Raw genomic sequence first — 116,262 nt, forward strand, 5'->3', positions numbered from 1 at the left:
CCTTCTGGTGGTACCATATAGACCTGTCTGTAGTGTACCCCTCTGGTGATGACTGTGTAGACCTGTCTGTAGTGTATCCCTCTGGTGATGACTGTGTAGACCTGTCTGTAGTGTATCCCTCTGATGGTACCATATAGACCTGTCTGGAGTGTAACCCTCTGGTGGTACCGCATAGACCTGTCTGGAGTCTAACCCTCTGTCTGTAAAACCCTTTTAATAAACCTACTACATTGTTCTAGGTCTTGAAGTGATTTTTTAAAAGACATGTTTTACTCAAAACCAACTTCCTCTCTAGGTGTAGCTTGGTGGTGTAACTTAGACCATAACTGCTGCACCAAGATTTCCACGATCACACTAACTTCAGACATTATTTAATCAGAAGTTTTTCACTTTAAAAAACAAAACAACAATGACCACCCTAAGAATTACCTGGAAATGGGATACATTTTCTTTTTATTCACAAATTACTACACATTGTCAGTACACCTTTTTAAAATAAGATAAGGTGGGGGGGGGGTTCCTTTTAAATCTTTTTTTTTTTTTTTTAATACGTTTGGTAACTCTTTCAAAAGAAGTTAAAAAAAAAAATCAAACCTGAATACTTCAAACTTCTTTAAAAAATTATAAAGGAATAAAATCACAGGACTTTGGACATACAAGACTAGAATGGGGAAAAGCTACTTTTACATATTCACCACCAAGTAATTCAAGTGCAACTGGAGCTGGAGCACTTGCTTCTGGGCCAGTTCACAGTCTCCTTGTAACTCTCGAGCAGACAGACGGATCCCAAACATAAAGTACACTTGTGCATCAGATCCCTGCGCGTTTCAAACAGCTAGTGCTCAATGTAAACATGTTAACTATATTTATTAATCATCCTTAATGGTTCCTAGGAGTGTGTCACATATTCAAAGTCAATGTCAGAAATAGCACCATAACCAAAAAGGAAAAAGGAAAAACTGAAACCCCACAAAATACTTCCTCATAAGCCCGCATCTAGACTTCACAAGTTGAGAGCCACCGTCAGTCACACCCATGGCCAGCAGCTCCACTTCTGTTCTCTGATGAACCAAAAATCCTGCAACCTTCTACACAATTGGACTGAAAAGGAAGGGAAAGGTTTTAGAAAGGACTGTTTGACTAGACAGTCAACAACCAGTCAAGACTTAGTCCCAAGTGAGAACAATTTTGTGTATGAAACTCAAAACGCTCACGCGTGCACTTCATGTGTGTTCAGGGTTGCAGAGAATGAAGAACAGGGAGAGCCACATACCAGGCATCAAATGTACTCTGGGTCAATAGTCAGCGACATATGGTATCAGATGCAGTCTGTCCCTTACATCTGTCTATTAGGAGCTCCATGGAAAGCATCTTCACTTGCCACTGTGTGATGGGAGGCAGTGCTGTGCCCGGGCGGCACCTACCAACCACAGCTGGGAACGTCCACAGCCACCTGAGACTGCTGCCCCTTGTCAGCTAGAACAGTAAGACATGACAGTGGAGCAGGGACACTGCAGGACATTAAGTGCTTTTCTTCATCTGCCACCTCATGAAAACAAGAGCCACCCGTGTATGACACCAAACACAACTAAGGTCAAAAAGCACTTGAAAGTGGGGAAACGAACATTCCTTTCACTCATGAAAAAGTTTTTAAGGAAAAACCCACTGTAAAGAGCTAGCTACAGTAGACCAAAAATAACCAAACCACCAAAGAAAACAACCTGGCTCAAAAATAGGTGTGATGGCACCTGGGAGGATGTGATGCTTCACTTCAAATGAATTTCAAAAGCCACTGTGCCCCAAACACAGGCTCCATATTAGAGCTCACTAACCAAGGTACACGCGGTCGTCCCAAGCAAAGGATGCGCAGGATGCATTTGGCAGCAGTAAGCTCGGGGAGAGAGTGGGAGTGAACTGTTTTCCTACATTGGCTAAGATTTAAATTGCACTCTTAACTCTACAGTTTTGACAGAAGGAAATCTACAAAGAACTGAAACACCGTTCGCCCTGTGCACTCTTATTAAAGAACAATCTCCCTAAATCTAAGGCACACAAACGTCTCTACTTCAGGGTAAGATTGATTATGGAAGAGCAAGAATTTGGTGACTCTTAATGTAAAGTAGAGTTTGGACAAAAACCAAATTGCAGTTTGTCAGCAAACAATCTAACAGAAAATACTATGACTATGCTCTCAACTTAGACCTTTAAAGTATGCACTCCAAACATGTAAAATAATTTACCAGCACTTTATAAATTCAAGTTTATAAACATGAAAGCTATCAGGTTTGCTTTTAAAATAAAAAAGACAAGAATTTGGAAAGAAAAATAGAAGTCATGTCAATAAAAATGGCCAGATACGGGTATAATGTATTCTACTCAAGTCTCCAGGGAGAAGGATTAAAAATAAAAAAAAGAAAGAAAAAGAAAAAGTGGTAGGTGCCTTGCCTACTGATCATGGTCACACTTGCCATGATTATAATGTCAGTATGCACATAATATTTATCAAGATTCTGTAAACATAGGTCACATGACTTCTTCTCCTACATGGCAGGGGTTTAGAAACTACCACCTCTGGACAAACTCAGAAAATAACGTGACACTGCTACTACAAAAGTAATGCTCACTGGTTTGGATAACCAAGTTGTCTAGTGTTTAACGTGTCTCCAACTCTTGCTGTATGAGTCAATACTGCCAAAGTAGATCTGCCCCCAAAATGAAGTGTGTTTTGGCACCTGTGCTGAATGCTGCTTCAAAAACCAGCAGTGCAAATAAAAATAACAGTCATGATTTAGTCACATTCACAACTTTTCATAGAAAAATATAAATATATTCCCTGAATTGTAAGCCAGCTTTCGCAATACATTCCAGTCAGCCTACTTGCAAACGCTGGCTCTCAGAGTCATAAGGTGCGGGCACTGCGCTCTACCGCGCGCTCTACGCTCCTGTCGTCTTCCCCGTCATGGTATCTCACCGTTCTCCTACCCTGATTTCTTGTTTTTATTTTTGAGCGCCGAACAACTCTTTGAGTTTTTGCACAGTCCAAACCCTCCCAGTCATCGTCGTCCACGTTTAACCTGGGACATTTACTCTGCCTCTGGCGCCTGGCAGCATTGGTCGGGGTGGATGGAAGGGTCTTCCCTTTCCTAGCCACTTTCGCTCTCCCTTTCCTTTTCTTCTTCCGTTGGGTTTTTGTGTTATCAGAACAGTCAACGTCAGACTCAGTTACTGATCCCAGATCTGCTGGTTTGGGACTGGCATCCGGCAGGCAGCCTGAACTCCCCGTCTGCGCAGGCGTGTCCTCACCGCCCTCTAGCTCAGGACGTGCTCTCCTCTTCACCACAGCCTCTGCTGCCGCCTGTGGACCGTCAGTGCCTTGTGCTGTCCTACTGAAAGGGGCTTTTCCATATGTCCTGAGTCTTCTGCCATTCCACCTTCGTAACCCATAATTTAGTTCATCTTCAAAGTTATTCTCTACAGTAGCTTTATGGGCCAAAACTGACTCAGAAGACAATGTAATCTTACTACCGGGGATTTGGCTTCTGGCATCTTCCTGAGAAGGCGCAGGAGAGGAACTTCGGGTTTTAGGAGGCGGCCTTACACAGGTACTGTCTGCTTGCCTGTTCTGCACGCTGTTTGTGTGCTCTATACTGGAAGCGCCTTCAGGATTCACATCTGCACTGGTAGCCGGACAGGCATTCCCCGTATTGCCCTGGGGTTCAGGCTCAGGGAGCTTCCCAGCACCGGCACGCTGCCGCTCTGCTCCTTCACATGGTGCATGTTGCTCATCGCCACTCGGAGTCTTCTCTGCAGTGGCACAAGCAAATCGGATGGGCTTCCTCCTCCTCCTTTTGCTTCGAGTGCACACGCTGTCTAAGCTGACATCTTCTGCATCACCTGTGAGCTTGGTTTTATCAGTAGCCATACTAGCACTTCGAGTAACCCTCAAGGGGCTGGCTTTGTCTTTGGGTGACTTCTTCATCACCTGGAGGCTGCTCTCTGAGTCACTGGAACAGACCCTTTTCCGAGAAACTGTTCTCCTTTGTCCATTCTCCCGTGATACAGAATCTACAAACCAAGATTATGGTCTTAATTTTTGAGTATTTCTAAAGAAATGACTAAATGTTTAAGACAGTTTAAAAGCACACATCTTAGCAACACAGTGGGGTTGTTAGATGGCAGGAAATGGGCTGGTCCTTACCAATGACTCCCCCGAGACAGAAACAGACACAGACACACAGACACACACAGACACACACACACACACACACACACACACACACACACACTTGTCCCAGTCACCATCAATGACAATGTGAACAGGTAGGCTCAACAAACTTGTCCCATCAGCCGCCATCACTACAACCAATGAGCCAGCCCCACCCTCTCTCCTTTTCAAGCAGCCACTGGTACACTGTGCCCAAGTGCCTGCCTCTAGTGCCTTGCTTGTCTCTAATGCTGTGCTCAAGTGCCTGCCTCTAACACAGTGCCCACTGACCATATGCAGAGTAAGATGTCTAATGGACTAGGTCAACTGTTCAGTGACGCACAGTGATTTCACTAAGCATGAACAGGCTAGAACCTGGCCAGGAAAAGCAGCTGGTGAGAAGAAACCTCCACGAGGGAGGCCGCCTACCACCCAAGGGAAGGGAGGAAGGGGCCAATCAGTGAGCAGGTGAGAAGAAACCTCCACGAGGGAGGCCGCCTACCACCCAAGGGAAGGGAGGAAGGGGCCAATCAGTGAGCAGGTGAGAAGAAACCTCCACGAGGGAGGCCGCCTACCACCCAAGGGAAGGGAGGAAGGGGCCAATCAGTGAGCAGGTGAGTGTCTACAGTTACCATTCACGTCGCTGTGCGCTTTATCTTTCACTGCACCCACATCGGAATCCACATCAGTCTCAGATCCATGACCTGAGAGACACTGGGCAGCCTCACTCTTCAAGGCTTCAGACACTGGGCTTCCCTCCATGGCAGGACCAGCCCAGCTCTCTCCACCGAGCTCCTCACAGTCCTCTGAATCACTCAAGATCTTTGCTTTCTTAAATAAATGTGCATTCTTGCCTAAGGCACCGCTTCCTGGTTCAGAGTCCGCTTCCTCAGAGAGGCTCTCAGCCCCGACTCTCCGCCCAGATGCTGACGGGTCAGCAGCGCTGCTGGCTCCGTTATCTGACTCCTCAGAAGACTCTACGGGAAGGAGTTTTGTTTTCCAGGTCGCCTGAGTGTGCGATGTGCAGCCGTTGGCATGCCAGTTCTTCCGGGCTCCTTGCAGGTCACTTTCTGACTCTGAGTCACTTGCACTGTCCTGGACAGCATGAGAGCTAGACTCCAACAGGGCTGGGCACTGGTCTTTTAGCTCTTCCGTCTCTGACTTGAGGCTCTGATCGTCAGAATTGTGTAGCAGCTTTTTCTTGGCCATGGCTGAGGCGTTGCGATGCGGCAGCTTCCGACCAGAGCAGAGGCTTTCAGAGCTTGAAGCTTCTTCTGCATCGCTCATCAGCTTTATCTTGCTGGCGGCAACAGCAGCACACTTCCGGAGAACTTTCCGGTTGTTTCCAGCCTTGCCTTTTAGATTTTCATCCGTTTCTCCTGAATTGTTATCAGAATCACTTAAGTAAACCCTCTTCCGAGTGGCTTTTCTGCCATATCCATTTTCTAAGAAAACAGAACCTGGAAATAAAGTGATATGATTAGGGAAGTTCTTCCTTAGTCCAGAGAGCCACGCTACACACGCAGGCCAAGCTGGCCCTTTCCTAATGCCCTGCCTCGGTTCCCAAGGGGACACCAGATCTACTAAGTTTTCAAATGTTTCTATGTAAGCACTGTCAAAGGTTGTCGAGAGACATTTTACGCTCCAAATGAATTAAATTCAGCCCTCGACAACGGTTAAATCAAGCCCCCTTTCACTGACCAGCTTTTCTCTGAGCAGCTCTTGTCCTGGTCACCCTGAGATTGCTGCTTCTCAACAAGCCACTGCGCAAGGAACTCTCTCGAGCTCTGGGGCTGTCTCTGCTTTCCTCTGAACTGGGTGAAGTTGAAGACGATGAAGAGGTAGCTATGAAATCTTCCATTTCACTTCCTTAAAAAAATAAAATAAAATAAACAGATAGACATATGGTCTCTTGTCTGTACCCACATAAGCAAACAGTTGTTTTATAACCCAAATATTCCATAATGTAATTTATACTCGGGGTTGGAGAGACGGTTCACATAAGAGCACTTGCCCTTCTTGCATAAAACCCAAGTTTAGTACCCAGCAACCACACCGCAGCTGGTCACATTGCCTGTTAACTCCAGTTGAAGGGAATCTGATGACCTTTTCTGGCTTCCACAAGCATCTGGCATCCAGTAGTACACATGAATACAGAGAAAATAAACGCACACACAAATTTTTAAAAATTAAACCAGCCTTTTAAAATACTTTAAATGTTTGTAAATCATGCTCTGAAGAAAATGTAACTTAAAAAAAAAAAAGCCTGAATATTAACAAGTACATAGTCGTCGAGCGGTGGTGGCACACGCCTGTAATGCCAGCAACTCGGGAGACAGAGGCGGGTGATCTCTGAGCTTGAGGCCAGTCTGGTCTATAAAGTGAGTTCAAGGACAGCTAAGGCTCCACAGAGAAACCCTGTCTCCAAAAAACCAAGTAAGCACACAATCAGTATTCCAAATTAAGTCATACTTTTTCCCCCTCAAAGACAACCACACACTGAGCTATATTCAGAAAACAACTTACAAGCAAACCTCCATTTGAAACTTAATTGTGGGTATGGGACATGGGAGCTTCCACGAAAAGGCACAGTGTCAGATCGCCAACAGCTCCTGACAACACAGCTGTGACACAGAACTCCAGCTCACACAGAGAAAGGAATACTGTACTCAACATGAGTAACTCTTCCCACGGGGGGCACGAGCATGAGGCGGGGCACAGGCTTGTCTTGTGTCAACTAACACACAGTGAGGAAGGAGGCTTCACTGAGAACCTGCGCCCACCAGCCTGGACTGCGGGCAAGACTGCGGAGAACTCCCGTAACTGGTGACTGATGTGGTGCAAGCCCCGAGCCTGAGAAAGTAGGCTAACAAAGACACCCAGAGCAAGCCAGGAAGCAGCACGCCTACACTGGTCCCTGCCTTCCCTCAGTGACGGAAGGTGGCCTGAGAGTCCAAGCCAAATAATCCTTTCCCTCCCTCAAGCTGCTTTGGGTCGAGGGTTTTATCTCAGCCATAACCCTAATCAAAGCTGGGTGTGGCAGCACATGCATTTAGCCCTAACAGAGGCAGAGGCTGGTGGATACGAGAGGGCAGGAGAGGCCACTGGTGAAGGTGCGGACACAGTACACAGGAAGACATGAAGAGGCACAGTAGTTGTGGAGTGGAGCTCGCCAGGTCGTGCTGCAGGTGGCTCCAGACATAAAACACTCATTTTTTACACTGGGAATCTGGTTTTGCTGAGCTGAATGCGAAGTCATAGAACTGACTTTTGATGATACAGGAACCCACAGTTAAAGAGGCTTTCAACTGTTCAAAGGTGGGGTGCTCTATACTGTGAGATAATACTAACACATCATCTTAGGGACAAAGAAGAGAAAACTAGAAGGTTCTAGTTCAACAGTGATGTGTTTGTGCGACAGGGGTACAAGAAGTCACTTATGCTACCTAAACACAAGCTAGAGTCATTTGGAAAAAGAACCTAAACAGCAGAAGACATGAAACGAGCCAGGCGCCATGGTACACTCAGCACTCAGAGCCAGAGGCAGGCAGGCCTCTGTGAATTTGAGGCCAAGCCAGTTTACAAAGCGAGTCCAGGACAGCCAGGGCTACACAGAGAAACTCTTGTGTCAAAAAAAACAAAACAAACAAACAAACAAAAAAACCAAACAAAAAACAAACAAAAAAAACAAAGAACCCTAAGATACAGGGTCCCCCAGCTTCCTACACACTTGGGACTTTATTCCACGCGGAGGCCCCTTTCCCTCCTTCCCTCCCAACCCATACCACTAACAGCCTGACATGCAAATGGGGAGTCGTAATTTCTGACAGTAAGCAATACACACTCAACACAAAACAACGCAGTACAGTGCAGGTGTGACTAGGCAGCCTCATCTCAGAGCTGTGATTCAGATACATGACCCTCAATAGCAACAGCACAAGTGGCCAACTTGTATTACTCAGTGATCAGCTATTTGTACTTTAAATTTTTTTCTCATTTAAAATATACTTTGTAGCTGGGCAGTGGTGGCACATGCCTTTAATGCTAGCACTTGGGAGGCAGAGGCAGGTGAATCTCTGTGAGTTCAAAGTCAGCCTGACTGATCTAAAGAACAAGTTCTAAGTCAGCCATAGCTATGCAAAGAAACCCTGTCTTGAGAAACCAAAAGCATGAAATGTACTTTGTGAAACACAGATCTTAGCAAAAGCATGTCAATGCTCCAACTGTATTACTGTGTCTCCTCCTCAGTGTCCTGGCGTTAGTGTGCTGTCTCTGACCCAGCAGTGGGCTAGCAGTGCCACAGACCAGGATGCTCACAAGCGAGTGACACACAGCCCCTCACCAGACAACTCAGAGCCACTCCGTGGAGTTTCGGGTCTGTTCCTTCTCCCTCTGGCCAGCACCCCCGCTGAATCTGAAGAGTCCCCAGAGGTAAGGCCTGAGGAGACGCCAGCGCTTGTCTTCCGGGTTGCAGACAAAGGTGCCCTACTTGAGGTAGACTGGGAAGAACACACCGGCTGTGGGATTACTTTTGTCTGAAATTTGAGCTGCTTCTGTTTGATATTTCTGCTGAAAAGTATAAGCAAGAGAAACAATTATGAATAAAAGTAAATGGTCAGAGAATAGCCAGATAAAGTATACTGTTTCCTAACCTAGGGGGGATTCACATGAACAAAACAATAAAATATGCACTTGTACCAATGGTGTTCTGACGTGGGCTACTACGGTGTTTCCTTACTCTAAATTTGACAGCTTTATTTAACTTTGGAGAAATGATCCAAGTGAGCAGCCAGTTTACACCTATGCACACACCCTGTTAAGTTGCAAATCTGGCTAAGATTCACATAGAAAAGTTTTAAGTCCCAAAAGGAGGAAGAAAGAAGGGACAGGGGAAAAAATATTTAAAGAAACAGTAGATTTAAAACCTTTTCAGCCAGGCGTGGTGGCGCACGCCCTTAATCCCAGCACTCGGGAAGCAGAAGCAGGCGGATCTCTGTGAGTTTGAGGCCACCCTGGTCGACAAAGTGAGTCCAGGACGGCCAAGGCTACACAGAGAAACCCTGTCTCGAAAAACCAAAAAGAAAGAAAAGAGGGAAGAAGGGAGGGAAAGGAAGCCAGCCTGCCTTTTCAAAATTGTCAAATTAACTTAACACGCACAGAACTGGGTAAGAGTAGCATACCCCGCGAAGTCCAACCCTATTTATCTAGCAGGTTAAAAATAAATAAAAGGGAAGAAAGAAACCTTGGAGAGAGCAAAAGGAAAATGAAGCACACACGTAAGGGAAAAAATTCGGAAGTGACAAGAGTTCACCATGCATCTAAATTACTCCTCAGGGCCACAGCAAGAGCTAAGTGCCAGAGCCGGCATGCTCCTCCTGACAACCCAGGCTCAGCTCTCCCACATCCACAAGGCAGCTCACAACCTTCTGTAGCCCAAGGCCCAGGGGACCTGCCACCCTCCAGGCTTCAAAGGGCACACATGTGATGCACATACATACATGCAGGTCAAACACCCATTCACATTAAAAAATAAGTAAATAAAATCTCAAAAAACATCTTAAAAATTAGCTTCCATCAGGTGGTGGTGCACATCTTCAATCCCAGCACTCGGGAGGCAGAGGCAAGCGGATCTTTTGAGTTGAAGGGCAGCCTAGTCTACAGAGCAACTTCCAGGACACTCAGGGCTACACAGAGAAACCTTGTTTCAAGAAAAACCAAAAAACAAAACAAAACAAAAAACCCAAACCAAGAATCAAAAACTAATCAAACAGACAAAAAACTACCTTCAATTATGAAGGTAAAAGTAAAAGACCACCAAGAACAAGGAGGCTGCGTGCCCTGCGGCTTTACAAGGGCTCTTCAGGCTGAAGGGAGGGGAAAAACCAAGACAGCAGGGTAACTTAAACCTACACTTTTATACCTGGACACCGAAATGTACAGTGTAAATATACAACACAGTATTAAAGGGTTTCTTGATTCTGAAGTTTAAGATAATCTAAATAAAAGTTGGGAGTGTAGATCAATACTCCAAAAATACAAAATTTTAGCATAATCAAAAACACCGTAAGTGAAAAGTCAATTACACGCCTGCCCATTCACCTCATGCTCTGGTCAGACTGCACGGCACCGTTACATCTTTGCCGCTGCTTGAATCTTTGGCTTCGTCGAAGTTTCTCCTTGAATTTTTGACCAATTTTAAAATCAAAGGAAATTTTCTTCATTTTTTCTTCAAACAAAGCAGACAATCTCAAGGTCATACTATAAATCTATAAGGATACAAAAACAAAACCAGAATTACAAAGGACCTGTGTGACAGGTTTTCATCTATAACCAGGGCTTACTTCAGTGTGTCACTGCTGACTAGAGGAGCAGCTTCTTTGCTCCTAACCCACCACCCCTCAGCGGCATCTGCAGGGTGTGGAGGGTGTGGGAGACACCCACACATGCCCAGCTCTCAGACCGCCAGTAATGAATGCAGCGACTCTAACACTCCACAACCCACAACATTCCTGTTGTACTCTTATGAGTCCAAACTGGGTTTTCTCCACTGCAACACTGCTCCCGAGAGTTCCCGAGTGCACTCTTCTCCTAAGCTACTGTGGAGGTCAGCTCTAACGCTGCCATTTAGGAAGCAAAGCATCGGTTTGTGTTTGAATCATGGAAACGAAGTATTTTTACACCAATCTATCTGCAATGTGACTAGGATGCTACCTTGATCTAAATATGTGTGACAAACAAAAGGATGCCTTGCACGCCACGCAAGGAAACAAATTCTCAACTTCCCTTTAGCTCAGTCACTCACCAGATGGGCAAGGATGACCTTGAATGCTTGAATCTCCTGCCAACACTGTTTAAGTTCTTGGGCCTGTGTGTGCTGGAACCTGGCTTATGTCGTGCGGGAACTGAGCCCATGTCAGCATGCCTGCCAGGTAAGCACTCTACCAACAGAGTTACAACCCTAGCCCAGCAAGTCCAATAATTACCAAATCATTGAAAAAAAGAAAACAAAAAACAAAAAACAAAAAAACAAAAAAACCCAAACTGGTCTAAGCTATGTATGTGATCTACATAAAAACCATGCTCAGATCCACACTGAGTCCAGAAAGACATGCACAGGTCTAAGGTTCAGCAATAATCCAAGTGCAAGCTGCAGACTCTACGTGTGGGGATGGAGTGGGGTGGGGCAAAACGGTGCAAGGGAGACAGGCACAAACCTGAGGCTAGCTGGCTAGCAGGCATAGACAACCTATAGCAGCCAATTCTCTCCTGCCACTATGTAGGGTCTGGGACTTAAACTCAGGTTGCCAGACTTGACAGCTTACAAGCACCTGTCCTGGCGAGCCACTCCCCAGCACTATGACAACAGCAAACCAAGCTGTCTTCTTGTGTTCATACACATGCATGCAACTGCGGGAAACTGGTCGTCTGTGGTACTAGGAAGAACTTGCACACCAGAAGACATGAAGGGCTGTGGAACCTAATAGTCCCCTCAGGGTTCTGCTCTGCAGACGCACAACGCACTTCTTATCACTTGTCTCTGAAAACCATGACAGTGCCAAGTGGTGGTGGCTCAGCCTTTAGTCCCAGCACTCAGGAGGCACAGCCAAGCACATTTATGAGTTCGAGGCCAGTCTGGTCTACAGAGAAGTCCACGACAGCCAAGGCTACACAGAGAAACCGTCTCAAAATATTATTAGGAAAGCACACACACACATGCACACACGCACACGTGCCAGCTCTTTCTAGTACTTTATAAAATTGTTCTTCCTCTCAGAACTGAGTAACAATGTCAGTCATCAGGGTAACAAGGCGTCCTATCTGAGCCACTCTAAGTCTGAAACAGTTGCTCTTGTTTCAGTAACATATTTGAACTAAACATAACCAGATGCTAAAAGCGTGAAGCTAAAGAAAAGAGGACACATATGAATGGACACCCAAAGCAGAGAAAGAATGAAAATATCCTCTTAAATAGGAAAAGAGGCAGGAACGTCACCTCCAGTGTCACCCAGATCTCACTTATACACAATGGCAATGTGGGGCGCACCCAGAAAGAGGCTGCACTTACAATGCTGGCATTCACACCATCCTGAACAGCACGGTTGGTCTCGTGCCACTCCAACAATACAGCAGGGACGTGGAACATCTCTATGTTCACAGCATCCACACCACATACCCACCTCACGGCAGGAAGACTATATTCATGTATCACTGACCTAGGTGCCGTCAGGGTTCTACTTACAGGTAGATACAAATCATCTCTTACCAGGTCTAATTTATAAATTAAATCTTGTTATCTTTACCAGCTATCTCTGTTCACATTTAGCATCATATACGTACAAGTACTTTTAAGATAAAAATTGTATTTATATGGGCATTGGCAGCAGCTGTGTTCATTTCATTAGTCTTGTGTTTGCCCAGTGATTTTCTATGTTCTATCTGCTACTAGCAAGCAGAAAAACCACACAGGTCATGCATACTTTGTTAAAATAAAGCACAGAAAAAAAAAATTACCTTTGATCTTTTGTTGGGTGTATATGCCTTTGCATTGCTAAATATCAGTCGGATGTCTTTGCAAAATTCCGAAGGGCTATCATAATTCCCGGCCTCCAGAGTCTCCCTCACTGTTCCGAAGTCCATCGGAGTGTCTATGATATCTCGGTAATCCTGTCGTAAAGTGACAATTAATTCACATGTAAACTCCATGCTCTCAAAATGTAAATACATAAAGGGCTGGAGAGATGGCTCGGCAGGTAAGTGTACTAACTGCTCTTTCAGAGGACCTGAGTTCAATTCCCAGCACATACGCAGCGGCACAAAAGCATCTGTAACTCCAGTCCCAAAGGATTTGACAATTTTTCTGGCTTCCTTGCGCAGTACAAATGTGGTGCAGAGAAACACATACAAATAAAACACAAATAAAATATCCATACACACAAAATTTTTAAGTAAATATATACAATCTCTAAAATATTCAAAATGACAGAAGAAAAAAAAAAAAAAAAAACAAGATTTAGGACATCTATAAAGGCAGGAAAGTAAGTGTGAAATATAAAGATTTACCTCATCTTAATTTACATGTTAGGATATAAGTGTAGTGCCCGGAGGGTTTCAGACCCTTTGGAGTTACAGATCGGTTATGAACTGCCAACATGGTACAGGGAACCAGATACTTAACTGCTGAGCCATCTCTGCAGCCCCACACACTAACATCAAATGTCAATTCTTTTTCTTTCTTTTTTAGATTTATTTACTTTTATGTGCATTGGTGTTTTGCCTACATGCCCGTGTGAGGGTGCCAGGTCCTCTAAAACTGAGTTACAGACAGCTGTGAGCTGCCATGTGGGCGCAGTGGAAGCAGAGGAGGGCACTGGAATTATGGATGCTTGTGACCTGCTATGCTGGTGCTCTGTAAGAGCAGCCAATGCTTTTAACCTATGAACCATCATCTCTCCAGCTCCAGGAAGTTAGAGTTTTCTCAATGTCTGTGTCTACCTGCAACGCCATGTACAGATCTCCCACTGCACAGCACACTCTGCGACTATGTCTAAGTTCTCAAGTGACTAACCGTGTCTGTACTACAACTAACCTAGAGGGTTACGAGAGAAGATACATTGACAAAACAGCCCAATCGCCTCACTCAGGGCTTCATCTAAATCTACAATCCCACTGTTCTCGCCACAGAAACAGCACCAATCTAGTGCAAGGATGCTCACTGGGTACTCAACCAAGTCCACAGGCTGCCTGAAGGGCTCGGAGTCCTCACACTGGAAGATCAGGAGAAGGAGCGCCTTGCACTGCCTCCTCCAGTCACTCTCCACACAGCTGGTGGCTCTGCTGCTCCTTTTTGTCCGGTTGTGGACCTAAACCATATTTATAGGTTATTTCAGTCTGGGCAGGAAACGGGGAGAGGGCACACACATACGGCACACACATACGGCACACACATACGGCTTACACATATGGCATACAATACGGCTTAAACGGGGAGAGGGCACACACATACGGCACACACATACGGCATACAATACGGGTTACACATACGGCATACAATATAGCTTAAACGGGGAGAGGGCATACACATACGGCTTAAAAAGGAAAAGAAAAAGTGGGGCCTCCTGACTTCTGTACTGTGTAGAAGTGGTGGCTGTTTTCAACTTGTTATCTAGCTAGAAAAGGCCAAGTTCTAAGAAATCTGATCTTGTCTTATGATACACTAAACACACTTTTGTAAAATGAAAATTGTACTCCAATGAGCACAGCAAACATGATCTAACAAGAACTCCTGCCAAGTCTCACGCCTGTCCATCTCACAGAACATAAGCTGTTACTCTCAGGAGCTGCCTAGCACTGCAGCTTCCTCACATGAAGAAGGCCCTTGGTAGATGGCAACTGAAGATGTGGGCACTGCGGCAAGAAGCTATCGGGGTTAGCTATAAGGACCAATGCAGCCTCAAAGGAAACAGAAGTGTGTGGTGGGGGAGGGGCTTTACACTCTAGCAAAGGCAACGAACTCTCTCCCTGGAGTTTCCATAACTGTAGTGAGAGTCGTGTCACACTCTACTCCGTGTCCACGGCAACACCTGCATAGTGGAATCAAGCGTGTCATTTGCAACAACAGGCACAGCCAAGAAATGGATGTAGGAAACACTCGGCACTTCAGTTAGAATGAACCCACATAAAAATGGCAAATCAGACAAGACAAATGCGTATCTTGTTCGTCAATGTTAATTGGGACAATCATTTTAAGACAAATCGAGAAATTGGTTTGTTTGGCTGGTTGATTTGTTTTTTGAGACAGTCAGGTCTTACTATGTAGTCCTGGCTGGCCTGGAACTCACTATGTAAACCAGGCTGGCCTCAAACCCAGAGATCTGCCTGCCTCTGCCTCCTGAGTGCTATGTTTCAAAGGTGTGTGTCACCACACCCAGGCACACTTTTTTTTTTTTACACCTTAAATTTAAGGAACATCTATGTGCAATTTTAGACAACGTAAGTTACAGTATTTTAAGCATTCTGTTGTGAATAGGCAGCTCAGTAATCTCCTACTTTGTCCCCCGAAGCCGCTGGGGACAAATCACATCACAGTTCTCTATTTTGTAAACGTCGTCCGTAAAGACTCATCTTTCCAACAAATGTCTGCTTTTAAAGAAGTCAGTAACCAATCAGTTACTAGTTAACATCCCCTTAAAAGATCCCATCTTTTTTCTTCTCTATTCCAAGAAACCTCCGTTCCTGGCTGCACAACCGTCTGACGAACACTCTTCTGAAGCATTCACTTCCCACTGAAATGCAGCGTTAGAGGCCGTACTCAGCTGCTTTACACACAATCCTTGGTGCTGTGCTCGCTGCTAAGACAGCAATCGGAAGTCTGACCAATGCCCTACAGAGCCCACAGTGAGCCCTAGGATCCATATTTATTCCACCTGAGAATTCAGTTCCAACTCTCAATGAAGCATTTCTAAAATATCCAGATGAGCAACACACACATTAGCCACACAGAGGACTTACCCTCCTCCTTCCAGAAGATGTCTTGGGGAGGTCACTGTCATCCTAGGATAAAGCAGAGCACCTTACTACGGAGCTCCCATCAGAGCTGTCCCCACCTGAGCTGTGACAGGGCACCCTCACCTCGGCGGCTCATCAGGAGCCTCTTCCCACAGCTAACTGGATACGCCACAAAAGCTCACATCAACAACCTACATTTTCTACTCTCATTTTTAAGTTACTGTTTAAAAAGTTAAACTTCATACCAAGTCATCAGCATTCTGATCGTTTTCAGATGTGTTGGATAGCTCTGATATATTTGTACAATCTTGATTCCTAAAAGTTAAAATTTTCACAATTAATCATACAAGAAATAGTTACTCCTGTCAAGCATTCACTTCATATTAAAATACAAACAGCTCCCAGCCTAGGTATACCGAACTTTACAAAGAATGGCACAAGATTTTAGCCAATTCCCTAAAGAGCCACATACAGTATGCCCTACTCGTTACCACAGCAATACTGATTAGCAAATAATAAGAAAACAGAGAGGTTTAAGGTAGAAGACAACACAAACTTAACCAAGTTATCTCGCTGTCAGTGAACATAAAAAGGAAAGAAGGTTAAAAGGCTGCCCAAGAAAGACATGACAAAAATGGGCAGAGATGGCTTCCTCTTACAAAGGATCCATTGCAGTCAACATTTGCAAGTGAAGATGTGTGGACAGAGCGGTGTACTGTGGGACCCATGTGGCACACTACAGCTTCCATGAGGAGATGTTTTACATGCTGTTTGCTTTTTTCTTTGGGGGAGGGAGGTTGAAAGGGCGGAGGGTAGATATCAAGGGACAAAGAGATGAGTGGACTGGGGTGCATGATGTGAAACTCACAAAGGATCAATAAAACCTTTGGGGGAGGGGAAGAGAGAGAGATAGCTCAGTGGTTAGGAGTACTGGTTGCTCTTCCCAAGGATCTGAGTTCAAGTCCTAACACCTACATAATGGGTAAAAATTAGCTGTAACTCTAGTCTCAGGGAGATCCAACACCCTCTTCTGGTATCCATAGGCAAAAAGGAAGCAAGTAAGTGCACATACATATAAGCAGGCAAAATGCCCAGTCATGTAATAATGAATTTAAAAATGAAATTGAGGTTTGGCTATCTAGTGACGGAGGCTGCCGGGTTGGCTGGACCCTTGCGGCGTCTGTCGGAGGCGGACTCAAGTTCAGGGCTGGGCACCCGGACTAAGACGCGGGGATCCAGAAAGCTGGGGAGGCGCGCTAGTGGCCTGCGGCAGAGGGCCTGGGTAGGGAATGTGGATGGCGCACACAAACCACACACACGCACACACACGCACACACACGGCGCACGACACACACACAAACACGCTGAGCGACCTGGGCCGCTGAAGCTGGCTTCGCACCACACCCCCGCACTTCGGGGAGGCAGAGCAGCGCGGGTTCAGATGGTTGTGGGCGCCCAGGGTGCGGGAGCGCAAAAGTGAGCCTGAAGTTGAGCAGGCTTGAGAGTGGCCGTATGCGTAGAAGTTTGTCTCTTAAGTTCCGCAGCAGGAGGATCTGCGCCGCTATGTGCTGTATTTGGAAGCCAGAGACACACTAGGGTCCCGGGCACGACACTTCCTTCTCTGGGGACGGGTGGGTAGGGGCTCGCTTTGCCTCCTAAGGACGTCCTTTCTAGTTGTGAAATAAAGGTGCGACCCCAGCGTCCTTGCGGAGGGAGGTCGAAACCAACAGTTCGAAACCCGGGGAACTCCAGCGATCGGCTGCGTTAGCGTGCGCGCGCACACAGACACAGACACAGACACACACACACAGCCCCGCGCACGCTCGGCTTGCGCGCCCTTCCTCCCTCCCTGATTTGCTTCTGGGAAAACAAGTCTTGAGAGCTGCGGACTCGCCGAAGTCACGGTGCTTGAGCAGGAGTCGTCCCTGGTTGAAAGAGGCTGCAATCTCCCCTCCCCGCCTGCTGGTGGATTCACAGCCTTCGCGGGCCTCTAGGAAGCGCTAGAAGACCCATGTAAGTGGTTTCTTTCCTAAGGTTCTGCGAACCTCCCTCCTCCTCCCACCCCTTAGGACGAAGAGGTGGCCAGCTCAGTTATAACACGCATAAGTACAAATTTCAGGACTTCTTTGAGTCCCCCCCCGGGGGGCGGGTTATGTGCAGGTAGAGCTGATGAGGCCCACCACACCAGGCTGCCAGGCATTATTAGTGTTCCCTTCCTTGACTCCTGGACTAGAAGCTTCGCAGTTAGCCTGGGCCTAATGGAGGGTGACTTGGAGGCTACAGGGGTGTGATTTGGCAGAAGCCTGTGTACTTTCCTAAACGAAGTAGGAAAGGCTGGGAGCCAGCTCTTTCCCCAAGCCTTCTTTCAGCCTAGGACTTGAAGTTTGAATTTGGACCTTAAGTTCCTAGCTTCTAATTCGGACTTTGTTGCCTCGGAACTCAGCACGGGGTTTGTACTCTAGAGCCTTAAGATATTTTGCCTTTGGGTATTGAGAACCCGGTAGCAGCTGGTATCGGCGGGAAACCCGCCAGCTCTTTTTCACCCCGATGCTCAGTTTGCTTTCAGGTTTCAGTCAGGCTACAGAGGGTAACTAACTGGCTGCTGCCAGGCAAGCGCTGACCTTGGTGGGGGCAGGGCAGGGCAAGGTTTCTGTGAAGTTGAGATCCATTTACTTCCCCCAAAGAGAGAATGAGTTCCTCTGTCCGCAGCCCTAACCTTTGCTGTTTTGTTTTGTTTTGTTTTTGTTTTTTTGGTTAGGGAGCTCATATTCTACATGATTTATGATAACAGTAATAAAAGTAAGTTTTGTCCGCTCAAAAAAAAAAAATGAAATTGAATTGGTCACATTCCTTCAAAAGAATTATAATCACAAGTATGCAAAGAAATGTTGCCTCAAGTAAAGCATCAAATGAGAAGAATTAAGGCAGCAGGAATGAGCAGCTGGGGTCGTTACAGCACAGGATACAGAAAAGACGCTTCTGTCAGGCACGAGGTCACTTACTTAATAAACTTCAGAAGCTGGCCGGTTATTTTTTTAGCTGATCTTGCAATTACACTTTCGGGTTCATTAAATGTCCTTGCGTTGTGTTCTATGTACCGGACTTCCCAGATCAGCGCAGACAGCCTCCTTAATGGGAAGAGCAGCTCATTACTTAAATGGAGATAACCAAAGTCTAGCAAAGCCTGCCTATTAAACGAGACCAAAGCCAGCCGTGGTGGCGCACGCCTTTAATCCCAGCACTTGGGAGGCAGAGGCAGGTGGATGGCTGTGAGTTTGAGGCCAGTCTGGTCTACAGAGCGAGTCCAGGGCAGCCAGGCCCACACAGAGAGAAACCTTCTCTTGAGAAACCAAAAGAAATGAGATCATATCTTCAAAACATTATTAGTGCAAACTTGTAATAAATAATCTTCTAGAGTTCTCATTAGGACATTACAGTGCACAATAAACTGCAAAAGCTAATTTAAGTAAATCATACACAGGTATGCACTTAAATTCCACCATCCCACACACACACACACACACACACACACACACACACACACACACACACGAAACCAATCTTTCCTTTCCACTGTGCCTATCAGTACCTTTTGAAGCAACGGTAAAGACCTGACTAGACCCCACAGCACCCATAGGAAAATCAGGTGAGCATGGCTGTGAGGCCTTTAACTCCAGCCCTGGGAAGTAAAGATACACAGACCCCACGCGCTCACTGGGCAGTCAGCTTACCCAGGGCCATGAGAGACCCAGTATCAAGGGAGTACGGCAGAGAGCGCAACAGAGGAACACACTGGGCATTCTCCACGTGTCTACAGCAGCACAGACCACAACCCACAACCCCCTCACACACAGACACACACACAGACACTAAAGAAAATGTGTGGAATATCAACTGTCAGTTTCACTGCAAACTCAAATGCACACAACTAGATATATGAACTATAACTGTGAAATTATATGCAACAGTAATTTCATTAAGTAATGGAATCATGAAAACTAAAATACAGCCCATTATTGTAAAAATCACTATAAATAAGTGATTTTAAATTACCAATGACAAACAGCCAACAACAAAACCCCAACGCTCAGAGAAATAATCACTCCTCAGAACAGCAGGTGCAATTAACAACTTGTGAAATCTACTTTTTGGTTTTATTTTGTTTTTATTTTTTCGAGACAGGGTTTCTTTGTGTAGTCTTTGGCTGTCCTGGACTCGCTTTGTAGATCAGGCTGGCCTTGAACTCACAGAGATCCGCCTGCCTCTGCCTCCCCCAGTCCTGGGATTAAAGGCATGCACCACCACACTTAGTTTATGAAATCTACTTTTAAATGTAGCAGTTAAGATTTTTAAATCGGGTAAAACTGGTAAAATTCAAACCATCCCAATTTGGGCTATACCTCAAGATAAACATTTTCAAGGATTTTAGATCACATTCCTTTTATTTAAAAAAAAAAAAAAAAAAAAAAAAAAAAGGCATTTACACCACCTGGCAGTATATACCTAAATATATCTCCAGTATCATAAAAATGGATTGTATTGTTTCATAAGCTAGACCAGAGAACAGGTTCACTGGCTAAGACACTTGCTGCTCTTGCAGAGGACTGCAGCTCAGTTACAGCACCCGCGTCTGGGGATTGACAAGCACCTCTAAGTCCCCTCCAGGGGATGAAACTCCCTCTTCTGGCCACCAAGGGAACCTGCATTACACATGCACAAACATGCATGCATATACGCAAAGACCATAAATAAACTTTAAAAAATAAAGTTCTAGAAATTCATACACTTAAAAAAAAGAATCTGACACACAAAACAACAGTACCTAGTTAACGTAATTTCTAATACACACACCCAGGAACTGTACATCTTTCTTTATATTGGTGACTACGGCCTCAAGCTCTTTCAAGAGATCCCTACTAACCTGTAAAATCGATTAACAAGCCTCATTCGAATTGTATAAAGATCAGTGGGATAAGCCACTACTGTGCAGTACTTTGGATATGTACACAGATCCACCGGGCCTGCAAACGCTGCTGCCATATCTGTAAGAGAAGATACAATTCTAAGCTTTTAACAGAAAGTTTATTACCTGTAGGTGATATTTAGCTTAAAAAAAAAAAGTCATTCCTAAGAGAGGCCCAGAGCATCAGCTCGTGCGAGTCGCTCACCAAGGCTGAGGAGCTGATCGAGGCCGCTGATGATGCGTTCACACTCCTCATCTCGTGAGCTCTGGCCCCACTCTCCATCTTGTGGTTTGTAGAGCAATTTCTCTAGCTCATCTGAAGTGACAGAGACACTTGCTCCCAATTCTTCTGGCGGATCAACTATGAATTCCATTTTAAAGAAAACGAAAAGGGGGAAAGATAATCAGCTTCTAAAATGCAGTGAACACTGTACACTACGGCTCAACCGCAAGAGCTTGCAGAATAAGCTGCCTGCACTGTCACAGGCAGACTCAAGCCAGGCGTGGTGGCACACGGCTATAATCCCAACACTCGGGAGGCAGAAGCAGGTGGATCTCTGTGAGTTCCAGGACAGCCTAAGCTAAGCGTGTCTCAAAAAGCCAAGCTCAAACCTTCAACTTTCTAAGTCATTCACTGAGATTACAAAATTGCTTGAATTGAAATGTAAGCAAAGCAGCACGCTGGTAAAGTCCAAACAGAGGCCACCTACATGCTATTCCTTCAAAATGCGAAGTCCTGGTCACCATAAAAATACAAACAAACAAGGCAACCTTAACCCAGAGGCTTCTTAAAGCAAATCACAACAGACAGGGTATACCAGAAAGCCTACTCTGAAAAGCTCAAGACATGATTCGGAGATGCAGTTCAACTGGCAAAGAGCCCGCCCACCACGCAGGCAGTGCTGGTGTCATCTCTAACCCTCACAACACCAGGTGTGATGGAGCACACCTACAATGCTAGTGCTCTGGGGGAAGCCAAAGGCCACCCACAGGTACCTAAGACTGTTAACCCCCACAAACACACACATCGTCAAGACACAACAGCAGCAACATACAGAGCTAATTCTGTTCATTGAAGGAAGCAGTAAATCACATAGGCTGAAGGGACGGCAACAAGAATTCTTAGGGAGAAAATCCAAACACAGACAAGTAGCATCATCCAGACAAATGCTGTAGTGCTCGGGAGGCAGGGGCAGGAAGACTGTCTGAGAGCTCAGTGCCTGCCTGGTACCCACAATGAGCTCCCGGCCAGCCTGGGCTACTTTCTATATAGAGTGCTAATCAGAGGGGAGGAGATACCCACTAGAGTTTAGGCTGACACAACAGCTTACGGCAAGTTCCAGTAATACCTAAAGCTCCAAGATGTGTGCTAGAGCATCAGCTGCTTAGGCTCTGTGGGATCTGAGTCCAGTTGTCAGCCATGAGCTAGTACGAGGTGTCTTAGGCTCTGTGGGATCTGAGTCCAGTTGTCAGCCATGAGCTAGTACGAGGTGTCTTAGGCTCTGTGGGATCTGAGTCCAGTTGCCAGCCATGAGCTAGTAGGAGGTGTCTTAGGCTCTGTGGGATCTGAGTCTACTTGCCAGCCATGAGCTAGTAGGAGGTGTCTTTCTTACTCTTGCTCCAATTCTGAGATGAAAAATATTAAGGTATAAATGGTAAATGACCCTATATTCCCACCACACCAAGACTTGAGTGTGTCTGGTCTACTCAGTACATTGTGAGTTTCACTGCTCCAGAGCAGCAGGCGACACAGCGGAGCACCGCAGCCCTCGGGCATCTGGAAGCTGGGGGCAGTTATCTCAGTTCCTCAACTTCTAGACAAGCAGAGCTTAACCCCGTGGACCTTCTTCAGCGGCTCCCAAATCTCTTTCTGTCTAGGCACAGGAAATCTGACACCCTCTTCTGGCCTCTGAGGACACCAGCACAAAGGTGCGCACAGTTAATGTATCATAGTTACCAGAAAAAGTTTAATCAAGAGAAAAGCTCTAAGTAAAAACAAAGTGCACAACTGTCCTGTGATCACAAATGTCAGGGCCACGAAAGACAGAGGAAGACTAGAGCAAAGGCTGAAGGAAGGCTGGAGGGCGCCAAGGCAGGAGGACAGCCAGCACGTCAGGGATAAACAACTGCCCTGACCATGTAGATGAAATGACACTGAGCAACTCTTTGTAACATTTGTAAATTGGAAATTATTTAAAAACAAAGATGTTATAAGTTTAACAAAACAGTGATAACAAATATCAAAAAAAGGAAGATGCAATGTAGCTATTCAGGCACATTCTTTTTTTGTTTTGGTTTGGTTTTTCAAGACAGGATTTCTCTGGGTAGCCTTCCTTGGCTGTCTTGGACTCACTTTGTAGACCAGGTTGGCCTTGAACTCAGAAATCCATCAGCCTCTGAGCCCCCAGTGCTGGGATTCAAGGTGTGGGCTACCACGCCCCGCATAATTCTTTTCAGTTGACTAACTTATGCTACAGCGTGTACTGGTCAGAAAAGATGTCCTACTGTTTGTAACGTTGGTAAGATGAGTAAGCACTGTGTCCTACCTATATCAGCTCAGTTTCCTTACCATGACGGGATCGATGGCTTTACTGTCTGTTTGTTTTAACATAATAATCCAAGTGTAATGCTCAGAGTGATAACAACATGCAGAGCTCTTTGTTAGGTTACAGGACAGTAGAGTAAATGTGGTGCCAAGTCAGGCATGCAGCAGCACGGAAACATTCAGTATAAATAGAGTCATAGGAGTAAGTGTAAAGACTTTATGTAACTTGTCTAAAGTAATCAGATTCTCAACCTTGGCCAATCTTAAGTGCTGTTTATTTGCACCTACTCTTTAGATATATATTCAGAGCCAGGGAAAGCTCTGTGTAACTCTAGCCTTAGCTGTAAGGCTGCAGTTAGCTCTAACACTTATCAGCAGACCTCGGCAGGCATGGCTTTGATAGTCACAGACGTGTAGCTGCAAACAGCAGGTTCCATCTTGCAGTCAGTGACGCTTCTCGTCACTGTCACACTCGAGTGTGTCTGACATAGTGGCGTGGTGATGGTATACACACATACACACATATATATACGTATATATATACTATATAAATATGTACCGTTGTCAGGGATTGGCTCCATGTCCCATGGGCTAAGCTTTTCAATCTCAGTGTTGTCCCACCTGTTTAACAAAGAAGCAGAGGTTAGCTTCTCCCCACAGCAGACTGTGCACATCATCAATTACAAAAGAAATATGAGAATCAATCACCACAGCAGCAATTACACTTCTAACATTAACATTCTGAAAGGTTGAGAAAGACAGGATTAAAAAAATACACCAGGCATGGTGGCACACATCTTTAATTGTAGCACTTGGGAGGCAGAAGCAGGCAGATCTCTTTGAATGACAGCCAGGACTACATAGAGAAACCCTATCTCCAAAAAAAAAAAAAAAAAAAAAAAAAAAAGGCCAAGACCCGAGACCCCCGAAGAAAGAGCGAAAGCACACACAAGGTGCTGAAGACAAGGCTCAATGACCAGGGCTGCTGCTCTTCCAGAGGACAAGGCTTCATTTTCAGCCCCCACATGGCAGCTCACAACTATTTGGAACTCCAATCCCAAATGATCTGATGGCCTCTTCTGGCCTCCAAGGGTACCAGGCAAAACGGTGCATACACATGGTACATGCAGGCAAAATAGCCACACATATAAATATAAATTATTAAAAATAATTTGTAAGGTTTACAAAAACATCAGAACTCCTGTGCAACCTTTCCTCAGAGTTAAGGAAAGCACAAGACAGTGTGAAAGCTTGGCATGTCAGACTGTATCTACAGCCAGCCAGGGGAAAGGTGAAGGCTTTCCCAAGTATTGTTAATGACACAACATCAACACTGAGATGTGATTGGCTCAGGAATTTTAGGCATTCTGGACGTCAAACTGACTCAATGGCATAAAATTACACTAGACCTAATGCATGTTGGTTACATGGAGATCTGAAAACAGTGAACAATTTTGGTATACAAACCTAACAATGTAACACTGGAAATGGCTGTCAGGGTACTGCGGCTGATATGGCTCTTGACTCAACACAGTTCCAAACCACCAAGCATCATCGATTATAGATCGAAATCTGTCACCCTGCAAGAGAAACGATCACGCCTGAGGCATGCCCTTGGAAGCATTGTGTACATCTTTTACTATGAAATACCATAATATGCACAAAGTTAAAGAAAAGTCAAAATCCTCAGGGTTGCGGGTGTATCACACAGTGTGTTCAAACAGTGTAAGGAGAGGGAAGAGACTGACACCAACTGCTGTGCGCACAGTATTAAACGCTAGCACACTAAGACACGTAGCATCCATGATTAGTCCTGCACCTGCAGTCACCACACAGAACACAACAGCGGAACACGAGCACTTGGGGTCTGCGGCCAGTGAGATGGGTCAACAGACAAAGGCACTTGCCACTATGCCTGATGCCTGAGCTCAGTCCCAGGACCCACGTGACACAAGAAGAGCAGTCTTCCCAAGTCCTCTGACCCTCACGTGAGCCCATGGTATACTCACACCCTTGAAATGCACAAAATAAGTAAAATTTAAAAGAAACAGGTAAAAACCAGGTCAAGCATTAAAAATGTACTGCTATCTAACAGAGCAGCAGAGGCACTGGCCACTCCTACTGCCTTAGAGGGCACAAAGCTCGTCTCTCCACAGGGCTTTTGCAGAGGCTCCTCTACAAGTCAAAGGGTAGGATGGGCCTGGGCTGTAGCTCTGTGGCCTAGTGTAACTGACACACACACACACACACACACACACACACACAGTTATTACCATATTTTCGGCATATAAGACAACCTCCAACGTTAACTTTTCCAGGTAAAATACAGTTGGAATATACTCACGGTGTAAGACTACCCCTCTTCCAACGCACCCTGTGTGGCAGACTCAGGCTGCAAACTCTAACCTGCAGGAGCCGCTCTAGACGCTTAAGGATTTAAATGTATCCAACAACTACAGTAAAATGCCTGGACTTTAGTGACTAAGTACCACCCATTTCATAACTATGCTTTATACACAAACTGACACAGGATTTTACAAATAGCAAAGTCACCCATCCAGCTACAAGACCTCTCTTGTGAGTTCAAGGCCACAGTGAGACCCTGTCTCAAAAGACAACATTTAAAAATAAAGACGGATAGATGGATGGATGGACGGATGGATGGATGGATAGATGGATGGACGGATGGATGGATGGATGGATGGATGGATGGATGGACGGATAGATGGATGGATGGATGGATGGATGGATGGATGGATGGATAGATGGATGGATGGATGGATGGACGGACGGATAGATGGACGGATAGATGGATGGATGGATGGATGGATGGATGGATGGACGGATAGACGGATGGATGGATGGATGGATGGATAGATGGACGGATAGATGGATAGATGGACGGATAGATGGATGGATGGATGGACGGATAGATGGATGGATGGACGGATAGATGGATGGATGGATGGATGAATGGATGGCTAGATGGACGGATAGATGGATGGATGGATGGACGGATAGATGGATGGATGGACGGATGGACGGATGGATGGATAGATGGATGGATAGATGGATGGACGGATGGATGGATGGATGGATGGATGGATGGACGGATAGATGGATGGATGGATGGATGGATGGATGGATGGATGGATGGATAGATGGATGGATGGATGGATGGACGGACGGATAGATGGACGGATAGATGGATGGATGGATGGATGGATGGATGGATGGACGGATAGACGGATGGATGGATGGATGGATGGATAGATGGACGGATAGATGGATAGATGGACGGATAGATGGATGGATGGATGGACGGATAGATGGATGGATGGACGGATAGATGGATGGATGGATGGATGAATGGATGGCTAGATGGACGGATAGATGGATGGATGGATGGACGGATAGATGGATGGATAGATGGACGGATAGATGGATGGATGGATAGATGTGGTAGGATAATGTAACACTGTACAACTGACAGCAGATCAATCAATTTCCTCTAGACAGTGGACTATGGAAAAAAAAAAATCAAAACTACTAGATTACAAAAGAAAACAAATCAGAAACTAAGTTTTTAAAGATTTTTAAGTTTCATTACTACTATCTATGTGTGACCAGGGTGTACAAGTAGTTGTCAGAGGAAACTTCCAGAAGTCACTCTCTCTACACAGCACGTGGATCCAGGACCGCACTCCAGCAACCGGATGACCCAAATGTTTGTATTTTTTTGTTTCTAAGACTTGTTTTAAAACAGAGTGGAAGTGGGGAGTAGGGTGTACCCACAAACAGAAAACATGCCTGTGGGAGGGAGGGAGGGTGTCAGACCCTAGAGATGCAGTTAGACGCAGCTGAGAGCTACCTGACATGGGTGCGTAGAAGTCAACTGTGCCTATGGAAGAGGAACCAGTGCACCATCTTCATAGCCTGTCTACTTCTTAAAGGACCCGTTTCCTCAAGTCACATTACTTAACTCTAGTTTGTTTTATCAAAAGTAAAATACTGTGGCACACCACATTTTCTTTTCCTTTTGGGTTTTTGTTTTGTTTTTTCCAAGACACAGTTTCTCTGTGCAGCCCTGGCTGTTCAATAACTGGCTCTGGCCTTGAACGCAGACTTCCGCCTGCCTCTCCCCTCCAGGTACTGACTGGGATCAAAGGTGTGCTCCACCACCGCCCAGCTTATATGTCACAGTATTTTCAGTATTATATCTGTAAGTGTTTTCTAACCATCAACCTTCCAAAAGCTGCAGCCCTTTAATACAGCTCCTCATATTGTGGAGACCCCAACTATAAAATTATTTCTGCTACTTCATAACTGTTATTTTGCTACTGTTAATGCACCCTAAGTATCTGATATGCAACTCCTGTGTAAGGGGTATTCAGCCACCAGAGGGGTCACATCCCACAGGCTGTGTTTTAAATCACTTAAAAGTACAAAATTAAAGATAATTATACACGGCTAAGTGTGGTGGCACTCAGGAGGTGAAGGCCAGGCAGGCGGGCCCTGTGAGTCCCAGGCCAGCAAAAGCTACCAAGACACTGTCTCTAAGACAATGACAACAACCATGACAGTCATTCCCAAACATACACACCATGAGCAAAAGCAAAGCTGCTCAGCTGAAGTCTACATGGAACAGGTGCCAATTAGCACACGCACTATGAAAACACATTTAAAGGTCATGTATGCTTCTGGAAAGTACTTCTTTATATAAACCGTAATTAAAAGCGCTAGCCGTGAATGGCAGCACAATGGCTTCTAAGACGATGTACACGTGAATGAGGACAGACTTACAAGGCTGCCAGTTTCTCTGTCTTGCTTCATCATAAAATTGACGCAACACAAGAAAATCGATAACATCTGGCATATCATGATATCTAAAAATAAAATAAAAATTACCACAGTGAAAATCAGCGATGGTCACGCAGCACCTGTCCTATCAGGTGGCTGTGTACAGGTGTGCTCACAGGGAGTGGAGTTCAGACAACTTGGGCATCATTCCCCAAACGCCATCCACCTCACTCTTCTGAGACAGGACGTCACGGTCCGGCGCTGGCCACGGCAGCCAGCTGGCCAGCCAGGGAGCAGCACAGCACCCACCTGCTCACCCTGCCCAGCACACATGAACTCACGTTTCTTAGCGGGGCCATCTTCCTAGACACATCTAACCATGTCTGTAGCCCAAAAAGGATGACAGAGACAGCTCAGCTGGTGAACGTGCGTCCCTGAGTGTGGACTGCTGGTGTCTACACACAAGCCAGGTGTGAATGGGAACAAGGCAGACAGGCCGGTTCCTCGCACACGTGTCGTATGAGCTCAGACTGCATCAGCACATCTAACACTCAGTCAGATGTGACACATGTCCTGTGAGCATCGTGGAAAGCCATCCCAGCAGCAGACTCCCTGCCTGACTGCTGCCAGGGAGACCTGTCCAGTGAGACCTCAGTAATCCCATAGAAGTTTAACACGTACCGAATAGAGAAAGATTTATCTGTAAGTCTGCCAGTTGCGGGATCTATAAATGCTAGTTTGAGGCAACAGAGTGTAGGTGGTCCAACCTCGTATCTTATTCCAACTATTTTGACCAATTCTTGATCCTGTAATAGACATTTATTTAGAAAGTATTTAAAAAGGCAGTTTATCAACACTGTAATTCTCTGTATATACTATTGCTAGATTAAGCACAATACTACCTTGGATTCTTAATGCTACTTGTAGCCTCTCGTGGTGGTGGCGCACTCCTTTAATCCCAGCATTCAGAAAGGCAGAGACAGGCCAGGTATGTGAGTTCAAGGCCAGCCTAGTCTACAAAGCTAGTCAAGGACAGCCAGGGCTACACAGAGAAACCCTGTCTCGAAAGAGCAAAGGAAAACCCACTGCGTGTAACTTGTCAGTGACTACAACATCTCCCTCATCTCCAGGCGAGGTCACAGAAACATGGTCATTAAGCACTCATTATACTCACTAGAAAACGTCACAGACAGCTGGGGAGACGGCTGAGAGGTTAAGAGGACTGCTCTTCTAGAGGTCCTGAGTTCAATTCCCAGCAGCCACATGGTGGCTCACATTCATCTATAGCTAGAGCTGGTGCCCATGTCTGGCCTACGGTTATTACACGCAGGCAGAGCGCTGCAGAGGTGTGAGGAATTTGGCAGTGGGGCAGGAGCAGTACAGGATGACCCAGCTAGCGCTCCGACAGCGTCTTGTCTTTGTGTTTGCATTTGTTCATGTACATGCCAAGGCACCCTGTGCACTCTACCCTGAGACGCAGGGACTCAGGGCAGAGCCTCAAGCTTGGTAACATGTTCTCTCATCCGCTGAGCAGTAAGTCAAGCCCGTACTTAATTTTTCTTTGTTCTTTGTATAATTATCTTTATGTATTTGTTAGGCATTCAAAATATGTAAGAATTTTGCTTATAAACTTTGTTTTCACTTTTATCTCAGGTGTGTTGTGCCTGTCCCATGCACGCCTGGTGACAGCAGAGGACAGAAGGAGGCATCAGATTTCAGAATAGACACCGTCCAGCATGGCTCGAGCGCACACGCCATCACAGCAATCGAGGAAGGGGAAAGGAAAAGTTCACAGCTGACCTGAGCTACAAGGAGAGTGTCGGGAAGAAGAGAAAGGCAGGCAGACTGAAAGCAATGTGGGGAAATGTACAAGCAGATCTCAGTTGCAGCTGACAGAGCTCTTGTCTAAATGAAGCTTCTCGGCCCACACTCTCCCCTAAAACATGCCCATCCAGGAGACAGCAATTTAAAGTCTGTGCTGGGACACCGCTGTAAACAGCAAGTGTGACAAAGACACGCGTATGGGAACATGTTCAACCAAGTGTGGTTCTCCGTGATACCGTGACAGATAAGCAAGCACTAAGTCGATCTGTAATGAAGATTTAGTGTGAGCAGACATGAAGCCAAATTCAGAGAAACAAGGCCATAAACTTTAGGTTAAAATGTTTTTTTTCAGGACTGGAGAGCTGGGTCAGCAGTTAAGAACACTGTCTGCTCTTCCAGAGGATCTGAGTTTAATTCCCAGCACCCACATGCTGGCTCATGACTGTCTGCAACTCCATGATCTAATACCATCACACAGATACATGTGAAGGCAAAATAAAACATCATTGCGCAAAATATAAAAATATATGATTAAAATTGTTTTTCATTTTCTACCTTACTATATAAAAACATCAAAATACAAACAGCACTGAGATCTGGCATCCTCCTTCCAAACTCCAGGCTGCATCCTGCATGTCTCTCCCATCACCAAGCAAGTTCCAAGCTTTGTGGACGTGTAGATTCAACAATGCCAGCAACACAGAAATGCAGCATGGCCACGTCACTTTGCCGTCATGATCCTAGCAACTGCCTTCGTCATGTGTTTACAAGCTTTCTACTTCTTTCTGAAGCTACCAGAAATAAAGCAGCTGCAAAGGCCTGAAAATCATTTGCCTTATACTCCACTGCCAATTACATGCCTGGGAAGCATGGTCCACACAGAAGCCTCATCAGGTGCTTGAACAACACGATACAAACAGATTGGGAAAGTCCCATTATCTCCTCACGACATGGCTCCTCTCACTGTGCTAACCCTGCTGTAACTCTGCACCAGACTTCAACAGTGACCTACCCTAAGGTCCATCCTCCTCCACGGCTCCTTGTTAGGGTTCAGTTCATACACGTTGTTCCTTCTGACGGCTTCAATGTAGGCTTCGTGGCCCTGACGGAAGTAGATGACCTGCAAAGGCAGAGTGTTCACTAGGAAGCCACGGAGCAGCACGCTCCACTTTCACACGCACAGACTGGAAGGCATGTCCTCACCTCGTCACCCATCTGAGGAACAAAAGGAGACTTCCGCAGTGTGGTGTCGGTTATCCACACGGGCGGGTGAAACTCGTGCAAATGTTCGGTGTCGGCAGGCTCTGCCGGCGTGAGGCTTCGCAAGCTCTGCCAAGAGGAAGACAACAAAGCTTGGTAGAAAAGCAACGTACACTGCTTAATTGAAAAACAAATAGTTCACTATTCAGAATGGTTTTGTTGGGATCAATACACAAGCATCTGTTGCTTTAAAAAAAAAAAAAAACCATTATTAAATATGTCTGGATCCAATCCTCTGCTTACCTGGAGCTTCTAAAATCCCTGTGGAGCCACCTAGACCCAGCTAGCACCCCCTCCCCCGCGCCCTTACGTCCCACCAGAAGGACATTTCTTACAAATGTCTTCTAGACACAAGCTGCTCTGTGAGACTAATTTAGCACAGGCTAGTAATCATCATTAGGAATCCCCCTTTGCAGTTCAGAGCCACAGCCAAAGCCACATGACCAAGCTTGGGGGGAGGCGGGTGGAGCGCTGGGGAGCCCTGGATATAGCCAACCAACAGAGCTGTGACTCAGAAACCAGAAGCATCTACAACTCTGACCCACCAAAGCAAGAAATGAGAAATGCTTGTTCTTAAACAAGAAAAGCCTTCACATGTAGTGCACATATAGTTTTGGCTTCTTTGTAAACTCAGTTGTGTTATGTAAATACATTTTTGTTTTAATCCCAAGTGTGAGATTTTAGTTTGGGCTCTAGTTGTCTATAGCTGGTAACTGTCTGGTGCGGGGCGTGGTCTTTCCCAGCTGGTAACAGAGAGGGGCGTGTTCTAGGACTCAGAGAAAGATGAATAGGAAGATAGTAAGACAAAGTGCGGCGCGCGGCAGTTTGGAGACCAGAGGCGGATGGTGTGGTGGCTTGGAGACAGAGAGAAGTGTTTTAACACAGTGCCTTGGAGGAGGCTGCTTGCTGCACTTCCTTTCCTTGGAGAAAGGTGTTGCCCCCAAAGAACCCAATTGACCCTAAACAGCCGGGAGAAGTAAAGCGTCTGTGCCCCCTCTCCCCACTAAGCACCTTTCTCATACCTAGAGTGAGGGGTTGGGAGAAGGGAGGTAGAGGCCTCAATACCCCAAATGAAATACAGTTTAAACAACAAGTGGAAACACTGACAGTTAACTAATGACACCAGCATGAGGCAGGACCTACTCGGCACATAATGAAGAAATAAAGTGGGCTGGAGAGATGGCTCAGAGGTTAAGAGCACTGTCTGCTCTTCCAGAAGTCCTGAGCTCAATTCCCAGCAACCACATGGTGGCTCACAGCCATCTGTAATGTGATCTGACGCCCTCTTCTGGCCTGCAGGTGGACATTCAGGCAAAACATTGCAGACATAATAACAACTAAATAAATCTTTCAAAAAAGAAAGAAAGAAAAAGAAAGCAAGTATCACTGCAGTCATAGAAAACTATGAAAACAGAAAAAAATAAAAATGGCAACGAGCAAGCATGGTGGTACACGCCTTTAGTTCAAGCACTCGGAGTCCAGGATGGCCTTGTCCCATGATGGCCAAAGCTACACAGAAACATTTTGTTGTTGTTGTTGCTGCTTTTTGGGGGCAGGTTGGGGGGTGGCAACAGGAGGTAGGAGGAGAGACGTCGTAAACCCCACAAGTCTACTCTTACTCTTGGTCACAGGGCCAGTTCCAGACCTAAAGTGGTATCAGCACTTCTCAGAACAGGGGGTCCTCACTTCTAACAGTTTTCTCAACTCTTTTGCACCAGACCCCAAGAAACCCACTTCTGAAAACCATCAACAATTATAAAAAGAAAACTTGTCAAGAACAGCTGTTTAGCAGAAGAGACTTGATACCCTATGAGCATATACAGGGGGAGGTAATCCCCCTCAGGAACAGTCATAGGGGAGGGGAGTAGGGGGAAAATGGGAGGGAGGGAAGAATGGGAGGATACAAGGGATGGGATAACCATTGAGATGTAACAAGAATTAAAAAAAAAAAAAAAGTTACCCAAAAAAAACAAACAAACAGCTGTTTACAGAAATAAACTAAGAGAGCCAGGCATGGTGGCACACACCTATAATCCCAGCACTCGGGAGGCAGAGGCAGGCGGATCGCTGTGAATTTGAGGCCAGCCCAGTCTACAAAGCGAGTCCAGGACAGCCAAGGCTACACAGAGAAACTCTGTAATCAAACAAACAAAAAGACGAGCAGACCGTGAGGCAGGCTAGAGCCGGACAGCAGTGGAGGACTGCGGAAGGCGGGGCTCAGGAGCGCAGACTACAAAGTCACCTAACTCTGTGCATCGTTACACAGTTCCCTGAAGATCAGTGCACAGAATTTACCTCTTAGATGCAAGGTGTGAGGTTTGAGGCCCTGGGTTCAATCACAACACCAAGAGAAAAGAAAACTAGAGAAAAGGCGAGAAATTCAAGCAAACAAGGAAAAAATAAAACAAAAAGGAACCACACCACGATGTGGAGAACAGCGCTGTGTAGAGGCAGAGGCTCACGCTCTTCTCAAAGGGCTGTCTCACCTCTCTTTTAGGTTTGCTGTCCTTCTTTCTCTTCCGCCGTCTTTTTGGCGGAGATATGTTCTCCGTACACACTTCATCCTCAGAACTACTACAGAACCGTGTCACTCGACGGCGACACGACATCCTTAAGGGAGGCTGCAGGTTGATTCCTGTGTCGGCTGTCCAGTCAGAGTACCGCGATGAGGAGTCACTGCAGGAGGAGAGGCTTTCAATGGCCCGAGAGGGAACTCAAGCACTAGCAGGCCGGGGGGGGGGGGGGGGGCGCGCGACAGCCTGGGCTTGGCACACAACCCAGGGCTGACGCTGCTGGCTGCTCCTCCAGGACTGCAGTTCAATTCCCAGCACCTACAACTGTCAGGACTCCAGCTCCAAGGAATCTAATGCCTTCTTCTGGCCTCAGCCAACAGCCACGCACACACCGCACAGGTTAACTCAGGCAAATGCGCGCGCACGCACACACACACACACACACACACACAATGTAGATAAAGAAACATTCACCAACAGCAGGAGGAGGGGCGCCCACCACCCTGTGCATGCCAGGCAAGCACTCTAGCGTCAGGGCCACATCTCCAGCCCCTTTCCTCTGTCAAGTTCCTCTACGTGAGAGCTGATGAAAGCCAGGCGTACAGCCATACAAAAAGTTCCGTCTCATAAAGCAAAGCACAGTTACTGTGACACATTAGAGTCCAAGACCAAGTAAACCCGCTGAATCAACTCACTGGAAACAGCTGCAAGTGGCTCCCCTCTCTGACATGCTGCCAGTGCAGTGAAGGGTTAACAAGAGCCACACCCTGGGAGCAGGTCAGAGCAGCAGGACTGTGAGAGAACCCTCTGCTGCAGCCATTGGCTGGGGATGCTCGGCTCACTCGTCTCGCAATCTCTTCACGGTCTAATTAGTTTTGTTCAGTTTGGTTTTTGGTTTTTCAAGACAGTCTTTCTGTGTAGCCTTGGCTGTCTTGGAAATCACTCAGTAGCCAGACTGACATTGAATTACAGACACCCCCCTGCCTCTGCCTCCCAGGGGCTTGGATTAAAGGAGTGCACCAACAGCTGGCTACAGTCAGTATCTTATGCCATGGGTACTGCACAATTCAAAAGAATTCTCAAGAGAGCAACGCGTATTCTTGAGCTCTGAACGCAACTCAGGTAGCAGCCACAAGGGACCAAAGGACACAACAGGGCCGAGAGCCTCACAGAAAACGACAAACAGCCGGACGGTGTGTGCTGTGGGTGTGGGAAAGCTGGGCGTGGCTAGCTAGTCTGTGGATATGGAAGCAATGTGAAAAGCTGGCACTTCATCATTCTCCTTGCTCTGAAACCTGATTTCAACACATTTCATAATAAACAGGAGAGAAGGTTACAGACACACTCTGATGCTCATTTTAAATGTTAATGCCCTTAGTTTGCACTACTAAGCACGTACGTGCTGAAGCACGCCAGCGTCTCCCATACAGTGCAGAGCTAGTCTAGTACAGTCCTCTGCTCACAGCACAGCTCTGGCCACGGTGATGACTAAACTGCGAACAGTAAACCAAGCCGGTACCTTGAGCTCTCACTGTCACTCTCAGTTCTCCGGTCACTTTTCCACTCATCATCTTCTGAAGAACAAGAAGCCTCACTCTGCTCACAGGAAGACTCCTGGGTTAGAAAGGAAACAGAAAAACCGTGACCACACAGGCTACAGTCACAACTGACGAGCAGTCCCAACAGGACTAATATACCTAAGAAATTCATGTATTTAGTAGAAATGCAGTTAGACAGAACCTAAAATGCACGCCACCTTTAATAACCCATGGAGGCTTTTTTTTCTTGTTAGTCTTTTTCTGAAACAGGGTTTCTCTGTGTAGCCTTGACTGTCCCGGACTCGCTTTGTAGACCAGGCTGGCCTCGAACTCACAGCGATCCACTTGCCTCTGCCTCCCGAGTGCTGGGATAAAAGACCTGCACCACCACGTCTGGCTGCTCCCAACTCTTCAATTCCCAGCACCCACAGGGTGGTTCATAAACATCTATAATGTGATCTGATGCCCTCTGTTGGCCTGCAGGCATACATGCAGAGCACTATATACATTAAATTAAATATAAATATATATTAAATAAACATGTAAATTAAATTATGGCAAGATGGGGCTCATTGGATAAAACTACTTCCCAAAAAGCCTGAGGACCTGAGCTCAGTCCCTGTATCCCACAGGAAGAGACCTGGATTCTCCAAGTTGTCCTGATGTCCACTCACCCATGCCATAAATAAATAAATGTGAGACTAGTGAGAGGGCTCAGCCATTATGAGCACTTGCAGCTAGTTCTTCCATAGAACCTGACTTTGGCTCCCCACACTCACACGGTAACTCACAACCATCTGAAGCCCCTGTTCCAGGCGATCCACCCCAGGCACTAAGCACACTCAGATGCATATACATGCATGCTGGCAAACTCACATCCAAAAAATTAAATTTTAAAAAATTAATTAATAATAAATACTTAAAAATACGATGGGCTGGAGAGATGGCTCAGTGGTTAAAAGTACTGGCTGCTCTTCCTAGGATCCCGAGTTCAATTCCCAGCACCCACATCGTGGCTCACAACCATCTTAATGAGATCTGGTGCCCTCTTCAGGACTACAGGCACACATGCAGATAGAGCACTATAAATATAATAAATCTTAAAAAAAAAAAGCCGGTGCTGTAGAACAGGTTGGGAAATGGATGCATGACACTTTCACTAACAACAAAAATGTTCAGCTATTACTGTGTTGCATGTGCATACGGCTTGTGAATATTTGGATAAAACTAATTATAAAGAGTTCTATTAAAAATCTTGAGGCTGGGCATGGAGGTGCACGCCTTTAATCCCGGCACTCAGGAGGCAGAGCCTGCTGTGAGGAGGCCAGCCTGGTCTACAAAGTGAGTCTAGAACAGCCATACTACACAAAGAAACCCTGTCTCGAAAACCACAAAAAAGATGCTTTGACAGAGTAGAGAGATGGCTCAGAGGTTAAGAGCATTAGCTGCTCTTCCAAAGGTCCTGAATTCAATTCCCAGCAACCACATAGTGGCACACAACTTCTGGCCTGCAGATAAAGCACCCATTTACATAAAATAAATAAGTAAAATTAAAAAAAAAAAACAACTCAGCCAGGGGCAGGTGGTGGTGACAGAGCACATCTTTCACCCCAGCACTTAGATGGCAGAGGCTCAAGGCCGGCCTGTTCTACAAATCGAGTTCCACGAAAGCCAGGGCTGCATATAGAGAAACCCTGTCTCAAACTCTGCATAACAACCACCCCCACCACACACACACACACACACACACACAAAACCAAACCACACGAACAAAATGAAATAAAATGACCCTCCCCCAGGGATGTCAGCAGGTGCTTGTCATCTCAGCATGCCAAAGGATAAGCAAGGGAGACTGAGGCCAGCCAGGAAACACAGCCACAAAGCCGGCTCAGAGCTCTCCCTCTCACCTCAGACACCTGGGAGAGGGATGCCAGGCAGCCTTGCAGGCACAGCAAAACCATGCTCCTTTCTCTAACAGCCAACCAAGGGTCAAAACCAAACTTGTGAAATGTCATCTTTAGCTAGCCATATTCACATAAATGTGAAGTAACTGAGCCAGTGCAAGTACTCATGGGGTCAAAGTGCTCACGGGCAGGCCGGACCCAGAGCTGGACCCCAGAACACACATGCTTTAAGGTAAAGCCTGACGTTCACCCACAGAATAGGTAAGTATTTAAAGTGTGTATCATTTAAGCAAACCAGGATGAAGACAAACAGCATAATCCACTGGCAGTCACTAGCATGTGGGAGACAGGAGGCCTCTGAGCTGTAGGAGACCCTTCCTCAATATCAAAGGCTCCCGAAGGGCTGACGGCTGACCTCCACAGTCGGCCATGCCTAGACTTTAGGTTTAATCCCTAACAAGCACACATGTGGACACACAAGCCAGACAAGCCCAGTACAATAACCACAGTCCTACTCACTCGTCTCACGGAGCCTGAAGACTCATTTCCTGAAGACAAGTCACAGCTGTCGTCGGTGTTTCTTCTACTGTAATTTGCATATTTACGCTTACAAGCCCGTTGTCTAGACTGGGATACCAAAACCATCGAATTTGACTAAAACATAAAGAAACATATGCTTTGTCAACAAAATGGATATTGTATGAAGTTAACTTTAAGTGGTTTTAAAGGAGACAAAAATTAAAAGTAATTTTGCCACACACTGTTAACTCGGAGTTGGTACCTTTCCCTTTGAGTGGGTGAGTGGCTCCGCATGCTCACTACCTTTTATGTTACCACGGGTGACATAAGCCCACAGTGGCTGGGATGTAACTCAGGTGGTAAATGCTTACTTAGCATGTACAACTCTAAGAGTAAGGTTCCATCCCTAGGACCCCACAGACCAGTGTGAGAGTCAAAAGACAGAGAAAGAAAGGAAAAAAAAAAAAAAAAAAAAAAAAATATATATATATATATATATATATATATATACATACACACACACACACACACACACACACACACATATATATAAAAACGCCTTTAATAAGCACCCATGAGGCCAAAGGACAGGTAGATCTCCGAGTTCAAGGCCAGCTTGGTCTACAGAGTGAATTCCAGAGCAACCAAGGCTACAAAGAGAAACCCTGTCTCCAAAAAAAAAGTTATTTGTGTGTGTTACAAATACGTGTGTGTGTATGTATGTATATACATATATGTGTATATATGTATAGATACACACAAATACGTGTGTGTGTGTCTACAAAGACAGCCCAGGACAGCCAAGGCTACACACACAGAGAAAGCTTGTCAAACAAACAAAACAAAACAAAAGGAGAAAAGCAGCAGCAGCTGAACGGTTCAGAAAGGTGGTGGCAGTGCAGGCTTTAATCCCAGCATGCCGAGGGGCAGAGGTAGGCAGCTCTCTCACAAAGAACCTGTCTCAAACACAAAAGAACTGGATAGTTCTATGTTGTCTTTAAACACCAAAAAGAGACTGTAGGCAATTAAACTCATTTTAGAAAGCTATTGGTGTTTTTATAAATCACAAAGAACACTGAATTTTAAGATAATTCGTTACCTTTTGTGAGAGCTGGAAAGTCTTCTTTTTCCTCCCTATTACATATAGATTTCTCTCCTCTTCACCTCTCTCTATGCGAAAATCTTCCAACCGCCTGCAAAATTAAGTATGTGGTGACAGGGGCTCTTGGACTGATATACATGGTCACTTACTACAGTCTTAAGAATTGTCCAGAACACACACAGCCAGTCGGTTAATACAAACCTGCCGCTACTCTGGCTGCACCCACTGGGGGCTGAGGCAGAGAGCTCAGCTCAGGCCTCACTCCGACTACAGCTCAAGTCTGGTCCAGCCCCTCCCCCCGCCCCCCAAGGTAACCGCCTAGAATTTTACATCTACACACGTATTAATTTTTATTAAAAACAGAACCGTACAAAGCTACTCATTGTTTGTATTAAGAGTGGTCCTATCCCAAATCCAGTGCTCCCGAGGTTTTCCAAGATTACACTTCCTTTCGGTAGAGTAAAATTAAAAGCAATATCTTCCGTATGCAAACAATTCACCTCCATGTTTTATACCTCACAGTTAACAAAAGTAGCAGTGCTATCTATCTGTCTGTGCCCATGTCATTAACATTGTGCAGGAGATGATCTTGTTACCATAAGGTTAAAAAAACGACCTTTGCTTTCTCTATGGAAAACTGAAACTGCTAGAAACACCTGACTTGATATAAAATCTTAATTTAGGAAAGGCTGGTGTCTTAGCCAGGCTGCCTAGGTAATAATGTAACAAAGGACAAAAGCTGATTTCTAAGGGGGGGGGGGGGGGAAGACTGGGTGGTGGTGGCACACGCATTTTTAAATCCCAGCACTTGGGAGGCAGAAGCAGGCAGATCTTTTAAGTTCACGGCAGCCTGGTCTACAGAGTGAGCTTCAGGACAGACTGGATAAATTCCTGATTTGTTTTCTTTTCTTTAGCTTTAAAATAATTCTCCTTCTTCCTTCATCTCTGTTTAATTCAGATGAAAACAAACAAAACAACACCACAAAATTAGGGGGTGGAGAGATGGCTCATTGTTTCAGAGCACTGGCTGCTGCTCTTCCTGAGGAGCTGGTTAGATTTATAGCTCCCTTGTGGTGGCTCACAACTATCAGTAAGTCTAGTTCCAGGGGCTCAGATGTGGGAATCATGGATGAAAGTCAGTGTGGCCAAAACACTCATACCCATTTTTTTGAGGGGGAGTGGGGAATTTGTGTTGCCCCCCTCCCCAAGACAGACTTCTCTGTGTAGTCCTGGCTGTTCTGAAGCTCACTCTGTAGACCAGGCTGGCCTCGAACTCACAGCGATCCGCCTGCCTCTGCCTCCCGAGTGCTGGGATTAAAGGCGTGCGCCACCACGCCCGGCTGTAAACCTCTCTTTTAAAAGCGCCTGTGACAAGCCGGGATCCGGGAAGCACACCTGAAATTTCAATACTCGGGAGGCAGAGGCGGGTGGATCTCTGTGAGTTCGAGAAGCTATCACCTAGCCAGCGTAGCCACAGCAACATCAGCAGGTGCTAACGTTACAAAGACAAGTTAGATGCTCTATGTGCCCTGAACCATACTTTACAATAGCCCTGCAAAAAATGAAAATGGTACATACAACATTTGAGCAATTTCAATACTGACTACATCTTTGGCTATATGAAAAAACTTTTATTTTTAAAGGTATGGTAAAGAGCCAGGCGTGGTGGTGCACGCCTTTAATCCCAGCAGCACTCTGGAGACAGAGGCAGATGGATCGCTGTGAGTTCAAGGCCAGTCTTGTCTACAACGTAAGTCTAAGGTGGCCAAGGCTACACAGAAAAATCGTCTCAAAAAATAAACAAAAAACAAAAAACAAAAAAACAACAACAAAAAAGAGGACGTGGTAAAGAAAATAATGCTTGACTTCGGTACACATCCTGTATTTCCTGAGTAAGACACATCTGTCTGGGAGAGAGAAAAATAGGTATCTCCACATATGAAACAAGACTGGCAATGACCAAAATGCAGTAACAATGCATTTGAAATCTCTCCACAATTAAAATAGATACCCATCCATTACTGAAATAAATGGTAATTCCTACAACAAGAGATGAAAGGCGTGTAGATAAAACCACACTAAAACATCCTCCTCAGAGTTAAGGACGGATCTGTCAACAGACCTGAACATGCCTGGCGGGGCCTCTGGAACAACCACTCTCCGCCTCCAAGCCTGCAGGTCACGCTCTGTGGCCATTTGACTGCGGGGAGCATTGTGATGCATCTGACGGACCCCTTCAACCTGCCCACTTCGGCGAAGACCGATGTTCGGAGGAGACTGAGTGTCTAAACTCAGTCTTCTAAAACCTACAAGAATTACCAGGAAGCATTTTCAAAGATTTCAAATTATTATACACGTTACATACAGTAGAGGTGCGCTCCTCCTATGGACACACACCCCAAGTCACACCAAGCCACACTAAGCCACAACATAGAGCACTGAACACTAATTGATAAGCTTCAGTTTGAACTTTTATTAGACTTCCTAAAATTGTAAAAACATAAATGTTGCATTTTTATTTCAAGATACTTTGGGAAAACCTGTTAATGATAGACGGCCCCCGTCAAAAACCATGGGGACAGGGATATATCAAGAGCGATCTTAGGCCCTCGGCTACTAGGCAGGCAACTATCAAAGCACCTGAACTCCAGCTTCAAGGGGTCTGGCTTCTGTGGGACAGCACACCCCACAAACATGCACACTCCCTCATGCAGACACAGAAATTAGTATTTTAACAAAAAAGTGTTTGGTTCTTTTTAATTTCCACAAAGGGCTGGAGCTGGCTCAGCAGCTAAGAGCATGTACCACCCAGAGGACCTGATTTCAGTCCCCAGCACTCACTACAGGTGCTCACACTGCCGTTAACTCTAGCTCTAGGCAGCCGCCCTCTCCTGGACCCCAGATACACTTGAACACACATGGCAAACACTCAAAGCAGGCAAGCACACACACATAAGCACACACACAAGAATAAAAGTGAACTGGGCTGAGAAATGGCTCAGTGGTTGTGAGCATTTGCTGCTCTAGTAAAGGACCCAAGTTCACACCCAGCACCAATATCAGGCAGCTCACAACTTCCTGTAACTCTAGCCCTCTTCTGGCCTCAATTGGTATTTATTTACATGTGTATACATACATGTGTGGATAGGCACACGGGCACACACACAAGACACATATTACGTGTACTCAGCACATACACATAACTTTACACATATGACGTCCTATGGGCAATGCCTTGGAGCCCTAGAGTGGAGCTTAACAGGTTGGTAATGGCAGACAGAGCAGTGGCGCTCTCAGCTAAGAGGCTAGCAGGCAGGCAATCTTCTATGAGCACTCTGCTGCAATAGGTGTCCTAATCTGCACAAAAGAACACACCTTACACACAGAGACTTATATTAAAATTTGCTGGCTTAGCCAGGAATGGTGGTGGCACATGCCTTTAGTCCCAGTACTCGGAGGCAGAGGCAGGCGGATCTCTGTGAGTTCGAGGCCAGCCTGGTCTACAAAGTGAGCCCAGGACAGCCAAGGCTACACAGAGAAACCCTGTCTCGAAAAATACAACAACAGAGAGGGAAGAAAAATTGCTGGCTTAGGTAGGAATGGTGGCACACACCTTTAACCCCAGTCCTGGAAGGCAGAGGCAGGTGGAACTCTGAACTGGAGGCCAACCTGGTTCTACAGAGTGAGTTCCAGGACAGCCAGGGAGGCAGAGAGAGAGAGAGAGAGAGAGAGAGAGAGAGAGAGAGAGAGAGAGAGAGAGAGACGAGAGAGGAGAGCGAGAGAGAGAGAGAGAGAGAGAGAGAGAGAGAGACAGAGAGAGACAGAGAGAGACAGAGAGAGACAGAGAGAGACAGAGACCCTGTCTCTAAAGAAAAAAAGGAAAACAAAAACAAACCAAAACCAACGACTGGGTTAGAGATGCAGCTCAGAAACAACATGCCTAACATGTGAATGCTGGTGTTTAAACACCACAGAAAAACAAAATAAAAATGCGAAACTTACAAAATATTGACAAAACATTAGAAATGAGAAGGTGAATTCTAAATGTAAACACTCAAAAGTCAAACTGTTATTTTCAAACAAAACGTAAATAAGCATGTTAGTTACCAAATCATTACTAATACTTTCAAACTATACGGAATAATCTACTATGGTACCCTGAAGACAGATAAACACTCTGTAATACTCTTCGCTACCATGTCTGACTTAAACTCAATTAAGGGGGCCTGGAGAGATGGCTCAGCGGTTAAGAGCACTGACTGCTCTTCCTGAGGTCCTAAGTTCAATTCCCAGCAACCACATGGTGGCTCACAACCATCTATAATGAGATCTGATGCATACTGTATACATAATAAATAAATCTTAAAAAAACAAAAACTCAATTAAGGAAAAATGATCAGACAGCATGTGTAAAACAGCACTATTTGATCCACCTTTAATATAAGAGCTGTGGAGGAAGACAACTGGTAAACTGTGCAACAGCTGGTATGAATCAACACCCACGTCCTTCTGCTGCCTGAGGACCCATATGCACAACTCTCAGGGTCTCGCACCCTGTCTGCCTGCACACTGCCATGCTCCCTGTCATGCCTGCTCCCTGCCACGCGCCCTGCCATGCCTGTACCCTGCCGTGCTCCCTGCCAGGCCTGCACCCTACCACGCGCCCTGCCATGACAATGGACTGAACCCCTGAAACTGCTATGGCAGCCCCAATTAAAGGTTTTTCTTTGTAAGCGTTAGTGGTAGCCATGCTGTCTCTTCCCACCAGGAACCCCTGAGGCAACCCATCAGGGTACCACTTTGCACTAGTCACTGAGGCCCCGGCCTGTCCTAGCTCAGCCATAAAAGCTGACTTAGGAAGGAAGCAATCTCCACTCAACTGGGTTTCACAAAGACATGCATGTCAAAGCAAGGAAAGCCTCTCAGTACAACCAGTAAGCACCCTCTTACAGCGAGTGCAGCTGACAGCCTTTCCGAGGGCTTGAAACCCTCCTGGCCACTTACCACTCCATTTTTTGGTTAACAAAGCAATTTTCAGAGTATTGCTTAGGTGCACGCACAACTACGCTGCTGCACTTGGGTTCCCCGTGCACGACCCGCTTTTCCTGTTAAAGTGCAGAGCTCACATGTACTCACTCTCTCTTCGGGCTGTCTCTTCCCCATGAGGCAGTCCGTTTGCAGTCACATCCTGATCCACTCCCAGTCTCTGGTCTTGTTGCTGCTGCAACTGCCGAATCATCCCATCAAGAGCGCTTCCCTCAGCACCGTCGCTGGTCTGCAGGCTTATAATCTGCTCAATCACCTCTCCATCACCTACAAAGTCACCCACTCATGTGTCACCATGATACACAGAAAGAAGCAGAAAAACTGAAACACATCAACAGGTTGGGCATGAAGCTCAGTGGTGGTCTCCAGGTGCCCGAGCAAAGGCAAACTCAAAGAAAGGACGACAATGAGACAGTGTTCCAACCCTGCCCTATCAGGATGGTAGGTACTCTATGCAACGGTGCAAACCACAGACCGTCATGCTGCCTGCGGAGTCCCTCTAACCATCTCTGCTTCACACACTGGGCTGCTCTGACAGCCATTAACAGACCTTGTATGTGAGAACCACCCACTGCCTGGGTGGTAGCCTATGGGCTAGAAGCAGTGACATTTCTTCCCTCAGAAAAAAAGAATACAGCCTTTAAAAAAAAAATTTTTTTTTTATTTATTATACATACAGTACTCTGCATACATGTGCACCTACTCTCCAGAAGAGGGCGCCAGATCTAACTACATATGGTTGTAAGTCACCATGTGGTTGCTGGGAATTGAACTCAGAACCTTCAAAGAGCAGCCAGTGCCCTTAACCTCTGAGCCATCTCTCCAGCCCCAGAATGCAGCCTTTTGTTCTCCAACAAAAGACAACCAGTCTCCATTTGCCCCAGAGGTCCTGAGGGAAAGGTGGCTTAGACGCTAGTTCAGAGTCAGTGTTTGTTTTCTGCGGTCTTCCGAAGGCCAGGCAAGTGCGCACATCTCTAAGGAACACTAGCACTAGTAAGAGACATGCGTCAAGGCCAGCCTGGTCTACAGAGTGAGTTCCAGGACACCTAAGGCTACACAGAGAAACCCTTTTGTTCGCCCCTCTCCCCCAAAAAAAGACCTTATCTCAAAATAAGACTGAGGCTAAAGCCCAAAGTGCTTTCTCAAGTCAACCCTGAGACTAACAAGTAAAACACAAACAACAAAAGTCACAAAGAACAGAAAAGACTAACAAATGCAATAAATAGCAAGCCCAAATGCAGTCATATGAATGACACTCAGTGAACGTAATGATCATACATCATACAAACAGATAAATCAATCTTAAGAACTAATACTAATGATCCTGAAATGTAGTAGTCACACATTCATATACATAAATAAATAAATAAATCTTTGTCTTTCCAGTTTTTCAAAACAGGGTTTCGTCTGTGTGCTGGTACTCACTCTCTAGCCCAGGCTGGGCTTCAACTCAGAGATCTGCTGGGATTAAAAGTGTGCACCACCACCACTCCCCAGTTAAATAAATAAATCTTAAAAACTAATCCTGCGGGGCTGGAGAGATGGCTCAGAGGTTAAGAGAGCTAACTGCTCTTCCAAAGGTCCTGAGTTCAATTCCCAGCAACCACATGGTGGCTCACAACCATCTATAAAGAGATCTGGTGCCCTCTTCTGGCTCGCAGGCAAAATACTGTATACATAATAAGCAAATAAATAAATAAATATAAAAAAAACTAATCCTGTAAAACCTTAAGATTTGGTGGTCTAAAAGCATCAGAATTGCCTGAATTATTCTTTGAAATTTTTCCAGAATTTAAAATAAAAATTGTTACATTTATTTGTGTTCAGAAGCACACAAAAATACATGTACCTACAGGGGCCAGAAGCATCAGGCCCCTGGAAGGCACTGCCACAGTGTGCGCGTGTGGAGGCGTCAGGCCCCTGGAAGGCACTGCCGCAGTGTGCCTGTGGAGTTCAGGGTAACAGTACAGCTGGTTCCCTTCCCACTTGTGAGCCCTGGGTATCAAATTCAGGTTGGTCAGGCTAGACAAGCACCACTGAGCCATCTCTCCACCATCACCAGGTGCAGCAGCACACGCAGGCGTGCAATCTCAGCATGCCTGCTTCAACAGGGGAGAGCTCCAATTTCAAGGACAGCCTAGTCTACAAAGCGAATTACAGAAAAGCCAGAAAGGCATAGCAAAACCAGAGAGACAGACACACACAGAGGAAAGAAATTTGCACTGACTTGTGGCCACATAGCCGAGCTGTGGAACCAGGTGCTCATCGGCCGAGTTCTCCCGACCGGGCACGAGTCTCTGGAACTTCGTGGGATGAGGGTTCCCGTCCACGTCCACCAAGAACGGCGGCGGCATCAGGTGAGGGGCCTGCTGCGTCTGCTCATCCAAGACATAGTTATTGGAGTCTCTTATCAACGGTCGGTAGTCAGTATGGAAAAACATCTGATCAGGAATCTATAAAAGTAAAGACCATAAAGTAACACTTGAAATCTGTATCTGTTAAAGGCAATAATATTAATGGTATTTAAAATTAGAAATACCCGAAAATTAAATAACTATATCCAAATTTCCTCTCCCAACTATTCACCTTATATGTTACAAGAAAGCATTAAAAATGACCTTTTCGTATGGTTTGCTGCATCCAAAACCAAATATCAGAAGATGCCCATGAGAATCTGTGCAGGCAAAATGCTGTCCATCCTGTGAGAACTTACAGTCAAACACTGCTCCGTGGCCTTGTCCTTCGATCTAGGGAAGCCAGGCAAAGAACATCAGGTGCAATAACAAGCTGTTCTAGCGCAAGGGGGTGATCTTCTGCTTCAACGCACGCCACACGCTCATAGCGCCAGCACAGGCCAGAAGAGACCAGGCCACCTGAGCTTGAGGTGTGGGCACCTGTCAGCACAGCCGAGCAGTATGGAGAGCAAACCCAGCACACGTGCAGGTCACTCCAGCCGCCGTGCAAGCAGTATAAACCAACGGCTTTAGAAATTCACTTTATTTTCTATGTGTGGGTACTCTACCTACATGTGTGTGTGTGCTCTGTGTTCACGCCTGATATATGGAAGGTCAGAAGAAAATACCAGATCCCTGTAAGTTACTGATGGTTGAGAGCCTCCATGTGGGTGCTGGGAACCAAACCCAAGTCCTCCGCTAAAGCAACAAGTTCTTAACCACGGAGCCATTGCTTATTGAACAAGTCAACTCTGCTCTACAGACGTCTTTGACATGCTAACTGTCTACACTATTCAATATTACTCTTCTTGAACTTTTTTTTTTTTTTTTTAAAGAGTCAAGGTTTGCATGCAGGGCTTGGCACATGCCAGAAAAGCATTCTATCTGTCAAAGTTACGCACAGGCCTCTAAATTTAATCCGTGCCCCCAAGACAGGGTTTCTCTGTGCAGCCTAAGCCTTGACTGGAGTCCTGTGAGTTTTATAGAGCAGGCTGGCCTTGAACTCACAGAGATTCCCCTGCTTCCACCTCTGCAAGTGCTGGGATTACAGGCGTATGCACAACAGCCAGGAGCACAGAGAAACCCAGTCTGAAAAAGAGCAACAACAACAAAAAGTAAAGGCTTTCTTTACTTCACACAGATGAATGGCATTTACTTTTGTGAAGTTTCTTTAAGTAAGAGGCTGTATTTTATTTACTTTTATTAATTTGGTTTAATGTAAGAGGCTAATACTGGTAAATAGAGAACCAAAATTTAATATTTGAAAATTAAAATCAAACTTTTCAGAAATTAAACTGAGTTGGGTTTTTTTGTTTTTTTGTTTTTTTGTTTATTGAGACAGGGTTTCTCTATGTAGCCTTGACTGTCCTGGACTCGCTCTGTAGACCAGGTTGGCCTCAAACTCACAGTGATCCACCTGCCTCTGCCTCCCGAGTGCTGGGATTTGGGCGTGTGCCACCACACCCGGCCTAAACTGAGTTCTAATGAGCAAATCAGATTGCTGACACTAATAAACCTCAAAGTCACATGCACTCACTGAAAAGTCCTGGTTTCCCTGAAAGATGCTGTGTGCATGGAAATTCTTCAAACTCTTCACACTGCCTTGGCTGTGAACTACATGAACTTAGTATCTCCAAGTTACACTTAGCTGGGGAATAGAACAGCACAGCAAGTATGTTTAGTGTCTGGGACAGGGGTGTTAAAATTAAAAAGCAACTGGATGTACTGGTGCACGCCTTTAATCCTAGCACTTGGGAGGAAGATGTAGGCAGATCTCTGAGTTGGAGGCCAGAGTGGTTTACAGACTATGTTTCAGGACACCAAGGGCTACACAGAAAAAAATTCTGGAGGTTAGAGGGAAGGGAGAGCATGTGTACCACTGATAGCACAAATACACGTCCATAACCAAGTGAGCCAAGAGAGGAGGAGAAATGCCTTGTGCTCTACGGCAAATATGAAATAAAGTCATTAAGGGGCTCGTAAGACAGCTGCACAGGCCAGCCTCGGAACCTGGGTCCCTGTGGAAGGACACACACACACACGGGGACACGCACACACACGGGGACACGCACACACACGGGGACACGCACGGGGACACACACACACACACACACACACACACACACACACACACACACACACACACACACACACACGCACACACACACACACACACACGGTTTTGCAGGACAAGCAGCTTTCCAAACTGGGGGAACCAATCTAAGCGAAGCAAGCCAGGCCTGTGTCCCGCCCGAGGTTTGTGTCCTACAGCGACTCCTGCAGATACACCTCACAGCTCTTCTGTGGGACTTCAGAGGTCTGCGTCCTTTCTACCACTCAAGTCTGTATGTGTTTAGGAAGAGCTGTTCTGTCACTGCAGAACAAACCTGTGGCTGGAGAGACGGCGCACTACGAGCATTTGCTGCTCTTCCACAGAGTACAAGCTCCGTTTCCTAACACCCTGCTCTTCAGAGACCCCAGCACCCACATCCAGCTGCTCACAACTGCCTGTAACTGAAGCCCCAGGCAACCTGACACCCTCTCTAGCCTCTCCCATAGGCATCCAAACATACATATGCAGACCAGCACATAGATATATCAAATTAACATCTTTCTTTTTTTTATTATTAATTTATTCTTGTTACATCTCAATGGTTATCCCATCCCTTGTATCCTCCCATTCTTCCCTCCCTCCCATTTTCCCTTTTTCCCCTCCCCTATGACTGTTCCTGAGGGGGATTACCTCTCCCTGTATATGCTCATAGGGTATCAAGTCTCTTCTTTGTAACCTGCTGTCCTTCCTCTGAGTGCCCCCAGGTCTCTCCCTCCAGGGGACATGGTCAAATGTGAGGCACCAGAGTACGTGAGAAAGTCATATCCCACTCTCCACTCAACTGTGGAAAACTGTTCTGACCATTGGCTAGATCTGGGTAGGGGTTTAAAGTTTACCGCCTGTATTGTCCTTGGCTGGTGCCTTAGTTTGAGCGGGATAAAATTAAAATCTTAAACAACAAAATTCTAGGCTTCTCAGATAGACAATGTTGTAAGGAGGCCTCATTATATAGACCAATTATTCTTTGTTTAGAGATTATTCAAATATATTCTGTTTAATATCTGAATTAATGGGCTGGGGAGATGGCTCAGAGATTAAGAGCACTGGCTGTTCTTCCAGAGGTATTGAGTTCAATTCCCAGCAACTACATGGTGGCTCATAACCATCTATAATGAGATCTGGTGCCCTCTTCTGGCGGCTATATGTAATAAATAAATAAATCTTAAAAAAAAAAAATCTGAATTAATATATATTTGCTTTAACAACTTAAATTCAAAATACAATATTGTGAAGCAAACCAGTGGCATGCACTTTTAATGTTGACCTTCAGGAGGCACAGGCAGGAGGCTTTCTTATGAGTTTCAGGCCAGCCAAGTCCACATAGTTGATTTTATGCTACTCAGGGCTACAGCAAGACCCTGTCTCAAACACCAGTGTCCTTATTCTTACTAAGTCACTATTCTCTACCTAAATATTGCACACTACAGGGGTTTTTTTCCATGATCTGGAACGTCATATATAATCGTGTGTGTGTGTGTGTCTGTGTGTGTCTGTGTGTGTGTGTGTGTGTGTGTGTGTGTGTGTGTGTGTGTACACGCGCATGCCCACACTTGGAACAGGGTCTCATACCCCAACCCAGGCAGGGCTGGAAGCCACTACTGCAGTCGGGCTGACCTCGTACTTACGGCACTCCTGCCTCCTTCTCCCAAATGCTAGGATTTCAGGTATGAGCTACCACGACTGGTTGAAAGGTTCAAAGTCCTTACCAAGCTCTAAAAACGCATTTTTGGGTTTATAATTATCTGCATATGAGAGGGGGTGATTGCACACATGGGTGCAGTGCCCTGGAAGGGGCCAGCTAGAAAGAGGACACTGCGTGTGTGTATGAACTACTAACCACTGGGTCATCCTGCCAGCTCCAACCTCTCTTACTAAGTTTTAATACTTTTCCTCCTGGAACTCACTGTGTAGACCAGGCTGACCTTGAACTCAGATATCTGCTTGGCTCTGTCCCCAGAGTGCTGGGATTATGGGTATGAGCCACTATGCCTGGCCAGCTTTACACATTGTACCTGTGAATTAAGACCTGAAGCTACAGACAGGTATGAGCTGCCATGTGGGGGAGGGCAGAGAGAGAAAACAGCAGGAGCAGGCTACCGAGAGGTCGAGAGTGACAGCTCAGCCATCTAATACACACAATCCATCCGTTCTGCAAGGGATCCTGACCCAGGCAGCCAGCTATCACTACGAAAGCCATCGGGGCAACTAACGCAGAGCTGAGTTGAACACTGACGTCGTCCCGACTCTAACAACCAACTCATCTTACTCAGGGCTCACAGGACTAGGGATGGCCCAGGAGCTAAGGGCACAGGCTCCTCTTCCAGGGGACCCAGTATTCAATGCCCAGCAGCACCCACAGGGCTCACAGGACTAGGGATGGCTCAGGAGCTAAGGGCACAGGCTCCTCTTCCAGGGGACCCAGTGTTCAATGCCCAGCAGCACCCACAGGGCTCACAACCATCTCAATCTCCACTTGCAGAGAATCTGCTGCTATCTTCTGGCCTCTGTGGACACTGCACACACATTGTACACAGGCAAGATATACTCACACATAAAATAAATGAAAAAGCACACTGAAATGAATGCAGAATCAAAAACCTATCTAGGTAACGTGTGAATGCTTGATGGCTATCAGACGCTCCCTAAGATTCAGCTACCATTGACCTGTGCCAAAGTTGCTGTGGCATGTCAGTCAGCTTCTGGCTAACTCTCATAACCAAAAAAGCACAAATGAACTCACTTTACTTACCATATTAAAATAATGTTTCATCTTGGTGCCTTTTGTAATATCCCATATAAAGACGCTGCCATCGTGTCCTGCAGATAACATAATTCTGGAATCAAAGGGATGTGTCTCCAAAACAAACACTTCATCAGCATGTCCCTTTATTCAACAAAGTCACAATATTAAGGACAGTTTGCAAGTTATATTACTACATAAGAGTTTTAAAGTATACTAGTGACAGTGATTTATACATGTATATAAAAATTCTATCACTTGAATCACTTAAATAAACATTAATGTTACAGTTCCAAAGGAAAAATGTCCTGATTTAAAAGCTTAAGAGGGCCGGGCGGTGGAGGCGCACGCCTTTAATCCCAGCACTCGGGAGGCAGAGGCAGGAGGATCCCTGTGAGTTTGAGGACAGCCTGGTCTACAAATCGAGTCCAGAACAGCCAGGGCTACACAGAGAAACCACAACAAAGCTTAGGTGCTGGAGAAGCGCTCAGTGGGTAAGTGGATGCGCTGCTCCTCCAGAGTTCACGTCCCAACAGCCACTGTGGTCTCCACACAGCTTTAACTCCAAGGCAGGGAGGACTTCTACACACAGTTACATAAATTATATGATAATAATAATAAATGAATATTTTAAAAGGGTCAGGGCTCCAGGCGTGGGCACAGTCCTTTAATCCCAGCACTCAGAGGTAGAAGCAGGTGGATCTCTGTGAGTTCGAGGCCAGCCTGGTCTACAAAGTGAGTGCAGGACAGCCAAGGCTACACAGAGAAACCCTGTCTCAAAACAAAAGAAAACAAAACTCTGTGGTAAAAACATGGCTCTCAGGTTCTTGGGCCAGGTCTAATTTCCAGAGCCCACATGGCAGGTCACAATGGGCTTCATTCCAGTTCCAGAGTGACCTGGCACCTGCTTCTCATCTTTGTGGGCACCAGGCACACACATGGTACACATACACACACGTAGACACTCATACATATAAAAATGTTAAAAATTAGTAGACTAAGATTTCTGAATTATCACGTTACACTACCTACCTACCAGTAAGTTGTGAAGCAGCTGCCCAGTGTAATAGTGTTAGACACTCATATACATAAATATTACAAATTAGTAAATGAAGACTTTGCAATTATCACATTTAATTAACTACCTACCAGTAAGTTGTGAAGTAGCCGCCCAGTGTAAGAGTGCCACACTTTGAGGACATGGTCGTTCACGGCTGTGACAACAATGCTATCATCCTGATTCCAAGCTATCATTGTGACTTTGGGCTTCATAAACCTCTCCTCTTCCGAAGATGTGTCTCTAACAAAGCAAAGACACTGTGTAAACTCACTTGGGAAGGTGGCACACTCCTTTAATCCCAGCTTCCGGGAGGCAGTCAGGTGGATCTGAGCTCCAGGCAGCCTGGCGTAAACAGTGAGGAGTTCCAGGACAGCCAGGGCTACAGACAGAGACAGCAGATCAGATCACACACGGCACACAGTCCCCGCATCAGTACACATGACAAAAAGAGCAGGGGCCGAGATGAAGTGCAGCTGGTGGAGCCTGCTGGCAGTCACAGACTGGGGTAGGTCACCAGCACATAAAGCCACACGCGGCAGTGGACAGGCTTGTAACTAGCAAGCAGGGAGGAGAGGGAGCCTGTGCCACATGAAGCCAGAAAGAAAGGGGGAGCGAGGGCACAGAGGCATCCGTGTGACCATCCTGCATCTATTTATCAGCCGAGAGCAAACTAACTTCAAGTGGGCTCGGGCAGCTGTGCGGTCAGGGTGGAGTCTAGGACACCATGGCCACGTACAAAACCACAATGTTCTACTCTGCTCCTCACCCAAAACCAACTCCTAAGTTTCTGTTTCTCCAGAAACAGTTTCTCCTAAGTAATTGTTTCTCCAGAGAAGATAAAGCAGAGAATCCTGACCGGGCGAGTGTAGGACACAGCTATTGCCACTGCCTGCTCTCGCTAGGAAGGCGATGTGACTACCTGCCTCAAGTCTCTGCCTTCACTTGAGTTGCTTTTGTCAGCGTATTTTATCACAGTGACAAAAAGGAAACTAAGACATGATAAATGCTTCATAACAGGTACCTACATGAGAATAAAAGACAAAAATTACCAGACAAAAAAAAAAAAAAAAAAAAAAAAAAAAAAAATACCAGACAAAGGAAAGAGTAATATTCGCCTTTCAAAGCCTACCATCTGGCTGTCCTGGAACTCCATACATAGACCAAGCTAGCCCCAAACTCAAAAAAATCTGCCTGCCTCCTCAGCACTGGGATTAAAAGTGTGCACCATGGAACCCAGCATTAGGCCATATTATAAGCCACAACTGTAGCATGCAAAGTTTCCAAGTCCCTCCCCCTCCCCCTCCCCCGGGGACAGGGTTTCTCTGTGTAGCCTTGGCTGTCCTGGACTACTTTGTAGACCAGACTGGCCTCGAACTCAGTGATCCACCTGCCTCTGCCTCCCTGAGTGCTGGGATTACAGGTGTGCGCCCCTACACCAGGCTCATGCCTGTGACGTTTTAATGCACAAGGAGACCTAAGGACAATAGGTTAATCACAGCTTCCTCTGGATTCATGAGGCATCACTAGGAGGTGGTGACAGGTGGGAGGCAGGTCACGGGGTGCACGCCATGGGCCCTGGCTACCCCCTTCTCCCTGTTCTCTGCTTCCTGAACCAGCCTAGCGGGATACTGCTCTGCTCCATCCCTTTCCATGACAGACTGAAACCCCTGAAACTATGAACCAAAATAAATCCTTTCTCCTTTACTCTACTTTCTGGCAAGTTTGGTCAAAGTAATAAATACACATGTGCCCTTACTTTCCTTCACTATTTCATCTCTGAGACTGAGTATTTAAAAACACAATAGTCAATTCACTCAGGTAAGTTATTCATAATATGTAGAAGGTATTTAAACTCTCCCATCAAAATTAACAACACATCAGAGTAGCACGCCAACAACTTGCCTCTGTGTGATAAACAATTTCAGTGACTTACCCTGAGATTCTGGTGGCCATATCCAGTAAAATGCTTCTCCATTCCAACTGTTCAAACCTCCAAATCCGCGCTGTTCCATCTCTGCTACCACTCAAGAACCTTGAAACATTCAAGAAAATCCACTCACATACGGCTACCAAGTGCTACACCTGACATCAAGCACAATGCAGACTTAAAGCAGTGGCCTTGATGACCGTGATCTACAGGGTCAGAGAGAGCTCAGACCATTCAGGGCACCACTAAGGGGGAAAACCACCCTGATTTACAAAGTAGAACATACTACAAAACTCAGTTGTTCCACACTGAGTTTTGGGAAAACAATATAAGAGAGAGCAATGTTCTTTAGAGAAGGGGAAAAAGAACAAATTAAAGCCGTGGGAAGGTTAGCAGCACCAGATATTCCATCCCTTTTTATTTTTTTAAGAATTACTTACTATTTATACAGTGTTCTGCCTACATTTACACCTGCACGCCAGAAGAGGGCACCAGATCTCATTGCAGATGGTTGTGACCCACCACCATATGGTTGCTGGGAATTGAACTCAGGACCTCTGGAAGAGCAGCCAGTGCTCTGAGCCATCCCTCTAGCCCCCAGAAACTACATCTTTTTTTTTTTTTTTTTAAGATTTATTTAATTATTATATATAGTGTTTTGCCTGCACACCAGAAGAGGGAACAAGATCTCATTATAGATGCTCGTGAGCCCCTACATGGCTGCTGGGAATTGAACTCAGGACTTTTGGAAGACAAGCCAGTGCTCCTAATCTCTGAGCCATCTCTCCAGCCCCAGAAAGTCCATCTTAAGCTTGTCCTTTTTAAACTCTAACTCAACAGACATGAAATATAAACTATAAAATTCAAGTGTCTCTGTGTAGCCTTCCTTGGCTGTCCTGGACTTGCTTAGTAGACCAGGCTGGCCTCGAGCTCAGAGCAATCCACCTACCTCTGCCTCTCTGAGTACTGGGACTACAGGCGTGTACCACTAGGCCCAGGTTGAAATTCAAATTTTAAAACTATGCTTTGAAAAAGAAACCAGCCATATCCTAGAGGCCAGAAGACAGCTGCACTATGGATTATCAAATGCTTGCTCCTGAGGATTTTTCTTAACCTTCTGTTCAGGAATGGACTCTAGTTAACAGCTAACTCTTCACCACACAGCTCTAAAATCTCACCATGCTCCACCTGCTGAGACGTACTGCAGCACACAGGTCAGAGTAGTAAAGTTAACAGTGAGGTATGCTGTTTTTAAAACTGCTGAGTAGATCTCAACGTCAGAAAAGTTAAGCATGGGACGGCATCCCAGCTCACTGGCAGAGTACTAGGTGCCATGCACAAGGCAGAGTTTATCCTCAGGACCAACAGGCACCACCACAAAGGGCATAAGGCGATCGTCATTCGAACTGTCAAGATGTGTCATTATACCTTACAAATAAAAATGGAACTGCAGAAAACAGCAAGCAGGAAAATATTTAATAGCTAAAAGAGTAAGTAGTGTTATTTCACTTGCCTGAAAACATACACAAATGCAGCAAACACTTACCGGTCACCATTGTTACAAAACTGGATACTATCAACTTTGTCCTAAAGGAGAAAAAGCAAATATGAAAACTAGTGTCTACGTTACCTATTAATTCACTGAACAAGTTTACTTACTAAGAAACACACTGGGAGCCGGGCGTGGTGGTGCACGCCTTTAATGCCAGCACTCAGGAGGCAGAGGCAGGTGGATCACTGTGAGTTCAAAGCCAGCCTGGTCTACTTAACAAGCTCCAGAACAGCCAAATTTACATAGAGTCCTTGTCTCCAAAACAATAAATAAATACCTTGGTTCACTAGGGGAAACTGACTTGGCCGATCATTGTGTGTGTGTCAAATCTATGGAAAGCCATTAGGGGTCCACGGAGACCTTTTCAAAAGAACCACACTCATAAAGACTGGCACACATACTACAGCTGTGTTTAAAATTACACCAGGACGTCAATGGCAAGCAAAGTTAATGTGTGCAAGGTAATCGAAGCAGCCTGTACGAAGCCAAAAAGATGTATCACTTTGATTATTTATGTTTTAGCACAACCTGAACCTATCTACTCATTAAATAAGCTCTGAATATGGACTGTTTCCCATGAAACCCAAGGACTGGTGTTGGTTCCTAGCACATGCACGGTGTCTCACAACCATGTGGCATTGCCAGTTCCAGGAAATCTGACCCTCTTCAGTGCTCAAAGGGCACTAGACAAACAAGTGACTCATAAACACAAATACTTAAATGTATAAAATTTTTTATAGGTTTAATAATGTTGTTCCTGTGTGTGCCATGTGTGGATGTGGATGCACAGGGTCTTTCCTGCGCACATGCATGTGAGGTCAGAAGCAGGTGTGAGTGTCCTTGCTTACCCTTCTTTATCTTACATTCTGAGTCAGTGTCCTCACTGGACCTAGTAGGACTGGCTGCCAAGGGGGACCTGAGTGTCCCCATCTCAGCACTGGGTTACACTGGGCTCCAAACTCAGGTCACCATGTTCCTACAACAAGCACTTTACCCAGTGAGCACCCTGCACACCCTAGTCTAACTTCCCACTAAAGACAACCCTGCCCTTTACAAATACTCTAAGATACTAACCAGTAGCTTACTAGACATTCCCAAAACAGCATTCTAACTTCCCAAACTCGGTTAAAATAACGGGTGTGTTTGAGGTCGTCATTATCAAGAATGGGGCTAATGTTGGGGCGGTGGTGGCACACGCCTGTAATCCCAGCCCTCGGGACACGGAGTCAAAGGGCAGCCTAGTCTTCAGAGCAAGTTCCAGGACTACCAAGGCTACACAGAGAAACCCTATCGCAAAGAAAAGGAAAAGAAAGGCAGGCAAGCATGTGACTTCATATTTCAGAATATGGCTACTCTGCAGAGGCAACGGTGTCTTTGGACACAGCTGGGCAGTGCACACATGAACACACAGGTGACAGTATGTACAGGACCTGTCCGACCCCAGCGCGGAGGCGAGCCCACCACAGAGCTATGCCGCTAGAGGGGAAGCTGTCAGCAATTGATAGCTCACAGCAAGAAAAGGTCCATTTCCTTTCTTGTTGCTGTTTTGAGACAGGGTATCTCAGTGTAGCCCTGGCTGTCCTGGAATTCACTCTATAGACCAGGCTGGCCTGGAGCTCAGATCTGCCTGCTTCTGCCTCCCAAGTGCTAAGAGTAAAGGTGTGTGTCACCACCGTACAGCTAAGGTCAGTGTTCTCATCAGTGCATATGTTGACCACACTCCAGTGGAAGGCCATACCTCCAAGGATATTTGGGTAGCACAAACTGACCCTGATTGGGGGTGGGAGGAAGACACCAAAAAGCTGGGTGGGTAGAGAGTTGAGTGGGGTATGGTGGGGAATGAATATAATCCAAAAGCCGGGTGTGGTAGTGCACACCTATAACCCCAGCACTCGGGAGGCAGAGGCAGGCAGATTGTTGAGTTCGAGGCCAGCCTGGTCTACAAAGGGAGTCCAGGACAGCCAAGGCTACACAGAGAAACTCTGTCTCAAAAAACAAAAACAAAACAAACAAACAAAAAGAATATAATCCAAACATATACACACTCTCATAGAGGATTGGATGGACAAATAATGGATGGGTGGATAGATAGGTGGGTGGATGGACACACAGATAGATAATGGATGGATGGATAAAATCTAACTCTCGTCAACTATCACTACAAGTAAGCAGGACAGCAGGGCTGGCAGGACAGCTCATCAGTTAAGAAAGAGCACACACTACTCTCCGAGAGGACCAGAGGACAGTTCCCAGCACTCACCACGGGGAGCAGGCTCACAACTGCTGCAGCTCCAGCTCCAGCAGACCTAACCCTACTCCAGCTCCTGTACTCAAGCGGGCATACCACCTCACCAACAGACCCACACATACACGTGTCATTTTTAAAAAGAAAGAAAAGTGAGGCAGAGCGGCATGCACTGTAACTCTAGCACTCAGAGGCAGGGGAGGGGGGAGGACGTGGAGTGTGAGAGAACACTACAGACGAAGCAGAGCAGATCCTATCTCAGAAAGCCCAAAGGGGGAAATGTGATTTAAAATAAAAGTAATCTGTTAAAGACAGAGAAGAAAAAGAAACTCAGGTAAATTAGTAAAAGTGGTCTTAGCAGTAAAAGAACTAATGATAAATTTATAGAATTTTAAAAATGAATAAATGCTTACAGTGTGGCTCTCAAGTTCAGCGATTTTTTCAGGTTCTTCAAACCCCAAGAAATACATTCTGATTACATGATCAGTGCTACCCGTAGCTAAAAACATACCACCTGAAACAAAACGTTAAAGTTTAAAACTGTAGTTTGCAACAAACGCACTAACAAACACACTTCTATGCATACAAGAAAGTTCTCTCACTCCAAAATTACCGTCATCTCCATCCATCTGTCCTCCAGTTCCTCAAGTAAGCTTACAAAGCCTCAATGAAAAAGCTACTCCCACTGGGCTTTACTAACACACACAGCAGTGCTACACTGCGCGTCAGTGCCTAAAGCCCAGGAACAAGGCAAATGCTTCCGTGTGCAGAGTGCACCTGAACCAGTGTCACTCACTTCCTGAGGAAAAAGCACTAGGCCTAGTCTACAAAATTTGCCAAACAAGTCCACTGTACAAGAAGAGAATAAGGAGAACAATGTCATCAAGATTCTGTGTCAAATTTAAAAACATTTATTTAGGCAGAAAAAAAGAAAACAATATCCTACAACTAAATGGCCGCATAACCCTAGAGCACCTTATATGGACACTGCGGGCTTCCTTGCTGGGAATTCTCTCTTCCGTATCTGTGACTGAATTCGGTTAGACACCATAGAGGGAAAGAGCAGCATGGGAGGAGCGTCCTGTCACCTCTCCTTTATCAAGCCTACACCATGTCCTCTGTGTCTTTGTTCCCTTAAACCCAGTACTTAAAAATCTGTATTAAAAAAATCACTTAGTAAGCTCCAGAAACAATTCAAATGAGCATCGTACGTCATAGCTAATGACAGGAAGACAGAAGCACCTGTCTCCTTGCTGACTGAATCAACAGCGTCAGGTGTTATCTTACCAGCACTAAAGGAGGAACACAGCATCTGAACGCCAGGCCTCGGCTTCTCTGTGAACTTCAGGGGCCGTGGACTTGAAAAGAAGATGATATGTGCCTTTAGAACACACGTTAACACATTCAATTAGAGCACTGGAGGCTTATGTGTGGTCACTGAGTGTGCATCTGTGTGTGTACATATGGGGGCACACATGCCATGGGGCACTCACGGAGGTGAGGTGTGACTCAGGTCCTCAGGTCTCCAGAGCAGGCGCTCTTACCCTGAGAGCCACCTCGCTGGCCCTCACCATTCCTCAGACCTAGCACACTAACACTAGGCGATGCAGTCGACTGGTCACTCGCTGCTTGCGTGCAGCAGACCACATCTAGGTGAGGTCACAAGCGCCACATAAATGACACAAATTCAAGGGCGCCGTGACAGTGGACCTCCATGTGGGTGCGATGGAACAACAAGCTCCACCTCTGTGACGGGGTGTGCTATAAATTCACATGCAGCATTTGCTGCATATGCGTCATCTCCAGGATCTGTTCACCAACACGGCAACAACAACAAATGTACTTAAAAATCTCCCAATTTAAATCAAGACATACCCCTCAAGTTTCTGCCTTAATGTCACAAACTCTTAATCCCAGCACTCAGAAGGGGCAATCAGATCCCTGTGAGTTAAAGAGGCCAGCCTGGTCTGGTCTACATAGCAAGTTTTAAGCCAGCGAGAACTATATAGTGAGACCATCTAAAAAAAATTTTTTTTCCTTAATTATTTGACAAGTTCTCCGCAAATCAAACGAAGGATCAGGTTCCCACGGTCCATGAACATCACTAGACTGAGAACTCAACTCTCAGCTGTAGCCACTGTTCTCCAAGCAAAAGTTCTTGAATCCAGGGCTACTGCCTAGATTTCTGATTACATACCTAACCCTCCATTCTATCATCTTTTAAATTAGTATTATTTGAATTTGCTTAAACAAAGATGAGCAAAGGGAAAAAAAATCCTTTAACCCTTTCTGGTACAGTGAAATTGATATAAAGCACAGGCAGTAACAAATTAACTTCAGGAGAATGAAATTTCCTTTTAGATAGTCACCTCTACATTAAAGAGAAACTACCACATAAAATCACTCACCTGAGCCAGTCCGTGGTGGCTCACACCTTTAATCCCAGCACTTGGGAGGCAGAGGCAGGTGGATCTCTGTGAGTTTGAAGCCAGCCTGGTCTACAAAGTGAGTCCAGGACAGCCAGGGCTACAGAAAGAAACATTGCCTTGAAAACCTCAAAAATCACTCACCTGAACTTCAAAGACTCTAAATCCCACTGCCAAAAGCAAACAGTCCCATCAGCACCAGTAGAAACCATGTACCTCTGAGGTCCTTTGGCCATTGGGCTAAACTGAAAATCAAAAACACGTATGAATCACCTTCCAGAGTTTCTCCTTAGTTTAAACCTTAGCAGTTGCCCCAAGCTCACATCGACCAACATGCTAAGTAAATTAGAAACTCAAACTACAGGTGAGGTGGCAGCTCACAACTGTCTAAACTCTAAGATCTGACACCTTCACACAGACACACACACAGGCAAAACACAAATGAACATTTTTTTTAAGTTGCTGACAGCCTATAGCTGGGCAAAGTAGAAGGTGAGACTTCTTGGTAGGGAGAAAGATTGTGGGCCTGGAAGGCAGCTGGCCACCTGGCTGGATGAGATGAGGTGGATGGGTTAACTTAGATGAGCTGGTTGAAGGCTTAACTTAGATAAGGTCCTGGCAACTTTATTTTTATGGTCTGAAGGCCACCCTAGGCCTTAGCTTTTCTTCACCAGGAGACATAAGCCACAGGTCTTTAACAGTACATGTTATCTCACATGTGGTTCTAAAGAGTTTTCAAAATGAGTCAACAAGAACCAGAAAGATTTTGACATAGACTTTGTCATGGTCAAGTCCTAGCTTTAGAATACTGAAGCACACAGACCCGAGCCTCAATACTAACACTACTCAGGTAAAACTCAAACCCAAGGACGGAAAGTATACGGGCATAATGACAAATGGAAAAACAAAGTCAGACCCAAGTAGGAGACAAAGGTGCCATCTTACACGTGGTGGCAAACAATGGGAGGTCAGACACTGGAGACGGAAACACAAAGTACATGGCAAAGACACCATGACTTGGCCACCTTACAAAATAAACAGAGCTAAAGACAACACCAAGTTCTACTGAAACATCAGAGTAAGAAAGACATTTGTAGCTGGGTGGTGGCGGTGGCAGTGGCAGCACACGCCTTTAATCCCAGCACTCGGGAGGCAGAGGCAGGAAGGCTGATCTCTGTGAGTTCGAGGCCAGCCTTATCTACATAAACAATGTAGTTCATAAACAACCTGGGATCCATGAAGAAACCCAGTCTGGAAAAAACAAACCAACCAACAAAGACAACTGTATTTGGCAGGTATACAGTGTGCTATCCAACAAGTTAGCTGGGCAGTGGTGGCACTGCAGAGGCAGGTGGATCTGAGGCAAAGCTAGCCTGGTCTATAAGTGAGTCCCAGGCCTACACAGAGAGATCCTGTCTCAAAAACCAAGCAAGAGAAAAACTGGAAACTGGGCTGAGGCAACAACACAAAAACAAGGCTTCCTAGGCCTTGAGCCCAGAAAAACCAGAAATGCTGAGCCTGCGGTGTCTATAAAAATGCTCTGACTCAAGTCACATGTGTTCTGCATCAAACGTCTAGACACAAAGTCGCTGGCCAGTTTCACTCCATCAGAGCTTCACTAACCCTGCCTGGAGTGAGACACTGTTTCTTACAGCTGTCAGGCAGTGCTGCCGCCCTGACAGTCTCACTTTGTATCCTTGGTCAGCTCTACATCACTATGTAACCCATGTGCTTTCTGAATTAGTGATCCTCCTCAACGCTGGGGTTACCAAGCACTGTGCACCACATCCACGCCATCTAATCTTAATCTGTCCTTGCTAACCTTTACTGTGTGCATGTGCACGCTCCACGTCTTTTACAATGATTTCTGCTGAAAAGATTCCAATTACACGGAGTCCTGCGGAGCCCGTGCAGAGCTGGCGTCTCAGGGTGACACTCCAGCAACAGCAGCGGCTACAACCTCTCTTATGGCCAGGAATTCTCAAGCCCTGGCCATAAGCATACTACAACAGAGCAGACTTAAGCTACACAGGAAAATGGAACCATCTCTGTACTTTCAATCAAATCCAAATCAAAGACAGCAACACATGTCACTAGAAGCCTTATAACCCAGCTGACAGCCTAATTCAGCCTGAGAACAGGATTTAAAACAGTAACAGCACTAAGCAAGCCTGGCTCAGCGGCACACACCTATAAACTCAGCAAGTGCAGAGGCAGGTGGATCGCTGTGAATTCGAGGCCAGCCTGGTCTACAAAGGGAGTCCAGGACAGCCAAGGGCACTCAAAGAAACCCTATCTCAAAAAAACAAAAACAAAACATAAATAATAGTAATTAAAGGTTGCGTGTGATGGCGCACACCTTTAATCCCAGCACTCAACAGGCAGATCGCTGAGTTCCAGGACAGCCAGGGCTAGCTAGCCCTGCAGGCCACTTCATAAACAGTGTACCACTGCTCTAGCTGAGAAAACTGAGAAACACAAAGCAAGGTGGTAAGCAATACAGAAAGCTACATCCAAAACACAGGCTACAGATGAGTAACCTAAATCCCTCCAACAGGAGACACCGGCAAGGAAGCAGCCAGCAGTGAGAGGTGGGACTCAAGTGTCCCTCAACACTACAGCAACCAACCACAAGCTCTATGTGCAAGCTCTCTTTTGCTCCCAATTCTAACTAAATAAAATCAATCTATTTACATGACAACTGCCGATTTTTACATTAACAAGCAGGTTGTTTCTCAAAGAAATGACTATGCTTTAGAATGACAAGATGAACCATTTACAGACGAACCGGACATTGGCAGAATCTGCTTTAGACACCAGCTCGCATGGTCAAGCAGGACTGGCCCACAGCTGACCGGCCACGGGGACCTCCTACAGTTTTCTACACTTCATGTAAGCTGAAAGCTACTTTCCACTTATTATAGAAAAAACATATTTAAAATAAATTTTAACAATTCATCCAAACCTACAAGTTCTGAACAGAAACAAAACCTCTTGCCAATTTGTAACAAGCTGTCATCCAATTCAATCACAAAGCAGCCAGTGAGTCACTCAGAAATCCTGGCTTATGTATTCTGTAAAAATACGTATCTGTGGAGCTAGAGGTGGCTCAGGTGTCAGCTCTCCCCGACTCACACAAAGGAGCTCGCAGACAGCCCTCAGGAGCACTGCATACACAATGGTGAACCAACACAGATGCAAACAAAACAACCGTAACACATAAATAACAATAAAATTTAAGAGTCGAGCGTGGTGGTGCACGCCACTCAGGAGGCAGAGGCAGGCAGAACGGGGTGAGTTTGAGGCCAGCCTGGTCTACAAAGCTATGTAGAGAAACCCTGTCTCGAAAAACCAAAATATAAAATAAATAAATAACTTTTAAGCTGGGCACAGTGGCTCATGCCTGTAATCGTAGTACAGAGGCCTCCCTGGTCTACAAAGTGAGTCCAGGACAGCCAGGACTACATACAGAAACCCTGTCTCGAAAAACCAAACAAACAAACAAACAAAAATAATATCCAAGTTTAAATCATATAATCACACCATTTTACTGTTTTTCAATTCCAAGTGTGTCACTAGGCGAGAGGCTACCTGCAAAGACGTGATTGAGCCCGTGTGTCCTTGCAGCACGGCAACTGGGGCGCACGTTCTCAGGCACCACACCCGAATGATCTTATCACAGCTTCCGGCAGCAATCAGCGTGTTCTCGTAGTTCACTGCCATGTCTGAAATTTCTGCAGAATGCCCTCTTAACGTAGACAACAAGCGCCCATTATGTGTTGACCATATCTTTACCAAACAATCATCTGAACCCTAAGAAAAAGCAACACCCCAATACAAATGTTAAACTCAAAGAACAGACCCGACACCACCCAGGCTGTTAAGCCCTCCCCTTCCAGGCAAACACTGCGCAGGGCTGCTGTCAGCAGGAAGCCCAGAGAAACACTGTCTCCGGGTCAGACTCCTCTGTGAGCTGTTTTCACAACGTTCTCTCCCTATAACGCAGTGGGTCCCACCCGACGCTCACAGGTCACCAACCTACACTGGACAGACCTAGATTCCCGGGACCAGACAACATACTGTAGTGAAAACAGCATTCTAGTTTCAAATAAGCGAGCAAGAGTCTCAGATGTACAGCCTCAAACCAGGCAGCATTCAGCACAGCTCAGTACATTTTTTTTTAAAGATGTATTTATTTATTATGTATACAATGTTCTATCTGCATGTACAGAGGGCACCAGATCTCATTACAGATGGTTGTGAGCCACCATGTGGTTGCTGAGAATTGAACTCAGGACCTTTGGAAGAGCAGTCAGTGCTCTTAACCTCTGAGCCATCTCTCCAGCCCCTGCTCAGTACATTTTTAATCCACTTACAAACTTTTCTCAAAGCCGAGCAGTGGTGGTGCACGCCTTTAATCCCAGCACTTGGGAGGCAGAGACAGGCGGATTGCTGTGAGTTCAAGGCCAGCCTGGTCTACAAAGTGAGTCCGGGACAGCCAAGGCTACACAGAGAAACCCAAAACTTTTTTTCTCCTAAATAGTTTGGAAATAATCACTTGAACACAGTTGCTTTATAATGAGCGTCTCCCTAAATCAGGGACTAGTCTATGCAAGCACGAGTCATCACGCATGATCTATCTGGGAATTCTGACTGGGGGGGCACGGAGCATGTTTATTTATGCTAAATATTAATATCGATGTAACTTGTAACTTAATTCCTAAAGTCTCAAATCGGCTGAGAGAAACTTTCAGTCGTGTGTTTCGTCCTATTTGAAAACAGCGCCTCTGTGCCGACAGCTGCAGACAGCCCAGCGGTCTTCGTGTTCTGGAACCACCGCTCTCAAACAACCCTAGCTGACTACACTGCGCTATCACTTGAAATGTTAGGCTATAAACCTTGAGGCCCTGCAGACCTACATGACGGGGAAGCAGCAGACTTAGGCTTCTCTAAGATGTGCTAGAAGGTTCTGAAGCACACTGCAACACTCAGGGTACTCACTGTGAAGATTCTATGTCCTGTCCTATCAAAGGCTACGCAGTACACAGCAGACAGATGTCCCAGAATCCTCCTGTGCATCTTTATGTGCTGGTACATAGTTCCTGGGAACGCTCTGCTGAAAGTGCAACACCCTGTGAGCTGTTTCCCACGATGGATCTCCACTAGGAAATAAAAACAACAGAGACGGTTAAGGGGGAGCCAATACCTAAAAACCAAAACGGATCCAAACAGCTTCTAGAGGGTAACCAAGCCCAGCAGACGTGTGCCCTGTCCTCACTTCCGCTGTGCTACAGTCACCTTACAGGCGTGCACCCTGTCCTCACTTCCGCTGTGCCACAGTCACCTTACAGACGTGCGCCCTGTCCTCACTTCCGCTGTGCCACACGTCACCTTACAGCCGTGCACCCTGTCCTCACTTCCGCTGTGCCAGTCACCTTACAGCCGTGCACCCTGTCCTCACTTCCGCTGTGCCACAGTCACCTTACAGCCGTGCGCCCTGTCCTCACTTCCGCTGTGCACAGTCACCTTACAGCCGTGCGCCGTCCTCACTTCCGCTGTGCCACAGTCACCTTACAGACGTGCGCCCTGTCCTCACTTCCGCTGTGCCACAGTCACCTTACAGGCGTGCACCCTGTCCTCACTTCCGCTGTGCCACACGTCACCTTACAGGCGTGCTCCCTGTCCTCACTTCCGCTGTGCTATAGTCACCTTACAGGCGTGCACCCTGTCCTCACTTCCGCTGTGCCACACGTCACCTTACAGACGTGCGCCCTGTCCTCACTTCCGCTGTGCCACACAGCACCTTACAGACGTGCGCCCTGTCCTCACTTCCGCTGTGCCACACGTCACCTTACAGACGTGCTCCCTGTCCTCACTTCCGCTGTGCCACACGTCACCTTACAGACGTGCGCCCTGTCCTCACTTCCGCTGTGCTACACAGCACCGTCTGTTGTGTGCACTCATTTCTCAGTTCTCCTAAGTCAGGCAGGAGTCTGGGACTCAGTGCGTACACTTCTGCAGCAACACTCTATCTACCCGCGCTTCCTCTGCATGTTCAGCCTTCATGAAACTCAAGACAGTGTTGGCATCGCAAGGGCAACCTTACTCACCGAGACTCGGTGGGGAGCCGTAATTCACAGGCATTTCAGGAGGTCTTCCTCTGTGAAGAGCGGCAAAGGCAGAGCCCTTCCACACTGTGTGCCTGCAGTCTTTAAAATGAATTTTAGATACACATAAAATCTTGAAAGTTAACCCAAAGAACGATTTTATAGAATACTTACGTATATTGTAATAAACTGTTTATTCAAAGTTTTACCAACTAATATACTATTTCTGAGGGGCACCGGACACCTCAGGTACAGCAGCGACCCTGACAGCACAACACTTTACAGTCCACGTACAGCAGCTCACGGAGCCCTCACAACAACCCTGTGAGGTAGGTGTTTGTGCCCGTTTACAGAGGAGGGCACTGCGGCTCACGGGGTCCAGGGCCTCTGAGGAGAGTCACTGCAGGTGACACTAGGAGGGCTTTACTGTTCACTGCAGAGCAGCACACAGCATTGAAGATGAGCAGTCTCATCACGCTGACCCCGGGTTTCAAAAGTGGAGAATGTTAAAATATTCTGATGCACCTAAAAGCCTGTAACCTGACACACTCGGTCTGAAATGTGTTTGGCCAGTACTGCCTTGCCTTGAGTTCAATAGGAGAACGGGGGAGTTCAAGTCAAACAGCTTCCCACGTCAGGGTGGAAGGCGGGCAGCTCTTCAGAGAAGAGCTCATGCACAGGCTGTGTGTGAGCCTTCCAAAGCTGCGCCGCACCCAGATCAGAAGGAACCGCACTAAGAGGAGTAGCTGCCCTCTCCTCAGGACACAGAACACTACCGGCCAACACAGACCTCGTGCTCCGCTCCCCCTTCACAACTGCACAACAAAGCAGAGGCTATACTGAGCCTCAGGTGCCCCAAACTCACAGGCATGCCATGTTTTGCATGAATGGAATGGTTCCTCTCACACTAGCACAAAACAGGAGCAGAAATAGGGCCCCTTGCCGAAGCCTCTAAGTCTGACAGTTCTCACACAGGCCTCATCACAAAACAACACTAAACTGGACTCAAGGAAAATGAAAATGTGCTACCCAACCAATTGTTGTCAAAGAACTAACCAAAGGAGATTTACAAAGTCAACGGGAACGCCGAAAAGGAAGCTGGGAGTTCCCTGATTAGCCACAGTGCGGCAAGGCTAGGGGGCACTATGAAACGACTAGGGCTGGCAAGCTGGGCTGGCATGACACCAAGAAGCAAAACAGGTCCGTTCTCAGTCAGGCTTGGCACTACAGGAGCACCTAAGAGGCAGCATCTCATCAGCAACAGCTTGTAACAGAAACGGTCCCAGTGAAACTCAAGGATGCCAAGATCAAAAGCAACACATGTGCCCATTAGCAGTGTAGCCACATGTATGCATATAGCTTATCACACAGGTACTCAGTCTAAGTCAGCTATATGAAGCTAACAGACAAAGTATAGCAGTTCCAAATAGTTCCTAGCTCATAACTTAGCCAAAAAAAAAAAAAAGTTAGTAAAAAAGAAAAAGAAATCATACAAGTTTACATTTTTGGTGCATGTTTTTCAAGCTGCTACCATTTTTTTGTTGTTGTTGTTGTTAAACTCACTTCTCCATATAACAAAGGACTTTTAAGATCTAAGGATCAGAAGAAATCATTCTAGCATTAAAGAGTTTATTAGACGTACATAATCACATCCATTGAAGTCATGAGTGCACTACAAAATGGAAAAATCAAAGACTCACATTGATAAAAACCTCAAGCACATCTTAAATTCAAGCGTTTCGGCTTAACATCTGTCTTTATCAATTTTTGAAATGCAAAAGGACCCATAAACACACGGTAAAATTCAAAGATCTGCACTAATTGCAGAGAGCTCATCGTCCACGACATCAGTTACATCATCACCTTGCACAGTGCTTACACAGCTTCAGAAGCACAGCGCAGCTACTGACACAAAGCACAACACGTCTTCAAACTAAGGTACCTTTTGCAGTACGGAGCAAAGACTGCCTTCCTGCACCAAGCAGAGAAGTGACTCTGGGAACGCTGGGTGGGACTTCTCTATCCAGCATTGGGCCGAGGCGCTGACAGATCTGCAGCAGGTGATCAGGAGCCACATGCTTATTGGACAAGACCTGGTTACAGAGTTAAAATGTTAATAACAACACTGCATACAGCAGTGCCCAAATATTTTATATATGCTCATCTGTTAAAATGTGAAAACCAAAAAAAAAAAAACAAAAACAAAAACAAAAAAAACCCAAAAGTGAGAACTACAAAACACAGCAAGAAAAATTAGACAATGCAAACAGTAAACTGTCTAAAAATTGAACTCTAATCAAAGTCCAATTATTTTTCCTTACAGAAATTGACAATTTTATTTTATTTTATTTGAGACAGGGCTTCTCTGTGTAGCTGTCCTAGAACTCCTTAAGACTACGCTGGCCTCAGACTCAGAAGATCCACTTGCCTCTGCCTCAGAGTGCCGGGGGCAGAGGGAATAGAGGAGTGCACCAGGGGATGGTTTTATTCTAAAACTGAAATGCAAATGACATAAAAAAGCCAAGTCAATCTTTTTTTTAACTTTTTTTTTTTTTTTCCAAGACAGAGTTTCTCTGTGTAGCCTTGGCTGTCCTGGACACTTTGTAGACCAGGCTGGCCTGGAACTCACATTGATCCGCCTGCCTTTGCCTCCTGAGTGCTGGGATTAAAGGCGTGCGCCACCACTGCCCGGCCCCCAAGTCAACTTTAAAAGCGGCAAACAGTCCTGCATTTCAAGACTTGTTACAGAGGTGTAGCACTTAAGAGGGTGGTGTCAGAGAAGACACCATGGGATGACCTAGCGTGCAGAGAGCCTGATGTGCTTCTACAGCACCCATTTCTGACGACGGTGTAAACTCGATTCAGCACAGAAGATATCTCCAATAAATGGTGCTGGAACAAGGACATGCACTATTTCTCAAAAAGCAGTCAATTAAAAATAATTTAAAAAACAAACAAACAAAAACTTTGTTTTGCCTGGATTCCATGGAACAGGAATTACAGACAGTTATGAGCTGCCATGTGGGTGCCGGGAATGGAACCACCTGTCGTCCTTCACAAAAGGATGTCACGGCCCCTGAGCACCGAGTCACAGCCTCTCCAGGCCCTATGTGGATGAACAGCTTCTTTTCAATTAAGGTAAAAACCAATTTTCAGTAACAGATGGATTAAGTAAATATACAATGCCATTATAACATTTAGCAGTAAAAAGAAATTAAGCCAAGCACAGCTAAAATCCCAATTGGAAGGCAGAACTCAAGTCCAAGATCAACTTGATCTACATATTAAGATCCAAGCCAGCCATGGTTGAGTAGACTGAAAAGACCAAGAAAAGATGGCCCCACACCTCTGCATGTGGGTCTCCCTGCGACCCTTCGCTACAGTGCCTCATGCTGTGGTGACCCCAGCCATGATATTACTTCTTTGCTGCGTCATCACTTTAATCTGCTACTGTTCTGAATCACACTGGAAATGCCGGTGTGCAGGGCGTCTGCTAGGTGACCCCAAAGGTTGACAACTTCTGAACTAGACTGAGTAGATCATTTACAAAAGCAAAGAGAAAGCCGGGTAGTGGTGGCACACGCCTTCAATCACAGTACTTGGGGGCAGAGGCAGAGGGATCGCTGTGAGTTCAAGGCCAGCCTTGTCTACAAAGTGAGTCCAGGACAGGCAAGGCTACAGAGAGACCCTGTCTCGAACCCCCCACCCCAAAAAAGAAAAACAACATCCAGCTTTTATCAAAGTCAACACTGTAAATAGAATCATTAGACAGAATGTTAACTACACTTGAATAAAAACTAGCCACAAGAGAAAACACAAAGAAAACTGTAACTTTTAACTCATAAAGATGTCACCATTAGATGGCATGCATGCACCTGGAATAGAACTGACCGATATATACACAGATAAACATCATCTATGGGGGGGGGGGGGGGTAGGGAGGAAGGGAGGGAGAAAGGGAGGGAAGGAGGGAGGGAGGGAAAGACAGAGCGAGAGTGAGTGTACACTGGCCTTGAACGCAGAGGCATGTGCTACCATGCCCAGTTTCTTTGTTTTTATTTTCAGACAATTTCATTTGTAGCCTTGGCTGGCCTTGAACTTGCAGCTTTCCTCTGCCTCAGCCTCCACAGTGCTGGTGTGGTAGGTGCAGGCCACCACATTCAGCTTTATTCTCGCTGGCTATTTGAATCCTTATGCCCAGCACCTACAGTGACAAACCGCACTGGGCAGGATGACCATACACTCAGGGTGGCAGGCGTCAGCCCAGTGACATCAACAACTTAAAACTCTGGGACACACACCTCCAGAGAAACCCTGATACATCCTCAACTATTGGTTAACAACCACATCTCTCAATTATCAAATATAAAACAGCCTGAATCCAACATAAACGTATTATTTATGAAGGGTGACAGAAGTTATAAAGTATCTTTCAACTTCTCAACTCATCTCCCCCACCACCAGGCAAACATGCCAACAAAAAACTTACAAGACACATCAAATCTAGTGGTCTTCGGATGTTGGGTCTTTTATTAACACTCTGCTTGAATTATGTAAACAACTCTAAAAATTCTTAGTACACAGGATTGGATAATTCAGTACTTAGAAACACGGGGGGACTGAAACCCAACGATGAGGGGCCTGACGTGCCGGGCGTGGCGGCCCACACCTTTAACCCCAGCACGTGGGAGGCAGAAGCGTGCAGGCACATGTTAGCTGGAGGCTGGTGTGGACTGTGGGACACCCCCTCACCCCGCCTGTCTATATACACACAGCCTGGACAGGCTTAGCAGAACAAGTCTTGAGTCGGAGGCTGTAGGCTTGTCTGCCTGTCTGGGTGGGTGTTGGTGGTTTACAGCTCGGAGGATTTAACCCAGAGCTTCACACATGAACAGGAAGACCCTACAACCAAGCTCCATCATTAGCACCATGACCATGCAACGACACGAGGCCTTGTTCGCAAAATAAATAAATCTAAAAATAAAAGCAAGTTGTTAATGTTTTGAGCATAATGGTTCCTGTTTTGATTAATAAAGATGTGTCTGGGGGCTGGAGAGATGGCTCAGCAGTTAAGACCATTGACTGCTCTTCCAGAGGTCCTGAGTTCAATGCCCGGCTCACAACTGTCTGTAACTCCAAAATCTGACACCTTCACACAGACATACATGCAGGCAAAACACCAACGCAAAGAAAGAAAGAGAGAAAGGAGAGAGGGAAGGAAGGAAGGAAGGAAGGAAGGAAGGAAGGAAGGAAGGGAAGAAGGTAAAAAAAAGCGTGAGCCAGCCAGGTATGGTGGCGCTGTCTGTTAAGGCCAGCGTCTGGGAGGCAGAGGTAGGTGGATCTCTCCAAGATTAAGGCCAACCTGGTCTATAAAGCAAGACTAGGACAGCCAAGGCTACACAGAGAAACCCTGTCTCAAAAAACAAACAAACAAACAAACAACAAAACAAAAACGAAATAAAGATGTGTGTAACGGAAGTTTTGGGTTTTTTCTAAGCTCAGTTGTTAGGTAAATGTTTTCGTTTTGCCAGCCGTGGTGGCGCACACCTTTAATCCCAGCACTCCAAAGGCAGAGAGGGAGGTGGATCGTTGTGAATTTGAGCCTTACAAAGCGAGTCCAGGACGGCCAAGATAACATAGAGAAAAACCCCATCTCGAAAAACCAAAATAAATAAATAAATATTTTTTTGTTTTAATCTCAAGTGTGGAATTTCATCTTTAGTTTGTCCAGAGCTATAAATTGCCTCATGTGGAGTGCAGCTTTTGCCAGCTGGTAAGCCCTTCCTCGCGTAGCACACAGAAGGCCTGCTCTAGGGCTCTCAGGATATGAGAGCCTAGAAAGAGCGCAGTGTGACATGCAGTGTTGGCTTGTGGTGTGTAGCAGTTCGAAGAGACCAGAGACGATGTGTGGCGGTTTGGAGCAGACAGATGGAGAGAAACGCTTGGGGTGCAGCAGTACGGAAGACACTGCTGGCTGCTTCTGCTATTAACAGAGACTGGTAGAGCCTCTAAGACCCTTCAACCCTAAACAGCTGGAAGAAGTGAAGGGGCCTCCTCTCCCAACTAACCTTCTCCTATGAAAGCTTAGGAGGTTGGAAGGGAGGTTGAGGCCTAAACACCCCCAATAAAGTACAGTTTTAAAAAAAAGCACTACGCCTTTAATCCCAGCACTCGGGAGGCAGAGGCAGGCGGATCACTGTGAGTTCGAGGCCAGCCTGGTCTACAAAGTGAGTCCAGGATGGCCAAGGCTACACAGAGAAACCCTGTCTCGAAAAACCAAAAAAAAAAAAAAAAAAAAAAAAAAAGAAAGAAAGAAAGAAAGAAGAAAGAAAAACAAAAACAAGAGACATTTATCCTGGAGATTAAAAACCTCAGTGATCAGGTGAGTAGCACAACCAGGCCCTGTGACCCAGCTGTTCACCAGCAGTCTTCACACACAGCTAACACAGGTGCTAATGCTGCTTATCCATGTGGTAGTGACCCAGCCAAGTGCCCTCCCTTGATTAGGATAACAGCATTCATAAAGATCTGCTATCTTAAGACCCTATAAAGGTAAACTGACTTATCGAGTCCTTTATAGCAGCGATCTTACAAATACCGACGACTTTAACCTCAGCACTCCAGAGACACATCGCTGTGATTCAGGCCAGCCAGAGCTACAAAGTGAGCTACGCTGATAACAATGTGCTTACCTTTTTTTTTTTTTTGACAATTTATTTACATTTAACGTGACTGCATGTATGTCTGTGTGAAGGTGTCAGATCTTGTTAAGTTACAGACAGTTGTGAGCTGCCATTGGGTGCTAGGAATTGAACCTGGGTCTTCTGGAAGAGCAGCCAGTGATCTTAACCATTGAACCAAATGATTCTTACCAAAGGATCAGAACCACCAAGGAGAAGGAGTATGAGAAATACTGTGAGCAAACAATCAGATAAAGGCAAGTGACAAATCTCTCAATCTCTTTAATAAAATAGCAGTACAGAGAATAAAATGCTAAAGGTATTAAGATTGGGCAGGGGAGGGACCTGGAGGAGAGAGCAGTCGGGATGTGAATTTTTTAAAAAAGGCTTTCAGATCATACTCACGCCAAGCACTGCATTGCACACTTGTAAACTCAACACTTTCTGAGTTGGGGGAAGAAGATCAGGAACTACTGAGGTCATCCAAAACTGCACACTTCCAATGCTTGGTAACCTGGGCTACATGAGACCCTGCCGTAAGTCACCCAACATGCAAAAATGTTTATAAAGGCATTTGGAGAAGCCTGTGATGCAGGCACGCAGGAAGCTGCATCTGGCTGGGCTGTGTCCCTCAAGAAGAAATGGCACAGTGGAATACAACTGTAACCCCAGCACTTCCAGGCAGAAACAGGAAAACCAGGAGCTCTAGGCCAGCCTGTCTCAAAACAACAGTGTATATATGTATAGATTTGCTTCAAAATATTCCAGGTGAGACTGGCACGAGTGCTCAGAGAGTAAACATGACCCACACAGTGGAACACCACCCTCCAAACTGTCTCAATTGCAACTCACCCAAATGCCTTCCCCACACACAGCAAATAAAAGTAACTTACAAAACAAACTACAGGAGGGGAGAGATAGCTCAGCAAGTAAAAGCACCAGAACCACCTCTAAGTATTCTGACCATCAGAGTCCTGCCAGGGCATGCAGGTGAGTACACACAATGCCAGCAGTCACAAGACTTACTAGGCAGAACTTGCTTAGAGAGCAACTCAATGACACAGCAATGCAGTGAGAACCTCCCTGTCCACAGGCCTTCACTAGGGAGAACGTGTCAGTCCACAGGCCTTCACTAGGGAGAACGTGTCAGTCCACAGGCCTTCACTAGGGAGAACCTCCAGTCAACAGGCCTTCACTAGGGAGAACGTGTCAGTCCACAGGCCTTCACTAGGGAGAACGTGTCAGTCCACAGGCCTTCACTAGGGAGAACCTCTAGTCCACAGGCCTTCACTAGGGAGAACGTGTCAGTCCACAGGCCTTCACTAGGGAGAACCTCCAGTCCACAGGCCTTCACTAGGGAGAACGTGTCAGTCAACAGGCCTTCACTAGGGAGAACCTCCAGTCAACAGGCCTTCACTAGGGAGAACGTGTCAGTCCACAGGCCTTCACTAGGGAGAACCGATATTGTGCTGATTTATCATGGGTAACAGCTCACTAGTGACTGGGTCACCAACCAGCTTCGCTACTGGAAATCTTCACTGATAGTAATACAAATTATTGCCTCAAACAGAAACTAACACTAGAGTAGCAAACTGGTAAATTACAAGCTGCTAGTATGTAGGGGACAATTCCCATTATGAGTATGCTAGGAATAGCACAAATCAAATCACTAAACACCAAACACAAGAGCATTTGGAAGTCTAAGCTACACATCCATCCTCAATAGAACAGCAACAACAGTCTAGGCCAGCGAGATGCCCCAGTGCCTGCCTGAGTTCCACCTCCCACCACACACAGGTGACCTCTGACCCCACACCTGCCCATTCTCAACCACCATCGAAAAGAAAGGGGGTAAGAAAAACTATACCAAGCAGTCACCAGTCAGAAGGTGACAAGTGACATGAGCTGTTCAGTCAGGACAGAAGACGCTTATAGCATGACATCTGCAGTAATGCAAGCCCTCCCTAGTCGGTCTCTTCTCCCAGAGCAGGACAGCAGTGCCAACAACAGCTTTGAGTTGTTTGTTTTTTCTTCAAAGGATGTGTTATATTAACACAAGTGAAGCTACTTAAATGTTGCCTAGACTTCCAAAGAGGTGACACAGGAGGGAGGAAGGCGTGTGGCCACGAGGCAGACTCCTGCCTGGCTGGGGCTGAGAGCAGCCAGAGCCCTTGTCTGCTGGGAAAGGTGTGTGGTAAAAACCACCTATGGGTACAGTACCAGGAGAGGCCTTGGACTCACACTCCAGCACACACACTCCAAGCCTTAAAACACACCTGGCTGAGCATGGTGGCTGGCGCACGCCTTTCATCATAGCACTCAGGAGGCAGAGGCAGGAAGATTGCTGTGAGTTCAAGGACAGCCTGGTCTACAAAGAGGATTCCAGGACAGCCAAGGCTACACAGAGAGACCCTGTCTTAAAGGAAAGAAAGAGAAGTATATTACGTGTGTTATGCCATGGCCTGAGGGTGAGCGGTAGAGGCCCACCTGTGGAAGTGTTTCTCTCCCTCATGCACATGGGTCTCCAGGGTTGAATTCCCAGTTAGGTTTGGCAGAACTACTTTTAAATAATAATAAGCCATCTTGCTAGCCTGAAGCATTTCCTCTTTAAAAAGTAATCCTAAAAAGACACATTAAGCAACAAGCCAGGATCCTTGCTGTAGTCAGCATCTCCACCTTTCAGGGCTCTGTAACACCTGGCTGAGGAAAGAACCGCTGTGGAGGGCTTACAGCAGGGTTCTCAACCGCCCCAGAGCTGTGGGCCTTTAACACTGTTCATGTTGTGGTGACCCCAACCTTAGAAGAACTGTTCTCACCGCTACTTAACTGCAATCTTACTACTGTTATGAACTGTGGTGTAAACACCTGGCATGTGACCACCAAAGGGATCGCGACCCCTGCACTCAAGCACTCCTAGCGATCCCGGTTCAATCCCCAGCCCTGAAAACGCAAACCATTTATACTTAACTGCTCACATATATGAAAAATCCTGGGCTGACTTTCTGATCACTACTCTTAAACATAGGACACACGGTGAAGTCCATGTGACAGACCTCTCCTTTAACAACCCCCCCCCCCCAAAAACAGGACTGCAAGCCACAGCCAAACTGGCCCCTGTAGAAGTCCCTGCAGTTCATCAAGTACCTTCCGTAACAAGCATGCTAGTGTGGGCTAACAAATCTTTTGACTTCTCTCTCTCTCTCTCTCTCTCTCTCTCTCTCTTTTTTTTTTTTTTTTTTTTTTTTTTTTTGGTTTTCGGGACAGGGTTTCTCTGTGTAGCCTTGACTGTCCTGGACTCACTTTGTAGACCAGGCTGGCCTCGAACTCACAGCGATCCGTCTGCCTCTGCCTCCCGAGTGCTGGGATTAAAGGCGTGCGCCACCACGCCCGGCTTGACTTCTCTTTAAATTATCAATATCAAAAACATTTTTTTCCTGGAACGTTTGTGTTTCTCTAACGATAAACAAATCCCCCAAAACTTGTTAACTGTATAAAACTGAGTTATACACAGGAAGGTCTAAGCCAAGTGCAGGGAGAATAAGGGAAATACAGCAAGCCAGGCTCGCACACCTTTAGTCCCAGCTCCCGGAAGCACGTATCTCTGAGCTCAAAGGCAACATGGTCTACATAATGAGTTCCAGGCAAGCCAGAGGTGCGTGGTGACACGCTGCCTCAAAACAAAACAGATGGGCTGATGGATGTCAACTTAAAGCCTGTACTGCTACGTACAGAAAGTTCAAGTTCGGCTCCAGGGAGCAAAGGTTCTGCACTGACATCGTCACCAAGCTGAACGATTTGTGTCACGCAACTGGGGGGGGGGGGCGGAAGTTGGGGGTGACCAAGGGGCCATTCCTCTCTCCTATTCCCAAGGAACAAGTGGTCCGGAAGGTCTGGGCGGGGCAGGAGAGGAAGAGACCAATGAGAGCTGGAGATACTGGTGGGAACGGAGAGCATTGAGAGCGCCCCTCTGAGTGGCTGGCGCCGCACCTGGAGACCCGGCCGGGCCGCGAGCCAGGGCCGAACTGCCTGCGCCCCGCGCCGCCCCCAGGACCGTTTCCTGCCAAACCCGCCCCCCCATCCCTCACCGCGAGCCCTGGGGGGGGGGGGGAGTGTTGGGGAGGTGGGTCAAGGCCCGTGGCCCCGGGCAGCCAGGCCACCGTGGATCCCCCTCACCCCCCAACTCAACCCCGGCATCTCCGGGAGCGCAGCAGACAGACCCGGCTTGGGGAGGGGGGGGGGGACGCGGGCGCGCGGAGGACCCGGGGCGCTGCTCACCAATTCCTCGTAGCTCCTGCTGTGTTCGTTGCCCTCCCAATCCAACCTCTTCGGCAACAGCTGGAAAGACAGACAGACAGAGACACGAAAAGGCGTCCGAGTGACCACCGTGGCCGGGAGGCCTGGGCGGGGGCGTCGTGGGTGGCGGGGACGCGGGGGGCGGCTGACCCACCTGGTACTGCTCCAGCTCCTGCACCAGCACCTGTGGCAGAGACGCGCGGTCAGACCCCGCCGGCTGCGCCCTCCCTCCCTCCGGTCCGCCCTCCCTCCCTCCGGTCCGCCCTCCCTCCCTCCGGTCCCGTGGCCAGCGCTCACCTGCGCCGCTCGGCGACACGGGCCCGCCGAGAGGTAGCGGGCGATGAGGAAGTACAACTCTGCGGGGGGGAGAAGAAGACAGGGACACGGTCAGCGGCGGCCGCGCGGCGCCCGGCGGTGGGGAGATGGGGACGCGCGGCCGAGCCTTACCGGACTCGATGAGAGGCACCGGACGCCGGGCCGGCGAAGGCTCCGCCATGGCGGGGGCGGGGGGCAGGGGGGCAGCGGGCCAGCGAGCGAGCGAGCGAGCGGAGCGTGTAGGCCGCGCCGAGGCCTGGCCGACCGGGCCGGCGTACCGCCCCCCCCAGGCTCAGGCGCGCGCCGCCGCCATGCCGTGCGCGCCGACGCGTCCCACGGCAGGAAGTCGCGCGGGGCGAGCGGGGGGGTGGGGGGGAAGGGCGGGCGGCGGAGGGAGCGAGCGAGCGAGCCAAGTAGTCCCTCGGCGGGGAGCCCGGGCGGCGTGGCGGGACGCGGATGTGGCGCCCTCGCTCCGCGTCGGCGGCGTCCCCGCGAGAGGCGGGAGCGCGCGAGGGGCGGGGGCGAGCGAGCCGGGGCTGCGTCCGTGCGGGGGGGGGGCGAGGCCGGGAGCGCGCGCGGCGCGGATCCCTGCGCGCGGTGAGCCGCCCACCGGCCTTTGTGCGGCGGCGCGGAGAGCCAGGGCGGGGGGCGGGGCGGGGCGTGGGAGGATGGTCACCTGGGCCCGGCCTGAGGATCCCGAGGCCAGGGAGGAGCTCCGCGGGAGGAGGGCTGCGTCACCACCTGTCTCGCCGCGGGGTCTTCCCCCACTCCCCCGCAGCCAGCACACCGCGGAGGGTCAGGGAATGGCCCGGAAGGACGGTGGGAAGAGAGGCTGGGGCCACGCGTGTCACTCGTTGTACTGGCAGAGTTCCAGAATATCCCCTTAATTACCACGCCAGGCTCCTGGCCTAACCAGATCTGTTTCACCACATCCAGGGGTGCACAGACGAGCTCTGACGTAGGGTGGGGAACAGAACTAACAAAAACCAAAAAAAAAAAAAAAAAAAAAAAAACAACAACAACAACCAAGGCCATTGTTGGGTTTATTAGGCATCTGAGAGGCAGAAAGCAGAAAAAGACTCCTGACCTCAATGGGCCGGACTGTTCATTCCAAAACAGCAGCAGGAAAGGGGGCGCCTCTGGGGAAAGGCTGTGATTCTGTGGGGTGGGGTGGGGTGGGGTGAGGTGGCTGTTTGCGTTTATAAGGAGTCTAGGGTGTTTCCGCCCTCTCTTTCCGTCGGGGGCTGCTTAAGATGCAGCCACCTAGCCGGGCGTGGTGGCGCATGCCTTTAATCCCAGCACTCAGGAGGCAGAGGCAGGCGGATCGCTGTGAGTTCGAGGCCAGCCTGGTCTACAAAGTGAGTCCAGGATGGCCAAGGCTACACAGAGAAACCCTGTCTCGAAAAAAAAAAAAAAAAGATGCAGCCACCTAGTACTAGGGTGTCTGCGCATTCTTTCCTCCTCTGCAAGGACCCGCTGACCCAGCAAGGTCATTTGTAGTAATCCTGTCTTGTGACTGACCTAGGCATTGTAACACCCTGCCTGCCAGAGTAACCGCTGCCGCACTTGGAGGCTCACGGCCTGTCTCCAGCTACCAGGTGTGTGCTCTTAGGTAAATCGCTGAACCTCTGAGTCTCAGTCGGCCTTGCCTGTGAACTGCAGTGCACAGTGCACCTACTTCCATAGTGTGAGGCGCTTATGAGCGGCTGAGTTGGCTTTGGTTAATTGTTTGGATACTGAAAGTACATAAAAATGCGTAGATGACCTTCACCTGTTTAGGGTAATGCTAACAGCAAGCGCCGAGTGATACGATAAAATGTTGGAAAAGTAAACCCGGCAGTCCCATCGAAACAGTGTGATGTCCTTTAGGGGAAATGTGAACTATAATGTTAAGCTTTAGGGCAGAAGGATAAAACAGCCCTGGCAGGGTCACAGTTGGACGGTGTCCTAACAATTTGCAGGAGTTGGTTCTCCGCTTGCTCCTGAGTCCTGGAAATAGAACTCAGACCATCAGGCTGAAGTGGCAGGGAGTGACTTTATATCTATCTACTGAGCTGGATCTCTGCCTCTGCGCGCGCGCCTCCCTCTCTCTCTCTCTCTCCCTCTCTCTCTCTCCCTCTCTCTCTCACACACACACACACACACACACACACACACACAAACACACACAAACACAAACTTCTAACACGGTAGACTATCCTCCCCATTGAACGCAGACCAGAGAGGCTGGTGGTTGATGTACGTGCCGGCCAGGAAAAAGAAAAAGACCTCATTGCAGTAGTAGCCAACAGACGAGCAGAAATGCCCAGGCTAGTAAGCAAGATTAGAAAGCTCGCCATGGCAGCTAATGTGGGAGAGTCTTGGAGCCCAACCTTTTCCTAGCTGAACGCACTGAGCGAACAGCTGCAGCGGCCTCAGCAGCTTCACAGAGAGCTCAGAAGGAAGCCAGAGCGTTGGAGAGCACCCTCAGGCATTCGGCTGGCCGCCTGTGTGGTGGCAAGCAGGAAGTGACCACAGGTGAGCCAGCTCAGCCTGTGCATGAGATGAGAAAGCCAAGCAGGCATGTTCTCTGTTATCCCGTATTTTAAGACTGAGGAAGCTGAGGCCTAGGTGGCACACACCTTTAATCCCACCACTCAGGGAGGCAGAGGCAGGTTGGTCGGTCGCTATGAGTTCGAAACCAACCTGGTCTACAGTGCAAGTCCTGGATCTCTGAGTTTGAGGCCAATCTGGTCTACAGAGTGTGCTCCAGGGCAGCCGTGACTACCCAGAGAAACCCTGTCTCAAAAAAACAAATTCTCTAAGGGGTCAGTGAGATGGCTGAGTTGCTAGTAGCAAATGTCAGACCTCGCAGCCTGAGTTCCAGCCTCAGGACCCACATAAAAGTGGAAAGAGAAAACCAGCTCCTGAAAGTTGTCCTCTGACCTGCACTCTACACACACACACACCCACACACACACACACAATCTCCTTAGGGCTAGAGTGACACCTCAGTAGTTAAGAACACTTGCCGAAGCCGGCGTAGTGGTGCACGCCTTTAATTCCAGCACTTGGGAGGCAGAGGCAGGCGGATCTCTGTGAGTTCGAGGCCAGCCTGGTCTACAAAGTGAGTCTAGGACAGCCAAGGCTATAGAGAGACCCTGTCTACAAAACAAAACAAAAAAACACTTGCCTTGCTCAGCAGCCATGGGGACCCTTCAGAGTCAAGGTGCAAGCCAAGAGGGACATGACAAGCCATTCAGCCCCAAAGAATCCAGGGGGATAAGTGCAGCTTGCAGGCTTCCAGCCTGCCTGAAAACACCAAGTACCCCAGGTACGGACCCCACCTGAAAGGGTAGTGAAGGAGGGCAGCAAAAGGGACGGCAAACATCTCCTCTGCCTTCTATGTGCACGCACAGAGCCATGCGCACACACAGTTTCCCTGCACATGCCAAACTGGGCAGGCTTCAGCTGTGTGCACAGAGCTACGGGCACTAAGATCTGCTGACAGAGGGAGAGGTGGTCCTCCCCAGGGAAAGGCACCAGGTAGTGGCCCAATACCAAATGCTCAACCATGAAAGCACCAATTCAAGTAACAGTATGCAGACTGAGCAGATTCTATTTACTGCACCATATTTATCTACATATATGCATGTAACAACTGGGAAACGTGCATTAATTTGCAAAAGAGTAGGGAGGGTTCACAGGGAGGAAAAGGGAGAAACAATGCAACTATAATTTCAAACAGGAAAAAAATATCAGTGGAAGCAGGGAGCTCCATTGTGTACTCAATGGGCGTGCCTAACATGCAAAGCCCCTGGGTCAGACTACCAGCATCTCCTAAAACCTTGTGTGGCAGCGCACGCCTATAATCACAGCACCAGGAGGTACATACAGAAGATCAGAAATCTTCTTGGCTACATTCTTGGCTACATAGCATAGGATGAGACCTTGTCTCGACTTAAAACACAACAGTGGAGGCAAATGAGTCTGACCGCAGCAACCACACATGAGAGAGTGTTCAGGAAGTGAGGGTTCAGTGGTGGAGCACTTGTAAATGTGTGAATTCAAACTTCAACCCCCCCTCCGCTCCCCCCAAAACAAAACAGTACATTAGCGGCTGAATATGCTGCTGTTACCCAGTGTAATCTCAGCACACAAGACTCTGACACGGGACAATCAAAAGTTCCAAACCAGGGGGCTTGGCACAGTTGATACCGTGCCCACATAGCATGCACAAGGCCGGGGAGTCCTCTCCCGGGCCTGGCATGATGTGCACATGGTTACACACACATATCTGGAGAGCTGTGGAGCCAGGAGAATCGGAAGTTCACAGTCGCTCCCAGCAGGTAAGCGTCGACCATGCAGACCTGACAATCCAAGTTCAAATCCCAGATCCAGACCCCCCAGTAGAAGAGAATCCGAGTCCTAAAAGTTGTCCTCTGACCCCTGTGTGTGCACAATGGCATAAGGACACCCGCATGTGTGTGCACACAGGGATAAGCTTTAAAACAAATTTCTGATTAGCCTGGGCTCACGGGACTGTCTCAAACCACAAAGAAGTCCGTTTTTGAAATACTGAAAAATGAGGTCGGGAAGTCTGTGAGCAGCGAAGACCATACAAAGACATTCAAGGTCTAATAATAATAGGTTAAAAGAAATTGTTCGGTTTGGTATTTGTTTTTTTGGGTTTTTTGGTTTGGGGTTTTTTGTTTGTTTGTTTTTCCTTTGAGACAGGGTTTCTCTGTGTAGCCCTGGCTGTTCTAGGCTCACTTTGTAGACCAGGCTGGCCTCGAACTCACAGCGATCCGCCTGCCTCTGCCTCCCGTGCACCACCACGCCCGGCTTGGTCTGGTATTTGCAACAGGGTCCTTGCATGTAGTCCTGACTATCCTCAAATTCAGAGAGATCCAGCCTCTGCCTCCTGAGTGCAGGGATTAAAAGTGAGCACCACCACTCCAAGCCAAATTGATGTTAACTGAGTTGGGGGGGTTGTTTCTGGTTTTGTTTTGATTTTTTGAGACGGTGTCACTTTTACGCTTTCTATGTAGACCAGACTTGGCCTTGAACTCACAGTGCTAGACTCCGGTTGTCAGAGTCTATTCCTGGACGCCCATTGAGAGTCAGAGTCCAGAGTCGATGCAAAAGCAAAGGAATTTTCATTGAGCCGACACACTGGGGTCCACCAAGCTCAGAAGAGTTGAGGGACCCCAGAAGCCAAAGCAGTGGGCTTAAATATCCTTTACAGATGCATAATTCAGCACCAGCAATTAGTACAAACCTCACTGGCTAACAACATTAACCTCTAAGGGGAAGGGGTAAACTGAATGGAGCGCGGGAACAAGGGAGCAGCCCGTAGGGAGGGGAGCAGCCAGGAGGCCTTGCCCTTAGCATATGTTAGGGTGAGATGGGTGGGCATGAAGGTCTGGTTATTCTAGGAGTTATTGAGCTAGTGGATTCCGAGTCGGGTGGGGTAGAAGCAATGGGGCACTGCAATGGAAATTTTTCTTTCTTTTTTTTTGTTTTGTTTTGTTTTGTTTTGTTTTTCGAGACAGGGTTTCTCTGTGTATCCTTGGCTGTCCTGAACTCATTCTGTAGACCAGGCTGGCCTCGAACTCACAGCGATCCGCCTGCCTCTGCCTCCCGAGTGCTGGAATTAAAGGCGTGCGCCATCACGCCTGGTGGTGGAAATTTTTCTTAACTTGTCTCAGCTTGGCATAGATATTTAATGAAGGTTTAGCATGGCTGCATTCTGGCTAATTCTGGCTGATCTGAATTCTTCAACAAAATTACTGCCTCTGCCTCTAGAAGTGCTGAGATGAAAGGTGTGCACCATCATGCCTGGGTATATTAGCTGACTTTAGGTTCATATTAGGTGATGAGCCTACCGGTCAGTGGGGTTCTGAAGGCCTCAAAGTGAGGAGCACTATTCACAGAACAAAGCACCTGCAAGTGAGATCAGGACCCAAAACCTGGGTCATTACACATTCTACAGCCACGCCTCGAAGGCAAGCACGTGTCTTGGTTGTTTGTTAGTTAGTTTGTTTGTTTTTCAGAACAGGGTTTCTCTGTGTAGCCTTGGCCATCCCAGACTCGCTTTGTAGGCCAAGCTGGCCTCGAACTCACAGGGATCTGCCTGCCTCTGCCTCCTGAGTGCCGGAATTAAAGGCGTGTGCCACCATGCCCAGCTCAAATGCTTATTTTCATTGGGAGTTGATTATAAATTATTGTTAATCTTACTCAGAGGGAAACCAAGGTTGGACTCAGGGATGTCTCTCTTTTCCTGTCTTTCTTTTGTAGGTATGGAGACAGGGGTTGGAAAAAAAGAAGCGGGTATAGAAATGTGTAGGGCTGATCTCTGCTCATTTCCCACCTCACAAGGGAGACATGGCAACTTCCTCTTGCCCTGAGGGACTTTGGCCTCTCACCTGGGTCAGCTCCCAGGCTTTGAGGGAACCTGGGTGTAGCCTGCTAGCCACTGCTGAGGGAAGGCTGCCCACACCCTTGGCAGCCTTCAGTGCCTCCTCAGCCCTTCTAGCTTCTTTGCAATGGTCACTCACACCATAGGTTTTCGTTAATGATGCCTGCGACTATCCACCACCGCAGCCTGAGCACACCATCTGCTTCCGGAAATGGCCCTGTGCTCCACAAGTCCCCAGCTTGGTTTGGTTTGTTGGTTTGTTTGGGGTTTGTTTTTTGAGACAGGGTCTTTCTGTGTGGCCTTGGCTGTCCTGGACTCGCTTTGTAGACCAGGCTGGCCTTGAACTCACACTGATCCACCTGTCTCTGCCTCCCTAGTGCTGGGATTACAGGTGTATGTCACCACGCCTGGCTTTTTTTTTTTTTTTTTTTTTTTTTTTTTTTTTTTTTTTGCCTTTTTCCTATCTGCTTTTGTTGTTTGTTGGTACTTCATGGAGGCTTGTTCCTGTTTGAATTTTTCTGGGGACAGAGCCAACTACTGAGCTCACAGCTTTGTCCCACCCTGCCTGGACCTGGCATGCTTTTCCTCCACAGCTTTTGTCTCCTTAGCTCTCCTCTTGCTCCTCTCTGTAACTGTTCCTGTCCTTCCAGCCTCTGAAGGTTCACAGACACAAGCCCCTTCTGTTCACCAGGACAGCTCTAGAGCTTTCCCAAAGGCAGACACACAGTAGGCACACATTCTGTGCTGAGAAGGGTGGTTGGTTTGGTTTGGTTTGGTTTTTCCAGACCAAGTTTCTCTCTGTGGCCTTGGCTGTCCTGGAACACAATCTGTAGACCAGGCTGGCCTCGAACCCACAGACATTCACCAGCCTCTGACTGGGTTAAAGGCATGCGCCACCACCTTCTGGCAGAAAGGTTTTATTATGAGAGAGAGAACAGCCAGAGGGGCCAGGGCTATCTATGAATGCGGCAGGACAGCCGAGGGTGGTGGCACACACCTGTAATCCTAGCACTCGGGAGCCAGGGGCAGGCGGGTCTCTGTGAGTTCGAGGCCAGCCTGGTCTACACAGTGAGTCCAGGACAGCCAAGGCTACACAGAGAAACCCTGTCTGGGGGGAAGGGAGGGCCGGGAGCCTGCCACAGTCTGTGGGATCCATAACACACACAGGGCTGTGAGTAGGGCCTGAGGGAGTCTGGCGGTTAGCATGGACCTTGATATGCTGAGAGGTGCCATAAGTGTAGGACAGCCACATGTCCCTCCTGTCAGAGGTAAGGGAGATGACCCTGGCGGAGGGGAACAGGCTCCCAAGTTCTGGAGAAATGCTGGCTTTTCTCTCCCTTCCACAGCTCCTCCAGACTGAACTCGTTTCTGGATATTTGAACAGCTGTGCAGTTTGGAGAACTGGCATTTCCCTGGGCCTGACAAAGCACTTGAGTTTGTGCTCAGACATGAGTTGTGCTCTCAGCCTTCATTCAAACCTGCAGGCCACTGAGACACGTGACCCTTGCCTGCCTGGGGTCCTGAAGCTGTCCTGCAGCGGTGACAATGCTCTGTGGAAAGCCTTCTCAGGAGCAGCAGTGGCGACCCTGGAGGGATTGCCGTCGTGGGTTTCAGTGTTGTGGGGTAGGCCACCAAGTCCGTGAACTCACTACGCACTGTCTCTAGCCCCCAGGAGCTCCATCCGCAGGTTTTCACCCTCCTGAGCCCCACCGAAGAGAATGCACACGGCTGGCCTTGTAACCCTGAGATTGCCCAGATCGCGGGACCCCCAAAAAGACCACCAGGACTCAATACCGATGCAACAAACACAGGGTCCTGTATTACAGGCTCAGAGCTTCAGATCACAGTCCTTCCTGACGCAGCAGGATCGGAGAGTGATACCAGAGCTTCAAGGGCAATGGGCTTATAAAGGGGGGTGGGGGGGGGGGGGGGGGGGGGTTGTAGGTCCCAGGAACATTGATCTTTGGGCGGGTTGGGTGGAGGCTGAGTCTGGAGTCTTTTTATATCTCAGAGGAATATTGGGATCTAATTGTATGTATCGCTCCGGTGGAGTTTCTGGGGACTACTGGCAGGTGTCATTCCCAGAACACAGGGGGAAGGGTCACCTAGGGGACAAGTTCTCATACAGAACATCATTAATTGCAGAATATGCATTACATATAGAATATGGCATTTTGTCCTGACAGCCTCACTTTAGCCTCTTCTCCCAGGAGGCACAGCACGCCCCAGTCTTCTCTAATAGCTGACCCAAGCTGGCCTCAGCTGATGCCAGGTGCACTTCAGCCTCAGGCCCACCACACAGCCAGAGCAAGTTCTTTAAAATAAAAATGATTGCAGGCTGGGTGGTGGTGATGGCGCACGCCCTTAATCCCAGCACTCGGGAGGCAGAGGCAGGCGGATCTCTGTGAGTTTGAGGCCAGCCTGGTCTACAAAGTGAGTCAGGACAGCCAAGGCCAGACAGAGAAACCCTATCTCGAAAAACCAAAAAAAGAAGAAGGAGGAGGAGGAGGAGGAGGAAGAGGAGGAGGAGGAAAGAGAAAGGAAAAAAACAAAAAAATAAATAAAATAACAACAACAAAAATTGTTCCACTTGTTTATTTGTGTTGACATGTGTGCAGCCCGGGGGACACACTGCACTCTCCTTCCAGTGTGTCAGCCATGAAAATCAACTCCAAACACCAGACTTGCAACAAGCACCTTCACCCTGGAACATCTTGCCAACTCAAAAAGACTTTTAGAAGGAAAGGGTAGAAGAGAGAAGGGAGATGCTAAGGGGGCCGCTGTGGGGGAGGAGGATGCTAAGGGGTCTGCTGCAGAGGCACAGGGTTTTCCAGGTCACCCCTAGGGGGTTTCCTGTGTGAGGATGGATTTGTGTAATGGATGCTCCCAGCAAAGACAGCCCACATGAGCGAGAATAAATACTTCAGGGCCTTTGCTTGCTACAGGACCACACAGACACACCTTGTTACCAGCAGAAAGCTTTGTGCCCTGTTTTTGGCACAGTTTTGGCCACAGCCAGCACAAAGCTATTGTGCTATCAGGTCCCTGCAGGGTTTGTGATATGAATACTGAGCCTGGTAATGACAAACACCTTTAATCTCAGCACTTGGGAGGCAGAGGCAAGCAGATGTCTGTGAGTTCAAGGCCAGCCTGGTCTATAGAGAGAGTTCCAGGGCTACATAGATCCTGTCAAAAATATATATATTGGTAATAATACAAAGTCAAGATTTTTGACTCAAGAACACAGAATCTTACGCTGTGGAGAAAGCTTACTCAGCAAAGACCTGGCCACACAAGACTTTCAACCTGAGTTTGATCTGCAGAACCCAGGGGAAAAACAGGCAGGTTGTGGTGGGGCAGCCCAGTGCTGCGGAGGATCCCTGGGGCTTGCGGGCCAGCCTAGCCAACTGGCTAAAGGAGCTACAGGCCAGTGGGAGGGTGATGGGGTGGGGACACCAAAGTTGACCTTTTACCTCCAAATGTATACATACATGCATGCACTGGTGTGAGCGTCTGGAATGTTAAGTCTTGTCCTCAGCACCTGCTACCTCTCTAAAGGCTTCCTGTGAAAGGCTCCGGCATAGACATGCTGTGCCTGTTTCCGGGAGAGCAAAGCTTCAAGCCCAGAGACTCAGCTCTTCTCAGCCAGCCAGTATCCATACACCAAGGCCTGAGCAACCCAGACATAGCCAAGCCAAGTAGAAGGCCTACAGCTGGACGGCAGATGCATGCACCCAAGGCATGGCGGGCCTGTCTCTGCTCGGGCTGGGCTCCTCACAGACATCCAAGAGAACAGAGACCAGCTCCCTGAGAAGCCAGTGTAGTCATGTTAAACTCGGGCAATACCATAACAACATTCATGAAATCACAGGTGCTAACTGTCACGGGAGAGTGTTGCAGGTCAGCAAGGTGGCTCTGCAGATGAAAGTGCTTGCTGTGGAAATCAGGGGGCATGAGCTCAGTATGTAGGGCCTGGGAATGCAGGGAGAGAAGCAGTTTGTCCCCTGACCTACACACACACACTTGTGGAATGCTCACACACACACACACACACACACATACACATGCACACACACAAGCATGCACACACACGAGCACACACATGCAGTTTTTATTTACTGTCATTTTCCTGGAAGGGGTGTGTTGCCACAGCACTCTGTGGAGGTCAGAGAACAACTTGCAGGAGTTGGTTCACTCTGCCATATGTCTCTGAGGATTCAAACTCAGGTCACCAGGTATCTTCCCCACTGAGCCATCTTGCCAGCCACAAAATAAGATGAAAAACTTAAGTATGCTTGTTATTATTTGGGAGGGATTCATTTTCATAACAGATAAGAGATAAAATTTGCTACAACAAGCCTCAAGATAAGATTTGCCAAAAATCTCACCTCATGAAGGTTATACATCCCACTGGCTGTAGAGTCTGCAGTTAGCAGCTTCAAGTAGGCACTTGCTCTTCCCTATAAAGAAACAATTTGAGAGCCCTCTCCCAAGCTGGAAAAGACACAGCTTTGCTTTGAACCAGATCTTAGTGCCCCGTGGTTGTTTTTGTTTGTTTGTTTGTTTTGTGTTTTGGTTTTTGGAGACAGGATTTCTCTGTGTAGCCTTGGCTGTTCTAGATTCCCTTGTAGACCAGGCTGGCCTTGAACTCACAGAGATTCTCCTGCCTCTGCCTCCTAAGTGCTGGGATTAAAAGCACATACTACCATGCCCAGCTGGCTTCTGTATTTTACTTAGTCTTTTTGGAATTACTAAGAAGTTTCTTCAGCATGAAAAAACCAAGATTTTGGGCTAGAAAGGTGGCCCAGCAGTTAAGAACACTGTCTGCTCTTCCAAAGGTCCTGAGTTCAATTCCCAGCAACCACATGGTGGCTCACAACCATCTATAGTGTGATCTAATGCACTCTTCTGGCCTGCAGGCACAGCACTGTATACATAATAAATAAATCTTTTTTTTTAATATAGCTTTTGGGCTGGGCGTGGTGGTGCACACCTGTAATCCCAGCACTCGGGAGGCAGAGGCAGGCCAATTGCTGTGAGTTAGAGGCCAGCCTGGTCTACAAAGTGAGTACAGGACAGCCAAGGCTACACAGGCTGTCCTCGAAAAGCCAAAAAAAAAAAGGGGGGGGGTCTGGGTTGGGCTAAGCTCATAAAATGTCTTCAGTGCAAAGAACATGCCATTGCCTAAAGCAGGAGGCTCGGTAATCTGCCCAGTGTTCTCAGTCTGACCCTGTCCAGGGCCACAGCTGCGGTGAGACCCCATCACAGCCAACAGGGCACAGGACAAACTGTCCTTGCTTTTCTCTTTCCTGGTTGTGTATGTCTTCCCCCTCTCTCCCTCCATCACCCCGAGTCTCTGCTGTCTGTCTGTCTCTCTGTCTCACCCTCTCCAGCTGCCCACCTGCCTGGGTAGTCTGTAACCCTCCCTATCCTTTCTCACATAACCCTTCTCTGGAGTTTTATTTTTTTATATTTTGGTTTTTCGAGACAGGATCTTTCTTTGTATCCTTGACTGTCCTGGACTCACATTGTGGACCAGGCTGGCCTCAAACTCACAGAGATCCTCCTGCCTCTGCCTCTGCTGTAATTAAAGACGTGCACCACCACCACCCGGCTGGAGATTCTTTGTTTGTTTTTGTTTTATTTTTTGTTTTTCAAGGCAGGGTTTTTTTGTGTATCCTTGGCTGTCCTGGACTCACTTTGTAGACCAGGCTGGCCTTGAACTCACAGCGATCAGCCTGCCTCTGCCTCCCGAATGCTGGGATTAAAGGCATGCGCCACATACCTGACCTTATGAGAGCACACACGCTGGTCAGTCTCTACATCCATTATCTTCCTTTTGTTGCTGGGATGGGAGGCCCAAGGTAGACACTTGGGAAGGGAGAGAGTCCACCTAGAAGCCACAGACACCCAGAAGTGCCAGAAGGAAACGGCCGCTCCACCTCTAGCTTTGAGAATCTCGGTGTCTCACATGGCCCTGAAGTTAGAAATGCCTCAGGAGAGTCCAGGAGAGGCTGCCATTTCACAGCAAGCAGCTGGGGGCCTGATGCAGAAGTGACCCAGAGACTAACAGCAGTGAACTTGTACGCCAGCGGCAGGATGCCCTGCCCTGGGCTGTGCAGTGTGAAGGGTCGTAGTCTCACTCTGCCTTTGCCTTTCCAATGTGGTGTGAGTTGTGTGTCATCGCCCTCTGTAACCAACCCACATATGCAAGAGAGTTCCAGGAAATAGCCAGCCACTGCCTGACTGTGCCCTGACTAGCTATGGCACCTCCCTTCATTTCTCTTAAAAAATGTGAGAGCTACTCATTAATATTCATGAGGGTTACATGAACTATGTTCTGGCTACTGCGTCTACGATTTACCAAATGCTCTGTACAGGCATGCACCACCATGCCCTGCTGAGTTAGTCAGTTGATCTCTTACTAAATTAGAGGCTCAAAGAATGTGCTTTTGGCTTAAATTCATAAAAATCATCTCTTCAGTGGGCGTGGTGGCACACACCTTTAATTCCAACACTCGGGGAGGTAGAGGCAGGCAGATCTCTGTGAATTTGAGGCCAGCCTGGTCTACAAAGTGAGTCCAGGACAGCCAGGGCTACATAGAGAGACCCTGTCTCGAAACCTCCCCCTCAAAAAAGTTGATAATTATTACATGTAAGGCAGACTCCGTAGCGCATGTCTGTAGTAATGCTAGCTTTTGGGAGGCTGAGGCAGGATGATGAGGGGTTCAGCACCCAGCTGGACTATGTTAATTGGCACCTCAGCCATTCCCCCCCTCCCTTTGAGACAGTTTCAAACTCATTAAGTACACGCTGGATTTGAACTCCTAACCCTCCTGCCTCAGCTTCCCAAATGCTGGTGCTCCAGCACCTGACACGGCTCACAGTCCTGCATTTCTGTCCCCTTCTCCTGACTTTAAAACACAGACTCCAGTGTGTGCTCCACTTTTGCTGAAATGGGTCTGTGGCCTGAGTTCCACTCTGGGCTCCACTCATGCCAGACGGGGAGCAGGGTCAGGAGTGAAGGACCGTGTGCGGCTAGACAGGCACAGAGAGTCCGTCCGTAAAAGAAAGGACAACCACCCCCATCTCCAGGGGCTGCTGCAGTGTCAAAGGACAAATGGTAGCCATATGCCATGCTGAAGCCAGGGGTGGTGGCTCAAACTTGCGGTCCCACCACTTGGGAAGTTTGCAAAAGAAAATCACGTGAGTTCAAGGCCAGCCTGGGCATCAGGGTAAGACATGTCTCAAAAAAATCAGAAGATGAAAGAACCCGCCACAAGGTAAAGTCACCACAAACATTGGTTCTAGGGGCCAGTGAGATGGCACGGAGGGTAAAGTGTTTAATACTGAGCCTGACAGCCTGAGACTCACACGTGGAAGGAATCAGTCAACTTCCAAAGGTTGCCCTCTGTCTTGCACGTGTGCTGTGGCACATGCTCCCCACACATACACACACCTACTGTAAAAAAATGAAATAAACATGTTTCCTTGCCACTGTTATGGATAATGACAAGAACTGGCTTGGCGGTCTGTGTAGACAGTGCACACCGGAGGGCAGGGAGGATCTCAGGTGTGTCTGTGGAGTTTTTGAGATGGTCAGCTCCTGAGGAGGAGGGGGCACATGGGCTCTTCCTTTCACCCCAACCCTGACCCTTAGCTCTGTTCCGAGGGTCTGAGAGGAAGCTGTTCCTGCCGCCTCCCCACAAAGGAGCAAGGAAGCAAAGACTGACAGGAAGGATCTTGGGTTTACTGTGCCCTCAAAGACGCTGCCTAAATGACCTGACGTCCATCCAGATTCTTCTTCCTAAAACAATGTGCACTGGTGAGTGCTGCAACCTGATTAGCACTGTAGCTCCTCTGCTAATGCCTGCTTCTGCCTTTAGCAGAACAGAAGCCATTTTGTTTTTAAGTCTCCGTTTTGATCATGAGGTGAAATTAGGTTCCGGTTCTTGGGCTGTGCCTGCCTGGGAGCCTTTTACTTCCAATTTAACCCTTGTTGGACATCCTGCTTGAATCAATGATATATGTTCTACTTAATCAAAACCATAACACCCTGCTATGTTCCTTTCTCCCAGAAGGTGGGGACCTGGAAAGTCCCCAAGCCTGTATCCTAGCCAATCAACTCAACATGTGTTGCCTAGCACCAGGGTACAATGTGCTCAGAACAAAATGGACTCTGCTTATGTTTAGCTGGTTGAAGTAAAGTGATGCTGCCTGTCCTTGCTTCCCACCTGCTTACCTGGGTGTTACGGTTTTGCCTAGGAACAGGCGGCATCACAGTTAGGATGCCCCGAGTCCTGTCTGTGGCCCTGACTGCAGTCAGCCTTGCCTTGGGTATGCGTTCACTCAATAAACCATCAACATTTCAGTGACTGAGTGGATTGTGTGGCAATTCTTTTTTTTTTTTTTTTTTTGAGACAGGGTTTCTCTGTGTAGCCTTGGCTGTCCTGGACTCACTTTGTAGACCAGGCTGGCCTCGAACTCACAGCGATCCGCCTGCCTCTGCCTCCCGAGTGCTGGGATTAAAGGCGTGCGCCACCACGCTCGGCTTTGTGTGGCAATTCTTGTACTACAACAGTGACCAATCCTTGACAAATGGATTCTGGAGACATTTATCCAAACCTCAGCTTCTAATGGATTAATTAATTCCTTTTTTTTTTTTCTTTTTTTTCTTGAGACAAGATTGTTGACTGTACTCTCAAACTCCTATCCCCTCCTGCCTTAACCTCAGGAGTTCAGGGGTTATTCAAGCATGAGCCACCATATCCAGCAACTTTCAAATTTTTTTGTTTCTTTTTGTTTTTCAAGACAGGGTTTCTCTGTGTAGCCTTGGCTGTCGTGGACTCACTCTGTAGACCAGGCTGGCCTCGAACTCACAGAGATCCGCCTGCCTCTGACTCCCGATTGCTGGGGTTAAAGGGGTGCGCCACCATGCTCAGCTCCTGTTTATATTTTTAAAAGCCTCTTGAGGAAGGGGAAACTCTTTTTTTTTTCCAGTGACATGGTCACTGAGTAAATTGCCCATGTTCCTATAATCAAACTCTCATAGGTATGCATGTGCATGCACGTGCATGTGGACACACATATATATGCACATACTCACTCACACATAAACACAAGTATACATACACACATATTCACACATACACACACAAGTGAAATTAGTAGGGGATTAGGTAAGCTAGGTGTTGTGGCACGTGCTTTTTTTTTATATCTTTTATAATCAATAGAACATTTAAAAATCAAAACAGCAAGAGAGCAGTCTAACAAGGAAATACAAACACTTCTGTTTAACCTACAATAAAACATACAGCAAAAATCAATCAATTTCCTAGCAATGGTCAGCATAAACTGATTATTATTTCTTAGACAATACTGGGGAAAGTTTAATCATAAATTTCCCCAGGCTAAAGCCATTATGTTTACATGATTGTCATAGTTTGAGCTAAATGTTCTCTAATAAAGAAAAAACTTGACTTACTCCCAGTCCCAACCCAAGAGATGTGCTGGTCAAGCCCAAGCTAACTGTGAAGGGTCCTCTATTGGAAAATATCTGTAAAGCGTGAGTTCAAAGCTGGCCTCTATTGCTCTCGAAGTAGATCTTAAAGGAATTTTTCTACAGCCAACAGTATATAGTCAGGTACTGTTATGTCAAGGTCCTAACTTTCTTTTTTTTTTTTTTTTTTTTGGTTTTTCGAGACAGGGTTTCTCTGTGTAGCCTTGGCCATCATGGACTCGCTTTGTAGACCAGGCTGGTCCTAACTTTCTATGAACATAAAAAAACAAACAAACAAACAAAAAACAAAACCAAAGTTCCAAAGATCACCACTACTCAAATATTATGTATGGTTCAGGTGTAATTATTATCCAAAAATCTGCCTTTTCTCTTAAAACTGTCTTTTTCTCTTTATTTTTCAGCCCTAATAAAATTTACACAGGGAAAACTTTTTCCCCCCACAGATAATGTTGAAAGAAGGCATCTACCCAAAGTCTCAAGACAATAACAAAGTTTTCTGCTCTATGAGCACCCAAGCAGAAACTGCTTTTTTTTTTTTTTTTTTTTTTTTGGTTTTTCGAGACAGGGTTTCTCTGTGTAGCCTTGGCCATCCTGGACTCACTCTGTAGACCAGGCTGGCCTCGAACTCACAGCGATCCGCCCGCCTCTGCCTCCCGAGTGCTGGGATTAAAGGCGTGCGCCACCACGCTCGGCTGCAGAAACTGCTTTTAATCCCAGCACTCTGGAGGTAGAGGCAGGTGGAGTTCAAGGCCAAGCCTGGTCTACGTGGCAAGTTCCCGGCCAGCCAAGGCTACACAGTTGAGATCCTGTCTCAAAAAATAATAAACCGGCCAGGCACAGTGGCACACACCTGTAATCCCAGCACTCGGAGGCAGAGACAGGCTGATCTCTGAGTTCAAGGCCAGCCTGGTCTACAGAGTGGTTTCCATGACTACATGGAGAAACCCTATCTTAAAAACAAAACAATAATGATGATGATGATGATGATGATGAACATTTCGTTTTTCAGCACAGGTTTCTCTGTGTAGCCTTGGCTACCCTAGACTTGCTGTGTAGACCAGGCTGGCCTCCAATTCACAGTGATCTGCCTGCATCTGCCTCCCGAGTGCCGGGATTAAAGGTGTGCGCCACCACCACCTGGCTCAGGCTTGACATTTTACGTTATTGTTTGTGTGCATGTGTATATGTGTGCATGTCACGGTGTACATATTACATTACTGTTTGTGTGCATGTGTGTGTGTGTGCATGTCACGGTGTACATATTACGTTATTGTTTGTGTGCATGTATGTGTGTTTGCACATGTCATGGTGTACATATCACATTACTGTTTGTGTGCATGTGTGTGTGTGTGCATGTCACGGTGTACATATTACGTTATTGTTTGTGTGCATGTGTATGTGTGTGCATGTCACGGTGTACATATTACGTTATTGTTTGTGTGCATGTGTGTGTGTGTGCACATGTCATGGTGTACATATTGCATTGTGTATGTGTGTGTGTGCATGTCACAGAGCACATGTGGAGATTAGAGAACAAGCCCTGCACTCTTGCAAGTCGTGGGTCCAGGGTGTGAGCTCCGTCATCAGGCTTGATGGCTAGCTGGCATTCTTCCCTGGTCACCTCACCAGCCCCAGCTTCTTATCTATTATGATGTTTCCCTTGTTGTCTTTGATGATGATGATGATGATGGTGATTTTGGTTTTTCGAGACAGGGTTTCTCTGTGTAGCCTTGCTTGTCCTGGACTCACTTTGTAGACCAGGCTGGCCTCGAACTCACAGGGATCCACCTGCCTCTGCCTCCTGAGTGCCAGGATTAAAGGCGTGGAGCTACCACCACCTGAGAACCATGATTTTGAGGCCAGCTTGAGTTACATAGGGGTGCCCTTTGTATTAAACAAAACTTCAGCTGGGCATAGTGGCACAAGCCTTAAAAGGCTGGGAGCAGAAAGATCAAGAGCTCCAGTCAGGGCCGGACCACTGTGAGTTCGAGGCCAGTCTGGTCTACAAACTGAGTCTAGGATAGCCAGGCTACAGAGAAACCCTGTCTCCAGAAACAAAAACAAAAACAAAACAAAACAAAAAAAAGAGTTCCAGTCAGGTGTGGTGGTGCACGCCTTTAGTCTTAGCACTCAGGAGGCAGAGGCAGGCGGATCTCTGTGAATTTCTTGGCCAGCCTGGTCTACAAAGTGAGTCCAAGATGGCCATGGCTACACAGAGAAACCCTGTCTCACTCAGACTATAGGGATTAAAAAAAGATTTACTTATTTATTATATATACAGCGCCAGATCTCATTACAGATGGCTGCGAGCCACCATGTTGTTGCTGGGAACTGAACTCAGGACCTTTGGAAGAACAGACAGTGCTCTTAACTTTTGAGGCATCTCTGCAGCCCCTATATAGGGACTTTGAAGTCATCTTAAGCTATAGGAGACACTGTCTCAAAACAAAACAAAGAAACAAAAAACTGAAACCATAATGGTACACCAAGCAACTCACTGTATGAAGGAAACTTAATTTAGATCTAAATTTTATTTATTGATCATTCACCACCCCTACCCCAGACAGACAGACAGACAGACACACACACACACACACACACACACACACACACACAGTTTCTCTGAGTAGCCCTCGCTTTGTAGACCAGGCTGACCTTGAATCCAAGAGATCTGCCTCCCTGTCTTCTGAATGTGGAGATTAAAGGTGTGCACCACTATGCCCTGCTAGTTTGACCTAAATTTAATCAAGGACAGTCTGGAAGTCACAGGAAGAGAGCACGGGGAAGCTTGTGCCCAGAATCCCTGAGGTTTTGTCTTTGCTGACTTGAGTCTGTGCTTTGTCAATTTGATGGGATTTGAAGTCACCAGGGAAGCACACATCTGGGTGTGTCTGTGAGAATCTGACAGGCAGCTCTGAACAGGGTAGCATTCCTTGGGCTGGGCTCCCAGACTGCATAGGGAGAGCCAGCACCTCTGCCCTCTGCAGCCTCTGCTGGTTACAGTGTGACTGCTGCCCTGTGCTCCTGCGGTCCTAGAGCAGACTGCAGCTCCCTGTAAATGGCAGTCCAAATTCTCCTCTTGTCTCTAAGTTACTTGGTGCCAGGCAGTCGGTGCCACAATGGGGAAGATATTAAATACACACTGTAACAACCATAATCTTAACAGTAACATTTTTTCTGGATCCTACGAGTTCTTCTGCTAAATTGTCAAGTGTAAACATCGCCTCGGGACCCACCAAACCCAATGACGCTCCACTCATGTAGGCAGATTGGTATTTTTTTTTCCTAAGAATAAGACCCATATTGGACTCCTTTGTGGAAAAAAAAATACGGAAGTGTATCCTGTAACAAAAGTCTATATGTCCAAGGATCTTGATCATGACGTCAAGAGCAAAGGGAAGGAACAGAGATGGCCAAACCGATCCCTGGGGCCAGTGGGTGACGCAGTGGTGCAGTCCCGTTTTATACATGTGAGGCCCAGATGCCATCGGGGGGCAAAGAGAAAAGCACACTGTTCTATGGAGGAGGGGCAGGGTTTGTATTCTGTGACCTAAGGGAGGCGGGACTGAACAGGTGCACAGGCCAACAGGAAACCTAAGATTGGAACACTTCACTGCATGCAAATTTTACCTCTTCCCCAAAAAAACAACAACAAAAAAAACCCAACAAAAAAACCAAACACTGAGCCGGGCGTGGTGGCGCACACCTTTAATCCCAGCACTCGGGAGGCAGAGGCAGGTGAATCGCTGTGAGTTCGAGGCCAGCCTGGTCTACAAAGTGAGTCCAGGATGGCCAAGGCTACACAGAGAGACCCTGTCTCGAAAAACCAAAAAAAAAAAAAAAAAAAAAAAAAAAAAAAACCAAAAAAAAAAAAAAAAAAAAAAAAAACCAAACACTGAACTTGAATAACACGTGTGCCAAAGCTGTAGGGGAGTGTGCCAGTGCTTAGAAACAAGGGAACAGACACGGTTCAGCAACCGAGACGTAGGAACAACAGGCAAGAGTCATCAAAGACACTGATTGGTGCACCAGCTGTAGTGGCCACACCTTTAATCCTGGACTGGAGAGGATGATCTCTGCGTGAGTTCAAGGCTAACCTGGTCTGCAGAGTTCCAGGACATCCAGGGCTACATAGTAAGACCCTGCCTCAAAAGAAACAAAAACTCAGATTGTAGACTCAATCTGACAGGTTCAATGGTGTTTTCTGCAAAAATCTTCCAACTGCACTGTTTATTTGAAACTTTGTTATGAAGACAGCATATGGCGCACACCTTTAATCCCAGCGCTTGGGAGGCAGAGGCAGCTGGGTCACTGAGTTTGAGGCCAGCTTGGTCCACAAAGTGAGTCCAAGACAGCCAGGGCTATTATACAGAGAAACCCTGGTTCCCTTTCCCCCAAGACAGGGTCTCTCTGTATAGCCTTGGCTGTCTCAGATTTGCTTTGTAGACCAGGCTGGCTTTGAACTCACAGAGATCCCCCTGCCTCTGCCTCCGAAGTGCTGGGATTACAGGCGTGTGCCACTGAGGCCCAGTGAGAAATCCTGTCTTGAAAAACAAAAGCCAGCCAAGGGTGGGGGTACATGCCTGTAATCCCAGCACTCGGGAGGCAGAAGCAGGTGGATTCCTGTGAGTTCGATGCCAGCCTGGCCTATAAAGCAAGTCTAGGACAACCAAGGCTACACAGAGAAACCCTGTCTCAAAAAAGAAAAGAAAAACTAAAAAGAGGGCCTGCTACTTTGAGTCTGTTTTTCTGAATTATCTGGAAAGACGTGCTTTCCTTTACTTCCAACATGCTTTCATAATGCTTTGAGCTTTACTTTTTCTCTAAAGCCTCCTGCCCCACCCTGCCATGTCACTGACCTCCATGTCAGTGTGACTCAAATGACATGGCTGCCCCACACTCCCCAGCCCTCTTCCTCCTCTGAGCAGCTGCCAGAGTTTATAGTTGCCTGCTCTGGGTGGGGGGGGGGGGTGTCTTTTAAACGCCAGTAAAACTGTTCTTGAGCTTTGAGGAGGAAGAAACTTAAGCTGAGGCAGATGAGGCTCAGTTCACACCCTAGCCGTGCGGCCTGTAGTTCATCGCTTCTCACGTAGGGTGTGGCCACGGCACTCTTCTTGTCCAAGAGGCAAGTTAAGTAAGGAGCACACCATGAGCCTGCATCATACAGAGTACACTTTGTAGCCCAGGCTGGCCTCAACTCATGGTGGTCCCCCTGCCTCAGCCCCCTGAGTGCTGGGGTTAAAGGCCTGGCTGAATGAGACTGTTTACACCCTAGTTGTTGACTTCAATGGGAGACATCCAGAGACAGGCATCCGTGTAGAGCTGGAAGCTTCCAGAAAGCCATTTGACAATGCAGTCAATTGAGACTGAGCCAATTCAGGCATCTATGCTGGCAGAAAGGCCCAGAAACAGGAATGGCTACCACACACAGGCTAGTGGACCGAGAGGTCCCTAATGCTCACACATTGTGAATCCCTCAAGTTAGGTCTGTGGTTGAGCAATCTTTATTTTTTTTTCTAAGATTTATTTACTTATATATTTTATGTGTATTGCTGTTTTGCCTGTATGTATGCTGGTGTGAGGGTGTTGGATTCCCTGGGACTGGAATCACTGACAGTTATCAGTTGCCATGTGAGTGCAGGAAGTTGAACCCTGGTCTTGTGGAAGACCAGACAGAACTCTCAACCATTCAGCCATCTCTCCAGCTGCTGCACCCCCATTTTTTTTTTTTAAGACAAGGTCTCACTATGTAACTCTGACTGCCCTAGAACTCACTATGTAGACCAGGCTGGTCTTGAACTCACAAAGATGCACCTGTCCCCACCCCCACCCCCACCACCACCTCTTCTAGAGAGCTGGGATTAAAGGTGTGTGCCACTGTTTGATTAATCCTGGGGCAGGGGGGAGGGCACATGCACAAGTGGATGTCAGATGATACCTTCTGAAAGTTGGTCCTTTTCTTTTACCAAATAAGTCTCAGAGATCAAACCCAAGACACCAGCACCTGAGGTGGCAAGCACCTCCACCCCGTGCAAACACCATACACCTAAGCTGCAGCCCCATCTCATATTTTGCCCTTCAAAAAAAGAAAAATTATTTTAGGGTGCTGGAGAGATGGCTACTCTTTCCAAAGGCCCAGAGTTCGATTCCCAGAAACCACATGGTGGCTCACAACCATCTATAATGAGATCTGACTCCCTCTTCTGGCCAGCAGGTGTACATGCAAGAAGAACACTGTATAAATAATAAATATTTTAAAGATTTTTAAATTAAATTTTTTTTGTTTTTGTTTTTCAAGACAGGGTTTCTCTGTGTAGCCTTGGCTGTCCTAGACTCACTTTGTAGACCAGGCTAGCCTTGAACTTACAGTGATCCACCTGCCTCTGCCTCCTGGGTGCTGGTTTATTTTTATTTTATGTGCATTTAATGTTTAGCCTACATGTGTGTCTGTGTGAGCTGTCAGCTCTTGGACAGTTGTGAGCTGCCAAGTGGGCACTGGGAACTGAACCCAGTTCCTCTGGAAGAGCACTCAGTGCTCTGAACTGCTGAGCTATCTCTCCAGCCTCCCCGCCCCCCCATTTTGCTCTTTATTTGGAGACAAGTTCCAGATAAATTGCTCAGGCTGGCCTTGAGCTCTTTGTAGCCCAGGGCAGAACTGAACTTGTGAGCCTTCTGCCTCAGTCTAGGGCAGCTGGGGTGACAGGGCTGTGCCACCAGGGCCAGCTCTCACAACCCTCTTCCTGCTAACACTTCTTTGTTTGGTTTTTCAGACAAGGTTTCTCTGGCTGTTCTGGAACTCTGTAGACCAGGCTGGCCTCACACTCACAGAGCTCTGCCTGCCAAGTGCTGGGACTGAGGGTGTGCACCAGCATTGCATGCACTGATTTGAAGGGGCTGAGGTTTGCCTTGGGCTGCTCTAATGAGCACAGACTTCATGACTTAAAATATCAGGTCCTGGGCTGAAGAGATGGCTCAGAGGTTAAGAGCACTGGCTGCTCTTCCAAAGGTCCTGAGGTCAAGTCCCAGCAACCACATGGTGGCTCACAATCATCTATAATGAGATCTGGTGCCCTCTTCTGGGCTGCAGGCAGAACACTGTATATATAATTAATTAAAAAAATTTTTTCTTGGGCAGTTTTGCTGTTTTTCCCTCATTGCTGGAAAATGGGCCATGCAGGACACTTGGGGACAAACCTGAGTCTGAAATGGGTATACACACCCAGTTTCTCAGGGAGCACATAACTTACAGTAAACAGTGCACTGGGAGACTGACTGCCTTTGGCCATGGACGTCCTGAATGTGGAGGTTCCCCCTGTGTTTCTAGACTGTTGAGAATCACTTTAACAGCAGCAGCTATATTCGCAGCACTTAGATTTACAACTTAAAATGAGCTTATATTCATCTCCTCAACAAATCTCCATTTCCTGTATGTTTCTGCTATTTGCCGATCTCACGTAGACCTGGGAAAGAGCAGTGAGCAGTGGCCATTGACAGCCTGAATGCCATGTGGTCCTGACATCTCCTCTGTTGAGACCCTGCACTATGACTCTGGAGTTCAGCCTCACTCAGGCTAGGGAACGTTCCAGAATGCAGCATGAACAGCTGCAGTTGAATGTCCAAGCCTGTCCCAACCTTGGTACATTGGTCTCCATGTCTCTCTCTGCATTCTGGACTTCTGAACTCCTACCAGAATGTCTCTAACCTTTATTACAGCTGGGCAGGGTGGTGCATGTCTTTAATCCCAGCACTCAGGAGGCAGAGGCAGGTGGATCGCTGTGAGTTCCTGGCCAGCCTGGTCTACAAAGTGAGTCCAGGACAGCCAAGGCTACACAGAGAAACCCTGTCTCAAAAAAAACCAAAACAAATAAACCCAACCCACCCACCCCCACAAAAAAACCCAAAACAACAACAAAAAGCCCTTATTGCAGCGTCCCACAGCTTCTGTGACCTGCAAGTACAAACCACTGCACAAGCTGAGTAAGCATGCGCTTTACCACAGCGACAGCCACGTCATTTTCTGTGCTCCTTACTCAGCTTGTTGGAGTCACAAAACACCTAACAAAAGCAATACAACAGAAGGAGGCCTCATGGTTTGGGTTTTTCTGTCTACTTAAATTTACTCTTACTTAAAAAAAAAAGTTTGGGGCGGCCAGGGAAGAAACTCATGAACACTGTAAACAGGAACCAAGACTCCAAGACTTGGAGAACTCTTTGTACCCTCAACCTCAGAGCTCTAACAGACTCCCACCCCCTGGGCTTTTCCTTACTTTCTTTTTTTGGTTTTTTTCTCTCTCCCCTGCCCTCCCACCCCCACTACCACCTCCAAGACAGGGTCTATCTGTGTAGCCTTGGCTGTCCTGGACTCTCTTTGTAGACCAGGCTGGCCTTGAACTTATAGAGATCCACCTGCCTCTGCCTCCCGAGTGCTGGGATTAAAGGTGTGCGCCCCATCCTTGTTTTTTGTTGTTTTTGTTTTTTTCAAGACACCCAGATCAGCAGAGGTGCCTAGGGTCACCACTGAGATTGTGGCCATTGGGAATGGGTGGGGCGCTGAGGAGAAAGGGGAGGGCGTGAAGGGGAGCCTAGGCTGTGGAGGATGGCTCTGGCTGCAGGAGGTGGCAGTGAGCCAGTGCAGGGGTGCCCCTCCTGACTGCGGCGGCCCACACTTGCTGGACCCCAGAGCACCGCAGGGTTTGTTCTGCAGTCCACTGGGCTAGCTGCAAGTCCTCCAGCTCCTCCTCTGGGCCAGTTCCTCCGGCTGCTCTCTGTGGGATGGACACCTTATCAGAGTCCTGCTCAAGGCCTCCGCCTCTTTCCCCTGCTGTTGCCTCTTCTCCTGCTTCAGGTTGTGTTTGGAGGCAAGTCACCACTTTCAGGTCTGGATGGGGTGACAGGTGTGGTGGCCTCAGGGCTCAGCACTGGGGGAAGTTCTGGTTTACTCTTGAAAAACTTCATGCACTTCTTTTCCTAGATTGGGACCTCCTCTTGGGGCCGTTACCCTTCGATCCTCTGTAGCCCGTGGAAGGTCTGTGCTGACCCTGTCCCCATAGCCTCATGGGTGCTGGCAGTTCCTTTGACCCCGCTGGGTGGGCAGCCCTGGGGATTCAGCCACTTTGCCCGGGCTGCCCAGCACTGGAGTCTCCAGTGGCTCATGGTCTTAAGGTGGAATGGAAGGTGGAGCGACTCTGGTCAGTGTCTGTGAGGAAACAGTTGAATGCCTATACTTGGCCCACTTTCCTCTTTTGTTCAATCCAGGACACCCACTGAGGTGCTGCCCATGAAGGGATTCTTTCCTCTCCAGTCAGCCCTCTCTTGGGTCTGGAGAGAGGGCCCAGCATTTAGGAGCCACTGTTGCTCTAGCAGAGGACAAGATCCGCTCCCAACACCCACATGGTGGCGCACAACCACTGCTAACTCCAGTTCCAGGGCATTCAGTTCTGACCTTTGCAGACACCAGGCATCCAAGTACATATATGCATGTAAAATACTCATATGCATCAACAAAATAAATAAATGTAAGCCAAAACCAAAATGCCTTCCTAGAAACACCCTTGGGTGTGTGGTGGTGGTGCAGAAGGCAGAGGCAGGAGGATCTCTGTGAATTCAAGGCCAGGTTGGTCAACACAGTGGCAGGACATCTGGGACCAGATAAAGACCCTCTCTCAAAACAAAACAATCACGAGCACCTTTACAAGCTGGAGCCTTGTTCCCAGTGACATAGGCAGCACAGTTGTCATCATTTGCTTCAGCAGCCAGACTTAAAACTATCAGTCAAGAGCGTGGGCTGTCTCCAACCACCACGCACCATGCTCCAGCTAGGCATACTGGTGTACACACCAGCAACAGTGAGCCCAGCACTGCAGCGGTGGGAGCACTAGTGTGAGGTCATCCTCGGCTACTTAGGGGGTTGGTGCGTGCACAGGACTGAGCTGCACAAGGGTAGATGCACGACCCTTTGCCTGCAAAGGTACATGAACAAGGGCAATGGCTGAAGCCAGAATGCACAGCTTCATATCACTGGCCACTGTGAAGTGTCCTGGGTCAGGAGGGCAGTTAGCAAACAGTCTCATATTCTGGTAGCTCAGCTGTCCTTGAGTGTAAGAGGAACTTTTATTCTCCTGAGGTAATTGTCCTGAGGTTTACTTCCTGTGTGCTAACCTAGGCCTAGTCCTGGAAGCTTCTAGACTCTGTATAATCTAACCTCAGCCTAGAATGTTTGCAGCCTCTGAGATTTACAGGTTAATGAGCTCACTCTTACTTGTTCTGAGCTCTGGGCTGGCTGGTTCAACTCAAGCTGTTCTGGCTCAAACTCCTCTCCCAGCTGATTTATTCTATCTGGTTTCTCCCTTGGCCCAGAATTGCTCTGCTTAGCCTCTAATCTTCTGGCTCCTTCTGCCCTCACCCATCTACCTTGCTACAAGAGCTGCCCACACAGGACTTCCTTATGCTGTACTGCTTTGGAACATGGGCATAATTTTCTCTAATAAAGAGCAACTTAAATTTTTGACAGGAGCTAGAGAGATAGCTCAGCCGTTAGAAGTCTAGGTTCACAACCAAGAATATAAAAATTTGATGGTTTATGCTGGGCAGTGGTGGTGCACACCTTTAATCCTAGCATTGGAAGAGGCAAGCGGGTCCCTGTGAGTTCAGGGGCAGCCTGGTCTACAAAGCGAGTCCAGGACAGCCAGGGCTACACAGAGAATCTGTCTTGGAAAACCAAAAAGCTTCAAGGGCTTGTTGGCATGTCTTTAATCCTAGCATTTGAGAGGCACAGGAGGTGGGTCTGAGGCCAGCATGGGTCACAGGACAAGTAAGGATGTGCAAACTAAGTCCAGACCCCCAGAAGCCCTGGTCAGACACCTACCTGAAGAGCACACCAACAAGCTGAAGGCATCCTGCCACAACCAAGGTAGCCAGGTCTAAGTTTGTGCTACTGGGGCCATTTGTAGAATTTTTCCCATTCATTTGGTGGTGGTGGTGGTGGTATAGACTGCAAGGCACACAGATACGGGACAAACACCAAGTTAATGACAGCCCCAAGTTACTTTCTTAAATGTTCTTCCCAAGGATACAGATCTAACCCAGTTGGCAAAGAACGTTCCCTAGGATGCACAGGGACCCAGACATTAAGCAGGCCTGGGGGTGTATGCCTGTGACCTCAGCAAATAAGGCAAGAAAACCAATTCAAGGTCATCCATGGCTGAGAAAAGTTCACAGATAGCCTATGTTAGAGGAGACTGTCCCAGCTGTCAAGAAGTGGCTCGCACTATTCCAAAGACGCAGTTTGCAGATGACTTCAGCAGATCCTGGGTTCCTGCAGCTCAAATCAGCCACACAGATGGAAACAGAAGCCAGACGCAGCATACAGTTGTAGACCCAAGGGCTCAGGGAGCCAACACTGGGATGCACGATCTCCAAGTACGCAAACCTCTCAAATGTCACAGAGAAGCACTGTGTGACTGCTCATGTTTTTAATCCCAGCATCCAAGAGGCAGAGACAGAGACAGGAAGATCCCCAAGTCTGGTCTACAGAGGAAATTCCAGGACAGCCAGGGTTACACAGAAGGAAAAAACACAACACAACACTGAAGTTAATCAGAAAATTACAAATTCTCTTTCACAACAGATTTTATTGGCTGAGGAACAGATACAGACATTTCATTTGTAACAAAAGTACCTAGACTCTGAAGTCACATAGTGTGTTCATGTACCCACATGAAAAGCCACTGAGTTCTCTCTTGGAACTTGTTCTACTAACGTTCCAGACTCAAATCTGACAGGTTTTCCTTAAGACCCACATAACAATCAAATGCTCACAATCCTCAATTCCACTGACTCACAATTTTATCCCACAAACAGTAAATACTCAAAATTTCGACCTTTCACAGCACATTATCACAATTATTAGAAAAATGGACTGCCATGACCAGAGACGTTACAGTTCTGACAGGGCAAGGACCAAGGAGTGGTTTTCTTAGGAAACAGCTCTACTAGGAACAGGAGACCAGATCTAACTGAAAATATTAATATTCCAGACATGAATGCACGACTGAGACTCCAAATTGCCGTTTAGCACGCTGTACGGTAAGATATAAAACTAGCCCCTCTACGGAATGTTATGGTGACCCCCGAGACAGCCACAGCCTCTCCTGATTCAGTATCCTGCTGTTTTCTGGTTGTACCAAAAAATAAACAACCAGCAGAATGATTTAACCTCTTAAAAAAATCATTTACACTTAAAAAATGGGATGAGGTAGGATTCCCCCACCTCTTAAAAATGTTTCTAGAGCTACTAAAAAACTCGCATTTACAAAATAGTTGATAAAAATATTCCTCTGGATTGTACAAGAAGGGAGGCAGGGACCACTGACAGACACGATGGATCATTAGTCGGACTTGGCTTCTTTCTCTTCTACCTCAGAGGCTGGACTCTGCAAACCACAGGAGAAGTGAGTGTCAAGTGTGCCTTTAGTCAGTTTGGTGCACCCACACACGCACGCACGCACACACGCCTTCCTCTTCTCCTGATACAGGCTCTCCACACAGGCCTGGCTGTCCCTCTGAGAATGTGGGGATTAGAAGTGTGTGCCACTATGCCTGGCTACCCATTTTATTTAAGTATTTAGTTTTCTCAAGCCAGGGTGTCTCTACGTAGCCTTCGCTGTCCTCTGCCTTCACCCCCTGAACGCTGCGATTAAAGGCATGAGCCAGCACTGCCTGATGACCACCCTGTTTAATCAGCTGCTTTATACACTACAAATTCTGTCCTTGCCAATACACCCACTCTTGTAAGGCCTGGAATCAGATCAAGGTGGCAAGTGCATCCCAAAACAGCGTGGCTACTTTGTATCCCAGTTGAAGTCAGGCTACTGTGTCTCAGAACTAGCACAGAAAGTGTCAGCGCGCCCTGTCCCCTAGCCAGTTTCTTTTTGGTGACTTGGCTGTTTGCACTGGCCTTCAAGCTTTATCCGGCTGATACGGTACTGCTGCTATCTGCGCTTGGCTGAGAGATTCCTGTAGAACAGAGCAGCACACCATGAGCTCAACGCTTATGATCTGCAAACACTGCTGCTACAGAGAAACACACAACACTGTGGATCAGTTGAAGTTAGTTTTATGAATCTAACCTCCATGTTTCTACCAAGTGCAATGGCTGAAGATTTTTGGCACTCCTGTAGGAGAGCCAACTATAATTTGGTTAACACGGAGGTTTGCCTCCAACTGTTGGTTCTATGACATGCACCACAGCACCCAGCTCAGTCTGAGTCTTAATTACTTAATACTGGACATTCGGTTAGAACTAAAAAGAAATTAACACAATAAAGGAAAAAGAAAAATAACAGCCAAAAATTTCTAAGTGAGGAGCAAATAAATACCTGACAACTTAAGAATCTGCAACAAGTAGACCTGAAAGCCCAAGGCTAGCCTGGTCTACAAAGCCCATTCTAGGATAGCCAGGGCTATATAGTATGATCATGACAGAAAAGATAACACTGTAATACTATTCCAGCTAGAGGATGGGCTCGGCATGAAGTGAGCTGCCAGACAGTCAGGATAACTAGAGCTCCTCAGGACCCATACACGACAGGTGAATGTGGCAGTCCAGTTCAGCAAGGGATCCCACCTCAATACATAAAGTGAAGACCAACCAAAGAACAGGCATCAAACTCTGGGCTTCATGCACACTTGGCTAAGGAGCTGCACGTGTGCACACACCCCAACATTCCTATTGACCTTCCTAAGCTTAGTAAACCTTACAAAGGGTTAGAAGAATCATAATGCTAGGCTTAATCAAAGCCACTTGTTGTCTGGTATGGTGGCTATACGTGGAATCCCAGTAGTTGGAGAATGGGGCAGGTGATTGTCCAGGACCCTGTCTCAACCTTGCATTGCACCTCATCTTTTCCTCACAGCTCATAAAAAGAATCACTCAGCTGGGCAGTGGTGATGCAAGCCTTTAATCCTAAGCAGAAGCAGGTGGATCTCTGAGTTTGAGGCCAGCCTGGTCTAGACATCGAGTTCCAAGAAAGCCAGGGATACCCAGAGAAGCCCTGTCTTGAACAAACACCAGCAACCTGAAGTGCGTTATCCCTTAGCACTAGATAAGCAGTCCCTTTTCATTGTGTGTAGACTGACCTGTGTGCTGCAGCACAGCCCTACAGGCACGTGGAGAACCTTTATGGACCCTGCGTTCTCTTATTCACTCACTGACAACCCTCAAAGCCCAACTCACTTAAAAAAAAAAAAAAAAGAAAACACAAAGGCTCCTACTCATGGAGAACTGTACAGAACAGTTCATCGTAACATTTAATCTGCTACATAAAACATCCAATTAGGAGCCGGGCGTGGTGGCGCACGCCTTTAATCCCAGCACTCGGGAGGCAGAGGCAGGTGGATCGCTGTGAGTTCGAGGCCAGCCTGGTCTACAAAGCGAGTCCAGGACAGCCAGGGCTACACAGAGAAACCCTGTCTCAAAAGACCAAAAAAAAAACAAAAACAAAAAACAAAACAAAAAAAAACAAACATCCAATTAGACACCTGTCGCTCACACTCAGCAGGCACATCCCTGCAGGTGCGCTCCTCTGACCTGGCTCTCTGTCTCTCCGTTCTCCGCAGGCGGCGCTGCAGCTCGCTGGTCAGCCTCTTCCGTCTGTTTGCCCTTTGCTCCTCTCCTCCCTTTTGCCTGCACTTTTTTGTCTGACGATTTATCCTAAAACGACAAGAGTGGCTTGATGCAGCCTGTGGCCTAACGGCTGTCTCCACACACATCACGAGGCGACCTCAGCACCTCCCTCACACAGCCTAGACATCACACAGCTTGAGACCCACCCAACAAAAACACAGGGCACGCTGAAGAGTCTTACAACTTGCCACTGGGCAGGATTAAACTTCCCCACAGCATCACAGCTCATGACCACAGGTGAGATTAGATGAAAAGCCTCGTACCCACATGCAGACCTCCTGAACACCACACTGTGCTGTAGAGTCATGCTGACCATCCTACTAGTCCCTTGCTTGATGCCACACAGTGAATATTGTAGAAAGAGAAATTTTACATTATCCTCTTCATACGGGTGTTTGAGGAACCGAGAAGCACAGGTTATGAGTGTGAGGATTAACTGGAAACATTAAGGTCAAGCTAAATCTTCAGCACTATAACAGCATTCCTGGATCCCACTTCTGTTATAGGGACGGAGCTCAGAAAAACAAAAACAAAAACAAAAAAACAAAACCAACACAAATTCTCTGTAAAGAACGTAGAAACTGCAGGCTGGAGAGATGGCTCAGAGGTTAAGAGCACTGTCTGCTCTTTCCAGGTGCTGAGTTTAATTCCTGGCAATCACACGGTGGCTTACAATCATCTATAATGTGTCCGATGCCTTCTTCTGGTCTGCAGGTGTACATGCAGACACAACACTGTACACACATTAGGAAAAAAAAATTACTGGCACTATAACAAAGCTCTTCTCTGTATTAGGAAAAAAAATTTTAGTGGCACTATAACAAAGCTCTTCTCTAAAGATTTTCTTTGGCAAAGCCAGACGTCAAGCCTGTTACCCCGTGCTCATAAGTAAGAGGGGCTGGACAGGAGGCAAAAGCAAAGGCAAGACACTTACCTGCTCACTCTAACAGAAGCTATATGATTCTAGAGCTGTCTCAAATCTGAGTGACCTGCAACCATCTAAGACTGTGCAGGCAGCTCAAAATAGAAACAAACAGACAACCTAAGAGGAAAACTACCTCTTACGTATGTGCCTTAAGCTCACACATAAAGAGGCGGGGACAACAGGACTCTACAGACAGCTGGGCAAGATCCGCTCTTCAGACCTTCGCCAATGGTGTCAGGATTACTGCAGCTGTCATGGTTAAGTCTCAGCGGATGTTATCAGCATTCCTTGAATGTGTATTTAAAAAGACCACGAACTAGGACAGGAGAGCGAGATGGCCAGGAGGTCATGGGCACTTGGCCGCCCTCCAGGAAGACCTAGGTTCCTTCAGTTCCCAGCACTGACTTGGTGGCTCATAACTGTTAACTCTAAACCAGAGGTTCTCTTCTGCCTTCTGCGATGCACACACATATGTGCGTGCAAATTAACTCACACGTATCGACAATAAAATCCCACTATTGAGGAAGCAGCTCAGTTTCTGCTCAACTCCGTGAAATGTATGGGGGTAAAGGAAAATACAGACTACTTTTAAACTGTGCACGCCTTAAACGCGCATATGGGTCCGTGCACGTTCGGGCTGCGCCTGCAGAGGCCAGACAGGAGACGTTATCAGATTCCCTCATCCCCTGGAGCTGTCACTCAGCAGACTCAGGTCACTCTTGCTAAGAGCATTGTGCAGTCTTAGCCAATGAGTCATCTCTTCGCCTTTTGAGTGGTGCACGAGCGTTTCCCATGTATGTACGTGCGCTGTGTGTGTGTGTGTGTGTGTGTGTGTAGCTGGAGGTTACAACCGCAACAGGACCTTATGGATGGATGTTTGTGAGCCGCCCTGCGGGTGGTGGGAACCCAACTCAGGTCGTCCTCAAAACCAAGCGCTCAGCAGCCTTCCAGAAACGCCTTCCACACGTAGAGCCTCAGCCGAGCGGGCCTGCCTGGGCCGGACGCCCTTTTGGAAACCTACCTTTCCCGCGGCCTTCTTCGGCTTCGCCTCCACCTTGGCAGGGGCGGGCTTCTGGCGTGGGAAATAATGATAGTAAATAAATAAAGATTAGAGATGCAAGAGGCGCCGGGGCCCCCGCTCGCTCCCGCCCCGCCCCCGGCCCGGGCCCCGGTACTTACGGCCGACAGCCTCGCGGAGCGGCGCTTGGGCTGCGGAGAGAAAAGGAGGGTTTAGGCCGCACTGGGCGCCGCCCCGGCCCGTCCGTCCCCGGCCCGCCCGCCCCCCGCCGCCCCGGCCCGTCCGGCCCCCGCCCGCGCTCACCTCCGCCTTCGCCGCTCCATCCGCGCTAACCTGCAAGGAGAAAGGCACGGCGGAGAACAATGCGGCGGCCGCGTGACGTCACGGCCCGCCGCCCCGCCGGTTCCCGACTCCCCCCCGCCCGCCCCCCGTACCCTCAGCCTCGCCGCGCTCACCTTCCGCTTGGGCATCGTGGCGGCGCAAGCTGGGAGACGCGTGCGCTGCACAGCAGGTCACGGGGCCGCTGCCGCACGGAATGCTGAGACCCCGCCGCGGGGGCGGTGGGAAGAACCGGATGGAACCGGATTGGGGCCCGCCCCCTCTATCTCTTCCTCTCTCCCGCCCCCCTCTCTCTCCCCCGTCCCTCCCTCCCACCCCCGCCATACCGCCCCGTCCAGCGTGCCGTCCCCGGCCCCCCATTGGCTGATATGCCCACCGCGCCCGCCGCCGCCGCAGACCGTGCCTTCGAATAGGCTCAGCGAGCTGTCACTCCGCCGCCAAGCCCCGCCCACCAGGCCCCCCAACCCCGCGGGCGCGACCCCGGCCGAGGGGCGGGGCCGGAGCCTCCCTACCCCGCTAGGTAGTTTGTTCGAAGCCGGCCGCAAAGTGCGGCCTGCGCGCGGATTGGCTGGAGGCGTATCACGTGGCCGCGGCACGGCTTTTCCCACAATGCGCCGGACTCCAGGCGCTCGCAAGGCCCCGCCCCCGCGCTGGCCCCTGCCCGGGAATGCCTGGGCGGGAATGGGGGGGGGGGGACGGCGGGCACTGCGCGGGCGCGCGCGGGTGAGTCGCGCAGGCGCAGTCCGTCGCACGCGCCTTTGCTGGCCCGAGGTTGGTTTGGCTGGTCTGCTTTTTTAGGTTAACTTCCCTGCCCGCCTGTCCACTGGGGTCCCGGACTGCAGACTTCTCCCTGCTGTGCTCAGGGGTGTGCTGGAACCGCACCTGTCCCTTGCAGACCCGGTGCTTCGGTCAGCCTCGGAGTGCAGGTTCAGGAAGATTGCACGTTCTGTCTAGGGGAAGCCGGTGAGCGTCGAGTACATGTCGAGAAGGCAGACGGCAGGCTGGGCAGTGGAGTCCCACCTGCAGCCATATTACTGTTGCTCAGTTGTAGGGAATGCCATATCCAAGTCCTTACCTACTATAAGACTTGCATTTAGGACAGGGAATTCGAATCTTTTATCTCTTGCACCTTCTAAGGTTTTTATGCAAATTTTTTTTATCTCCCAACCGCTAAACCCTTTTAATCAAGGCTCCACTGCTTAATCCCAGGGCTTAGATGGCCTTTGTCATTGGAGGCCGTCCCTTGGACCAAATCTTTTTAGGCTACTGAGGTGAGGTCCGATCCCAGCAAACGGGGAAAAGCCACCGTCACCACCTGCCTTTGTGTTTTAGCTTCTCATTGTACCCTCTTGATTAACAGTCAAGTCTGCTGTTGCAGGGAGCCCTCCAGAGAAGACCACTCAGAGTTCATAGCCAGTTGAACATCTTCATCCCCCAGGACAGCCAGGGCTGCACAGAGAAACCCTGTCTCAGAAAACAAACGAACAAGTCTATTCCAGCCGCCTGGGTCTGCACTCAGGTATTCAGGACCTAACTGTAGCGCTCCCGAGCAACAAGCATTTAGACCAAGGAGATTTTTAAATTCTATTTAATTTTAATCTATGTGCATTGGTGTGAGGGTGTCAGATCTAGGAGTTACAAACAATTCTGAGCTGCCGTGTGGGTGGTAGGAATTGAAGCCGGGTCCTTTGGAAGATCAGGCAGTGCTCTTAACCACTGAGCCATCTCTCCAGCCCCAAGTCCAAGGAGATTTTAAGTGCAAAAACTACATCCTAAAAAAAAAAAAAAAAAACTACATCCTGTTATCTGTCTCACTCTGCAGCTGCAAGGGGAAGGTTTTCACAAGCAAGCGGTTGAGCAGGAGCCGAGTTAGCATCTTGGCAGAGTTGGGCAGTTTCCCACAGGATTCTCCATCGAGGAGATCAAATTCTGGTTAAACCTGCAATGGCCTGAGCAAGAATACAAGGCGGAGAAACCTTTCTCTCTCTGCACAGTCTTGCAGGTCACATTCCCCACTAGGTTTATGGGCGGGAGTCAAATCAATGGCCAGTCTTTTTTGTTTGTTTGTTTTGTTTTGTTTTTCGAGACAGGGTTTCTCTATGTAGCCTTGACTATCCTAGACTTGCTTTATAGACCAGGCTGGCCTCGAACTCACAGCGATCTGCCTGCCTCTGCCTCCTGAGTGCTGGGATTAAAGGCGTGCGCCACCACACCTGGCTTTCAATGGCCAGTGTTGTTCTAGGGTGGCGGTAGCTCTTCCTAAGGACCAGTAACTTAACTGAGTTTATTCTCCGGTCATGTAGTTAGCCATGCAATTGAGGGTGCAGGGTTCCCACTATTAGCCGAATCAGAATAAGAATCAATGTTCCAGCTAATGCTGACAGGTGGTCAGCCATGGGGGGACCAGGCAAACAGAGACTGATGCCGGTTATGTGATCAGCGTCTCCTTTCTTTGAGGTTTTCTGTGACTGTGGCAAGGTTTTCCCTAAGTGCCACAGCTTGGTTGTCATGGAAGCCAGTTTCTCCTAAAGCCACTCAAAGTCCTCCCAATTTCATAAATGGGGAGGGGGCTTGAGGGTAGGGTGAGGGGAGCAGCCTCTTTCACTTCTGCAGGACTTCCCTATGAGGGAGTCAGTTTGGCTTTCCAGACTGGAAGTAGAATTTCCCAATAGCCTAGGTCTGAGTCTGTCAAGGCCGACATGCTAAGGCAGTTGCACTGGCTGTTGCTGACCCTTCTAGGATTGAGGTTCAGAACTGGGGCTGTTTGACCTTCCTTAACACTGAGTCAAGGCCAATCTGGCCTCTCCCCTCTTCTCCAGTGTAGGCATTACCGGGAGGGTAACACAGACCAGCTTCTACCGAAGGTGTGGCTTCCCATTGAATTGGAGGTGGCGAGTTTAGCCAAACCAGTAGTACAAGCAAGCCAGACAATGTGACAGTGTGAAGTGGGCACCTCGCCCTTGGTAGAGCATTGTGTGTGACACAGCCATCTCTGAGGGCCTTTGTCTAGCCAGTCTTCTCCACAGTCTGATTTAATGACTCCTGTCCCTTCCTTAGCCCCATCTTGTCCCCTCCCTGGAAGGGACATAGGACGGCAGAAGTTGACTCAAAATATAGTTTCCTGTCTGTGGTCTCACTGAATTCCCAGGTCCAGCTTGGGGCTGTTATGGATTATTGTGTATCCCAGGCTGCTAAACTCTGGTCATTTTCATCTTTGTCTTTAAAGGGTCCAAAGTCCAAGTCCATCTGTCCTTGTCCTCAGCAACCATTTTTCCCTAAGGGATGACACCAGCTGCTTTCCCAGGCTGACAGGAAGGAAGGGTGCTGTCTGGCAGCATCCATCATCATGGTTATCCTTGGCCAGTTCTCACTTCTCCGTCAGTCTCGCCCCAGGGTATATTCCCTGCAGCCCAGTCAACTGGGACCCTTCCCAGGTGGCTGCGTTAGCCCCTTTACTGTCTGTAGCTTCTGGGGAGCTCCTGTCTCGGTGGCTGTGATCTAGGCATGGCTCCCTCCTCTTTCCTTTTGAGACCTGTTTCTCCGACAGGACAAAAACGCACATAGAGACACACATATAAAGACCAGTGGGCTGGGCGTGGTGGCGCACGCCTTTAATCCCAGCACTCAGAAGGCAGAGGCAGGCAGATCGCTGTGAGTTCGAGGCCAGCCTGGTCTACAAAGTGAGTCCAGGATGGCCAAGGCTACACAGAGAAACCCTGTCTTGAAAAACCAATAAATAAATAAATAAATAAAATAAACAGAAAGAATTCTCTTGGGGCCCTGGAATGTCTGGGGCACACTCCTCAGGAGCCCTCTCCAACCTGTGCACATTTCCACACTCCTGGGCGTCCCAAGGCCCCTAAGTGTGGAGGTCCAGTCTCTGGTAACCTCAGTGGGACTTCCAAAATGTTACAGGAAGCAGAACCCATCTCCGCCTCAGGTGCCCTGGTGCTGAGCCTTTGCGAGCAGAGGTGACACTCAGACACAGTGTAGAGCCAACTGAAAGTCTGTTCCATCTGGCCGGGATGCTACATTCTCAGGTATTTAGGACTTAAGTGTAGCCTGGAGCGTTTAGACCAGGGGAACTTTTAAAGGCAAAAGTCGCATTCTTGTTACCTCACTCTGCAGCTGCAGGGGAAGGTTTGCACAAGCAGGCAGTTGGACAGAAGCTTTGTTAGCTGGGGGCATGGTGGCCTCAGGTCCCGGGCCAGAGGTGGGTAATTTTCCACAGGAGTGTCCATGAAGGACATAGAACTCCAGTTAAGCCTGAAACGGCCTGAGCGAGAAATACAAAATGGAGGGAACCTCTGCCCTGTCTTGCCCATCGCGTGCCTTGTCCAGAGATGTCAGTTGGAGGAATAGGCTCTTTCTTTGAGACCCCCTAAAAGATTGAGTGGGGTTACCATAGAAAACTGTTCTAAGGAAATACGATCAGCTGGAAGTGTAGGCGAGACAGAAGGCTGACAGACATGCTGAGGGTGTCTGTCATTTCAGTTTTGCCTCAGCGGTGTCTACGATTTCCTGCTCTCTCGGCGTCTGAAAGGCTAGGCAGCCCTTGCTTCAAGGCCGATCTTAGGAAGAGGGAAGAAAAACAGGCAGGACAGGAGTGAAACGTGGCTTTTCTCTTGTTTGGTAGCTTTTTAAAAATTAACACTACAGCTGGGCGTGGTGGCGCATGCCAGAACTAGGGAGGCAGAGGCAGGTGGATTGCTGTGAGTTTGAGGCCAGCGTGGTCTACAAAACTGAGTCCAGGACAGCCAAGGCTACACAGAGAAACCCTGTCTCAAAAAACGGAAAAAAAAAAAAAATCAACACTACAAAAGGCTCAGCACCTGGGCTCCTGAGTTTGAGCGCAGATTTCTAGAGCTATGAGAGATGGACAGGGCTTGTGTGGGGCAGGACATGGGAAGGGACATTCTGCAAAGAAGGAGGGGGACACCCAAAGTCTTAGGGAGAGTCATGCAGTGACTTGGAATTGACCTCCTAAACACTTTTCTCCTTTGAGAACTGAATGTGCAACAGGCTAGAGGTTGAAGCCAGTGACCCACAGATACTTGCTTTAACCTAATTAAAAAAAAAAAAAATTCAGGTAGCAATGGCACATGCCTTTTAATTCCAGTGCTCAGGAGGCAGAGGCAGGTGAATCTCTGTGAGTTCGAGGCCAGCCTGGTCTACAAAGTGAGTCCCAGGACGCGAAGGCTACACAGAGAAACCCTGTCTCGAAAAACAAAATAAAACAACAACAACAAAAAAACAAAAATGAAAATAAAAAAGAAGGAAAGAAATGGTCATCTGTGACAGCAGGTTGTTCTAGGATGATGGGTTCAGAGCTTGGACTTTGGTTGAGATACCAGAAGAACTAAAACTGGATTTCAGGGTTTCCGGGGCAAAGGTTAAGAAATAGGCCTACAGGAGGTAATCTGGCCAGCTGCAGAGAGCAGCCTCACTGGAGATAGTGTTGCCTAGTGACTGACCCGGTCCCACCAGAGAGAGTTGATAAGAGATACAGGGTTTTTTTTTTTTTTTAATTGAAGTGTTAATTCTAATTAACACAAGATTTATTTATTTATTTATTATTGTTTATACAGTGTTCTGTCTGCATGTACACCTGCAGGCCAGGAGAGGGCATCAGATCCCATTATAGATGGTTGTGAGCCACCATGCGGTTGCTGGGACTTGAACTCAGGACCTCTGGAAGAGCAGTCAGTGCTCTTAACCTCTGAGCCATCTCTCCAGCCCCAGA

At 47.5% G+C, this 116,262-nt stretch overlaps 1 protein-coding gene across 1 annotated transcript; it reads right to left on the minus strand.

The window, feature by feature from the left end:
- Window positions 1–1,785: 1,785 nt before the first annotated feature.
- Brwd1 (bromodomain and WD repeat domain containing 1) lies at window positions 1,786–77,849 on the minus strand. The gene is made up of 41 exons (XM_051150297.1): window positions 77,767–77,849; window positions 77,617–77,675; window positions 77,474–77,503; window positions 77,302–77,361; window positions 68,289–68,439; window positions 66,350–66,448; window positions 65,241–65,401; window positions 63,831–64,052; window positions 60,384–60,484; window positions 59,101–59,171; window positions 58,227–58,327; window positions 55,563–55,603; window positions 54,023–54,121; window positions 52,179–52,329; window positions 51,039–51,173; window positions 46,342–46,470; window positions 45,951–46,176; window positions 43,814–43,990; window positions 40,800–40,983; window positions 38,675–38,768; window positions 37,576–37,710; window positions 35,134–35,228; window positions 33,588–33,777; window positions 31,045–31,170; window positions 30,854–30,961; window positions 28,699–28,823; window positions 28,013–28,103; window positions 24,685–24,797; window positions 23,777–23,838; window positions 20,878–21,033; window positions 20,631–20,751; window positions 18,712–18,837; window positions 15,955–16,024; window positions 15,713–15,754; window positions 13,918–14,064; window positions 12,716–12,868; window positions 10,304–10,470; window positions 8,547–8,770; window positions 5,906–6,073; window positions 4,837–5,664; window positions 1,786–4,065 (listed from the first exon to the last, which is right to left on the minus strand). The coding sequence occupies exons 1-41, from the start codon at window positions 77,813–77,815 to the stop codon at window positions 2,900–2,902; spliced, it is 6,753 nt and encodes a 2,250-aa protein (XP_051006254.1). The 5' UTR covers window positions 77,816–77,849; the 3' UTR covers window positions 1,786–2,899.
- Window positions 77,850–116,262: the final 38,413 nt, after the last annotated feature.

The sequence above is a fragment of the Acomys russatus genome, chromosome 8 (genome assembly GCF_903995435.1).
Source record: "Acomys russatus chromosome 8, mAcoRus1.1, whole genome shotgun sequence".
NCBI lineage: Eukaryota > Metazoa > Chordata > Mammalia > Rodentia > Muridae > Acomys > Acomys russatus.

Excerpts from the sequence above, each read along its gene's own strand:
- Brwd1 (XM_051150297.1), bottom strand. The coding sequence starts at position 77,815 with ATGGCGGAGCCTTCGCCGGCCCGGCGTCCGGTGCCTCTCATCGAGTCC. Across the intron at positions 24,798-28,012 it reads ACTGGCAGCCTTGTAAGTCT|GGTGACAGATTTCGATCTAT; the intron begins GTCCTCATTCAC and ends TTTCTCTTGCAG. Across the intron at positions 18,838-20,630 it reads CTTGTTAATCGATTTTACAG|GAGGCTGTCTGCGCTGATCT; the intron begins GTTAGTAGGGAT and ends CTTCCCATTAAG.